General features: G+C 26.2%; 1 protein-coding gene across 1 annotated transcript; it reads left to right on the top strand.

The window, feature by feature from the left end:
- The first annotated feature begins 61,099 nt into the window (after positions 1 to 61,099).
- LOC112604052 (tigger transposable element-derived protein 6-like) lies at positions 61,100 to 63,304 on the top strand. The gene is made up of 2 exons (XM_025352918.1): positions 61,100 to 62,557; positions 63,236 to 63,304. Exons 1-2 carry the CDS (start codon positions 61,100 to 61,102, stop codon positions 63,302 to 63,304), a joined length of 1,527 nt encoding a protein of 508 aa, XP_025208703.1.
- The last annotated feature ends 80,875 nt before the right edge of the window (positions 63,305 to 144,179 follow it).

Raw genomic sequence — 144,179 nt, 5'->3', positions numbered from 1 at the left:
AATTAAGTTGTTGATATTAATTTATTATTATACTGGTCCAAAGCAATTTGAATTTTATTTGTTTGTTCACTTGTTTGAGAAGTGATTCGATTATATGGTATAAGTGAATTCGATAGTTTTATATACGTAATACGTATTTGTTTGAAAATGGTGAGAATTTTAATGGAGTAAAAATATTTCTTAAATATCGAAACACTTACGATTATTCTTTCGATAGTACTTATCTTATAATAATCGGTTTTCATTTTGGTGCTAATTACATTTCCTATTTTTTACTATCTACGGTGGTGCAAATTATATGCCCTTATTTTGGTGCAAATTACAAACACTATTTTTAGCTACCCGCAGTGGCACAAATTACATATCTTTATTTTGGTGCAAATTACGAACGCCCTCGCAAATCGATTGTGGAACAACTATTTACCTATATATACCTATTTATACGGTTTGTAAACACGGAATACCATTTGATCAGAAAACGAATAGCGTTTACAACGATTACGCGGGTTTTATAAGCCAAAAACATGATAATATGCATGGTGACGAATATAATAATATTTAATATTGTTGTAAAGTTACTATAATATTATGTACATTGCAATAAACTACAAATTCTTCACAGAGAAAAATGAAAAACCGCCAAATCCGTGAAAATATATAAAGCCGACAGTGGCGTATTTCAAAATATATATTTTAATATACTCGTACGTACGTTTTATAATATGTTGTAAAATATAATAAACGCATAACACGTAATGACATTGCGATTTGCAATCTGCAAAAGTGATTAGAATAATGCGTCGCCATTTTCGCGTTTTCGTATAAAATACGTTTATTACACGAGATGAAAATATAATCATAATAATACAAAAATGCAAGACCTAGGCGAGACTTTAGTGGTTTTAAAGTCTATATGTATATATTATATACATATGTTATTTATATTATATCATATAATATATATCACGTATAATACGATAGCGGTTACAGGTGGGTCACCTTATGCATACCGTTTAAAAGATATACCTCCTACGTTTAGTAATTAATAAAATTTATAATTTATTTATAAAATATAATGATTTATAATACTTGCAAAAATATTTTACATACTAAAGTGGTTTATCACTATGGCTCGAAAGTTGTAGGAGTTGCATATTGTTTTGTGTGCTCTCGATTTATAGCAGACCATGCTAAAAATTCAAGCCATAAACAATGATGAGTTTAAAAATTGAAAATTAAAAACGCACATTTTGCACATTTTGTCAATTTCAGGGAAAAAGTTCATATTTATTGATTTTCATACGCATATCATCCATATTTAATATTTGCTAAAAAAAAATTAATACTTTTTTTTCCTAACTTAAGTGTTTTAAATAATATTTAATATAAAAAAACTCTATATTACTTACCGTAGTTATCTATTATTATTTTGTATCGTCTCGATCTACTATTAATTTAATGACAATGGTACGATTCGCAATTTGCATTTAATCTTTATCGTGCTAATATGCCAAAATACTAACTTATCGCAGTGGATGAGATTTGTTATGAAAGTTGAACCCAATTAACATTCGACAGTTTTGTTCTAGACGCCATCGACTGTCGTATCATTAGTAGTTATGGTGCGTATTTGTTCAACATTATACACGTTAACTCGTGTCGGATTTTGTAATAAATAGTATTTTATTTCATTAAAATACCAAAAAAATGTAAATTTACAAAAATATTTAAATGAAGTATATGGACTCGTATTTTCATTTAACGGTGATATTTTGTTTTGTAAAATTTGTATAGTTGAAGTGAATGCAGAAAAAAATTATGGTCACGCAGAATTTGAAAACAAATAAATATGAAATATTAGTAGCTCGTCGAAAGACCTATTGTAAATCATCTTTAGAATGTACTTGACAATTTTTTACTGCATCTAAAAAAAAAAAAAAAACTGGCTTTTTCGAAGAATTTGTGCAAGGCATTGATGACTGCCAATATTCCTTTAAACACAATTTCCAACACAGAATTCCGAAAGTTTCTTGAGAAGTAGGTACACGCTTAAAGCTATACCAAGTGAAAGCATTTTTTTGGAAAACATACATTGATGACGACGAATGTGTGATTGAAATAAAGCAACATACTATAGAGAAAAATTATGGGTTTCAATCGACAAAATAACTGATGTGGAAGGAAGGTATATCACAAACGTAACTGTAGGAACTTTATTGTCAGATAGTCCTTGGAAAATTGTTCTTTCAACAACGGAAGTACTTGAAAAACCTAATTTTCTACTATTACAAAATTATTCGATACTGCCATGTTTTATCATGGTCTGACAGTATACGTCACAATGACGTATTACTATTTTTGTTCGGTGTAACCCCAACTTACATAAAAAAAAGCAGGCGACACTGTTAAAGTTTTCTATTCTAAAATAACACGTGTAACATGTTTGGCGCACGGATTGCATAGAGTGTTACAAAACGAGTTTGTGAATATTACCCTTAAGCGGATAAACTAGTGTCAAGTGTAGAACAAATTTTTTTAAAAGCCCCTTCGTGGAATATATTATTTAAAATAATGAATCCTGAAATACACTTTCAACCAGAGTCGATTTTAACTCATTGGGGGACTCGGATTGAGGTCACGTCATATTAATATATTATGCTAATCAAATTCACTTATTGATAAATAATCACTTTTTAAAACTATGAATATTAATTTTGTATACAAACGATTGTATGATGATTGAAGAAGTGTCGAGTGGTTAAAAAAGTGTTAAGTGACAGTTTTAAAATTTTACATCACCTTTATCAGCAACAGTGTTACATAATAACACCGCTCATGCAATGATATTTTCTTTATCTACCATATTGCGTGCATTTACAAAACCGAAATAATAGCGATTCCACTGCCTTAATATTTTGCTATGCAATGTATATTTATATTTTCTGTACTATAATGCACTTCTATATTCATAATATTACAATAATAAATGAGATTGTTGAAAATTTGTTGTTTAACTCCTTATCTGCCCATTCAATTATTTCGAGTTGAAACGTGTTTGTTGTGTTAAGACTAAGGACTAAGGTAACCATTTAAAAAAAAATAAAAAAATAGAACAGTTGTTACTCCCCTTTCAAAAAAAAAACCCTCCCATCAAAAACAATATCCTTATGTATATTTGCATATACGCAGACAACTGTAGAGTATAAAAGTTAAAAATATCTGTGTCATATCACAAACAATTGTTTTCTTAGTACTATACTCTTTTTGAGTAACTAACCTAATCTAAATAATAAAAGTATTCAAATTTTTAGGTATATATTTTTTTTATTATTATTAACCAACACAATGTTACATTTCAAACTAATTTATTTATTTATTTTTTAACAAGAATTAGGAAAATTATATCACCTGCAGTTATCTTCATTATTCGTGAATTTGATAATCCCTTGTTCTACTCTTTTCATTTTTTTTTTTCATACTTTTCTAAAGAACTTATTTAATTTAACGATTTTAAGTGTTTCAAAAGAAATTCATAAAATTGTGAAGTTAAATAATTTTTAAAGTGCTTTTTCGAAATAATTATTGATTTAATAGTCTTGACATTAAAACGGTTTTTTCCATCTGTCCACAATACAATAATTATTATTGACAATATTCTTTCTACAGATACATATATTTGTTTCAGAAATAGCCAATAATTCAATAATTGTTGAGAAGTTGTTGACGGAAATGCTATTTGTTTTTAGCGTTTTAAATACATCACGTCATTTTTTTGTCTCATGCTTAAAGTTAATTTAATTATTGTTCATCGGCACCGGCTCTTGATACTTATTCCAAAAAAACTGTTATCTGTTATTTATAACATTGGTTATAAAACTGTTTTAGATTTGTTTCATACATTGATTTTTTTTTTTAAGATACGATGATGTAATAATATGAAAAATGGGATTAAAATGAGACCATCTTCTAAAAACGGGATAAAAAACGTCTCGTTCGGAATTTGTCGTGACAACAAGACATGCTATTTAAAAAGGGACAATCCCGTTTTAAACTGGAAGTCTGGTCACCTTAGTTAAGACCCTATTTGAGTTTTTTAAAAGTTATTCTAAAATTTAAGCAGTCCAATTTTTTTTCAACATTACAGTTTACTTTTCCTTCATTATACTAAATAGGTCAGTACTTGACTTGGAAAAGAAATGGTAGAGGCATTCATACAAAAACATACAAACTTTGTTTCTGTCTATACCTAATTAAAATATTAAGTATAACCTAACTCCGTAAGGGTTTTGATCTTTACATCACTCTTATTATGTCCTCCAACATATTACCACAAATCAACAAACTTATCATATCTTATTATACTTACTTTCAAAGTTTCAATCATAACTTTAATATATATATATATTAGTATTTATATATTAATGTATTTTTGTCTTGACTAAGCTCTGCCCCAAATTTAAATTTTGACTGAAAACATACAAAGATTAAGTTGACACTACAGGTGATGCCCAAGTTTTCAACGAAATTGACGAAAATCATTTGTGTAAATAAGCATTATTTATTACTCTAAACTTCTACAGATGTCATTTAATTATAAAATTTCTTAGAATGATAATATTTTACATCTAAGTTAAAGTTTTATTGTCTTTTGGGACAGCATATTTCATCTGTAATCTCTTTTCCTTCCAGGATCCACGATGACACATAGTTGGTTGAGTTAAATGTTGAGTTATATTTAATATTAGTGTTTATGATTATTAAGGATTGATGCATCAAATATCAATACTTACACAGATTTTGTGAATAGTTTTTAATATTGACTGTAACTATGTAAATAAAAATTAAAACCTAAATGAATTAATCGTCTGATACGTCTTAATTTGAATAAAAAGTAAGGATATGCTAGAATATTTTAAAATTTATTTGTAATTCTCAACTTTCCTCTGAATTTTTCCACACAAGTTGAACACAGAAATAAGTACCTATATTGTGTTTTATTAAGCGATAGATACATGGGGTCGAAGAGCTGTGTATTTAATATTTTAATAAATAAAAATTAATAACTATTAAATAACTTCTTTCACCTCTTTATCCTAGGATTTTGGTATATATATAAATATATATGTATTAGGTATATTAGGTACATTTAAGTAATTAATTAATACTATAAAATATACTTTATGTACAAACTAGGTAATCTAAGAACAGGCAACAAATTAAAAAACGCGAACATGTATAAACGACATTAATGTCTAAATAAAGAAAATCGATATCAATTGTTTTTAAGGAATTCAATATAGGCAATTTTTTAGCGTTATGTGTTTCGTGTAAATATGTGCATAGTAAGGGATCATTAATGTGTGTGACTAGTGTAAAATAAATAGTAAAGCGCTTTCGCACGCACATGTCAAAAATGTGCTACACGAACATTAATTATATTGTTTTTTCATCTAAAATTAGGTACTTACTTATAGACGATTCTATTAACTAACCTATTTTATACAATAAAATATCTGAAAACATATTCGAATTCGTCACGGAGTTATTTAAAAATTACTTTCTTACGTTATAAAATAATATATTTCTTCAGCTTTATATTGTAACATATTAAAATTCTTAGTATTCAAAATTTAAAAAAGAAATATCAAAAAGTTTGTGTGTTCAATTTAAAAAAGATTAGATAAGTCGTTATTATGAAAATTTTATTAAAAATTCAAGTATAATACGTTTTTAAAAGTTTTATTCGATTACTAGATATAATCGTTAATCTGTACAATATTGATACTGTATAGATAGTTCGTTTTAGTTGAAAATGCCGCGGCCAGGAATCAAAAATCAATATGAATTTAAAATTCCGTAGTTAACCTTTCCAAAGAAAATGTTTTTGATAATCGAATATTTTTTGGGTCATAGTTAATCAATGTTATTGTTGATAATGGCATTATAAATTATAATACCTGCTTAAACTATTTAAGTATACATAATATATTTTAATATTTTACTTGAAAATCATCGGTATGTATTCCACAAATTATATAATATATTCTTTATAATTTTAAATGCAACTTATAATTGTTCGTTCTCGTTATTATAAATTGTAATTATTGACAAATTAAATTTTTTCTTCAACTCCATTGCATGAAAGTAATGATAACCCCAAAAAATGTTTTGATAATTAATGGATCTAAAAAATAATATTTAATTGAAAAATCTGAAGTAGGTACCTACCTATATAAATTGTATTAATAAATCAATTAAAATTATTATAAATTTCTTATCTTTTTCCGCCATGCTTGTCCTAAATGACATCTGTATCCAATTATACTGACATCGAGAAAAACTATGATTGCTGATTGGTGGACAGGTGATTCAAAGTCTACATGAAGTGACTTCAAATTAAATATAGGTACATGATGAGCTTATTTAAAAACAAATTTTTTTCATGAATTTCCACGTTTTAATGTAAGTACTTTTATTTTTATCTTTAAGAAAAGAAATAAATTAATGGAATACCATTAAACCCGTATATCGTATATAACTGCAAAAAAATATTTGGGTAACATTCAAGTGTATCATTACCGAATATTTCTGCCCAATTTTTTTGTTAAAAATGAAATATTATCAGCCGTTGTTATACAAACAAAATTTCCATTTGCTGAACCATGAATACATTGCTAGTTTTTATACATATAGCTACCTATCGTCCACTTGCAAATTTCCTAATTGTTTCAAAGCTTCGTCTGGCGATTTGGGTAGTAAACGATTCAAGTCCAGAAAAAATTAGCGCTATACATTAGTTATTATTTGAACACCTCCATTTCAGAACACAGTCTTTTTTAGGATACTCAACAAATCTATATTTATATCTCTGAGCTAATTAACTGTTTATGTGAACTGATAATTTTTAAAAAAGAACTCGATGGTGTTAATATGGAAGTATGTACTGACTAAGTTAATTTCACCTGCATATATGTTAGGATTTGGAAAAATATTGGAACTAAAATAATTTTATCTCAGTGTATAGTAGAATATTATAGTATTAATATAATATATAAAATTTGTAGCTACAGGTATGCGTATTGTATAACGTGATTGATATTTATCTGATACTTAATTTGCAAAATTAAATTGATGAACTTTTGACAGTTGATATTTGATAATGTTGACGTCGTACGAAAAAAAAAATCGAGTTTGTAGTATCAAATTGATGCTCACGAAATTTCCTATAAGGCCTGATATAATTTCAAACTAAGTCTCATCATAATGAAATATTTAATCATAATTTCAAGTCACAATATAAAATACGATAATCCAACGAATCCAACGATGTGCAAAATGTAGCTTAAATCATGTTTTCCGAAAGGTCTTGTTTTCAGAAGTGCAGAGTCGTTTAAAGCCTAAAACGATTTGTAGTAGTTATGATGTTTTCGAATCAATATATTTTGTTAAAGCTCGTTTTCGGAAAGGCAACGTTACATTTAAATTTATCCGGAATCGTGCGCATAAATAGGTACACATATCATGATGAAATTTGCGGAATCGCGTATGTACATTATAAAATCTACACGATTTCGCAAATTTGGATAATCGCACTACACCGGTTTGTAAGTTGTATGACGGCAGGCGAATCGAACACAAAAAGTATGGGTGCGTACACCCTGCTACCCCCTCCCCAAAAAATAGTGCTCTCCACTTAAACTTACCGTAGACGAAGACGTACCGATTTGGCCGAATGGTTTTTTTTTTTCATATATGTACGCGTTCATCGTACATAGGTATTTTATTATTATTTACTTTTTTTTTTTTTACAAAAACTGTTTTACGCTCACACTATAATGACGTGCCGACCGAAGGAATAATAATGGTAATAATAATAATAATAATAATAATATTGTCGTACACGCACACGATAATGGGAAAACTCGGAGGCGGTGTACGGTTCAATGTTTATATGTGTACGGAGAATTCAGTGTACTATTATAGGTACTACGGGTACGGTGGTGGCGTTCGGTTTTTATGTTTCGGACAATATTCTTATTTCGCTTATTGCTTTTATATAATTTTTTACGGCATTTCTCGCAAACGCTTTCTACGCATTTCGTCGTGTGTGATATGTGATACACGCCGCCGACTACAACGACGTCGTTATCGTCTTGACGGGGCCGGCCGTCGTACCCTCTGATGGGGTTTTTTTTCAGTTCTGTGTGTGTGTGTTTTTGCCATTATACGTGCCCTCGGTCCGCCTAATATCGGTCACGGCCTTTTATAAATAATAAGTTCAATGCGTTTAGTACCCACAATCCGACAATCATATTATATTATTTATCGGAATACATTTTGTATATAATATTATATTGTATAAACCGGAGTGATCTATTTAACGTAAGACATTGATCATTCCAAAAACTATTGACGTTTTTAAAAAATATTTTTTAATTTTAATTCGTTAAAAGACAAAACAATTATGTTTTTGCTACCTATGTTTAATGTTATGATTTTTAATTTTTTTACTTTTTTAATGAGAACACGCATTTTGAATTCCTTATTCCAGAGTTGAATATTTTTGAAATATTTCGATACGTAAAATTGAATTTTTGACAAGTTAGTTTATGAATTATAAGTATTTTTTAAGTTATGATGAGCGGAATGAAGTAGTATAAAATATCCTGCAAAATGTTGGTCTACTACTTTAGCACTTTTTTGGTTTTAACTTCAAATACTATTATAACTAATTATAGTTATTCGTCTGAATGATTTTTATAGATCAACAAATTACGAATAATATTCTGCTTTGGAGTTAAAAATTAAAAATATATCTTGTCGTTCAAAAGATTAAAAATTTAAAAAAAAATTATAACAATGAAAAATAGTAAAAATTAGTTTATTCGGTATGTATTTTAATAAAAAGGACGTATAAAATATGTGTGGGGTTGTGGATTTTAAGATTTGAAAACTACACGATCGATTTTGACGAATACTTACGAGATTTTTTTCAATGATACCAAAAAAGTTTAGAAAGAAGTTTGGACCACGTCTGATAGGTAAACTTTTACTTTTTTATAGTTGTATTGATTACACGCCATATATTTTACTATACAGACAGGTAGGTACTAACAATAATAATTAGTGGCGTATTTTATAATAGTTAATTTTCACGAACAGAGGTTAAATCGATAGTTCATGAAGTTATTACATTTAATACATTTACACTAAAATACACCAATGCTTGTATCTACGTCGGTCGGATTTGACCACAAAACAAGGTTCACTGACATTGGCACGTTGTACCGTGGATTGAGATAATATGCTGAAATTAAAATACGCCGATTGCTGTATTTTATACTGCTTAGTTTTGTTCAGATGTACTCGGATAACACAGTATAGTTCTATAATAATATTATAATAAATCGATGAAAACTATAATAATATTATTGTATAATATACAAACATGTAAAAATATCTTGTTGACGCGTGGAAAGACGTTTACCGCAAGTCCGTAAATAACCATATTTTTAAACATCATAACACTGTAAAATATTATAAACTATAATTTACATAAAAAAAAATAAAAATATACAACATGTAAGCAATTAATCATTTCGATGGATACGAAAAAACAATATTCGATTTGTCACCTATTTAGAGTCATCGACGTTAATATTATTGTTGTTTAGAGTATAATATTAAGTCCTACAAATACATGGTACATTTAATATGATGAGCACTTGATAGAATTTAATTGGGGACTTTGCTCAAGTTACCGTGACCACAATAACAACATACCACTCAGGGTTATATTATTAAAATGGTCAGTGACTGTTCCTTATGTGGGAGAAGAGCCAAGTCCACATAAAAGATATTATTCATTTTTTTTTTTTTTTTTTTTTTGAAGGTATTATTTTAGAAATATGTATAAATGTTAACCTATTTAATAATCAGCGCAAATGAGGAATTCGATACTTATGTGTAGGTATAAAAATGCATAAGATAAATATTTATATAATTTACCGTTAACCAGAGTCCGTCCATAAAAAGGGTATTCGTTTGTTCGATTTTATACCGTAATATTTTGTTTTTAAAATACTTTTAATAATAACAGTTAAATAAAAAACCGCAAGTATAATAATTAGTAATTGTAAATCAATTAAAAATTATCATTGCAAATATTAATATAATATTAGTTTGACAATAGAAAATCCATGTAGAAATAAATTGTTGTTTTGTTTAGGTATCTATATAATTAAAAAAAAAAAAAAAAAATCATATTTTTAATAACAGTTTTGGTTTGCACAATTTGCAATATGCATTTTACTTGATGTGTAAGTCTTTGGACTGGTTTTTTTTCACAGCTAGAACTGAAAATAAAATGATAGATATTCCGAGAGATTATGACAGGATTCGAGTGATTATTTGATAAAGTGTAGCTTTAATTTGACTTGACATTGTTTCTTTTAGTTTGCTTATTATTTTCTTAAAACACTAACTTCGCTGTGTTTGGTAAATGATTGTGTTTTGTGGTGGTCTTCTATGTGGAGAAAAAAATCATTGTCTTAAGAGCTTGCTCGTCCATGATATTTATTGGTATTGTGTTTTATACATTTTTATTTTCCAGTAGGTACTTACATCTTTTATTATTATTGCTTTTTTTTTTTTTTGACTGTTTGATAATTTACAATTATCTCAAAAATATTTACATAGTGAATATTTTCCTTTGGATATTTTTATGTATCCCAAAGTCATAAGATAAAATCATCAAAAATAATTATAGTCGAAAGAAATTTGAATTGCAATAAATAAAATTGTAAGAAAAAAAACCCGTAATAAACAAAAACTATAATCAAATTATACACAGACGAATAACGTTATATAAATATAGGTATGTATAAGTGTACGTTTATTTTTATGTACAAATATTTTTCATCTAGTCACTGTCAGCTATCATCTTGAACTGTCCGGGAAATTTTATGCCACTATCCCTGCATATTTATTTATTTTTTTTTTTTTTAACAGAGAAGTGTTCGATCGGCAGACGGTAACGGGAATATATCATATGGGAGTATGATTTACCACGAATATTTCATATATTATCATCGTGTTCGAATCGTGAACCCGCGGTCTCGTTGAGGTTTTCGAAACGGAAATTATTTAACTTTATTTAATGACTGTATATTACATTATATATCTACGTAATATATTATATCGTAGGGTCTTCATCGCGGAACATATTATACGACGACAGAGCCGTATATAGTATATGCCGTGTTTTATTGTGTCTGCGAGAGAAGGACGGACATTTTGAGTAATATACCACCATTTATTACGGGGTAACGCACCAGCCAGAGAACAATATGATGTATAACATCTATATAAATTATGTCCGAGTATATTCGAAAGAGGATTGTTCGTTTTGGACTCAGCAAGGCTTAAAATGCGAGAGAAACCAATTGGTGTTGTTGTGAATTTTTTTTAACACTTCGCAATCAGTTTGTTTGTGTGCTCTTGATACGTTTGCAATTGTTAAATAAAAATAATCAATTAATTACCTAATCAAATAAGTTTTTAGAAATTCAAAATTATATTTATATCCGTCTTTTTATTCTTGTTAATAATATAAATTTTGCACCATTGCAGTGTACGAAAAAAATACAATTTTGTTCAGTACCGGAAATAACCTAGATTTTATCAAAGACAAATGCGCTTGTAGCATGTTTACATTTTCTTACAGTAATCCTACGTCTTGTCTTATTTGAAACACCACGGTAAGACGATCTTTACAAAAGATAAATTATATTAAAATAACAGTCTATAAAGAGATTTGGGATGTTACAACCTTTTAAAATTTTACAAATCCATAAAAAGGTTAGTTATAAAAATGCATTATCGTACAATTAATAGATAATAGTTAACTTTTTAATATAAAATTAAAGCGACAAAGTAAGTAACCGTTCGCTGTGTAATAGGTATCGAGTGTTTTTCGTCATCGAGTTAGTCACTGTAATATACCTACGTGTGTTTTTAATTGGAATTCAGTGATGAATCAATGCACAAACAACGGTTCTGAGCGAAGACAATTTTTCAGCTTATACAACTAAGTATTTAGTTTTTTAATAGTATCATATTATGTATTACAATATTATATATTTATATTGCTATTAAAGTAGGTATTATAATTTACTATGAGTTACGCAATAGCTAAAATTGTTTAAAAAAAAAAAAAAAATCGTGACTATTCAGTATTTATCTTTAATAATTTTACAAAACTATAATAAAAAACTTATGAGGAACCTTGTACATAATATATTTGCAAGTAAACATTTTTTATTAATAGTATAGATGAAATAACTAAAAAAATAAAAATAAAAATGTAAATGTCTGTATAAATAACTCAAAAAGATTCTTAATATTTTTAACATTTTATTTATAAAATGTTATTATAAATATTCGGTGAAAATTTTAAGTACTACCTAAAGGTTATTTTTAATTTTTTTTTTGAGTTATGACAAAAGTACAAAAAAAAAACAGAATTGATTAAAAATTGTTTTTACTTGATATTTCCCGTTTTATCTTAATTCTTTTATAATCCAAAATTGTTGATACCCCAAGCTTCCAACTAGATCCAATTTACTTTTAAATTTACTCTTAAAGTTGACTTGATAACCTAAACTTTTTTTTTTTTACTAGAAAATATGTCTGACATAAAAATTATTCACATTATTGTAAAATCAATATATTCATCGCTTCGCTTAAAATGTAAAATATAATTATTTTGTTAAATTATAACCGATTGATTTATTGTTGTTTTTTTTTGTTTTATAAAACAATAATTTAAGTACAATAGAGTTCATAGACTTATATTAACCAATTAAATTTATACTGCAAGATTATAATGTATAGCTAAAAAAATGGAAATTAATATATTTAAGTTTAAATTAAATTTGTTAGTAAAATTTAAAATTCATGATTATGAAATTTTAATTTGCTTAACTATAGCACATAAATTATTATATCAATAATTAAATAATATAATGATATAGGTACGTAGTTCATATAATAATGTTAACGTAAAAGGTTTTTTCATTTGTAAATTTAATTAGATTTCATATACTTAATAATAATAAATATGTACTTGGTATAAGCACTTAACAACTCAATGGAGTATCGGATAAAAAATAATAATTAACAGAGTCCATGTACAAATATAAAATTTCAATTGATCTTTTGAAATTTTTTTTTTTTGTTACACTGATTGCGTCTTTCATTAGTATTAAATATTTTTCTGCATATAACTAATTAAAAAACGAACAGTAAAATATTTCTATTTTTATTCAAAAAAAAAAAAAAAAAAAAAAATAAGGACACTCGTTTTAAACTATAACAGATTTTTAAATTTATACGTATTTCTATAATATAATTTTGATGAATAAATTGAATTTTTTTTTAATGTGTTATTTTTATAATAAATATTAAAAAACCTTTAGATAATAATATTTTGTTATACTAATTCTATATTTGTATAAATTTAATGGTTTGAATCGAATTAATTTTTTTTTTTTTCATGAAATGTTGTAGAATAATTTTAAGACTAAATAATAACATAGTTACATAATTGTTGAATTAATATGTGGAAATTATCTTAGGTAATATAACAACGTGAATAAAATTTTTTGTCGAGAAAATATTTGTTTAACACTTACAAATATGTTGCCTACAGCTCGAATACCGCTGAATAAAAATAATAAAAATAATAATACTATTATCATAATTAATTGTGAACCTCATACATGAACACAAATATAAATTCAGTGATGTCTAAACAATAAAATGTTATATAATATGTGTTTCGTACAAATTCAGTGTATGAGAAATTAGTTTTTGTATTGTTGACTAAAAATACAAAACAAGACTCTCTGGCTCAATGCAAGCCTATAAAACTGAATTTTGGAACAAGTCCTTTTCCGGCGGGAATAATGGATTCCGTCATTTTATTGTGGTTTTATGTTATGTGTTTGAGAACTACAATCGAACGGCTGAACTGTTGAATCACATTAAATATATGGTGTTGTCTGCAAATAGTGCAAATCGAAAGCCAACGAGGGAAAGTTTTAGATTTTTATCATACTACATTGTTCGATAAAAAAAAAAAAAAAAACAACAACAATAAAGTAAACTGTATCTTTTACAATCATAAATTCCTAATATTATATACGTTGATAATGTTTAAAACTTTATTTTGACAGTCGAATATGTAATGCGTATGTCGATGAAACTTCCGTATGCCCATGAATTATAAAAATAATCTATTAAGTATTGACTATAATTTTAACATATTATATTTTTAAATTGAAGATATTTACGTGTTTTATTTATTTATTTTTTTATGATATATACGAGTTAAAAGATCATCAACAATTTTTTGATATTGGTACCAATAGGCGTAGCTAGGATTTTAATCAGGGGGGGCAGTTGATGACCTTTTTAAATTTTTTTTTGCTCTTTAGATTTTATAGTTAAGCTTATACGTTAGATATAAGAAATAGAATTTGCGAAAGTGGCACTTATATGTCCTACTTTCGCTACGCCATGTTAGTACCTGTAATAGTGTAATATATAATATGAATTCAAGTGTTATAAACATAAAAAAAAAAGATAATAATTTATGTATGATTACTATTATTATAATTATAAAATAACCCTATAGTGTGAAAATAAACATTAAAGGTTACAATTGTATTTAAAAATAAAAATCCGTCAAGTAGGAAATCGTTGTGCAGTGCAATATAAGCGTCGAGTGTGTAACTCGCATTGAGTAAAGGAATTGATGTTTTAATTTTGAATTCAATGATAAATTATTGTATACGATGAAAAATAATCGTGACCTGAAACGCCTGAAACCATCTTGGTTACCAAACAGCTATAATAATACGTATTAAAATTTTAACAAGTATCCTCTTTTGATTATTTTTGAAAGTATTTAACAATTTTACATCTGATCCATCAAAATATAGACTAGATTCAGTTCGCTATTGGAAACCGTTCATCTCAGAATGTAAAATATTCAAAAATATTGGTAGTCAAAATAAAAAAAAAAAAATTAATAAAACTCACTACGATATAAAACAACATTATTTAATATTTTCGTAAGTGACGATGTGATTGCGTTTAGCCCAGTACATTATATTATAAAGATCAGGAATGTAATTTCAAAGAGCGCGTCGAATGCCGTTTATTCGGGAAAAACGCGTTGGGCTATTTTTTTTCTAAACAGTTTCTTTCAGAGTTTTTGTGAAGTGTTGACGTTATACAAACCACATTCCGCTAATGGAGAAACGTTGTTAGGTTAGTAACAATCCCAAATCATGTCGTTCTGACATTTGTTTTAACCGTAGACGTTCGACCTTCATTTGCAGCGTTTGTTACGTTAATGTACAAAGTCCAACGGTGACGATACATATGTATAATTTAAAAATACATGATACAAATATTCCTCTTTGTATATTATTCATTTATTTTATAATTATAATAAAATATGCGTGCTTGCATTAAGGACTGCATAACATGTGACACCAGAGTGAATATGTGATTGGTTAGTTTCCACTATGTAGTTATCCCGAATTCTCATTACGCCTAGTATTGATCCGGACCGAAATACTTTAAAATTATTTATTTATACGAATGTAGTATCAAGATATTATTATTTAATCAGTTACTTCTTAACATCAATAATTTTTACCTATGTCGGTATTAGTGACTAATGGACAAAACACAACTAGGTAGCATATACGGCATGACGTAATTATAGACAAACACTACCGAAATCACTTACCTATGTATAACACACAAAGTAATAATAATAATAATATGGAATGCAAAACGTACGTGTTACATAGACTCGCATAATATTTTCCGAATATTATACAGGGAAAAAATATTCCACAAACGTTACAGCTAATCCCAGTATTTATATTGCTGTGTAAAAATGTTGCTTTGACTTATAAACTTTGAAGATTATAGACCCGAAATCCTTGTCGTTTGACGTCTATTATAATATTATATTATAATATTATTTTATTTTTTTTTATCTCCCGCTTAATTCTCACATAATATACTCATCTTGAAAATGCATTTTTACGACGGTGACGGTGAATAAAAATTCTGAAGAATACACGGTCCTTAACACTCTACTTCAGATCCGAACGGTGTAAGTTTCAAAAAAGAAAGGAAAAGAGAACTGAAGTGCAGAGGAACTGTGCTAACAATGCTTCATCCGACCACCGTCCCTGGCTCCCGGTCGCGTATTTTATTTTATCATTTTTAATCCGAAATTTGTGTCAAGAAAACCAATTATGACCGGAGAATAAGGATGGTTGGGTAAGTGGAAGGGGTAGGAGAGGAGTATTTCAAATATCGACCACATCGCGGTATTAAAACGTTGTGTAATACCCATTTTAAGCCATCGAGGTGTTTTCCGAACGGTTAAATTATTCGGCTATACCGCAATAAAGACGACTATTGCTATGATTATCATTACAATATTTTCGGTGCATTTCGTTTTTAATTCCAGTTATTATTTAACTTAAGTGCAATGTATTCCTAGCTAATCGAGTTTTCGCGGACGAAATATAATTTGAGATGGTTTTCAAGTATGGTTGGCAGTTGGCATGTTATCTTCTTTTCAAAGAGAAGTTATTAAAAAAGTTCTCTTGTCTTAAAAAAATCAAGCATTTCTCAATTCGTGATGAGATTATTTCCAGACTCTCTAGGGCATATCGTTACAAAGTTTTACATTTAGAAAAATCTAAACTTAACACCAGAATGGAATATAGTCGTTTATATCAATTGGAATATAAATTTTACCATTAAACTTTTTATGAGCTTTTGTGCTTTTTTTTTATGATACATTTTTATCAATAAAATATAGTAAAGGTTAACAAAAGCTTTATAGTTTTTAAATATTCAACATAATTATGTGGATTTTTAATGCGATTATGATCTTATAGATCGATTATTAATAAAGTTTTCTAAGTGTATTTTTCAAATTGTATGTGAAAATTATTTAAAATTTTTTATACAATGTTCTTATAATTTTTAACTATTGTATGGAGATATGAAAGCTATTGTTAAATGTTTAAGTTTTAGTAAAAATAAATGTAGATTTTACTTTGAAAAATTATTTTATCTTAAATTGTGTACAATAAATGTCATTGTGTATATAGATGGTAAAATTGTCGTTGTCCTAGTTTCGTTTCTAAACGTTGAAAAAAGTTAATACAAAGAATTTAAAGGTTTGCGTTTGTTTCATTTTAAATGTCTTCTGGCATTTTCTTACCGTCAGTTTTCGTCATAATAATGTGCTTCTCTAACACGCACCGTTACATTTAGCATTTAATCTATTTTTTTTTACGTTTTTTTCGGTTAAGTTCAATATTTTTTTTTTCAACATTCAACGCCTAAAGAAATACAATGATTAAATATTTTTGTTGTGCACCGAATTTTAATATTTTATTATTAGATACCACGGCTCTCATATTTTCAACCCGTACGGGATCTATTCGTTAGCTATGACATTGTATAATCGAAACTTATTACAATTGGACCACATGACGAGATCTAAAACTTTCTGAAATATTTTTGAGCACTCGTCGTTTTTTCGGCAATACACGTTATGGAGTTGAATAAAATATTTGATAAACGATTTGAACATTAGCGATACATGCGTGTTTCTATAAACCTTTTATATCCGTGGTCATTTTGTATTTTTCGCATTTTGTAGTATTCACACGTTTCGGGTTAGCCACCAGAGATAATACTAGAATTTTGTTATTGTAGACGAGTAAAAGGTCAAATCATTGAAATCGTATAATCATTTTTATTTGACAACTGCAGTTTCATCCTCCCATTCAGTCTTTCCAAATACGATTTTCGGTCGACCTTTACAATTGCCATCTACTACTACACGCGATACACATAAAACATATACCTATTTTATATTGTTTGGTAAAATAGTGTATAGTAACTAGCATTATAAAAGTTCTTAAATTTTAACTTTAAATTATAGCGCAATATTAATTTGATATAGGTATCACGTACTTATATTTGTTCATTGAAATTATGCAGCATTAAACGTTACTGCAGACTAAACGATTATTTTAAACGGAATTTATTTTACAGTTTGATTTTATATTCGTAAACATTTTGAACAGTTAATTTTTATTATTTTAAATACATTTACACTATAGATTGTTGTTTATTTTGTCAGGCATATATTTTAATATTATTTACACCTAATATAATAAACAGATGCCATATATTGGGGACGAAATTCAACTTCTAACACATTAATGAAATATTATTTCAATTATAAATGTTATTTAAGGTAATAACTATTGTTAAAAAAAAAATACTATTTAATTATTTAATTAAATTTATTAATTTTATTTATTTGTTTGTTATTTTTATTAAATTATTACAGGGATATCTAACATAACATGTCAATATAGAACAACGAATACATTTGATTACCTATTAAACATATTTTTCTCTTTTGAAATATTTACTCGAAGAGAGAAATTTTATCTGTTGGCGTTAGTACATAATTCAAATATTTATATATAAAAAAAAATTATAATTTCTTCTCTAGTATTTGCGTATTTGTAGGTATTACACAATAACTACTAACAATGATTCAATATACAATTTACTAAGTATTTACCGATATTGTGAAATATTTTTAAATGTTTATTGTTCACAGTAAGATCTACTAACACGTTAAATATTTATTTAAATGTTAAAAGGATATTCAACTTTTCAAGTATATATATATATATATATATATATATTTGTTTTGATGATAATATTTAAAAAATATTATATCTAGACAGCCTAATGAAATATCGTTATATAAATATTAATATGTCATACTCAATATATAGTTAGCCTTTTTTTCATAATCAATTTGATCTAAAATTATAAATTGTGTCCAAATATTTGATATTCCAAATTAATTATGTTTGATTATTATATTTCAAAAGAGCTATTATGATTATAATTGTGTTGAAAACTATTATTAATAAAATAATACGTCCCATTATAACTTGCGGTTTTTTCAATTTTTTATTAAATATGACATAAAAACCAAAATGAACAATCGACTATGTATTATTTTTGACATTATTAATTACAAATATAAAATTTAATTTTCAAAGGGCTGGTAAAATAATAATTTAATTGTAAGTGTTTGTTGTTATTGATTATCATTTATTATTATAAGACATAAAGTCTTTATAACAAGACATTGAAGTCGACATTTGTAATTTTTTTTAAAACGTTAGTATTTACTATTGAATCCTACTTTTTGCAATTTAAATTTAATTATTCATGCAAAATGACGTAGCTAAAATATAATTGTTACAGTGAAAAACATGTTTCTTAGAAGCTCTCGCTATTATGCGGTTGATTATAATATTAAACGCGCATCGTAATTAGGTAGTGGAAACTTATTTTATTACACAGACACGATTTTAATTTTTCGCATTAATTATAATGACTTTGAACATATTACGCACACACAATTTAACGCACGAAATTTAATGCCACTAACACACTTGTCCGAGTGACTTGCCCAGTGTGATATAATACGTTTATATCTATAAGCATTGTATATACTGGTAGGAACCTACCAGCCACATTCAGTATGCACGCTTTTATATATTTTTTTAATTATACGACATTTTTAATGACTCCTGCGATCGGTTGTGGTATATACGCTTTAAGTTTTCTTTTAATACCATATTATTTCTATTATTATATCGATTAAAATTACGTCAAAACAATTATTTTACATCGAAAAAACTTAAAACCCTATACGCTCAAATGTGCAATACGCATCATATAATATTATATTATGTAATGAGATATACATAGAATGATTCATTTAACGTAAAGCACTTACTAAGTAAACACTTACGGTTCTAAGAATATTATTTAATTTTACTATTTTTCATCGCTATAATAATTTTCAAGTTTCTTATTATTTTAAATGACAATATACATTTTTAATTTCATATTCCGAACCAGAATGTCATTTAGAGTATTTCGATCTATTAAAATTAAATTTCGAAAAAGAGTTTATTAGTTATAATTTATTAGTATTTAAAGTTTGGACAAACTGAGTAGTTAACCAAAATTTTGCGTGTAATCCATGTATCACTTCACTCCAATAAAAAAAATTATTGGTACCTAATGAAAAAAATAGTAAAAATATATTTTTTTTAGGCTTAAAATTATAAAATATTTTTTTAAATGTCGATAGTTTTTGAAATAGTAAGTGTCTTACGTTAATTAGATCATCCGGTATATTACGTAAAATGAGATAACTTTTACCAGGAATTACGGGAGATGTATAATGTATATATAGTATATATATATATAAAAATATGCGTATTTTACATTTAATCCATTATTATATTACATAGGTACTGCGGCAAAGTTTATTGGCCATAATTCCAAAACAAAGTTTCGGTTCGTTTCGTATTGGCGAAAATTTATTGGTCCCATCACGGCGCCGAGACGTCAAAAATATATACGTTCACCGTAGGCTCCAAAAATATATATATATATAGCCATAGGTATTGTATAGGTATATAATTCTGCAATCCGTGGAGTGTATGTATGTGTATTAGGTACCTACACTATACCGTATACCATATATAAGTGCAACGATATTTTTCGTATATATTTTTTTCTTTTCTATATACCTATACCTCGTCGACACGAGCGTTCGAGTCGAGTCGGAAACTTTTATTTATTTACTTATATTATTACACACACACACACACATACATATATATATGTATATTTTTGCTTAAGACATAAACATTTCACATTGTTGATATTATTGCAGTATATCAGGGCGAATATGAAAAGCTTATTGACTAAGTACCTACTGTATAATAATGTCCGAAAAACAAAAAAAAATGACGCCGTTGATGGTATATTAAATTATTATGATGTGGTGTGTTTATATTTAATGAATATTCATAATATTCATACATACAATTGAAATATTTTGGAGAGCTAGAAGAATAATATAACACACACACACACACACACACACACACACATATATATATAAATACATTGTGGTTTTAATAAGGTCGGTCGGGGATACATTTTCAAAGTGTGCGATTAATGTAATTTGTTTATGGACGGTTGATTTAAATTTTATTTTAAACGACGGTCAACCATACGGTCACGTCAGGATAATATTACTATTATAAATTTGTATGTCATCATCATTTTTGGTAGAATGTATTATATTAATGGAGTGTCCGACCACGATTATACCCACTTTTATACCAAACATTTATTTATTTTTTTCATTTAAGTTTTTTTATTGTTTCATTATTTTAATCAAACTCACAGATTATAACATAAAAAGAAAACGATAGCCGAACGGTTTTAAACGTAATCATGACGATGAGCGCATAGTTATAGACACCAATAGCCAATCGTAAACCAAATATTCCATTTAATATTATTTATCAAAACAATAGTAATAAAAATCACGCATTGACGTCAATCCCATCATATTGTTCTTAAATAACATGTTTTTTTTTTAAACTATAAATTAATATTATATACCTAATTACAGCATTTGATATAAAATGTTCTTTGGACCAAAGTTGTTATCTTTAAATTCAATATAACTTGTTGATGTTTACTTGAAACAAATTAAAATTTATAATATTATTTCATACTAGAATCTGTTATAGTACATTATGTATCACAATTTAGTATTTATATTATAATATAAAGATGATAATATAATACATTAAATAAATAAAAAAAAAAAAATGCATGAAAATAGTTCTGGACATATTATAGTAAAAATGCAATAAAATAATAGTTCAACAGTTGTAGTCATTAATCAATGTCAAGTAGCATTATTATAGTAATATAATGAACGCACGAGAAACACGTCTTTTGAGTTTTGACTAACATTATAATATTATTTATATTATTATCGTCATGGAGATCAGTTTTGATTGTTTATTTTATTACTTGACCTAAATTAATAATTATTTAAGAAGGTTGTTCGTACTATTTTATGGATTTAGGAAAACTTCATTAATATTTTATAAGTTACCCTATAAGTATCTTTTTACTATTTTATAGACAGACAAATCAAATTTTCTTTTATGTTGTAATAAAAGATAAATAAAATTAAAATCATTATTTATATTAAAATAAATAAAATTTTAGTAGTAGGTAGGTACTTGTAAACTTTTAATATCTATAAACATTTCTCCATTTAACCTATTTTACATTGATCTTAATTAAAATATAATATACAGGATAGGCATTTTAATCATGATGTGTTATAAGGATTTTTGTCAACAATGCATCAGCTTCCGAAAAGTCATATTTTTTTCTTAAGTTTTTACATTTTTGAATGATAGTATACATTTTTGATTTCTTATTTTGAAGCAATATATTTTTCTAAGCATTTTTATGAATAAAAATTTAATTTGGGACGACTAGTTATAAGTACTAGAATGTTGATCGTATGAGTGGAGTAATATAGGGTTAGTACAATTTTGGTTCACTCATATAAACTTTAAGTACCTACTTAAAAATAATTAACTATAAATTTGTATTCATAAATCTTCCCAGAAAAATATTCTGTTTTGGAATATGAAATTGAATTTTAAATTTATGTTGCCATTTAAAAGTAAAGTCTTAAAAACACGATAATGATGAGAGGATAAAAAAAAATGTCCTTTTTAATGAGTTTAAAAATTATGGTCATTTTTAAAAGCTTTAACATTTTTCTGGATAATGAGTGTTTATAGTGTTTATACTGTGAAAAGAATATCCCAGCATTAATGTAGCTGCCTATTTTATATTTCAGTGTCACTAAACACCTACTTGAAATGAATCTGAACTAATAATCGCGTAGACGGCCGCAATAATCGTGTTCATGATTTTGATAAATCGAATCAACCTATGTGACAAATCGTCTGCGTATTACACCATCGAATCGTTGAATCATTTAACATATACGATAATAATTATAAATATATTAATAATTATTATTGGCCATATACTTAATCGATAACCTGATCGCGTGTACTGTGCGGATGGAGTAATTACAAAATATTATATCATACAGGAGATTAATTTATGTGCAGTTTATTTATCGTAAAGTAACGAGAACCTTAAATATTTGTACTCGTTTCCGTACAATATATGTATTATAATAATAATGTATATTAACATAAAATTGTTTGGTTTATGCCAATCGTCGCAGTTGATTGCACGAATGCATCCCTTTATTATTATTATCATCTATTCTGTTTATCCGTTTTACGCACGTTCGTATAATGTAGGTACGTATAATATGTATATGTATATACAAATAAACACAGTTCAGGGTCAATACGGTATTTAAAACCGATTACCCGAGCTTTGCCGTTAAACGGAATTGTATAATAGTTCTATTATAATAATATTATTATTCATTGTTTACCATTATTATTATTATTATTTTTTTTTTTTGTTTTTTATTGATATTATTATATTGTTAACCACGGCGGCGGACGGTAGTTTGTACATATACGTTATTGAGGTATATTAATAATATGTATATTTACTCATGACCGGAATAATGCAGCCTGCATCTGGGCACGCGAAGAACGAAGGGACCGGAATTCCCCTCCCTCATATTGTGATATTGTTATATTATGATCGAACCGATATGTATACGTATACTATATTATGTCGGATAAATATCACAGGAAGTTTTGCGAAAAAAAAATTAATAAAAACCGATATTTTTAAATACCTATTCGTATAATTTACACGCGCACACACGCGTTTTTCATCTAGATACTTACACACACACCATCTCCTCGTTTCGCGTCGTTCAAACGTTGCTGTTATTATTTATATTTTTACTGTCAATATTTTTTCCAGATATGCATAGTATGTGACATGTGTAGTGTATACCTACCGAGATATTATTATAATATATAACGCACTGTGTGGTATTTTGTCTTTGGGTCGTAACAACGCGTCCTATTGAACGCCAAATGGCCCCGTACTATACAGCCACTATGTATCTGCACACAAAATATTATTATATCGACAGACATGTATAATAACAATATATGTTCGTGCCAGAAAATAATAAAAATCATCGACACAATAATAACATTGTAATGCCGTCGTTTATTGTCTACGCTTTTTGATGTGCGCGCTGGCACTCGGTACTCGGAACCGCATTGGTTTTCGCAAAACTTTATAATAAATCGAACGTAGCTAGGTACCTCCCTACATACGTATTATTATCCTATACACCGTAAACAAGGGGTAAAAATCCCTGGTCGAAATTGTTTGATTGTCCGTTACCGTTAATATTACACAAAAGATACATCCTGTTCATAATATTTTGACGTATATCTACAACCTTCATTTACCAACTATAGCTATTAACCGACTTTGTCCGCAAAAAAATTTAACTTCTATTAAAAACGGCACTATTTAGACGTATCTTAGTTTTAGTGTAGTTCATGGAAAACTTGGCGTCGGCGTTCCTGGCGTTATAAAATAATTTGACCGACATTTTTTAATTCCATCTATGGTTGAATAGCATTAAATACTATTGAACGTGGTTTTAACTTATCTCCAAACTTTCCTGATAACTTCACTTAAACAATCAAAAATATCTGAAATTTTCATCAAAACCGGAAAAATTTACACAGACTATGTATAAATCTATATTATATTTGTAACCAATTACAAAATTATTCATAAATAAAACAATTTTCGATTTTCACAAGCCAAAACGAAATTTCTGCGTGAGTTACCTCATATGAGTTGAAAAATTAAGTTATAAATACTTTCCTAGTCTCGAGATTAATGTGAGCAAAATGTAATGTAAATTGGTTTAGTAGTTTTTAATTCTATAAGCTTTTAAACGCACGTTCACTTAAGGTATGATGTCAGTATCCCAAAAGTGATATCCAGAATTTAAGAGTATATTGAATTATATATGAAAGTAGCAGTGACCTAAAAGATTCTTGCGTATTTAATAAAATAAAATTATGTTTCTTATGTAACAAAAGCAGCAAAAGAATATACTGTTAACAAAATAATTTTTTTATTCGTACATTAGTGTGTTGAGTATATTATTACTAAGTATTATTAACATTATAATATTATGTGGTTTAATTTGGTTTAATTATACTTACAGAGGTTTAAAGATTTTAATTACAGAGAGAAATTTTTGTTTAAATGTTTTTTTTTTGTTATTTTCCGATCTAAGTTGTATATAATATAAAAAAAAGAATAATACATAACAAACTAAATAACAGTAGAAATATAATTTATCTTTGTCTTTGCGTATAATGCGACGTTACGTAAAAAAATTTAAATTGAATTGTCTTACCCCGTGAAATTAAAACATTTTATATAATATACTCCGGTGTCATATAGCAATGCATTGAATAAAAACGTCGTTATACCATTTTTAGCGTGGTTAGGGGATGTAGAGAATTTATGTCAAGATGAGATTCGCAAGAGTTGTACGCAGTTTTTAATAATGGATGAAAGATGATAATATTTTAAGTCAAACTGTCTCTGTACCCCGTGATGCGCATCGTTTTTGCAGATAGCTAGGTTTATAAGAAGAAAGTTTTAGTAATTCTATGTCCGGAATTTTGGCATATCCAGACGAGTATTGAAAGTTTTACTTTGACGAGCTCGAGTTATAATCGATGAGTCGTGCGGTGGTTTATTTGCGGGGGAGGGGTATCGCTTATATATATTATATAGTAGTTATTGACTTCCACGTACTTATAACACATACAGAAGAGAAGTGTCTTGGAATGGCGAGTGTCATCGAAATGAACATTATATTGACACATTGTCTTCCGTCACAATTCACTCGCCACGATGAACAAATTAAACGAGAATGTAATATAATGTATATATATATATATATATGTATGTGTGAAAACTGTATTATATTTTATACAATATACATATTACTAGGGCTCTTAAGTTCATGCATTCGCATGTTTTTTCTGCTACATAGAAAAATATGCTAAGTGAGTTACAAATCCATTACTTAACAGGAGTAATAAAAATATAAAGTTCAATAATGCATGTTTTTGCATATTTTGGGCGTTGAGGCATATTTGGTATATTGTTGATTTTTTTGGGTTATTAGCGCATATTATTTCATGTAAATTCAAGAAAATTATTTTTCGTGAAAGGCATTAGGTAATAAAAATTTCATACCAATAAATGCTAGAATTTTTTCTAATGTAGTTTACTTTCCCGAACATGTTTACAAAATTTTAGTATTTTTTAGTTTATTTTAATTTTATATGACACTAAGTTTTTTATGTTTCACGTAGTACCACGGAAATAATGTTATTGCGATACCACTCTCCTTCTAATCGCCTAATCGCACGCGTATCTATATCAATTTATTTTAAATAAATTTAAAATCGCTAATAAGTAATAATACAATGTAATTTAAAACTTTTTTTTAAGGTAAAAATATTTTTTATGAATAAAATAAAATAATAAGGTCAAGCTTTATAAGGTGTGTTAATTTATTTTAATTTTAATAAAATGTATAAAATTGAAAAATTACTTTAGTTAGCAATAAATTTTAAAAATATGAATGTATATTAATCTAACCGATCTTGATCAATAGATTATAAATTTATTTTAATTTTTTTGTACATATTTTAAAATTTTAAATGCATATTTTTAGATTTTTAGTGTATATTTTAATACATAATTTCAAAATTTTAGAGCATTATTGCATGCTTATTTATACATGAATTTACAAGCCTTGTATATTACGGATTAGAAAAAAATCGTACATATTGAAGCATTGAATATAATATAAAAGTGTAAACGTACGTAGTAAACACACGTGAGGAAAAAAAAATTTGTATTGTAGTAAAATACATTATGGTTGAATATGGATAAAAATGTGTTTTATACTGTATAAAGTCCATATTAGATCGGAATCGAATTTGTCTATAGACTATAATCGATGCAAATGCGTATAGTTTAGAATTTAACTTTATTTTAAAATATTGATAGAACCTTTTAATTCTTAGACTGTACCAAAGGGCAATGGCGTATAACATTAATACTAACAAAATAAGCACGTTGTGGTATTATTAAAAAATAAAAGATTGTAGTTAATTTACAATAACATGTTTATTCAAAAACATTTTATAACGTGTAACTGTGTAAATGTATGTGCAGTGCAATAAGTTTGTCGGTCCCAGCATTACGAGGAATGGTGGCGAGACCTCGAAAACACGCCATTACTGTCGGTTTTTGGATTTATATAGGTAATAAAAACGTTTCCTAAAAAGTGAAAATTAAAATGTTTAAAACTCATTTAGGTACCTGCTGTTTCTAAACGAGAGTTTTGCGTTTCTAAATACGCGTCAACCAACGTTGTCCGACGCGGGATATAATATTATAATTGGAGCAGTACTTATATAATGATTAAGAATTATAAAAAGCGTATTATGCATAGGGTTAAGAACTTATAGAGGTTAGCATGTTTTCCAATAATTATCCAAAACATTTAAACATAGCTAAATGATATAAAAATTAGATTTATTGTACATGAGTTCATAGTGAGTAATTTGTTTTTTCGTAGATTTAATTCGTTTTCGCGTGTTAGATCATATTATTTTATTATGTTTGAATTTTAATAAGTCCATATTTCACATATATTTTGAAATTAGAATTACATTTTTTCTTTAAATTGGTAAAAAAAAGATTTATTTAAACAAATGCTATTTGATAAAATAGGTATAGGATATTATGTGTTTTCTTCATTTATATTTTTAGTTAAGATTATTAAACGCATATAATGTTGTATTTACACATGGACTACATTTATGAAAATTTTAAAATTTAATCAAATGGTGTTTGTAAATATATTCATATCATAATAGTTCGTCCTTCATATTTCATCTGTGATTATATATTGTTGTAGTTGTCGATTTTAAATTTTTTTCATTTTTATTTAGCTATTTATTTTTAATCAAGACCTTAGTCTCTAGCCCTCATCATTACTATATTTTTACTTTTTTTTTTGTTATAAGTACATGTTAGTCAAATATTTCGGTTGATTAATACAAATTTTTTTAGCACATTTAATAAATTGTCCATATACTAGGGCATTTTTTGTGATTTTTTATGGCAAAAATGCACATGTGTATGTTTCAAGGATTTTTAGGGTATGACGTTCCTAGAATTAATTATATTATTTGAGGGTGATCGATCGCGATTGGTTGTTGCTTGACAGACACATATTACATATATGTGTATCTATGTCGCATCCATTACGCGTTCTGACTCTTTCGTGAAATTGATAGGAATTTTATCCAGTTTATGAAACGGAACTTCATTTTTTACATATCGCATAGTTATAAAATGTGGATAACTTTTCGCGAATTGGACACGGATATTTAGTTGTACAGAACTTATTCCGTAAATCTACACGTGATGAAACAAATAATATGTGCATAATTTTTAGTTATCTTTATTAATAGCTTTTTATTAATCTGCGATACTTTATCGAAGTACTGTGCATTTTTGACAGTCGTGCGGATATTAGCCGAATAGTAATTACTAATTACTTATCTGTAATAAATTATATACAGTTTTATTTAAATATACGTAGTCTCGTTCTAATACTCGTGAAACGTATAAAGGTGAATTTATTATAAAGTTATTTTATAATTATTCAATTAAAATTAAAACGCTCGATGAAAAAGTTGAATTTTTTAAAAAGCTTGACATTTTTTGCATTAATAAACCAAGTAGAAAGCCTCATTATATACGTGTATTTGAAACAATAATTTAAGACATAAGCCTTGCTAAAACTAACAGATTAGTAAAAAATCAAAATGATTATATTTTTCAACTTATAAAATTAAAATTTAAATTAATTAAAAACATTTAGGAATAGTAATACAAGGTGAGAATACTATCTCTTGGAAAAGTTTAATGTCCTTTCCGTAACTGAAAAGCATTATTTAATCTGCAAAACAAAAAAAAAAAAATCTAGAAATAAAGTAAAAAAATTTGTTTTTCTGCTTAATTTGTTAATTGTTTACTTTGTTGCTTTTTGGATTCTGAGTGGAATGACGGAGCTATTAGTTTTACAATGACTTATATTATTTTTTCTGTGGGCGTCGAGAACTTCTACTCATTTTTTTATATTTATATTTTTAACTTTTATTTTAAGCATGATTAACAATTTCAATATTTATAATTTGTGTTTATTAAAGTATTATGTACCATAAAAAGAGATGCATTAAAAATTTTCAATAAAGCCATAATAGTAAATTTGGATGAATTTTAAATTATCAAGACTACAGTATAAAGTTTTTGTATCTGTGATCTTTGGAATAAAAAAGAGCAACCGAAGTAGCAAGAAATTTACTTTCATAATTTTTCATTCGTGGGGTCAAATGTCAAGTTTTTTTTAAAAAATTTAACTTCTTTCTTCATCGATTGTTTAATTTAAATGTAATAAGTATGCAATAATATTATAATAAATCTATCTTTAAACGTTTCACAAGTATTTGAACGAGATTATCTACACTTCAATAAAATGTCTTATAACTGATAACAGTTACGTCATTATTATTGGTTAATATTCAATATAATATAAAAAATTAACGATTTGCCAATGAACTGATAACTATTCTGAAACCGAGATACAACGATATAGCACCATGCATTTATTCGCGCGGAGGTTTAAATCCATTTCTAATTCTATAAGTTAATTAACAATCAAGTTATTAATTTTTAAAATAATCAGAAAATACGCACATGAATGTATAAAAGGAATATCGTATAGTCTTTTAACGATGAGTAGACACAACGAATAATTGAACAAAGTTTGAATCACATAAGAAGCGTAATTTTAATGGACGACGAAGTGCACGGGGATAACTGTTATGTTGCTAGCTCTCGCGTAAGTTCAGAAAATAATAATTTATACATCTGCGCCAAACATCACAAAAATTAATAATATAGTTTTCAAAGATACATTGGAAAATCGATAGAAATTCTGGAGAAAAAAATAAATATATTTATTCCAACACCATGACGAAAAATACTTTTTTTTGAAAAATACTGCTTATAAAATGGTAAAACAAATTTGCGCGGGCAACTACGCTTAGAGGAATAACTGTGTAAAGCTAATATACCGGAAATATAATTTATACATTGAATTGAAATACAAAAAATATTATTTATCCACACGCGTCAGGTATGCTAAATGTTCGTATTAGGTAACCAAATTAACCACAGTTGTATTTTTCTACGGGCAACGAAGTGCACGGGACTGTTAGTGTATGATAAAATAATATATTAATATAATGCCCGGTATATTATACTGCTATTCCATTATACGTGTCGTGCACCTCCACCCCCTCCACCTCGTCTATCGGTAGTTGATTAATCGGCGTGCTTCAAAAGTATAGCGTGTTCGGCGTTTCGTTTAATTTCGCTTTTATAATGCCGAATAAATGGAAACGCATTTTTCCCCAAGCCTTTTCTCGTTCTGATTAATGGCCATGCACAAAGAATCGCGCGGACCGTCTTGAAAAACGGTCGTTTACAATGCTGCCGCCATCACTGCCGATCGGTGAATCGGCGCAGTAGTTATCGGCGATGCGTTATAATATTATATAATATGGCTGGTATAGTGTGGACGCGCGGACACAATGACGCGTTTTCGGGATCACTTGTGGGGCGACGGAGGAAGGAGGTGGGCGCGACGGGTTTGCCGACGGTAAAAGAATGATATGGGCCATGAAATTATTGTTTTATCTGGCTCATACATTAAATTACACGCTAAAGACCACGTGAGCAGGAGAGGTCTGATGATCCCTCGCTGTAGGATTTGCGCGAAATTATTACTACTATACGCGGGCACGGAGTGAGCACCGCGAAGTTTGTGAGACAGTGTCGGCGATTCTCAACGACCCGTTCACAGTTTACCGCAATATTCGTGACTCATTTCGAAACAACATTAATAACTATGTCGTGGCGTTTAATAGTCATCGCGGAATCTCACGCTCTATACGTCATATAATAAATGGTAGCAGGCACAGTTGTGGCGTAAGTATAGATACGTATCTATGTAGGTACACGTTAAAAATTCAAATTTAACGCTGGAATATTTTACAAGTAGACAGTTTAAACGGAATCGGAATATAATGTGCGAGATGTTAAATTACAATGTGGCACGGATTGTAATATCACGAGGTTTTTTGACTCGTACATCGTACACCGATGTTTATAATGAGTATCAAAAACGTCAAACGACATACGTACATCAATTAATTCAATTATATTTATGTGTATAAAATAAATTCTCTTTTTCCAATAACACTCTGTACAGTATAAGTGCTAACACATATATCATGTTTAGTATAATAAAATTACAGTCGTTAAATGCGTCATGACGATTGAGTAGAATGTAGATTATTGATTGATTATTCGCGATTCTTTATACAAATAAGGATACAGATTTAATTAAAAACGTAATTTTAATTAACGACAGTACCGTATCTTATACGCCAAACGGATTATGATTAAATATAAATACAATATATTATATTATATCCAATAACATAACATATATGTATATACTCGTATTATACGAGAAGGCTGGGAAATTCTATATTACAAATTTTTAAAGACGACAAGAGCTTTAAATACATAAAACAGATTAAATTTGAATGCATAGTTGCCATAAAAATATTTTATTATTTTTATAGCTATATCATTTTTAATTTTAAACAAAAATATCATTTCAATGATAAAAATCCAATTCACTTACTAATAATTACGGGTTTGCTCCACAGATGGGACAAAATCCTATTAGTCTCCTTGTCAAAGCTGAAAGGTCATTATAAGTTTTAAAACATTAAATATAAAACTTGCAAGGCATGCTGCAATATTTAATACAATTATATATATTTTTAATATTTGATTTTAATATTTATTTATTTATTTATTTTCAGATATACTTTTTAACAATTATAATATGTACTATATGTTCACCAATTATAATAGTACCTAGTATGATTTTTAACCAATAGAAACTATTTAAATAAACATAAAAATATTCAATTTTCATGAGCCAAAACTAAATTTATGTATGAGTCACTTTAAAGATACCAATAAGGGGTTGAAATAATGATCTATAAGCACCTTCAGAGTCTCATGAAATCTATTGATAACGGTTCAGTAGCTTTTGAGTTTATATACATAGTTAGAGGATAAACAATGAAACATTTATTTTTATATAATATTTAGGATATACGAGTACAAATATTATGGTACGAAACTCGTGGAAACATAGCGGTCGTTCAAATCGTAACCATTCGTGTTTTTATCTTCATATTATTTTTGAACGTTATACTCAATAGAATAAATTAAAAAAAAAAAAATAATAATAAATACACCGCATTAATATTAATACGTATCCCTATAATAATAATTGCCTTATAATAATATTATGATATGATATTTAATAAACATGTTGTGAATTATAATGTACGAAACGATTATCGAAATGATAATATTTTTTTATCCGTAACAATAATATTATAGCTATGTTAATTGTCATATTATTGTGATATCAAATAAAAAAAAAAAAGAAAATCGCTATAAGTGTGCCCCAGTGCATACGACTCGGGAAAATGGCGATGCCCGTGGTAAGGGTATATTTTTTTTCAATCAAACTTTGTGTATAATAATAATAGTAATAAAAATAAAATATATGTATATAATATGTGGGTGTGTGTGTGTGCAACACCCTCCGGCGGTGGCGGTAAGTCAGCCAAAGAAAATAAACATCGCACAAAAGCTAAATGAAAAGAAAAATTGAGTATTTTTTTTTCCGCTCTCGGCCAGGAAATGTTCGCCCATAGTATTATTTTGTCGAGATATTATTATATTGCGCGCTACCGACTTTTTTGTGGACGATTACTTTAATGCATATTCCGTGTAGTGAGCGAGCGTCCTATCTCACCTCGACGGTTTATATTAGATATTTTCATGTACCATATATTATATAAATGTATTTATTATTTTTTTCAGAGTTTCCGGTTTTATATGAACCGAGAGTGAAGTCGGATATTACGGCAAAAACAAGGATGCGATTCCCGCCAGACCGTCAATGAAAATACAAACCGTAGCGAGTAAATTATTGTTTATAACTATACACGACTATATTAAAACCAACTAATTTATAAATTACTCGTCAATGTTGCGTATAACTTATTAAAATAGTTTATTTGTTTGTATACATTAAATATGCATTAAAATGTATTTATTTATATTCAAATATTGAAATACCTAATTGGAAAAAAAATACTATTATATTATTAAGTCACATAAAATCTGTACACCTAACACTTAAACTATACTAAGTAATGTTAACATATTTTCGTATTAAAATTATAACAATTTTTTTTTACATAATTGTATTTTTATTTGTACCACCTAATACGTCCATTTTTCACTTGTATAAGTAATAACTTAATGATAATTCTACTGTATCTAAACTGCTCATCATTCATCAGCGTCAATATCTCGTGTAAGGTACCTAGTTCTTCATACGGGATGGATTTTTATTTTAACACACTTAAAAATTCTTGAACTTCAATGGATCATTGGTGAAATTTTACTAAGTAATTTATTTAAAATTTAAATTGAAAATCCTCCCTTCGTTATTTTGTGTTTTTATTTTTAGTTTTTAATTGCAATCTCTATTAGTTATTTCATATTTATTATAATTTAAAAATACATGCTGAAAATCAAAGCGATATCTATAGTTGAATTCATCATTAAAATTTTTGCATACAATAATTGAATACTCCACTCATATCAATCATATCAAATATACATAATTATACTTTAAAGTTTGAACTATTAGTTTAATGTTCGATATTCAAAATGCATCTTAAAAAAGCGTTTTTACATTGAAATATTAAATTAATAAAACCTACCTAATAAAAATTACTTAAAAACACACATTTTTATTAAGCGTATTTTTATATATATATTAAAAAAGTCTTCGAAGTGTTATTTATATAATTTATGTTGTCAAAGTATCATTTTTTTTTCTGTTAAGAAATCGTCAAATATAGTTTATTTAGGTGAATAAATAGCCAGCACTCCTTTTAAGTTGTCTCAGTAATAAAGTAGGCGCGCCATTTATATTGCAATAGCTATTAAAGAATTCTCAATAGGAATTCTAACACTTAAAAGAAATCTACTTTTTAAAGTTTTCATCCGAGTTTCGTTTTTTTCTCATTCTTCTACATTTTTTTTTATTACGTATACCACCATACTCTTCATTATTTCGGACTTTAGAACAGCGATTTTGTGGTAGTACCTAAGTCCTAATATATTTCAGATTTGCAAAAGTTTAAGCTGTATTTTTAATTTTGAGCTATGTTTGAATTAAGATATTCTAATTTTAGAACTCATGTTTAAAAAATCACTAAAAATTATAAATAATAATAACAATGATATTATGGATCGTATGCAATCTGTATTGATAAGTAAGTAAGTAAGTAATCACATTAGTAGTCAAAATTATATATGTATATACACTTAAACAAGTAGTACTAAAAAAGTTAAAAATATATATAAAATTAAAAGAAAACATTTGAAGATGTTTTTTTATAAAAACTGATTGAGAAAGAATTGTGGTTTACAATAATCAAAAACAACTTGCAATGTTATGACACCGTTTGAATAGCGATAAAATATAACATTTTAATTTAACAATGAATCTACCAATGTTTATAAATCACGAATTGGAATTAAACACAAAAACACAGAACGATATAGGAGTAATTCGTGTTGAATTTTAGTTATTTTTCGTATTATAGTAAGTAATTGCGAGGTGTTTATAATACAACGAAACATATTATGAATTATTGACGATTTAAAATTGCCAATAATATTTTACTGTGAGTTTTCGATTTAACTTTACATTGATCGCAGTGTTCTACTATAAAATTCGATGATAATTTAATGTATGTCTACATTATAATGTGTCTTGATGCAAAGCTCAAACACATGCACCAATCCCAAATGAAAACTTTGAACATTGCCTTCAATATTTATGGTCTTCCGACACTATGCCAACGATGACCGTTATTACATAGTTGCTCTCCGATCTGATGATATGCCAAATACCATTTACCAACAACAGAATATTCTCTTCCGTTATACGTTTGGACGGCGCCAAGTAAGTTTATTTGGTCCTTATTTATCCTCCCATCCTCCTTCCAATCATCATCTCAAATATATACGATTATATTATAATAATAATACTAGGGGTTTGTTCCTTCTGCGTGTTTCTCTCATTCATCTCATAGCTTTTAAAAACTTAATGTCTGTAGTTCAAAATATTTAAAAATAAAATCTGTGTGGAAGATAAATTAATACACAAATTCTTTTTCACGGTTAATCGGTGAATTTATATATTATTTGTAATTGTATCAACATCTTATACTAGTAAATGTTCACTATAATTTACGTTTTGTGAATGGCGTAAGTATATCCATCATGGGACTTTTTTTTTTGCAAATTATTTAATACCCGGGTCATCGTTTCGCTTATCAGATTTTGTTCATCTGCGGTAAGAATACATGAACGTCAGTCAACTAGTTCTGGAGTCTATATTTGCTCAATTTTAACGAATACGTTCATACGTTTTTAATCCTTGACAAATAGTTAGGAAACAAAGAACCGGAATACAATGAATTATTATATACAAGCGTACGAATACGAACTCCGCAGGTATAAGAACTTAAAAACTACCGACAATAAGTGCACTCACTGTTGTCATAGAAGTAGCGAAACGAAACAAGTCTCAAACGACTTTACAATAGTTGCAACATATTTTCAGTATTACACGGTGGGGTTGTATTTAATTCAAGTTTATTTGTCACAAATGTCGTTTTGTTCGGTATATATTAAAATGTCGGTGACTGTTGAGAGTTTTCTAGTTTGAATAAAAATAATAATAATAATTAGTTGGTACTATCTGGTATAGTGTAGATAACAGTAAGTTTTCGTCTGGATAAAAGTTTTTATTTTTTATTCACGGAACAGCTTCAACTACCGAGGTTATCTACTTCCAAAATATAAAAGTTTTTTAATACGTTCTGCGAAAAATAATAATATATCGATAATTATTAGTAATGTATTTATTGTGAGGAATTTGGTCTAAATTCTATAAAAGAATACGATATGCGTTTATAAATTATGAATCAGTGCATACTTCGATATCATTGTTACCTATTTAATATTTTTAATACTATAAATTAATATTTATATAGTTTTATTCTCAGCATAGTTAGGTGTTAAAATAATAAAATCATAATCAAAATATACTATTACAAATATTTAGTAAAAATTAAATTAATATGAAGAATCTGCTGTTACTTTTGAATTTTGACCAAGAAAAAAATGTTGGTTTCCAATTTAAATTCTTGTATACATTAGTTGAATCGTATGTATAACTTTTTTAGTGAACTATAATTTATAAATATTATACTTAAAATAAAAATGTTGTCGAGTATCATCTATAATTAACATTGTATGTTTTATTTGCACTAGATATTAAAAGATTAATATATATTTTTTTTGTTTTCTTAATACAATAAGTGTTTTATTGATACATGGGTAATTAATATTGTATAGTTATTTTTGAATAAAGCAATAAAATGATAATTATGACTACAGTCAATAACTGATTAATGATTTAAATAAAAGAAAACACAATAGTTATAAAATTTGAGTTATATGTATTATCTTAGTAGACATTTTATTTGATTACAACATGTATACACAATACAAAATATTATCAAAATATTATACGAGAACCGTCATTAAATGAATCATAGAAATATAAGTTCTAAAATATAGAAATAGTATCGAGTTGTCATTAAATCAATATAATATATAGGTTCTACTCAACTGCAACGAAAATATGATTAAAATTGTCAGATTTTCCTTTAATACATCGTATACAATAATATTAGAAAATCACGTGATGCGTTTTAACATTATTAATTCCGACCAAATTTTGTATAAGTGTATTACTATCTGACTATATTGTTACACTATATTTTGATTTTCTACTCGAGGAGACTGTATATACAAATATCAATTTGTTTGCGCACATATTTTAATCTCAAAATTATTCCGAGCCAATTATGTTTGTAACACTCCAACAAATACGTTGTAATGCGGTATACAACTGATGTATCCGTCATTACACAACGATATTAGTAATACAAGGTTTCATGATTAATTAATTTACGCCGCTGTTGTCGGCTGCGAGATAAAGTCATAATTCTATTAATATTGTCGGACTTAGCATGATTCTTTCACGGATAGAGAAGAAATGCCGAAACGTTCGAAGTCGCTATTAACACCTTTTTGAATTATTATTTTAAAGTACATTCAGTTTAAATATAATTGAATATTATACTTGATTCAATATTTCGATACACGTAGAACATACTATCAATTTTGTAAAGCACAATTATTTGAATAAATGTATTCAAATTATTTTATTGTATTTAGTAGTCTTTTTAAATTAATGATTCGGAAAGTATTTTAAACGTTGTCTTTTAGATATTTTTATTTAAAAAAAAAAAAAATACTTTTATGTAAGTACTTTTCAAAATTCAAAAGAATTATTCATCACATTTCAGATTGTTTTTTTGATAATCATGATATTGTTTTGTTTATTAGTAAAATCGAATTATTAAACATTTATTTAATATTTCATTGACGAAAATGTGTTGCTTAATAAAATTAAAGTGTTTCGAGATTAAAATAAAATCAATTTTTTAGAACAGTATTAAATATACATGCCAAGTAACTATTTGTCTTAATTTTTGAATAATTTATCTTAAAAATACTTGAAATGTATTTTAGATTTCTTTTTAAATGAGCGCATTTGTATCTGTGTTTAAATACAATTTAAAAGTAATTTTTACAAAACTGAATACTACAAAGTAAATTTAATATTAAATATTACTACGAATGTTTGATTATAAAATTATTGTGTTGTGCAACGTATTAATGATCGTAATAACCGGATGGTAGAAAATTTATGATTACTATTATTTGAATGTAAATGTTCGAGTGGTATTCCATAATATCTGTCACTTCTCCAAATTACGACTAGAAATATGTATACGAAAAAACAAAAAAAATAAATAAATAACCGAAAACATATAAACTATGGCGCGGAAGAACTTGGTAAAATGGTAACTGAAAATTTACTGTCCCTACAGTAATTGAATTTGTTCGGGACCGAAATTAATTTCATATTTGTTTCACGGAGTAACAACTCTCTCTCTGAATGAGGTTTTAATTATAAAATCATATTGCTTTTAATTTTCAAATCACGTACCTTGTGTGTATAGCGGGGAAAAATCGTGTCGGTTATCAAAACCGACACGATCATTGATCGTCGCGAAATGTATACACAATGACGATGATAATAATAATAATATTATATACAGACATATGACTTGTAGTGTTATAGGTATAAATCGAGTACGCTATATGTTTTAATCAAAGTTGGTTGACGCTTGACTGCGGCGTCAGTGTATTTGACAAAAAATGGTGGTCTTTGAAATCAAATACTCGGGGGCACTGTCAACACTTGGAGTGCTTCAAGTAGAGATTTTTTTTCGTGTTGTTGAATTACTTCTAAATAATGTACACTCGAGTCCTCGGAAGAGAAAAATGAAACACGATCACTTTATGTAGGTATATATAAACTCGTCCGTTTTTCAGAAGTTACTTGACATTTTTTTCCCCCGGAAAAATACAGTATCGATTCAATCAAAACTTTTGGAAAATATATACGATTGATCCAATTGGTCGGTTTAGTCTATACATTTTGAGTATTGAACATAAATTCACATATTTTTTACTTGTTTTCTAAACTTCGGCAGCTCCCATTAAATTAAACAAGAAACTCTGGAACACAGCTACATAGTTTAATATTTGGACATTGTTCTTGTGATAGCTGTTTCTAAGACTCGGATTCCCTAGTATTTTCTAATTATTATTATTGCCAGATGCTAGGAAATCTACAGAGACTGAAATATATACGAGCTACGCATTTGTTTCACACATGAAGGCATTTAATGTTAAATGTGTTCGCGTACTTCAGCATTACTTTATCTTATACTCTGGAGCTTTTATAGTTTCATGTGCTGGTTCGTATTTTTTTATTAAATATTTTAAGTATTTATTGTTTTTCATAAAATAACGTATCACAATAAGGTAAACGTATAAATATATAATAAATGTAAAAGTTATATTACAGCTATTGTATTTACTATTTTTTTTTTTTTTTTTTAAACATATTTTTGTATCATAAAGTAATTTAATTGAAACCACGTAATTCATAGTTATTTCAGTTTGAATTTATAAAATAAATAACATTTTTTACGTTTATATATGTTTTTTTCTTTGTTATGCATTTGATAATTTCTATATTTTTAGCATACGGTTTATAATACAATATTAATATTGCTAAAATTGTTATTTTCTGTTTATACCGATAGGTATAATAATATTATTTATATGAATTATGAGTTTCACAAAAACAGATTTTAAATTATTACACGTTATATTACTACAAATATATAATTGCATATAATATTATGTTTTCACTCACTATGTTTATTTTTTCAATCCCTTTTCATCGTTTCAAGTAATCTTAACTATTTATTTTTAAACTAACCAGTAAATAACAATAATATATGATTGATATTTATTGTTTATTGCCTTTTTGATTATGTTAGGTAGTTTTCTAAATAAGTTTAAGCGTTTTATTAAGTTGTATATAATATGAGTAAAATAGAAATTTAAAAGTCCTCTGCAGTTTATTGTTTATTACTTATAGGCTGTTATAGTTATATGCCTATCTTACCGAAATTTTCAGCTTTTTATTATTTTTAATCCTAAATCAGATAACTTTTTTTTACTTAGTCTGAACTTAAGACGTAACTTAAGATTAAATTTTATTATTGTAACTATTATGATAAATACAAAAGATATTGATTGATTAGTTACAGTTTTACTTCAATATGAAATAGAGATAATAATAATCACTGAAAATGTTTTCATAATATACTAATATAAATTGTATAATACTTGCTTAGCTGATTTTTTATTGAACATGATGATAATATAAAAAAATTATATTGATAACTGGGTAGCTATAACTAATGATTTTAAATGTACTCATTTTTTTAAATTTAATAATATCAGAGCAAAATATTAAAATACGGTAAAAAACTCGATAGGAGAATATTTTGATATACTTCATAAACGACGTAATAAGAAGCTATCAATACCGTTTACCATAAAAAATTATACATATATAAATATAATATAATAATTTAATTATGGATACGATATTTATTATCTTATATATTTTAAATAAACTTATTGGGTAGGTATAGTTGAATATTATTGTAAATTGTTAAGTATACCATGAATAATATTTACGAACTTTTAAGATAGGTATATTAATAATAATAATATAAATAATATGATTACTTATTTTCATAATAAGTCAATAAATTAAACTCAACCATTGTTTTAGATTAAAAGATTCTTGATGTTAAATAAAATGTAAATGATAGAATATTTAATAACTTAATAGTGTAATCGAAATAAAGTAATTTCATAAATCATAATATTATTTTAAAATATAAAAATATAATTTAAAGGATATGTATAGGTAAGCATTAACTATTGAGAAGTTTGATTTCCAATAGTACAATTAATCGTTAAATTTGTTACTTGACAATAACTTTAAAATCAACGATTTGTAAAAAAAAAAGCTGATGAAAATTTGAATATGATTAAGTAAAACCTTTATTTATCCGTTGGTTACTAATAAATTCTAATGGATTCGTATAATATTCTTCTTGATCTTATTAGAACGTTTACTGATTTTGGAGTGAACCCAAAATGCCCATTACGGTTAGTCAATATTATTCATAAGACATCTAATAACAACTTTTTACTTCTGATTTTATTGTTTTATATTTTATAGCTATTAAATAATAATCATAATGTTATTGATCTATCAAATTTTATGTCACAATATATCAAAGGGAGCTTTTAAAATGCATTTTCAACATCCTTGATCCTACCATTTTAATAATTTATTCATAGTAAATTGTTGAAATATTACGATGAAAATATTTAATAAGTAATCACATTAAAAATTATACGGTTGTATTTTTACAATAATATATCGAATCAACAGTTTTACTAATTAATGAATAATAATAAAATACTTTTAAGTTAATTTCAAATACAAATTTATTTATGGTTTATAATTTTCTGTGTAGAAATCTATATAATTATTAAGTCTCGGATACCAGTATAATTTTCAAAATAAATCTAATAAACACTATTTTATTTCCAAGAATACTTTATAAAATCATTTTTGGATTCTAGTAAATAGATGGAAATATAATTTTGTGTGTTTGAAAATAAAATACTATATTCCGATTTATTGATAATCTCATAATATTGATATTATAATCTTTGATTTTAAAATTAATTATAATTAATACGCATGTATAATAATAAGTTAAATGAAATAAAATAAGCGTCTCAATAATAAAAGCATTATACTCAATTACACACAATACACAGCAATATAATACATATATTTATTTTAATTTTAATAAAAAGGTTTCAAAGAAAAAATGTGTTTTTTCAATATGTTGAAATTTCGTTAAAAATAAATTTGAAGTGATCCGTAATTAAAATTATTTTAAACAGTTGGTACATTGAGTTTATATTCTACTGTTTCATCAAAAATAATATTTTTGATGTTGATTGGTACATTAATAATAATTTACAATTGTAATAAAAGTAATTCTTGGTACAATATAGGTAATATTACCATAGTATTAATTAATTTCTTCATTAATATTTATAGAATATTTATTAAACTTTTATGACCATTTTAATTTAACAATTATTTACTGTTGTTGACAGTTTAAACTTTTGTTTACATGAGATGCATTTCCGTTTTCGAATGAGTATAATTAAGCAATTATATATAAATCATGTCATATTGTTTAACATAGTAATTTTAGTAATAGTATAATATAAAATTACTATAGTAACTGTAATATTTTATATTGTATTTTTCTTTTTAATTTAATTGGTAATAGCGTTTATATATGACATAACTCAGTGATGTAGATACAACTTTCATCTGGGTAGTTCTAGTTCTTTTTTTTTTTTATACATATGATTTGATTTCAACTTATAAGTTGATAACATAACTTAGTATTTTTTTTTTTTTTGGCAACGTAGGGGATTTAAAATTTTTAAACCCATATATATAACTATGACATGGCTGTGTGCCTGTGATACTACCTAAAAGTAACTAACATAATGAAACAAATATTTTGTTAAAATATTTTAAATACTCATAGTTGAATACTCTGAAATCACATTATTATACAATTAGTAAAAGTACTCGTTTTTGTATATTTGAGTATGTGCATTATAGTAGTTTGAATTATTGCCAATTTATTATTTTTAATTTAATAAAAACATTTGATTTGTTTTAATAAAAATCTATATGAAAATTTTTTTAAATAGTCTTCTTTTTCTTCTTTGATATATTATTTGATTCTTTATTATATGGTTTTAAAATGCCGTTTTCTAAAAAAGAAAAAATGGTGATAATGAAAATCGTTTTATTATCTTTCATTCGAATTGATTTTAGGGTTTTTTTGGTCTCACACGACTTACTTTAATAGCATTTCAGTCCGGTTGATCAACCAACCGTGTGTTTTTAATGACCGCGAATTGAAATTAGAAAAATCTCTAAGGTCGTTTAACGAAATTCGCTTTGATTTAAAATACGCAAGTACTGAAATATACGCCAACCGGATTACAATGTTAGGTGTAATTACTGACATTGATGTAAATACAATGCGCTTCTGCAGATTTCGACCGGATTGATCGTTAAATCACAAAAGGATTATCTGTCTTCGACGACAAACCCGATTCAATCGTATATGAGGATAATGGATGGGCTACTTTGCTCTATAAAAAGAGAATAATACTTGATGATGTCCAAAAAAAAAATATCATTACTACAAGACACTTAGACGTAGTTGAGTAATGGTTGTCTTGTTAATGCAGCATGAAATATTATTGTAATATTAATATTCCCATTTTGTTAATTGCATTATATAGTTAATAAATAAATCAATTTAAAATATTCAAATCTATAATGTTATACATAATTTAAATAAATCCTCTCGACTAGATAGTGTATTTAAAAAAAATATTCTCGACATATATTGTATATTATATATTATCTCCACCACTATAATTATTAATATCAAAATATACAATTTAAATCATAGTTGTTTATAGTTTTGAAAACATAAAATTTTAACAAAAATTAATAATATATATGATATTTTAAGTAGGAATTAATATTCTTATTTATAAATAAATAAATAATGTCGGTCGTCGAAAAAAAATTGTTTAAACTTATTAAAATAATGTTTCATACCTAATATTTTTTTTTTCTTAGAAAGGTGTAGAACGTGTGGTACTGTGTTACTACACCGTAGTACGTGGAATTTAAATTACATAAATTGTTTCATATTCTTTAAATAACACACAGGATTTTTTTTATAATAAATAAGATTCTTACATTTTATTAATTTAAAAAATATATAATATTATAGTAAAATAAATTTGTAAATGAGTTGTTTTGTTATTAATTCAAAATATTCATTGAATGTATACAAATAAAATACCAAATATTGTATCACAACTTGCTTAGCAAAATTAGTACATTTATAATTTTTGAGTTCTGTCATATATTTTAAATTTTGAGTTGAAGTTTTTCAAAGTAAATTCTACTGATACAAGTTTATTCGTGTAATGTTTTTTAAAATAACGATAAAAAAAAATGTCTGAATTATTTACGAGTTCATACAATTGAAATACGAGCATTTATAATTATTTTGTATTATTGAATCTTTTAAAAATGATAATATTTTTCATGATAGTGAAAAAACATAAGTTATAGTCGATTATATCATATTGAAATATCATCATTAGTGAATTTTCACTGAAGATACGTTTAGTTACACACGTGACTTTTAGCTTCTCATTTAAATACGTGTAAATACTTAATAACGATTTAAATGTATGTATGAAGTATTATTTGGTTTTAAAAAGTAATGTATATTATATACTATCAGTGCCGTATCCATGATTGTTTTTAGGGGGAAAGAGCACATACTGTTTAAAATTTTACCAAATTCACTACCAAAAAGAAAAAAAATCAAATGGCCCAAAGGCATAGAAAGCAAAAAAAAAAGGTCATCAGATAAAAAAGGCTCGCGAGCCGCCAGTTACCCAAGAGGCTAATACTCTCAATAATAAAAAAAGTATAAAATATGGTGAATGGGAGGGGGGTACATGGCCTCTGCATACTATTACCGAGAAAATCGGGTAAATTTATTATTCCTTTACTCCTCTTGCTTTAAGGAAATATTACTAGCATTTAATTAAACTTATTAGTGTACGACTAATTAGAATTATAAATTATTTAATAATTTGGAATAATTATATCTATTGCCTAATGAACTTCATTTTCTATTGATAATATGTTTAAAGCTTTTGAGTAACTAAGTACATGTCATACTCAATTATAATTTAATGTTATATTGTTATGTTCTCAAAAAATACAAATAAAAAGAATTATTATAGTCATTGATATTGATACTAAAATTTTGCAAGAAAAACCATTTTATGAGTTTGTGACACAAAAAATATTGATGACTAAATTATTGTTAGTTGGCAATTTACTAATATATTGACACAAAATCATATTTTATATATGTGTACTTTCTAAAAATAAATCGTTACAAACGTTTAATTACATTAGCACATGCCAATAATTAAACATAATTTAATTATGGCAAAATTAATTTAAATAAACCTCACACATTTTTGGTAAACTTTTAATAAGTTATAACATATTTCTTTTAATTAATTTTATATCGTAATCCCTTAAAATTGTTTTCAATATTATATATTTGCGCAATAATCTAAATTATTTGAGTAGAGTGGGGAGGGTGATTATGGACTCAATGTTGGAATAATGGAATTCGCAGATATTTCCACGAATTTGTTGATGTAGTTTAATGCGTTAAAGTAAAAAAAAAATAAATATATTTTAGGTATTCGAAAGTATTCGCATTTGGCATCCCATAATATTGTATGAAAATGCGTTTCTTTATACTTGTCATTAGTGGAGTGTGGAAAGGAAGAAGTTGAGCTATTTGTTTAATTTGTCAAAAATAAATAGAAATAAATTAAACTGCATACAATTAAGCATTATTAAAATATTTGTAGAAATACATTTTATAATAGGAAATAATAAATATGTATAGAATTTTGATTTTATAATGATTCAAATCGTTATGCATTTTTTGAATATCTAATTGTAATTGGAATACAAACCGTTTCTACTCTATTGCATAAAGTTTAATAGAAAAATAATTATAAAGTAAGAATATAATTATATATGATTGTTTTAAGTGTACTAAGTGTAACTTGTCGTTAAATAAGTCACCTTAATAATTTATAATATGTTAATTATGAATTTATAATACATCATTACCTAAGAAAAATGATTTTGAGCGGTATGGCGTATCAGCTTTTATTTTAGGATATTTTAGAATTTATTTGTATTACTATAACAGTCTTAATCATATAATTTTCATTAAGTATTACTGTATATTGAATAATTTTTTCCCAAAAATATCCCACATATTATATCATTTATATCTAATAAATGAAAATTATTACTAACTTTCAATATCAACCGTGACGTACTGTAAAATAGTGTGAATAAGTTTGTGATATAAATAACTTAAAATTAGTTCAAATGTCTTGAAAAATACATTAATTTAAGTCTAGAAAATACTAACATAAATATGTAGTGTATAATTCAAGTTTTTAAAATGATTAATTTACGAATTAATTAAATAATAAATCTGCATAGTCGAAAACTGGTTTAATTGAAAATTCCTAAAATGCTTTCTAATAATTTTGAAAAATATTGGAATTTTTCACTTTTTATGTTTCAAAGTACCAAATAGATTCAATTTTCTACCTGAAATCACTTAAAAATATAATGACAGAAAAATAAAGAAAAGAAAACAACACATATTATTGTAAAATGAATAAATTTAGACCTCTACTGAAAATCTAAAATGTTGTTATAACAGTTTAATTATTAGCTTCACGGTTTTCCACCACAGACCGTAGTTACATTGAATAAGATTTCGGTAGTTGTTCACAAAAACTTATTCGAAACTCGTGAGACTCGTGATTGGTATTTTATAGATTTCTAACCCGAGCTTTTAACAATTTTCACTTAAAATACTATAGTTGGAAAACTTAACTCACTCTTTTGCTTTCTATAAGACATCAACGAAATAACATTATAATAATATCTCTGTCAAAAAAAATACTTCTTTAAAAACTTCAAGTCTTTACCATAAAAAAATTTTAGATTTTAATCTAAATGACAAAAAAATCGATATTGTTCCCTCCGCATACAAAATATTTCATTTAAACTAAACCTATATTTTGATACTTTCATAACTTCATTTCAAAATCATTCTCTTAAAGTTAAAACACTCCAGGACGAAAAACTTCTCAACCACAAATGTTGCAAGGCTGTTGCTCTATAATAGCTAAACATAATATATAAACTACGGGCATGCTGAGAGACCAACTAGAATCGTTTAAGCTTATTCACCCCATGTCTTATTATTTTGCTGATTTATTTTATTTAAATAAATAAATAAATATATATATACATATACATATTATACATTATTTTTTTTTAAATTTTAATTGTATATATTTTTAAATAAAAGCCACTTTTTTTTTTTTTATTATTGATGATACTCTAATTTGAAAGTTTTAAAAAAAAAAACATTAATGATAATTTTTATATTCTTGTTCGTTTATATATATGTATTTAGTTTCATTTTAAGTTATTAAAGTTAATTTTTACTCAGCATCTTAGACTAAATGCTTTGATCAATAATGCATTTACAACTTTAATCAAAATATACAGAGTTTATAATTAAATTATAACATATAGATATCTATTAATAATTTTTAAATTATTATTATGCTTAATATTGTTTTTCCTAATTTTAGTATTTATTAGCAAGTATACTACTATTAATATCTAATATGTATTTACAACTCCAAGTATATATCAATTTTAATGTGTTGTGTCATAAAGATCAAACGATCCACATTTCGTGAATTATTAATAAAGTATTTGTCGTAATTTGAAATTGTGGATATTAATTGCAAAGATCTTTAATAATGTGTATGACGGAATAGAGAATTATAAAAATATTTTCATAAAATGTATCTATGCTCTAATCTTGCGTTGGTTACCATTAAAAAAAATTGCTTAGATGTACAAATTCATGATTCAAATATATTATTATGTCAACATAAAATTCTATTCTAGTATAACATATACTTATGAGAAGTCATGATAGGTAAGTATAATTGTAGATCACAATAATATCAAGTAAAGATACTTCAACTATTCATCGTTATTTTTATAAAAAAAGAAAATATTCGAAATTCATTTTTCATTTTGTTGATAATATCATTGGTTGTTATTATTTACTATTCATACATTGTCAGAGTATGAAATAAACGTCAAGATACATTATATATGATTATAGCCAAGTAAAAAAAAAATATAATATAATAAAATTGGTTTACAAAAAAGAATAAATATAAATATCTACAATATACATATAGTACAACTTGTGAAATGTAGCATAGAGAGCTTTTATGTTTTTTTATTACGCCAAGGGGCTGTTTTTATTATTATTTATTTATTTTTCTCTTAGAAAAAAGACAGTATTCATTTAGGCTAAAGCTTAAGTAAAATTTTATTGAAACTGTGGTTATTTTCTGGACTTTATTCCTAAGGGGACACGTACGTTTGGTACGTGTGGTAAGATAATTTTTAGGTAAATGTGTTTTTATATTTTTCTCGTATGATTAAACCTTTTTATATTATTGCAGTTTTAATATAAAAGTTAATTTAATATTTTATTTTTACATTTGTAGGAATTAAATTGTTTTCCGCTATTTTAAAAATAATTCTCACTGAAAATACATAAATTTTTATTAACATTTGAAAACATGATGATATGAATATTATTAAACGATCGTGTTTTTATTTTTTTATTTTATAGATATTAATAGTGCGTGGAAATTTAAACGTTCCAAAACGATTACATTTTATGTCGATGTGTTCATACGCTATAATAAAAATTTAAATGCATGTAAAAACAGTGGTTTAATTCAATATCATTATTTTATTATTCGTGAACAATAATAGTATCACGTAAGACCACATGGTTAATTATTTTCGTTTTATCCAGTGCACTGAGCCAGGAAAAAATAACAGTCCTGTTAAAGTAGTACAAACAAACACAAAATATCGATAGTATTAACTAGCATTAAGTATAGTATATATAAACAGTTCATGAGAGATATCATAATATGTGTTCTTGATACTTGCTTTATGGTATTTTGAAAAAAAAAAAAATGTAAAATAATTTGTGATGTGGAGTATGAAATTTTTATTAACATAAATAAATTTAAAAATATAACATGTATTTATTTATTTGTTTACTTGAAAAAAAAAAATTGTATATCAGTATATGTTTGCGTCAGGTAGGATATATATAGTATAAGAGCTGTCACTGTAATCCAGTCGTTTATCCTTATTTTACCTTTTTTTACTCGTTAAAAAAGAGATTTTACTATAAACATTCTTTTTTTATAAAAAAAACAAACGTTAAAGAAAAGAAATATTTATTAATAATAAATTATTATTAAAACTTACTTTAATATTCTGAATATTATATTACCTACTGTAAGCCGGAAATTTCATTTTAGAAATTTTATTGCATTTAATATTTTACCCGTAGTTTTTAAAACTAAGTGAAAATTAAACTTCACGATGTTCGTTTGAACGTTTTAACAAATAATTTTATCTTTTTATTTCAATATATTTTTTTGTGTAAAAAAATATAAAGTAACTAATATGAAATTTTAAAATAGTATAAGTATATTTAAATGATCAAAACTACTGTAAACTATTTGAGTTATATAATGAGTTCTTTACATTTTTTCTCTTAGTGAACTATTGACTATACAAAATAAAATAACTATTTGTTTATTAAATTTATTGATATTGAATAATGATTATAAAAAATAAAAATTAATAAAAAATATTTTACTTTATAATACAATATTAGTAGCAATAATTCGCAATATTTTTAAACGATTAAGACTTACATCACGATATATTTAAGTGAGGGTTTTATTTTCCAAGAACATTAAATATTTTTAATCTAACGCTTAAAAATTATAATTAAGTAAATGAACTATTTATCCTTTAATATTCGTATTATTTTTTCCTATGCTTAATAAAGTATTAAAACAAAATGCATAATTAAAAAAAATATATATAAATATTTTGTTTATTGATATACATAATATGTGATATAACAGTATTTCGTATTTGATTTGTTGACATTAAATTTATAAACATTATTAATACTCCAATAACAATTTTATTCAAAACTTTTTTTTTTTTTAATTTACAGAATTAATAAAATACTGATGTTGTTGGAGGAGCGAACTTATTTTTCTTATGATACACAGTGTATATTTTAAATTAATATTTATGGTTAAACATTATAATGCATCAGCTAATTTAATAAACGAATTAAAAGTAGGTATCTATATTTTATTGTAGTTTAATAATATTGTAAAAGTAAAAAAAAAATGTGGACTTTATATTTTAGTCTATGGCTTTTGATATTTAGTAATGTTGCCGTTTGTATATTAATACATTCAACATACATGACATGAATATAAAAGTAATTAAATTCAATTAAAAACCCTTATGGGTTAAAAAAATTAGGTTATTATTTAATTTATGTTCATATTAATATCATTAAAACATATACATAAATCGTCATTGGTATAATAATAAAAAATAATTTCTTGTTTGATAAAGTGATTTTAAAATAATTATTTTTATACTAGAGTTCCATACTGCGAATTAAACGCTTTTATAACAAATTGTTAATTTTTGTTTATAGCTTATACGAGTCTATGTGTAATAACTTTTAATTTAACTATTGAAAATAAAATAAAATCATGATAAAAGAAAACAATGACGTTATTTTTATATATTGTGCAGAGTCAATCTATTTCAAGTTTATCAGTCTTAAATTTCTTTTTATTATTCTTTATTTCTCAAAATAGTTCTAACAGTACTGGCCTTAATTTATCTAAAATTTAAGTTAATTTAACCCTATAACTTATTTAAAATGGTTATTTTTTTAATTCTTTTTACTATTTAAAATATCCAATAAATACTTGTGTTTACGGTTTATGTTTGTATCTTATATAATGTCGTTAATGTGTACCTTTTTAACATATAAATTATATGATTGTACTACTATGGTATTATTTTATTTAATACTTTTCGAAACTTCCATGAAAACTTTGAATTTCTCAACTAAGAAAGAATACCACCAAAATTTTTAAGCATCTTTTTAGAATAAATTACAATTTACATATTACCGATTTCATTGTTACATATAAGTACAAATCAAAATAATAATTATGTAACATTTACTATAATAAACATATTTTATTGATTTATAATTTTTCATAAAACATTCATAATATTGCTTATAAAACTTAGTAAAATTTATTTTCACTCTACTAGATAGTGTACAACCATTATTAGGCATTCAAAGCACGAGAGTGAGTTTAGTTTAATATTTATTCATTTTTTATATCTCAGATGTTATTTATTCAAATTTAAGAAGTCCTACTTAATTGTTAATTATCTAAACACAATAATTTAAAAAAAATATTTATTGTTTTTTTTTGGTTGGTTTAAGTCATTAAAATTACAAAATACCTGAGTACACAAAAATAATGATAATATTGTTTTTTTTAAATTATTAAGTTATAAATCATAAGTGCTTTACCTTTTTAAAATCTGCAAGTGCTATTTAATACATATATATATATATATATATATATAAGTATTTTATATAAAATATGATATATAAAAAGTATCCATACTTTAGGTATGATGGAGTATAAAATTATAAAGATTGTGTAGAGAGATACAAATATTTATTTTATGAAAATGGCGTAGAAAAAGTGACGATACTGTTAAATAAAATAGTTAAAATGCTAAATTTGTTCATATTGTTATTTTTTAGAGTGGGTAATGCAATCGTCGAGCCTTTTTTTTTTTTTTACATATTGTAAAGTTACATTTATTTCCCATTTATAAATTTAAAAAGTATGCTTCAAATCTCTATAGTCTACACCACCAATTAAATATTTATTTGAATTTTAGATTGCAACAGACGAAGAAAATCACTCTTGTCAAACTAAGTCTTCTCTAAAATAAATAATTTAAACGAGATATAATGTATATTATTATGTTATGAGTAATAATATATAGAACAAAAAAAACTTTTTCTTATTCAATATCTAATAAAATGGGTAATAAAATATTAATTTATTGAAATAACATAAGTTATTGAGATATTTAAATTAATTTTTTTTTCTGTGTTAAATAATATGGCATGTCATAAAAAATATATTTATTTAAATTAATATTGGTACAGTATGTGTAGAGGTTTAATACGAACCGTCATTTAATATACAACAACAAAAATTGAGGAAAAACAATGTACATTCGTTGGGATTTGTAGTGTTTATGTATTGAATAAATTTATATGAAATATGCATTTACTTATAAATATTAAAATAAAAGATTCAGAATGTTTATCAAACGATATCAAATATTTAAGTAGTATTCGTATACAATTATTCACAAAAATAAATTCAAATAAAATACATTTATTTACAATTAGATAACTCAATTCACAAAATATAATATTATAATTATTCAAGTTCATTTTTTTACAGTCTGATTTTTTTAGTCATTACTCATTATCATACACAAAACAATATGTATTTAATATTTTTATAAATCTAGGAGACATGAATTTACCATTATCAGTGTGTATGTTAAGTTTACATTGTAAACACAGAATATGAATATTTCAATATATAATATTTTATGTGAGTAAATATAATATATCATAAGGAGCATTTTGAAATAAGTACTGTTAGTATTTAAAGAGATATATAATATGTATATATAAATGAATAATGTTATCTCTATCAGTAATTATGCTAAAGTTTACCGATTGTTGAACAATTTTAATAAAACACAAAAATAAAACTGAGACGGTAAGATGGTATATATAGTTAGTTAGGTATACAATATATATTCATGTATATAGATATGTTTATCCATTACCCATAATACGTGAGTAATGTATCAGATTATTCTCTTAGGTAAAATAATGAGGAAAACAATTTTTCAATATTAATCAAACATTAATACTTATTTATTGAAACGGAATAAAACAAGTTTATTGGTTTTCACAATATAGTGAGTGAAAACGTATTATTTGATTTATTTAGAGTTTAATAAATTATGTAGTTCAACTACTTATTTGTATTGAAAATAATGTGAATTTATAATGTTTATTTAATTTTGGAATCACTTATTGTGTTACAATATCATATTTAATTCTGTGATATAAAAATGGTTTTAAAAATAAAAAAAGTTATAGGAACACACTTAATTTTTGTATATACACTGTTTTTATATGTCATTATTTATTATAATGGTATATAATTGATTTTGTTTGGGATTTTTATGGATTTTCAAACAAACCTTGTGGATTAAAATGGTTTATATTTATAGACGTTAGAAACTTAAAGTAAGGTTTATGATTATACTAAAATCAATTTATTTACTATTTAAGATAAAATAATTTATACAAATATGAAATGTGATACATATTCATACATCATTTTTTAACACTTTTGAATTATGATACAGTTAACAATTTTAACGTTATATTTAGTACATTTTAATATTTTAAAAGTCTTATAAATGTGAGAATAAAATATTATTTATGATTTCACAGACATTTAATGTTTTCTTCCGATTAACAAAATATTTTTTGAATAGTAGTTATAATGCTTATATTAAATATTTATGTTTTTATTTATTGAATATGGATACGCTTTTGACATTAATTGTATTAAACAAGAGTCTATACAACTTATAATCCTATATTAATTAGAAAAAAATATTAAATTTTAAGATTTAATTTTAATATTAAAAAAAAGGGAAGTGAAAGTTAATAGTCTACCCTAAAAATCAAATTTTGTATACTACATTTAATAATTTATAATCTTATTCATCTCACCTCAGTAATAAAGCTTCCTATTGTTAGATATTACGAACAATCAAAAAAATAAAATCGATAAAATATGACAACTGTTGTAAATGTTGTAAAATAAATATTTTAATTTGTAATTTGTTAATTTTTGTCTCATAATATATTATATTAATAATGATGTATTTATTTTTTTTTTTTGTATGATAAAAGTTAACCAGAAACAGAATTACTAACACTTAATTGTCAGTATGAAATATGTCAGTTAGTATTGAAATTAGATAAAAATAAAATCCGAGAATTTCCATCATTATAATGATACATATTACATAATTTACAATGTATTATATATGATTTTTCTCTAAGTTAATTAGTTATATATTTAAGTATAGATATTTTATTTATAATATTTTTAAATTTAAATCAATTTTTTACTTAATCAAATTATATTTTTACATTTTTTGAATCAGATGGTAAATTTTTAAATAAATTAAAGTTAATTTTTCAAATAAACTTCATAAAAAAAAAAAAAATAAAAAAATATTATAAATTTCAGCATTTTATATATCATTTTAAAATGGTTCAAAACTTCGTTTTCGTAACTTTGGGATAATTGAGAGCGTATGTGAATGCGGCTTATAAATGATGTACAATGTTGGGTCTACAAAACGGATTCAGCATTGGACGTTTCTGTGTAATTTATTGTTCACTCTTATATTATACTGCAGTTTTATATAGAATTGTAGAATGCAAGAAATAGCGTTGGGGTCGTTGGAGAGAATATCGTTAACGAATATGTTGGTCTAACTGTTTTTCATCCTAATAGAAATAAATTCATTATTTATTTGTTATAGAATCTTCAGACACCTCACAGTTTTGAACATGACAATTTTCAAATTAAATTTTTATTTTGAAAATAATTTATTTTTTATTTTAGTTGTTCAAATGTGACATATTTTGTATAAATATATATATATATATATATATAAATTATTATTATTTAAGCATTTTTTCCAATTATTTTGAGTAATTTTCTTTTTGTATTATATATTTTTCTCAATTATTTTTCAAACAATAAATTATATATATATATATATTATATATGTCCAGAAGTATTTACAGTTTAGGAAATTAAGACAATTCCTATAATATGGTAAAGAAATTATATCTTTGTCTAAGAATTTGTCATAATTTCCGTAGTTTATTAGGCGATGTTACTATGCTTTGTTTTTCTACCTTTGATTAACAATTTTACATGGGAAATTTAAAAAATCCTAACAATGTATGTTTAAATATAGGATACATTTCCGTAAAAAATTCTTTATATGTTTGTAAATACGACGTTATTTTAATCAATGATAAAGAACGCTTAACTAAAGCCATAACTCATGATAATGACGGTATACGTATTACGCATTTATTACGGTATATTATTTTAAGGGCACAAGGAATTAGGATATACCCGATGTCATTGTACAACAAAATGCAAAATAAACAAGTGTGTTTGTAGATTTGCATCAAGAATTTGTAATTTCAAATGATTTGGAAGTTTGCCATACGAAAATAAAAATGAATAATAGGTAATCGAATTTCATATTGTCAAATTTTAATGAAATGCACCTATTATATTATTATCTTAACGAAATTGATAGAATAAAACTTTAAAAAATATTTATTTATTAGCGTAATCATATTATATACGATAAAAGTAATATTTAAAATACACAAATTAAATTAAAATATTTAAAAAAAAAAAAAAAATTAACTGATTATTTTTATATTATATTTAAATAATTTATTCGATTTTCATATGTAATTTTACTGTGTAATGTGTGTACGTATTACAGACTACTATCATCAGGAAATGATAACATGTATTAGACAATGATATAGTTTTTTTTTTCATTGTTAGGAATTATCATAATTTTCTAAACGTAAATATTTCCGGTGAAATACACACACACACACACACACACGCTTATGTATAATATGTGAATAAATATACACATAATTAAGTAAAAACTAAAAAGTATAAGTAATATTCTTCTAATTATATAACTAAATAATTTGTACTCATTTCTTCGTAATTTGTCACAGTTTTTTTTTTCCATCAAACAATATGAAGTATAAACATTTTTAATTATAAAGTATGAAAAAAAAGTAATGATCGTAGATATTTTGTGATTATAGGAATTTATAGAAATGTATACAAATTAGTTTAATAGATGTGGATAACAATAAATATACGGTTATGGACACATTTTTTTTTCTATCTTATGTTTAGAAAACCTTATCGTACGGTTTTGCTTCTTGTACGGAATTACCTTGCTTTCTCTTATGTATTATAAATGTGGCTATATAGAACATAGATATAAGTTTATTATTTATAAGTATGTAGTGACAAAAACGTAAGTTTTGTAATTCCATGCATAATAAATATTTATTTTAGATTGAAATCATTCTTTTTTAAACTTATTTAGAATTAATGTGTCAGTATATCTTATGTTATTACAATTATTCTTAAAATTTAACTACAAGTATAATGATTTTATGATAATTTGTATCTATGGTCAAATACAAAAAAAAATATTTAGATATTATAGAATAAGTGTCATTACTACTTAAATTACATATTAAAATATACTTTTATACAATCTATATAAACATATTATTATATCATAAAAAAAAAAAAAAAATACAATCGAATCAACGTATTTAGGTATATTTAATAATATTTGTATGTATTTTTCATCAAAATATTTCAATTATTAAAATAGATATGGGAGTTTAGATGAAAACTCATACAAAGTGTGTTAAGGTATATTATGATCAATAAATTAATTTGTCCATTTCTATTTTATACTGAATGTGGCAATATTATCAACTGTCGTAAAATTGAAAAAGTCAAAGGATTTATAAAAATATGTATTTGAGATGAAAAGAAACCATTATATGTTCGATATTGAAGTTCTATTGAAACCATGATAAAATTAATAGATGTGAAAACGATGTTTTCCAATATTTCAGGATAGACAATTGAACCATTCAATAGCTCGAAGACAAAGGTGATATCAGAAACACTCGTTTTGCAAGGAGTATAAAAGACGAATTTTTATAAAAACAGGAACTTACGATATAACTATAATAATATAGAATCCTCAACTCACAAATAATCTAAACTCAGAAAGTCAGAGGAGTTGCGACGAATAAAAATCTAGTGTTTTAAAAACCTTAAGCTTTATGACTTATTTCAGGAAAAAGATAAACCACTAGTGGTGGTTAAATTCAAATCTTTATTTATATTTTATTAAATTTAAGATAATTTAAAATCTATATTTATATTTAACTTAACTTAAACATTTGTATATATTATTGGTTTTGTGTTACGTATTATTATTATTGAAACCATTATTTGTATATTATTTAGTTCTATTGGTTTTTTTGAATTTATATCTATACCAAATTCTAACTCTCGGTAAATAATAGATTATATATCGATATAATAACGTGTATTTTTTATATCATATATTGGAGATTGAAGATATATTGTAAAACAATTTTAGTATAACTATAAATCAGCTGGAAGTTGCGTCCTAAAGTGATAACATTTTTGTTAAGTATTACCATTGAGTATATATACTCAATGGTATTACAAGAAATATTATATAAATTAGTATATCGTGGTATGTAATCATTATACTTAGGTACTTTGTTGTGAAACTAATAATAAAAATTTTAGAAATTGAAGATAATTATTATTATTATTAATGTATAAAGTATGTTATATTATTTATGAATGATGTTTGCGTTGATACTGGATATAAAATAGTTTTAAAAATTTTAAGTTTTTTATTAAAATTAATATATCAAAGTTTTAATGACATTAAATCTTCAACTAGTTAAAATATAGATATATTTTAAATTTTATAAAAAGTTTTTAAACTACCCTTGCAATTATTTTTTAAATGTATTTTTCGCTTTTATAAAAGTGCCTATTTTACAAATGTATTAATGTATATGAGAATTCAAAAGGTAATGTGATAAAATTATAAAAATAAATTAGGTGTTAACCATATATCAATTTTAAATATACAACTAGGCTAATCGTTAAAAGTTTTATTATATATATATATATATTTTTTTTTAATTATTAAAAATAAATCTCATTAAAATTGTGTTGTAAACCTATATGAAACTATGAAAAATTGATTAATATCGATTTAACAATAAAGGCGAAGTTGTCTAGTTATATGATTTGTTACCAATAAATAATAATGGTAAAATAGGTACCTTATTCCCTAAAATAAAACTGCTTCATATACTTAATATTATAACAATCATAGTTCATAACAAAAAATTTGTATGTTTCTACCATCATAATAATAAAGTGTAAGAGTATAAAATCCAAATAATTTTAATGCCAATCGCTATTTTAAATCACTCAGAGTTTATGATAGCTGATGCTTTGCTGTTTAGTATTTTCATTATATCAAAATACAATTAAACTCAAAAATGTTGGGATAATTAAATTAGGAAGTGCATCTCTATTTTATGAAAAAACACTTGTGTATAATATGAGATAATTTAGATAATTTGATAACGTAACCGGAACCTTACACGAGATGTCTTTTAGGCTAAATTACACATTATACGACAACCGGATGACGTCTAACGAAATTAATCTTAGTGCTTAGTACGAACCTGACCCGATATTCTATTTTACTCTTCAACTTTACTAGAATTGTTATTGTATATGATTTTATTAATTAACTAATGGTAGAAAATTGAAATGATTTACGAAAATTATTCATAGTCGTTATGCGTAATACAGTATATTGTGTTTTAAATTACGAACGCATATATACCATATAAGTATTATAATAACTACCTGAAAATCTATACTGCATAATAATTATCTCACCTCCGTAACATTATTATAATATTATGTACCTATCTTATGATTATGTTTTACGTAAATACCTAACACACAACTTGTATTCTTTATTCGAAAAAATTTAAATTTCCGTAGCTATACTTAAAAAAATAAAAACACATTCAAAATCAATACCAGTTTATGCGTGTGGTTAAATGACGGGCGATAATTTATAATCGCATAACAGTAAGCCAATTTAATACACACTGAGTTATGGGCTTTCCAAAAATAATAATATAAAATACAAAAAAAGTAAACGATATTTATATAAATATAAATATGGTCTATTTGGTAGAAAGTCGGTATAACATATATCTAAAATATCGTACTTGAAAATATTTAAACATCGCATGCAATAATTTAATTAGCAGATAAACATTATTTACGGATATTTATAGGTTTGATTGGTTTGAATCATATCGTCTGCATCCTCCAATAGTTGGGTTATTAATATACTTAAATGATAATATTTTAATATATTGTACACAATACACTATACTATACAATGGCATTTTAACTACTAGTATCATCGCGGTTAATAAATGATTATTTTATTTGGAAACAGATGCAGATTATCTAAATGGTTCATTAGAATAAATACATCGTAATTAAATCGATATAGGTTTTATAATTATACAGATTATACATTGTAAATCACGTTCTTTTTGATTCTCAAGTTGTAAATGGTACATTAACGTTTTAAATAATATAGTAAAATATTTATCATAATAATCATTCCTCTGTTCGAATTTCATCGATGCCAAATCGAAACACGAAAAATTTGAACGCAGCATGAAAACAAATGGCGCACGTGTAAAATATACCCAAAGAGCATGGAACTTGGTATTTTTTTTTATATATTTATATATATATATATATTTTTTTTTTTATTTTACATAATGCTCTAGAAGAAGAACTCGTCATAAAAGCGAAATTTTATCCTAGTCAAACGTTTTTAAGTGCCATCCTTTCCTCTCCCGAGCTAAAACACTGTACGTATATCGACATTTTACTTATCATATAGAGCAAATCAATCAATAGAAATTACGTAAATTTAAACCGTATCACATAACTACTCATTTGTTAGTCATACATAATAATATATTATATTATATAATGATACATGTATGTAGAGATGCATACAACGCGACAATTATTATGCTACTATTATAGTATATTATATAATGCGAACATAATAGTATAATACTAATATAACATGCAGTCGTAATCACATCTATCTAGGTATACGCCTAATCGAATACAATAACGTTTCAGCCGTGAGCACAGCGGGAATTGGTAATTTGATTTAATAACGGATACTGATTTTCTTGACCTCGACGAATAAAATTGTATCGGTGTTAAATGGATTGCCCCGTTTTCTCTAAACTGACACAGGAAAATGGAAAAACACGAAGGTTCGTCGTGTACACGTCTACAACAGCATACTTTACCGAGCATACTTACCTCATATTTCTTCTTCAATAACGTAGCTATTCAAAATCTGATTTTTTGAGTTTTTAAATATACTTTGATGTACAATATTTTCATGTTCTCGAGGTTTGTTGTATTACTAAGTACTTAAGGAGTGTCATGTGAAAATATAAATTTACATTTTTCAAACGTCAATTCCCTCTTTTTATTGTGAATTATTGAGTGGATATTTTTCTCACAACTTTGACGAATCAATATTAAAATTCAAACAAGTAGTTTTTGAGTTACTTAAAGTTTGTGTACTAAGAATAATATATCCAAGATAACGTACTTGGAAATTATAGTAAGTCGAAAATTAGTATTATATTACACATTATATCAATATTAATAATTTATAAATATGGCTAAAGTGTAATAAATTAAGACAAGTCTCCACTTCTATTTTTTTTTAAATGTTTTTTTTTAATTGAGTTATTGAGGGAGAAAACATTTAAATTGATAAGCTTCTTCGAAGAAAAATATTTACATCTTGTATTTTAACTTACTCGTTTATTTTGAAAATAAATAGTGAATTAATATTAAAATCTTAACCCAAATTCCTAAATTATATGAAATATAATGTATTTTTTAAAAACAATATACAGTGAAACCTGACTTAACGGACACCTGTATATAACGGACACCTCTCTTAACGGACAAAATGACCAGGTCCCGGAAAAAAGATAGGCATTCTAATGTATTTTGACCTGTCTATAACGGACTCCTTCTATTACGGACACGGACACTAATATTTAATCCAACAATTTCATAACGGACAAAAATACATACACACACACACACACACACACACACACACACACACAGTTGAGGTAATGCACGACATGCGGTTATCTATATATTATATCAATAAAACGTTTTCCGGATCGACAAAAGGACGTGTCGGCGTTATCGAAACAGCGTCTTTAAGGAACACAATTAGATCATTCAGTGAAAACACGACCAATTACATTATCACCGATTACGATAACGCTAATTGCGAGTACCTATTGAATTTATAAAGTCCAAGATATCCAAATATAAATTGCAATACGTATAAATGATAACCATGAGTATCAAACGTTTTTATTCAGTTTCTATCGGTTCGCAGTCAGAGTTGTACATTTTTTTCTTAGCAATGCCACCTCCCGTGCCGCGTAAAGCTTTACATTTAAAACAAAAGGTGGATATTATTCGTTTTAAAGACTCTAACGGAGGTTGGTCTATTCGTAAACTTGCTGACAAATTTGGCATTGGTAAAACGCAAGTGGCCGAAGTTTTAAAGAATAAAGAAAATATTTTACGTCGATATAACGAAAATTCCACAAATGAAAAATCTCGCCGATTCCAGAGGAACGGGCCAGGTGAATTGATTGATAAAATTATTTTAGAGTGGTTTAACCGTGTAAGAAATAAAAATGTGCCTGTATCTGGACCAATCATTCAAGCAAAAGCTTTAGAAGTTGCCCGTGAAATCGAGTGTGATGATTTCAAAGCTTCCAATGGCTGGTTAGAGAGCTTCAAGTTAAGGCATAATATAGTTTTTAAATCGATTTGCGGAGAATCAGCTTCTACAAATCTAACAATTTTTAATGAATGGAAATCGAAAATTTCGGAAATAGTGACAGGGTATGAGCCACAAAACATATTCAATGCTGATGAAACTGGTCTGTTTTACCGAGCATTACCAGACAAAACGTTTTCTTACAAAGGGGAATCATGCTCTGGTGGAAAAATAGCTAAGGAACGTTTAACTGTTCTTCTATGTGTAAGTATGTCCGGAGAAAAACTTAAACCACTCGTCATTGGAAAATCTGTCAAACCAAGGTGTTTTAAAGGAATTGATGTTAGTAAACTGGCAGTAGAATGGAAGGCGAATAGTAAAGCATGGATGACTACTCATATAATGACAGACTGGCTCCAACGACTCGATCAGCAAATGAAAACTCAAAACAGAAAAATTTTATTGTTTCTTGACAATGCGACATCACACGCACATCTGTCTTTGGACAACGTAACACTTATTTTTTTTCCTCCAAATATAACATCAACTTCTCAACCTTTAGACCAAGGAATAATAAAAAATTTCAAAGTTTTTTACCGCAAGTTCGCACTACAACACATTATTGCGAATCTGGAGGACGCTCAAAATGCACATGACCTGGCAAAGAAAATTGATGTTTTAAAAGCGATTACATGGGTGAAAAAAGCGTGGACACAAATTTCTTCATTAACAATCACAAATTGTTTCAAAAAAGCAGATTTTCCGTCCAGTGAACCTCCAGAAATCGAAAATGAAGTGAATGGGAATGAGTTGATTGAATTAATGGAGCTTCTTCCGTTGCCTAGAAACGACGATTTTGCCACAATAGACAGTAATTTGTCAACAGAATGTAACTCAGATGATATAGCTATAATTTTAGATGACATTCGAACTGAATTAAATCCCGTGGAATCCGATGATGAGCAACAAGCTGATGACCAACTAGAAAATTCTGAGATTAAGACGTTTGCAAATTCTTCAGAAGCTCTTGAACAACTTATTCGTCTGAAAGAATTTTATTTAAATAAAGGCGATGAAAAGGGATTTTCATATGTGAGCGAATTAATTATTCATCACGAGTTGGAAATGACCAAATCGAAGTTCAAAAAACAAACATCAATAGAATCATTTTTTAAGAAATAATTAATAAATTTATACAAATACATACATAATTATACATATAATAAATAATTAAAATTAAATTCATAATGTATGTGTGTAATACATATTAATAAAGATTATACATATTTAATACATATTATAAAATATAAAACAATACAAATGTACGTAAAAATTGTAATTTTTAAAACATTGAAACCTGTCTACAACGGACACCTGTCTATAACGGACAATTATTTTGGTCCCGTGACTGTCCGTTATATACAGGTTTTACTGTATATAAATAAAGTATTATATGTCTTTTATATAGCTGCAACGTTTTAAAATAAATATCATAAACGTTATTATTTTATTTGTATTATAACTTCAGTACGTTGTTATATTATTAAATGCAATTTATTACTAAAGATATGTGTTATGATGTTTCTAGGGCTTCATTTTTGGACAACTGCCAAAAAATATTTTCTTGGAAAATAGTAAAAAAAAAAAATAGGACATCATTAATGAATCAGTGAAATATGATACATCAACTAAATAATTTTGTCAAAATTGACGGAAATTTATTGTTATAAATATATACATAAATGAGTTTTTGTTATTTTTTTTTTATAGGAAATAATTATTTTGTTGCTTACTAAATTCTGTATGAGAAGGGATCGTCGATCGTCACAAGGTTCTTAATCCATAACGTGTATTAATAATATTTTGATAATAACAACCTATAAGGCGATGTAAAAAAAAAAAATGTCATTCAAGTTTTTATAGGTATTTAAAATATAATGCGGAAAACCTTTTGTTAATATTATAAGTTTGAATTTTCTAAATAACTAATTTTATTGAAAAATATAAAAAAAAAATTGACATTTTATTACTGTATCGATATGGAATTTATAACACTTTTATGAAATATATAAAAAAAAAAAATAGAACTTTAAATATTTAATCAAAATCTCAACGATTTTTAATTTATTTAAACTACGTACACAAGAGATTCATTTTTTTTTTTTTTTTGTAACCATTTAGTATTTGTTCAAAAATAATAATTAATTAGAATATAAAATCGCTTAATAATATAATAATACATATTTAAATATTGAATGCAGAAAATTGTAATTTAGACAGGTACTATTCACTCGTATATTATTAAATATTATTTTACAAGTTTATATAGGTAATTTAACATATTTTAATAATATCTGTTCAAAAATGTTTTTAAAGTTAAAGAGTTTTATTTGTTCAAAGTTCATTTGTTAAAACAGCTCATTACAACTAAGACCTGATTGGTATCATCCTTAAAATGTTGATTGTTCTTGAAATTGCTTTCATCCGGAACCAAGTAAATAATGTGGAGACAACAGATCACGAAATAGGGTTCTAAACAATACAAAATAACTCTGAATAGCAATGTTTAGTATTGCCTGTAAATGACATAACATTACATCATCAATTTGAAAGCTCACGAGATAAGCAAAAATTAAATAAATAAATATGTAAATTCCATTCATAAGTATAATTTTCTATTAAATAAATAAAAAACGTACGTATTCCTTTCAAATGCATGATAGTTATAAATTATCTTTTTAGATAGAATTAGACTTTTTCTTGGTGAGCGAAGCGTAACACAAGTCCTTCTTACACTATACATTTTTTTCAAAATTATATTGTTATACTTTTCGGTTTTCATTTTAACTGTTCTATTTAAATGTAGATCGTTGATTTGAACAATATATGTAACCACGTGAACATACGTATATTTTGTACGGAGCGGGCGTGATAAATGATAATAAGAACGGTAAACAACGAAAAATAAAAATACCTTTATATATGATAAACGTTTAAAGATAATAGTGGCGATGATGTAACGAATAGTAAAACCCACTTGTTGATTTTGTTTGTGTAGATTTGTATTTTCATAATTAAAACAAACAAAACGTTATTTTGGGAAAATTTTCAAAGGAAAACTGTTTGTCGTAATATTAACATTTTAGTTTAAAAAACAATCAACGTTGTTAGTTATCTTCAGTATGATCTAAAAAAAAAAAAAAATACATTAAATAACTTAAACCAGTAATAAAAATAAAAACTCGGTGACCACATCAATTTTTTTAAAGAATCAATATAAATAATTAATTATATTTACACCGTCTTATGAAAATTAATTGCCATTTCTCAACAATAAATTGATTTTTAAGTACAGTTAGAAAGATCAGCGAGGTTTGTAAAATAAGTAATGATAATAATAATAATAATAATAATAATAATAATAATAATTGTTTTGTATTGCACGAATCCCGTAAAGTGGTTCTGTCAGATGCTGACACATTAATATTCTCAGTAAACTGTAGTGTAGTATTATATAATCTAAAGCGGTGTTCGCGAATTATTTTGCTTAATTCATAAAATGAGCTATGTTAATAAACAAATTTGATTAAAAAATTTGTTATTTTTACAGTAACTCAATAATGAATTGAACAAAATGTATTGTTATCATACCACTGTTTTCGATTGATATGGAGCAAAATTAATGAAATATAAAATTTCATTTCTAGCGAATACGAGTCATAAATAATTAAATGTTATAATTGAAAGTTCTCATCCCGAACACTGTCGTCGTCGTTTTACTTAATTAATAACAACGCGTTTCGTTCGTTAATAAGTATTATGTAATGTCGGCGTATTGTTTTTAAATCTTTCTCGTGGAATATAGATGCTGCACAAAAACTCTTGACAAAACTTTTATGATATCAATTATATTATATAATCTGAAATCTTGTAATAAACATTCAACACGTGCAATTTCGATTGTACGGCGACATGAGTAGGCAAATTAGCTACACTATTGCCGCGGGTTAATTTTTCTGCAGGTTTCTCACGAGTCTATATTATATTATAATATGTTATACTATTTTATAATATATAACATATTTACATTATTCGACCACTATGAGATAAGAAATTACATCTTATTGGTCTTTGTGTTCATTGCAAAGGGCAATTTCTGGTCGGTAATTCAAACAATAAAATTATGAAACAAATTCTTCATATACTAAATCGTTATGTTATTACTATATGATATGAATGGCTTAATTCAATATGTTATCCCATTAATTATACATTTTTTTTTGCTTAATTAAAAATAGAATTCCAAAATAAATTTTATTTTGATATAAAATCATTCACGAAATAAATATTGTTATTACTGTTATCTCAACACCAAAATATTATGGTAGGTATATACAATCTTCACAAATTAGTCTCAATATTGAATCTTAATGGTTTTTTTTTTTTTTATTATATTTATCATGAACTTCACACACGATGTATAATATTTATTTACTTGATGAAAATAATAAAAACAATAATTATATACCTATTTAAATTTAAAACCAACTAATTGAAAACTTATATTTTTAACAGCTCTTGCAGTGCAAAAATACATAATCAAACATATGAAAAATAAAGATATTTTTTGTCATGGATAATACAAATACATTAAAATATTTGTTTTATTAAATTTAAAACTATGTTCAAACTGTAACTGTATTACTAAGTAGGTGGTAAGTATAATAAAGCAATTATAAAGCAATAATAATGTTAAAATAATGGTTAAATTAAAAAAAAAACTACATAAGTTATTTCGTTATAAATACTAAAAATGAAGTGACAAAAGTATAATATTCTCACGTGTTCCTCATTTGATATTTTTTTTATATTTTGTTGTGTCTCAAATTTAAAACTCGTAACAAAATTGTCTTTTTCGTCCTGGTCATTGATATTTGTTTTCACCGGTAGATATATTGTGTATTTCAATATAAGTTTTTGAAATTATTTACATAACGTTTCTTTATATAGCTAACGGACGTCATGTATTATGCCGTACATAGCCGACAAATTATTTAAGTTGGTATACGTTTATGTTTTTGTGTAACCTAGAAGTATATACAAACTTGACGAAGTAATAATGAATTATTGAAATAAAAAATTAAACTGTTATGTGAATGTTACGTTGTAAAAATTTTCCATATATAGTGCATGGAAATGAAAAAAATTTTTACATATTAAACGAGCTGTATACTTGAAATAAGTCCTGCATAATAAATGAATACTATGCGAATAGAAACAATGTAATTTTTTTATATCGATTACGTTCACAGGTTATAAATCTATTTTAAGAGTGATACTACACACATGTATATATATATATTAGTATGAATGATTGTTATCAGAAGTAGGACGTGAAATAACCGAAAAAATCAGACAAGTCGCTTATTAATGCATAAAATTGAATAGGAATGCACTGACATTTTGCAGCATCCGTTGTTTTAAATATGAAAAAATAACCACTCTCGAGTAATGAAATATCTTATATTATTTTGTTGCAATACAAAAGTCGTGTCATCAAGTATAAATGTTAAAATAAGATTAAAAAAAAAAAAAAAATCAAATCTTATCGTTTACCTATGAAATTTTATAAAAATGAAAAAAAAAAATTTTAATATATCCTTTCAGAATCACAAGAAACGATTCATAACAAAACAAACAACGGAAAAACAAATCGAAATCCAAGCCCTAAATTTCAGAATAGAATAATGTTAGTGCCGCGTGGTCGTCGTATAAAAACAGCGTATCGCAGTGTAAATGTTGTGCACGGTGACTGCATCTAGACGTACGAGAGGCGTATTGGGTATCGAACACTTTTTCATATTGTAGTAAAATATCGAGGAAGCGTTCCGCCGGAAGACATTGATTTGGTTTTGGTCGACAAACGCATACTATACGCATTATATTATTTTAGCGCGACGACAGCGTAGCCTGTAGAGTTGTATTATTATATAAGCTGTACGTATCTATGTCTGTATGTATACCTATACATTATACATTTTATACTGCTGCCACGCTGATTAATTGCTCTTCCGGTCCGTTAAACGTCTTCCGATGTATGCGACGGGGAAAAAGCAAGCAGTCGGTATCGTGAAAAACAAGACGTGGACGCTGCCGGTATGAGTAATGCACGTAAATATATAGTGCGAGTGCCGCGATGGTCCACAGAGCGACGAGTGCTTGTGCGCGGGGCAAACTATACGGCACCGGAGTGATTAATGTTTCGCGGTTCCTGACGTCGGCCAATCCATCAAACCTTCAATACCTGAAAACGTTCTCCGCTAAAGAGCCTTAAGTGCATTGCCATTCGTTTGTTTTCGGGTTCTTTCAACACCCTCTCCGGACCCATTACCGATCCATCCACACCCCGAGATTATAATTCGATCGTATATTATATATGATGATGATAATAATAATAATAATAATAATAATAATACGGCGATGAGTACTCGGCGACCGTTGGCGCCCATCGGACGAGAAAAAAAAGCGATTTGGCTCGGACGTCGAACACAATAATATTTAAAGTTGTTCAGTGTCATGATGATATCGTGATATTATTACGTGTGGATTGAATCGCCGCAAGCATGATCATCTGCATTTTTTGCTTTCAACAGTGAATCTGTTTGAGTTATGATTTTGAAATAAATGTACGTCGTGTATTTAAGGACTACGTTGTCAAATATCTGATATTTTTTCGTCAATAACACTGTCTTGAGTGATACAGACTCGTGTTGTTTAAACGAGAAACATTGCAGTACACTTCTCAAGTTGTAGGTACAACAAATCTCAAGAATTTTAAAATTTGATCTTTAAGCACACACCGTTAATAATTTTAAAATTTAAAAAATCAGTTTTTTTTTTTTCCAAAGAAAATGGAAAAAAAGGATGGTTATGATTGGTGAATCGCTCTGAATAATACCGTCGATATATTTGATTTATCGTTTTTCGCTTCTGTTCGCGTCAGATCGACCGTCGTCACTCGCAGTATTGACGAAAATTATCATAATATGAATATACGTACTGTTTAGGACTTATTCTATCTAATATTTTCAAGTTTTATTTTTCAAAAATATTTGTCACTGAAGTCATATTAAAAAAATAAACGGATAGTCATATACGTTGCACCATTCAAATAATATGTTTATTGTATTTCATTTCCTAAATTATGATTACACCGAATATGACAACGTTTTACCCATGACATACGATTCTGAGAATTAAATCATTGGTTTGCCGTATTTTTCATTCTATCAATTAACACAAAAATAGAAAAACATTGTAGTGTTATACAGGTAAATTATATGAACTATAACTTGACATTTTTGGGTCTCGATAATTTGATTAGTTTTGTCCATCCGTATTACAAATACAATTTATATATATATGTATATATTATTCAATTAAAAAAAAATAAAATCAGAATTTTCAAATAAGAACACGTTTTAGTATTATCAAACAATTTTAAAATATCTGAAATTGTTTTTGGTCCTGATTTTATTTTTTAAACTATTTTTTTTTTCTTAAGAAATATGGTTTTTTAATTAAAATTATTTTATAACTTTATCTGTTATTAAAGTTAATGTTATCTTTTGAGATAAAATTAATTATTTTTATTTTTTGCATAAAAATAAAAATTACGCTTTAATCATTATTATTTCATTAAATTTGAATACAATATACATATAATATAGTTATTCTGTTTTTCGGGTTTGTCCAGTAAAAATATCATATTTTAGCTACGCTATCAATGGCTTTCTATACAAACGGTGTTCTAAAACATTGATAAACTTTTTATTAATCCATGTTCGTTCGCATGTGAAATAACAATATATTTATTGTAATAAAACGTAGAATACTTCTGCAATTGTTCTGGTATATTGATCGTCTACAGAACTGACGATAATGCTGATTTTAACTTGAAAACGGAAAAAATCATCATAATATGTATTCGAAAAATCGATTACAAACAATGCTCCGTTAACTAAAGAATAAAAAACTAATGTGATTTTGTTTAAAATAAAGCGTACGCTTGATTAAATCGCTCGCTGTCTCGCACGAATTCTTTCAAAACTTCTTTGAAATTCGAAAAATGACTTATTTAAAGTAGGAACCTAGTTTCATTTCTACCCATTCAGAGACACCACGTGAAACTTTATGTGCATTTATTTCCAATGACCCAAAAAGTGTGTTTGAAAAAAACGTTTAAAAAAAAAAATAAAACACGTCTTGAGTATTTGTAACACTGTAAGTCTTACTCAAAAATCTACAATCATTATGAAGAAAACAGCAACCACTTTAATTCAAAATCGAAATAGTTTATAGTATGTACACATAGTACACACATGAAATCAATAAAAATGGATTATCTTTTTACGTTTAGACTTACCTACTGTGTAGAGAGTTCGCGGAGAGGTCATGAAGATGTTTATGGGAAAGGAACATGTAAAATTTTTAGATACTCTTGCTTCTCTTCTTCTCTCGACTTCAATGGTCTATGGCATCATCATTTTTGGTTTTGTAAATCTGTAAACGGCATTTATATACAAATCGTTTGTATGAACGAAACACAAACGAATTTGTATTTGGCTTAGATAAAATATTCTGCACATGTATATATATATATATATTAAGGGTTGTCAGTGACAAATACATTTTTGGAACTTAGCACTCGATATATAATTTTTCAACGCACTGTTTGCAACAAAGCCAAAAAAAAAAATTCACGTTACAATACACACGCCACAATGTGTATGGATGTACGTATATATACATATAGTATAATAAAGCGATACCTCACGGAAGATTTTCGCGGACTCGAAATATATCGACGAAATTCGTCTGTCCGTTTGAAAACTAGGATTAACCGAGTCAACAACAAATAATCCAAAATGATTCATGGTTCACGGTGTGTTTCACGTTATACTTTGGCAAGTTTAATCATAAATAACGTTATGTATATGCAATGTGCACATTTTACCGTCGAATTTCCATTTTATCGCGTTGATAACAAAACCATTGTATTGTTGCTTACATTTAGTTTGAAAATTGTAATAATAAGAACTTTTAAGATAAAACAAATAAATTCAAAAGACGATAGTATCACCGAACTCGCACCGGCAAAGTTCAAGTATTAGTCGAGCCAAATAAGGGATAATATAATAAATATTATTATTATACATTAAAAGTAATCATCTCAGCAGATTCGATAGAACAATTAAACACAATACGTCGAATTTTTATTCAATATAACGGCTCGTAAAGTCGATGAAACTTATTCCTCGGTAAAACACGGTATTGTTTCAACAGTTCAACGACAACAGCTAATACTCGTCAATTTTAAATTTTATAATATTTTGTCATAGCTATTATAATAATGTCGTATAATACAATATACGTCGTTTAAACGGAGAATTAAACAACAGCTATAATGGTATATTATTATATTATACGTTATTTTTGAAACACGAGTAGTTTAGTTTTTCGATTTTCTGTAAAGATTGAATTTATATTCCCAGTAGAAAATTGCTTTTGGTTTATACACGAGGAAAGATTGGGCTCAGAAAGGCAGTGCCTTCAAAAAAATGTATTTATCAAAGTAAACTGAAAAAAAAAAAATAATATATATTTCATTATTATGTTTGATGTTACAAATTGGATTTTTTACACTCACTTTACTCAGTGATATACACGCTAGTCGCTAGAATACATTTTGCATGAGTTTGTAAAAAAATCAAACATTGTATGTTTATTTATATTATCTTCTAGTAAGAAAGACAAAAAAAAATTAGTTAATACGAAAATCTCGAAAAATATATGGCATAATACAAAAAGTGATTCAAAAGTCTTCAACTCGACTCAATAACTGATGATAGCTTGCTGAGCATTATAAATGTTCATAGGACACGTCTGTCTATCAAAAAATAAACTTAAGACTTTACGAAAGTTAATTAGATAAATTTATCTTTAAAACAATAATGAAAAATAAGTAGTTTACCCGAAATTGTCATGGTTATTGTTGTGCGATATCCTTTTGTGGGAATTGTTAAATACTGCAATCAAGTTAAAAACAGAAAATATTTAATCTTTTACGCCACTTATAAATACTTATTTTAGTTGATGACTGCATGTTTGTGTCGACCGATTTAGTAATACAAAGATGTTATTAGACGAATTAACTAATTTAAAAATAAATTTTAGTACATGTATTTAAATAACTGTTTTTTAGTTACTAACTACACGCAATATTTAAATTTTAGCTATTCATTAATATTTCGAAGAAAAAAAATGACTTAATTTTACATAATTATTTATTTTTAGATTTTAACTATAGTCTATATTTGATTATATTATGATACAAACAATAAACTCAAGTTATTAAAAATACAAATCTTTCTTTTTGCCATTAGCCGATATAATGCTAATAAACATCTAAATAGGATTCGTATTACACAATGAATGTGCCTAGAGTATTTTTAACGTAAGGTACATTTTTAGATCCCGTGTGCAACGTCAACTTTATCTATCCTGAAAATAGCTCGACCTAACACCAACTTATAATCGGACGAGGAATTTTCAATCATCCTGTATATCATGTTTAAAGTATATAATACAACAATCTATAAACTACGGTGAGCGTAATACACTGCGAATCAGTGGCGCCGAAGTCGTTTCGACTTTAATATATATATATATATTTGTATATATGTTTCAGCGTGTACTGCAAAAATAAAATAAATGTGTATTATATTTAACCCCGCGGCAGAAATCTGCTACTTCTTCCCAGTCTACCGGAAAAATGTTTGCTATAATATTGAAGGAGAAAAAATTGTAGAAAAATTGCGATGACCGCCTACGCAATAGTTTATTATGCCGCGACCGGCGCCACTACTTAACGGCTATAGCTTTACTATGAATACACGTACTTAGAAAAACGCCTTTTTGCAATACGCGTCTGAGAACTACACAAAAATATAGTATATTGAATATTATAGTGTAGCGCGTGCCTGTTAAATATTTTACGATTTCATTCCGTATAATAACAATATGTGTTTTTCTCGACAAAGTTGGAAATTGTTTCAGAACTCCAACTGCTGAATATCATATTCACTAATAATTAACACTCGGAGAAATTTCATTAATAATGGCTCTTAAAACGACTTTTATATATCATATTAATTACTAATTAGCAAATTTTTAAAATTTAAATGAAATAAAGAAAAAATTCAAATTTTTTTTAAAATTTATAAATATCTTTATTAAAATAATTGTTTATTTTATTTTTGTCAAAAAATAAACTGTCTATGATTTTTTATTTTTTTTTTTTTATTTAAATGTTACTAAACATTTTATCGTTTCATCAAAAATTTAAAATATGTAATACAAGGTCCCAAACACTATGTATTTTAGACAAATCGTTTAATTGTTTCCTTTGTAGAGAATAAATAGCTATTATCTATGGGGCGTAGAAATTTAACTCTGGAGATATAAGATAATATTTTAATTAAATAAATAATATATAAATATTAAAATTAAAATTTCTTTTTTTTTAAATTTAATTTGTCAACTATCGAAGCGAGGACTAAAAAGAAAGAAGCAACGAACTGAATCTATGAAAACACAAGTTTTCATACACATATTAACGTTAAAAGGATAAATTAACAAACCAATTAATTTGTGCTTTTCAAGTTATTATCAAAAAAAAAAAAAAAAAAATTAATTAGAAATGTGTTAAACAATTACTGTAAGATTCAGTTATAAAAATAAAAAATAGATTGCTAATCGTAAGAGCACGTTAAAAAAAAAACTGCGTAATATCAAGTTGATAATGCGATATCTAAATCTATGTATTGTGGAAAAACAAATGTACGTTTGTATGGAGTATATAAACCTATAGGCACTACTTAATTAATTGACGCTAAATTTTCATACGCATATTCCTAGAGACTCAGGAGATTTATCTTTGCTTTATTTTTTATGAGAGTTCGAAGAATTTTGACGAATAAACAAATCGAGTTTGTCAAAAAGTAAATTTGCGAACAAATTCCTGTTATTCAATAATATTTTTTATTGTTTTGTTTAGTTTTTTTTCAATCATTGAGAAACGTAGTACGTGATTAGTCATGTTGGGGGGGGGGAATAACTAAGTATATTATATTAAATAATAAATCGTTATAATAATTTAATATTTTTTTTTATTTTTTTTTTTTATTGAACTTAAGCCCGGCGACTAGGGCCATTAGCTGTTGTAGGGGTTATGAACTGTGGGTAGAGATAAGATTGGTACAAGTAGGTTGTTTTTAAGATTGTTATGGTTATAACGGTTGATAAAAAATACGTATATGTGTGGCAAGTTTTTTAACCACTACGAGCCCGGGTGGTTACCTATCCGGGAACTAGTAGCTGTGGCCGTTACTTCCTCCCAGTCGTATTCCGCGACTGGTAACAGCCAACGCGTCACACCAAGTCACTTAATTTTTATTAATTGATATAATAAATGCAATGTTTTCGACAAAAATTAAACCAACCTATTGTAATAGGTACCTACTTCTTAGCAAATTAGTAAGTCTTGGCAATATAAAAAGAAAAAAAATGCTATATTTAGTACCTAATATATTATATATGTTGTTAGGTCGTCTTCTCTCAGAATTGTTTTTTTGTATGCAATAATTTATGATTAAATTCAAATTTTACATATAACGTAATTAGAGTGACTTACACAATTACGCAGTGTTGAGTACATCTATTGTACAACAGAGCGGTTACATATGTTCTTCCTTTTTTTCGATCATTAAGGCATTTTACCAGTTACCAACAAAGTTTCACTATTTTTCACGGTCTGCTACAACATAAGTCTTGCTGTACTGTCTACCATTTTTATTTATTCATTCTTTCTATCTTGCTATCGTTTTCGAGGTCTCCCCTAAGGCGTTTACTAGCTGGTTTGTTGATCTGTTCATTTCCAATTTTGAAGTAAACTTCACTAAGTTCGCTCCACATTAATTGCCGAATTTTAACGCTTGGCGTTTTAAGTTATTCTTAAGTTTACTTTCTTGAGTTTTAAAGTCGAAGTTTTTTTTTCTTATTAAATTAATTTTACGCAGCTCCTTAAATTTTTCAATATTTTAGTATTTATTTTTTCCTTACAAAAGTTCAACAAAATAAAATATAGGTAAATAATTAATTCAAATTATGGAAGTGGTGGGATACTTTTACACTTCAGCTCCGTCCAATAAAAATATTGTTTTTAGAAGCGTATAATACATCCATGGTATTTATTATTTAAAAAAAAATGAAATTTAATGGCGTGCAAGTTAAATAAGTAATTATAGAGTATAAATATTGCAATTATGTTACAAAATCAATTAAAAAAATGTGGGTAAGTTGTTACCGCTGTATATTATTAGTCAAGTGGTTCACCATTTTAGTGTGTCAAATTTGAGTTCAATGATATATTATTGTATACGAAAAAAGATTCTGAACGGAAACGGTCAGCTGACCTATATCGCTAAATATATTTCGTGATGTGTTTTTTTTATTTAACTGAAATAATATATATATATATTTAACCTATATTATTATTATTAATTTTTGAGTCAATACCAACCTTACTGTAAAACAATATGAATAGATAAATTCATGGTATAAATAAGTAGGCAATATTTTAAAATTAATCTAAATATTTTAAAATTTTCGTTTCTTATAATAAAATAATATTCGTAAAAATGTTAAGACAAACATTGTGATAAAGAACTATTTTAATTATAATATTGAATTTGAAAATAAATGTAAGTATTCCAGTTTTTCCTTATTTTTTCTTTTTATGCTTTTTGTTTTTTTCTGATTACAAAAAATTGCTAGGACAAACTAGATTCAATTTTCTATTCAAATTCAAAAATCTTTAATAATCAATACATTCATTACTTTACTTAAAGTCTAATATATCGAGCCACTATCAAGACGTTCAATAATGAGATTCATTTGACTTCGAAATAAAATTGAAGTGGATGCATTGAAGTTTCTTTTATTTATTTAATTTTTGTAGAATTTGTAGTATTTAAACTTTTATAGTTTAAAAATAAAGGACAATATAGGTATTCAATCTAATTTAAAACATTGAATTATTAAATTGTTCAAATACGAGTAGTTTATTTCTCTGGTTGTGGTTTCTATTTTTCCTGAAATATCTAGATATTAAATAATTATTTATTGTTTTACACTATTTAAATTTTTTGGAAGATTCAAATAATAAACCTTGAAATTAACAAAAAATCATTTTCTTTATAAATATTTTGGGTTTATAAATTATAATTTTAAGAATAAGAATAAAAAAACCCATATTATTATAAACGTATAATATAGCAGTTATACTCGTACGTTACATAAATATATAATTTGGTAATAAGACTATTAAAAGATGTTAATGCATTTTTCAATTTCAGCATTTCGTATTACAGATGCGTTACATATAGATTAGAGCACTTAAAAAATATTAAATTATTACCACACAATGGGTTTTTTTGTTAATTTTTTTTTTTTTTTTTTTAATTAATAACTTCATTAAATAAAAAATATATTTTTGTGATTATTACACATAATTAGGTCATTTAATTTTTAAAAGATAATCACCTATAACTTACTCTAAAAAAGGGGCGTAAGAGAAAATCGTCGATGGTTTTAAGATAATTGTTTGTTATTGTGTTTTTATTTTGTACATTTTTCTCTATTCTACACATTAGGTTAGATTAATGTTTATATGACAACATTTCTGTAACATGCACTTCTGATCATTTTGTATTATAACGTACAAATAGACTACAAAATACAGGTCGTTATATGTATAAGTGGTGTATAATGAAAAATATCCGAAGCAACTCCAGTTGTACATACTATATAGTATGTTATCAGCAAAGTGTTGAGTCTGGTATTCTATTAAATACATAGAGATTCTATAGAATTCCAAGTATAAACAGGAAAAGTTTACTATTTGTATAATATATAGGTTTCTATAGAACGCTGAACCTCAAATAGAAAATGTATAAAATTGATATAAAAATAAACATTACAAACACATGGTTAGATAAAAAATCTTTACTCGTTAGAAATGTATGCTACAGTTTGAGTTCCAGTACCTACTAGATTTAAATAAAGGCTACGAAAGTGATTTTTAGCTGTTTTTATACAGGTGACTAATATAAAATAATACATAGTCGTTAATTAACTTAATGTTTACTAGTGAATCCCGCACGGCGTTGCCTGTAGATTTACCTCTTCTTAATTTTTGTGAAATGTAAGCTGCACAGATTTTCTGTTTGTTTTGATCTAATATAAGCAATTAGTTTGAAATTATAGCAAATTTTAATGACTATTTAAATTTCACTAACCGATAGAAACAATACATAAATAATAAAATACGATAGATTTCACGAATTAACTATATTCAACATTTATTTAATGACATTTATACAATTTTAATTTTTATGAAAATCGACTGAAAACTGTGAAAGTGCTTGTGATTTATTGATTTTAGTAATTTAATATTATATAATAGAAATATTTATTAATTATAGTTGATCTGCATAGCCTGTGACAAATTGAATAATGTTAGTGAATTTGTCCTGTCTTAAACTTCATTAAATGTAAGCTAAAAATATTCTTAATACATTTATTTAAATGGTTTTGCCCAAATATAAAGTACAGTCTAAAATTATATCAATCAGAATAATTATTTTCTTTACTGTATCCACTTATATACAAACAAAAAATATTCGTTTTTCATAAGCTAACAATTTCTATGTAAACCTCTATTTAAAATGCAAAATTTTAAAAACTTGCTTCAAGATGTACACGTATTTTTGGGTATAGTACTTGTGTGTATCAAATTTAAGAACCACAGTGTGATGAAAGACTTATTGGTTGTGGATCGCTTTTCAGACACACAAAAATCGCTTGTTAGCTAATATATAAGATGATAATTTATTAAATATCAGTTGATAGGTATTATTATTGTTATGTATATAATTATATGAATAATAAATTTGCTTTAAAGACAATAAACACTCAACAGTTTATGGGATTCTTAATCTGCAGAATATGACTGTTTTGTTAGTATGATACATTTTAAAAGCTATTTCGATACAATATTTTATCTTATCTTACACGATTATTTTTTTTTTCATAACTTCACTTCGATATCTTTCTTAGTAAATTTAAAATTATAGCTAAAAAATAATTTATTAATGTTTTTACAACATTATAATATAATCACGATATTTTTCGAAAAACGTTTTTCAGACAAGTGTTTAAAAAGTTTCATGTACAGCACTTCTATAGATTGGATGACGCAGATGTTATACTTTTCATGAAGCGTATAAATGAATGACGTAGTCTGTAAAAACCATCCCTTAACACTTGTGGGCGAGGGGGGTGAGAATGTCATTAAAACAGACGTTCTTTTTGGGAAAAAATAGATCTTGGCAAAATATTTTGTTCATTACAAACGGTTTTCAAATGATCATGACTTGTGCAGTTTAAAGTTCATAGGTAATAATACGAGAACTATAAGCAATTTGATTATGTATGAGCACCTATGTCGTAGTTAAGCTCAAATCGACCAAAAACGACGGTCGGATTTTATTGACACAGTGACGCGTATTGAATATTGACGTACAATGTGTATCCCCATTGTTATAATACTATATTGTATAAACAATGTCAACCTATAAAGGTATAATATTATTATAAAATATAACTGACACGATTTAGGGACATCGTCGTTACAGGTAAATATTATATATCACACATTAAACGCAAAGAATATATGATATTGTGGTATTATTATACATGCATTCCATCACACACATTTTTTTCCATAATATGTCATATTATGTCAATTTCAGTATACATAATATTGTATTATATTATAATATTAAATGAAATTCTATATTTATTATATGCGAACTATTCGTTACGCGCTGCTATTAATCCTCTTTTGTACCACGAATATATTATACACCGGGTTATCCAACACAAGACACTTACATATTATTCAAAAGACTACTAATATTTTTGAAAATACTTTTTTTTACACAACTTTAAGTTGTTGAAAACAAAAATTTTCAAAACAAAAAAAATCTAATTTATACTACCTTATTTCATAGAAAAATATTTTTAGAATAATTCAATGTACAAATATCAAATGTTGACGAGTAGTTTATGTCGTTAATGAATTATATCGTCATATGTATAATTGAAATCTTATGAGTTTTGATGATGCAGTACAGCAGTATCTTGTAAAATTTTGAACGGCTACTCTGATCGCCACAGCTTTAAATACTTATAACCAATAAACAACCTATACCTGAAATATGAATTAATAGATCGAAATAATATGAATAACATCCTGTTTCAGAAAATGAAATTAAAAATGAATTTTGTTATTCAAAATAATAAAATCATAAACCATTATAACGGTAAAAACATAACTTCGTGTTAACTGATATAATATTAATGTCCTGTGCTAAACGGATCACACCGTATAATTTAGGCGTGTATGTATGTATAGTAATCGAATCTAATATTATATCATTAAACTTCTGGCGAAAATAATTCCATTATGACTACACTGGAATTCTTATATATAAATTCCGCGTGGCGCCGCCGTTTATGCGTGGAAAAAAACATAAAAATATAAAGGTATGAGTACGGCGAAAATTCTTCCCGTGCCTCTTTGAAGGGATGAAAAAAATTCTTGTCACGTAGACGACTTTTATACGCCAACCTCTCTCACCCTCCTAACCACCACGACCACTGCACGTCTACACGCGTACATATTATAATATATGCGTACGTACTTTACAAAATTGTAGCACCGGAGTATCTCGTGTTCGTGATTTAATATTTCAAAATGAAACATGGCTTGTGCATACTTTTCGGGCCACTTATAACAAATAATATACAACATTTTTATAACGACAAAAAGTAATGATTACCGGAAAATGTAATAACATTTTTATTCTATCGTTTACTCAGAAAATTTCACATTATAAGCGTTTATAATATCTATGCGCGACTATCGAGATTTAGGTTGGTAGGTAGATATATGCATATAAAAATATGCTATAAATAAAAATGATAAAGACGAGATATAAAGTATGATTATATAATTTGTAACTCGCAGGGATTCATGAAATTTTATTTAAAGTCGCACATAAATAAAATAAATACTCATACCATAAAGTCTACTGAATTAATGATAAAATAAATATTTTATAAACTTTTTTTCGGTAATTATTACGGTTTTCGACGATCTAATACTTTGGATAATAATATACATTAGAATACGATAAGGAGAGGAGAAAATTCAAAATTCTCCAAAATCTAGCCGATACATTAAGCTCGGTGCCAAACAATAATCCCAAGTTTATACAATTCATATCGGAAATACGTCTTATCAACCTAATATAATACAAACAATACTATAAATCCCCAACGTCATAAGAGAAGAGGAATTAACCATCATCCGAGAAATAATATAGGTCACTCTCATTTTACCCATTCCTATCTAATCATCAAAGAATCATCAAAACCTATGTGCAATGAAATATTTATAATAGAGCATAATATTATAGTGATCCATCGCCTCTGAAAATATGCTAAAGCCTGCAAAATTCTTAAAAATTCTTTTTGACTATACTAAGTCCTCAACAAAGAGAACGTTTACTCGATATAATATCTTTTTTTCCACATATACAATAAATCTGAACCATAAATTGTAAGTCTCTACAAGCATATTACCATAATATTATGTACGAGGATATCATTTATATTAATATTTATTTTTAGTAATTGAGTTAAAGTAGGCTAAAAACCTTTGTAGTTGAAGCATTTTTTTTTTTTATCGAATATTAAAATAAAAAACAAAAACATCATATGCATGTATATTTAAATATATATTTACTCATACTGTATAATAAAATTAATTATTTAATGCTATATCTATAAATAATTCGACTGTATACATCATAAACATTATATGGTTAAATTATACAAAAGGGAATGCGATGTACGTGTATTTAATACAGAATTTAAATACTGAAACGGCGAATAAAAACGAGATGAATCGATTGCCAGTTTTTTCCATACTTACGTAAATATCTACAACAATAAAACAAAGAAGGTAAATATGTTACGAAAAAAAAAAAAAAAAAAATAAAAATATATCGCGTTCCAGTGAAATCCGCACGTATGAGTTGAAGTACAACATTATTCAAAACGCAATATTTTCAAGCACGTTGGTCGTAAATCGTTATTCCGTGTCAAAATGCTCGTGTTTGCATCTCAAAGTCTACACTGCACCCATACGACACACCCACAATGAGCGTAATTTATAATAGTATCCACACAATCAGTTCCGAACGGCTACGATCGGATTACACACTGTGTACCTAAGGATATTTAAAACCGAAAACTCAATTAACGGAAGTTCAATATATTATCTACAGGGAGCTTTATCGAGCACGTTCTGATCCTAATTTTGTCTTTCGATAATGTGTTTATCCGAATTCTGGCCCTAGAAATGTTGTTTAGAAGGAAGTACTTGAATACCACATTTTTAAATAATTGTGTAAAATAGGACACGACGTCCTTTTAACGGAGCTACCTTTTTTTTTTTCGAACAAAAATTACTCTTATTAAATTTTAAATTGTTAAGCGTAATATGGTTTTTTTTTGAAAATGTAATGCATCCAACTAAATTGAAATTTTAACAAGTAGTTTTTGAGTCATGATAGCTCTAAATTTTATGTTAAGAACAATTGAGTTGGATGCCATTGGAATATTAAATATGATTTTAATATAAATTATACAAATTTATATTATTCTTCATACATTATATTACAATTTATATTTGAATCACCTAATATTATAACCACTATCTATTTATTATTTTATATTTTATGTAATGCGTTTATTAAGTATATTTTTGTTTAATATCTATTTACATTTTAATAACTCAAAAGCTTATCGTTCAGATTTTATTATTAAAACACAAATATTTTCAAAATCTGTATCTATTTAACAACATTTAGTTAAGTTTATTAACGTTTCTCTAAAAGAGGATTATATTCTAAATAAGACAATTTAATAGTTTGAGTATTAACAAATATGGAATACTCAAGTTTATTTGAAAATTTCAAAAGTTATAATACGGATAAATCCACTATCAAAGAATAAAAGGTGGTGAATATGTTTGGTAAATATTAATCTGTATAAATTTAATATATATAGATACATTCTCCATAAAATTTTCTACGCGTATGGTAGTATAATATGATGGTTTGAACTTCATCAGCAGGTAGATATACCTATGCAGGGGACATATTTTTTTAGCTAAAAAAAAATCGTTGTTTTATAAGGTGAGGGTAGACGGGAAAAATGGTCGTATATTTTATTCTATTACTGTACAGAAGTGACACGAGAAGGCGACGTTTACGGTTGATCAAATTTTAAAACAATAAAAATATCGTATACACTAGTCTAAAAGATAAAGTGAGATGCCGTGAAGTAATTTATTATCTAATAAATTATAAAAAAATATTCGATTGAAACACCGTATGCCATGTATGCACATGCGGCTATACCGATATACAAGACAGGGAATTTTTGAATTATACAACAATTTTTATATATGTATAGACGGGTTTAACACTATAATTTTAATATTTATATAGTTCTATCGAATAACAATAATGTACAAAGATTTCATCTGCAGGTCATTCGCAATGGTATAAATTGCCTCAATCTACAACAAATAATGTGCACGCATAAATAATAGCAATAATCTTGACACAAGAAAACTTAAAAACACTTTTTTTTTTTTTTTATCAAATCTAAATAGTTTTTATAAGATTTTATTTTCACAACATTTTTGTAACTAATCCGACGATAAAAACAATAAAAAAATAAAGCTACACTATAATAATACACTAATATTACGTAGACTATTTCGAAAATAGCTAAGATAATGCTGTGATGAAAACGTATTATTTATTTTTTTTTTTTTATAAAAGTTACTACAGTAAAACGCGTATATTCGTATTGAGACACGAGGAGTGCACCCAGTGGCCTACTATATACATATATTTTTATAGGTATAATTTACAATTTTTAACGAAACATAAAATTCAATACTATTCCAAAGCTCTTTTTCGATGTATATTTTTATAAAAAATGGTTTCTAACGACATTTTTCCTCGGCGGTTGTTCACTATTCGTCGGTACACAACGATAGGATTTCGTAACCGTAATCAACATTTGGACATGGTTGATTAAACTGCAGTGTGCATACCATAGAAGCGGATTTAATATATTTTATAAGCGAATGTATTATATTAAGAAGTACCTTGTAGTTGACATAGCGGAGTGAACCGGACGAAATGGTGACGACCCAGTGCATATTGTGGCGAGTAAATTGTCATGCGGAGTCTCGTCTGTTTCGTTGTTATTTCTTTTGAACTAAATCATCGTGTACGTTTAGGTAATATCATAATATTATGTACGTGGTAGTTCGTGCAATACACGGCGGACGTACGGATTTAAGATAATTTCTTTCCAGTCCAACAACACGGTTCCCGAAACCTGCAGACTGAATCCGTAGCTGATACAGTGTGGTAAGTTATTTGTTTTTGTTTTTTTTTTTTTTTTATTGGAAATCATTATTTTTCAATTCCACCGCGGTATCTAAAACAAAGACATTTTTTTCTCATAATTTGACTGCAGTCGTACTACTCTCTATGGGATATCTGGTCATATACCTAGCACGATCTTATTAGTTTCCGTCTACACTGTCTGGAAGAAAAGTTGAAAAATGAAAAATTGTACATTTATCGTTTCGCATGTAAATCGATTGGCATGTGGTAACTTAGATCGAATATAATTCTAGGCGAGTGTTCCAGGGCGGAATGCCAATTTCTGTTACCCACTGGTTTTATGCGGACTGATGGGACCGAGATTAATATCGACATACACCGCACGGACATGCGATTAAAATATATTTTATTATTAAACAAAATACGGACCGTACAGATCGGTATCGCCCGGCGGTATATACTATGATGTCGACAACGTACATAGCAAATATATAATATTGTACATATTTTGTAAATCATAGCTAGACGATAAACAGCCGTCACGACTACCTCAATGTGTAAGTATGTATTAAATTCTATATTCTGTAGTTGTGCGTATAACTCGTAAGCGGCATTGATACAACTATACATTACTACATTATATGATACACCTTAACCTCATGTTCTCGGCGATTTGCATGATAGCAGTATCCAATGACGATCAATGCGCCCACGCGTTTCAAACGACACGTGTGATACAAAGTAGATACACGTAAAAAACAAATAATATTTAAAAAAAAAGTATGCTATACAAAGTTTTGAATTATAATACGCGATATATTATCATCACATAATTTAGAAGTGGGTTCCGGTTATTGAAAATATTTATAAAAAATATTACAGTGTCTATCCATTTTTTTCCAATATTATTTTTTCTCGAAAATCTAAACCACGAAATCGCTTAAAAAAAAGGGGGGAAGTGGGTTTCCATTCTGCTGTACAGTCGAGTGAACCTCGTCTTTGAGGAGTAAGTCTCTGTGATATATGTGTTAAATTTGAATTCAATCATCAATCATTGCGCATACGAAAGACGATTCTGAACGAAGATGACCTGTCAGTCCACACATATATATATATATACATTATACTAAGTAGAATATTTTTTTGATATATTTATATTGCTATTAAAGTAATTTATTTTACTATTAGTATTACAGTAGACTGACTTTCTTTAAAAAAAATCTCTACATTGGAAAAATTTCATTATGGATATAAATTATAATAATATGTACGTTAAAGAGATTACGAAGAACTGCAATGATTCTCATTAGTAGAATACATTTTACTAATATGTAGTCATTGACATTCATTAATTTTCAAAGAATCCATATTACAGAAAACAACCAGCATACATTATAGGTTTAATCTATTTTTGGAACAACACTTATTCTAATGATAGTTATTTGTTTTTGAGTTACGCTGATGAAATTAATTCATCAATAACTGATTTTGCATACAAATTATCGTTTTTCCTTAAGTTTTATTTTTGGTTTGTTTGTTTTTTCCAATTATTTTGGAAAACACTAGAATTTTTCAATTTTTATTTCTTAAAAATACTAATTAGATAAAAGTTTATATAAGAAAACAATTTGAAAATTTAAGCGATTTTTTCTACTATTTTTGGTGCTCAAACTACATACACTCACACTAATCTACATCATTGTAAAATTCAAATATTCGTCGTTTGGTTAAAATCTATAATATACGTTTATACAACTAAAAACACTAATTTTTCTTTTAATTATGAAAAAAATAAATATAATGCTTCTGAAAAGAACACTTTTGGTAGTCTAAAAGTTGCTGTCAGACTATTACTTCAGTATTTAAATATAAGTCACGTTTTACGCGTAACGTCATAAAATAGCGTTATATAACATCACTATATCTAAAATATACTTATGGTATTTACTTAATAAGATTAAAATAATGAAAGAAAAATAATTAATTAACGTATAAGTTGTGAAAACACATTTATAAAAAGGTTATATATTTCTTGATATGTTGTATTATTTTCATGGTATTATACATTATTTCATAGGAATGATTAAAAATCAAAATATACAAAATAGGAAATATAAATTATATTTTAGGTTTGTAATTAAAAGTTCAAACTAATGCATTATTATAATTTATAATGTAAGAGCTGAATTAAATGTATAATTTAATTAACAGTAAAAATTTATAAATTTTCATTCAAATTTATAAAATTGAATGAGTTTTAGGAAAAAAAATTATAAATTAATGATTCATGGATTTTGAAAACCAGCATACAATCAATATTCTTCATAAGAAAAATAATTAATTGTCAATAATTTTTTTTAACTACTTGTGATGGAATAATAACTTACATATTTTAATCACAGCAATTATAAAAATTGTCCGAATAAAGTCGAATAACAATTTTTAGACCATCAAAATTATTATTTCACGAAACACATAATAAAATTAGTTTTTTTAAGTGATAGCATTTTAATTACTTTATTATTACATGAAATTTGTTCAAACACGTATGTATTTTATTTTATTTTTGCTTCCCTAAAAGCGCAACGCTCTCCAATCAAGATAAGAAATTTTTGTCATGTGTGTCCTCTAAACCAGAAATTAAAAAAAAAAAAAACAATATATAACACTATTATTAATCATTAATATTAAAATATGTCAAGTGTACCTACCTATTAACTAGTAAAAAAAATAAATATCATGTACCTACTCTCTCACTCACTCTGGTGGGCCGTCCATTAACTAGGATTTAATATTAATGTTTCCATATCACCTTCATGATCACGCTTCCCTCTTATACAAGTTATATCGAGCAAAAAATCGGATTTTTTTTTCCTTGCGCTCGCGATATTAATATTTACGGCCAGCGGTTCATTTGCATCGGTCGACAGCATTCAACGATATGGAACAAATGAACGTCTTCGTCTCCGGCGACGCGTTATTAAACAACCAATAGGAACAGACGTTTCTCCGCCAAATGATCCGTGTTTCATCGAGCTAGGAGATAGTACTGCCTAATTTATTATATCGTTCTATTTATGCGGTGCGTTTAAATATATTACGCCTAAACAGAGCAACGGTTACACCCCCCGTGACCTCGAATCGCCGTCTGTGAAATTTTAAATATTTATTTTAAATGTTATCTTGCCAATGTACGTATATTTTATAATAATAGAATAATATATATAACGAATAGGTACAGGTACATCATAATACGGTTGCGGTTCCTTTATCGTTATAGTATTATCATTGTAAATTATTGCTGTATTTTTGCAAATATAATATGATCGAACAACGGTGTGCATAGATATTGAATAACTGTTTGGAGAATAATGATTTAAAGTTAAGGAGGAAAAAAATCTCGAGCGGAAAATATATCGGAATATTTAATATAATAAAATCGCGCATAAATGACTGATAAACGCCCGCTTCATGTATGCCTTATACTATTTATGCATACAATAAACGCAAAATAATATCTCTCTATTATATACCAAAGTTTGTATTTACATACAGAGTGATTCACTAAGTAACTCGTTTTATTTTCAGTTTTAATAACGTGATTATTTAAAACATGATTATTGAATTTCAAAATAATTCCTAACTTAGAGTCTTTATTTTTAAAATCGTTATCTTAATTCATTACTTAAGGAGTTTCCTTAAAATATGCAAACTTTGGTTTTTAAAATAATAATCACCTTTTTATACAATAAATTATTAAATAGATATTTTTTTATGAAAATTTTAATACCTTGAAGTCAAAATTCAAAAGAGTAGTTTTCTGTAATTTTCTAAGGATAATAGATCCATGATAATGAGTAGATAATATGGAAGTTTTAATGATTTAAAAATGTAGTGTTCAATCAATATTAATCTTTAAATATTAATAAAATTAAAATTTATGAAAATTGGCCAAGTATAATGAATAATAGGTGCAGTATTACATCTATTTTATATTTCTGTATAACTATTCAAAGGTATACTCGTATTATCCTTAAAATACAATTATATTAACTTTAAAAACACAATTATTTAATTATTATAATAGAAATTAATTATGTTATTTTTAAATATTTTAAGTAACAAAAATTAAATTTCAAGACTCAAAAATGACCTTTGGTCCTTGGTTAAACGTGACAAAAGTGCTAAACCCACATAAAGGTTGGAAAATGAATCGAACAAGGGAGTTGAACCCTTTAGTATTACAATAATAAAATAAATAACTTGAGTACAGTGTATATACTTCATTCTATTTATGGGTATTTATAATCGTAAAATATCTTAGTTTTTAGGATAGAATTGTTAATTAAATAAAGAAAACCAAATTTAAAATAATTTAACTGCTTTTATAATTTGAAAGAAAAAAAAAATATGTAGTTTAAACTTCGCTGTCGAAAAATTGACCCAGAAAAGAGTGGCAGTTTTGTTGATAGGTGCGCACTATACCACTAAGACCTAAAACTGGCATAAAGATAAACTGCGAACAACCCAAGTTATGAACAATAATGTTCAAGTTAGTTAAGTATAGGTTTAGGTAAAGTATACCTACAAAATTATATTACTGCTATTACGTTACGGTTATATACTTATTTACTCGTTTAAAGTATGTTATAACGCCACAGCACAGCAATTTTGTGAGTACAAATAAACAAGTTCGTACACGTATAAAATCGCTAACAGTAGGTACAACCGAAATGATTACTGACGGAAAACGAATGTGAAAATAAAACTCACCATTAACGTGCGTGCAAAATCGTGCGTCTATCGACTGAAATACCCAAGCAGCTCATGAAAAAAGTCGTGTTTCACGAATGATATTTTATTATTTTATATCTTCTGAGAATATTGGAAAGATTTATTATTGTTTAAAATTGATTACGACATTTTAAAGATATTAATAAGGATCAATGTGATCATGCGAATTTGTTTACCTGTTAAAACAAAATAAAAATATTAATACCTTTCTAAAATATCACTTGATTTCCACCTATGTATAAATATCATAAATGTAATAAAAAAATATATGTAATAAAAAAAAAAAAAATCATAAACTATAAGCTTTATGCGAATTACTGCCAGTAAAAAGCATTGTAATGCGTATTACAATTTTAATGACTGACGTAGAAAATATAATATTTTTTAAGCAACCTCTTCGCAAGGTTTAAACGTAATAATTTATTCTTATAAAATATACCGTTAAATTTACTTTGAAAAAATATCCAAAGTTTTCAACTATGGCCGACTATAATAGGGGTTAAAGCTATATTATACTAACAGCATTATTTTATGAACTAATATAGTTTTTTTTGGCGTGTGTGTGTGTGTGTGGGAAGAAAGTCATATCCTTGGGTAAATAATCTGCACTTTCATTGATTTGTCTTATTATTAATTCTGAATCTTTTTTTTTCAAAAATATATAACACGTTATACCGGACTACGCGATGGTTGACGAATGATGTGAAGCAGCGTTTCAGTATTCTTCCTTCCGGTAGAGTAAACGTCATGGATTCGTCGCACGGCTAGTGCAAAGTGTCTGTCATCTGGCGGCAACCAAGTCGGAACGTTTAATAATATTGTACAAGGCGTTATAAATAAGTACTTGCGAAATGCATTGTATACAACGAATTACTATAAACAGGTGTACTTGATATTATTGTACGTAATATATAAATAATGGTCACGGCGTGCGTATCGTACGTTATTATCATACCAGTGCAATACATATTAAAATATGTTGTATTAAATTGTACAGGCGAGACATATATATTATTATGGTATTATACTATACTGACGCGAGCGGCACACGACTCGCGGCTGTCGACGAGTACGGTTTTTACGACCAACATAGATATAAGGAATAGACCGCGGCGACTATATTATTGTATTGTATTATACATTCACATTCATACCTGTACGTATGACAATAATAATAATAATAATAATAATATTATGCATTATAGCTGTGCTTCTACAACGGCGGTCAGAGTCGGCGCACTGCGGTCAAACCACAGGGACTTATCGGGATTTTGCAGAAATACGTGCAGGTCGAGTCCGCCGCACGATTAACGTTACGATAGTAATATTACGGCGTTCCCGGACGTCGATTTATTGTTCGTCAATTATTGTAGGTATTTGTCAGACGGAAAAAAAAAAAAACCATAAGTTATTATTCGTGCATAATGCATATAGGTACACGTCATAGCTTATCATAACATAATTATTACCACGGCCCACGATCGTAATGAACTCTGATCGATATAGGCGTCCTAAACGAAAACATTTTACTGGATATTATGCATTTTTTTTTTTTAAATATAATTTTCGGAATTTTCAAATTTATTGTGTTATTATTGTTAAGTCATTAGATTTTTAGTGCTACAAAAAGATTGTTCAGTGGAGATACAAACTTCTGTTTTTCAAATGATAACCCCTCCCCCTCCCAATTTACCACTGTAAATTATTTAATGCATATATTTTCTGAAAATGTTGACACATCACAATCAAAATTTAAACTAGTAGCTTTAAAATTATTTTTCGCACAAGTATAAATATAGGTCTTGATGATGGGTTTAGAGTTTATGAAAGTTATGGTGATATGAAAATGTTTGTAATTAAACAAAATTTGTAATTTCTAAAAACGATCCGAGTATAATAAACTCTAGATCCAGTATTATATATTCTATTTTATATCTTTTGTAAGACCATTTTAAGGACTATTATATTCAGTAGAAACGTTTAATAACTGGGAAATTTATCGTTTACATTTTGAAATGAGTCTTATAATATAAAACGCAAAACAATAATATTTTAAGTTTATAGTTATTATTTAATATATTATCTGTGGAATCTATCCCAAAATTACATTTTACGAATAACTACGATTGTTGGTATAGATATACATATAAACATTATATTTTAAATTTAAATTTATTATTTTATTACAATGATACATTGAGATTTGTGAGCCAATGTGTAGCTATATATATATATATATGACTTATTATACGTAATACAATAGTGATAATTATCCAACGCTAATTTTGCGAAATAGGAACCATTGCAGCGAAACGTTTCAAATATTATTGTATTATTTACAAGTACAATATATTATATTATACGCTGTTTTCAGTTTGGACATTTGCAGGTTTCAGTACAAGTAGTGAATTAAATACGAGCTTAAAGTAAATATTTATTTAGAATAAATTCAAAACCAATCCAATATCCACATTGAAATAATATATACAAGATGGTTCACAAAGAAAATGTACCCATATTTTTTCCATTAATAACGATTTTATTCAATTTTGATTTTTAAATATAAATCGTAGTTGTATTACATTACTTGTATAATTTAATGTTCAAGACCATAATTTTGAATTCTTAAAATCTCGTTGTACTACATATTGAGTGTCTTGTGATGATATAAATTTTCTTTTTTTCAAACGATAACCTCAATTTTATTGTAAATTAATTAGTAATATATTTTTATTATTACTATTATTATTATTTTTTTTTAAATTTTTTTTGTATTTAATTCAAAATTCGAATGAGTAATTTCTCAGTTACTAAAATTTTTTTAGTATAATAGTCTATAAAAATAATTTTACTATAATACAAAATACATGTATATTCTTCAGTTATTATTATACTAGGACCATTTTCATAAATTTTTAATGTTGATAGATTGATAATTAATACTAATATTTTAAAATCACTATGATGGTCACTTGCACGTCTTCCAAATCTATTGATTATTAATAACTAGTATCTTTAGTAGATACACAAATTTAAATAACTTTAAATTTTGAACAATGAAATTATTGTGGAAAAAGGGGTAAGCATGCTCGGTAAATCACTCTATACGTTAAAATTTTGTGTTATTATTTTATATGCATAATTTTCATTATATTTCTTCTTCTTTTTTTTTTTTTTTTTGTATTTAGTCCACAAAAATACAAAAAATAATTAAATTTTTAGTGATTTTTAACAGAATTGAATTCATTCAGTGGTCTTTCGTACACAACTATAATAAATTAATTTAAGTAAAATACTATATACGCCTACAAGCGTGGAATCAGAAAAATAGTAAGTAGCTTATAGCGATGAACGAATATGCATTTTATTTTTTTAATAAATCTGAAGTTAATTTAATGCTAAAAAATAATAACAACGTATGTTATTTACGTTTCGTGTATGTATATAAATTAAATTTATAGATCATAAATATTATGTGATGTATAAATATAGGATATTTGATATAAAGCTGCAGTATTCATCTTAACTTACTATATTATATTACAAGTCTGTCAGATTGCTACAGGGTAAAAGTTTTTTTTTAAAATATACATTCAGTCGATCGTTAGTTTTAAATTAAAACTTGAAATAGTGTGTTTGATTTAAAATCGCGATGGACCATATTATTTTTTGGTTGAATTAAATAAATAAAAATTCGCGTGAAAAGTTTCAGATTTTGATTCAAAAGTTTTACGCCCAATCGCACAAATGTCCGCCGTAGTTAAAGGGATCTTTACATATTTAACAGTTCTTTAAACATCAAATAACGATCCATGATTGGTCCATTAAATTTAATGAGTCGTTAAATTTATCAAATTTCTGCGCAACCCCGCGTATCCAATCAGCATCCATCCGGAAAACAATTGCATATACTTTACAGGACAGTTTAAAATGGAAGAACTGTTGAAATTCCCAGTAATAGCCATCTTAGATTATATATATATAGTCGAATAAAACTTAAACGACGTTTTATTTGAGGGAACTTTTAATTGGAACCCTACCACTAATCAAGAAGAGGATGCTTTGGGTTTGATTTTTTTCTTTTTATTCTTCAACATTCATATCGATAACAAGTATTGGAATTTAATTCGTTTTAAAATCGAATTAAATTAATAGTATTAGTTATAAAGTCATCATTTTTTTCAATTTTAAAATGCTATGTAATATAATATTAAAATACGAGAGTAAAGTTTTAATATTATTCATAGTGATGTAGAAATGCACTTGTATTAATCAAAATTGTTTTACTAAAATATTTGTTGAACTTTCATTGTTAATGTTATAATGTATACGATTGTCTACTATTTTATATTGTACTCTATGGTTTTAGTAAAAATGAAAGTTTTTACACCGTCAGTCTTGTATCATATTATACAATTGTTATTAATATATATATATATATATATATATATATTATTTCCACCGCAATAATAATATTCAAGACATAAACACACACACACACACACATATATATATGTATATATATAAAACCTAAAATATTATTTTTTTTTTAAATAGAATTTTAAACTTTTATCCTTTAATATTTTTGTTTTTGTTTTGGAGTACGGGTTACATTATTTTTTTTATTATCTTTAATTCATGAAAACGGCGGGTTTAGAAAAAGTGAACGCAACTAGTTGAGTTTGGGTTCCGGTGATTTATCGTGCTAAATAAATTTATGGTACTGTGTTCGCCTGCTGTTGTATACTCGTACATAATACATAACTGAAAAAAAATAATGTCACCTACGCAATAATTATTTTATTTTTTTAATCCCTCAGTTGTAAAAATCGGTTGTTTAAAAAAACAAAAAAAAAAAACTTGGCTCGTTCCATTTTTGCATATTTTATTTGGCTAATTATAGTATGGCAGTTTTTAATTTTATTTATTTTTTTTTAATCTTTATTTCATTTAAAACCATTTAAGTATGTTCGAATTTATCATAAATTGATATGCATTTAAATACCTTAACTATACTTCCGTGAATTAATGTGAGTATTTTAGTTTCTATATTTTTATGATTCATATGAATCAAATCATTATGAATTATTATAAAAATTATGAACACGGGTTTAAAAATAGTTTGAGGAATCTTTTGCCTTCTTAGCATTGATTTAAAATCACATCCAATGTTGATTGATGTGTGATAATTGCTTCATTAATATTCCTGCTTTTTTGGAAACATTTTTTTTTTTTTTGTATGACTAAATGCTATTACTGCACTTATAAATTGGCTTTAATAAATGTATAGTACACATATTCTATATAATAACCACGGTCTGGTGGTCGAGTACTCGGCGAGAAGGAAGTCGTATATAGAGGAGTTTCCGGCACTTCTATTATTATTTATTAATATTAAGAGTGCTAGAGAGACCTAGTCCTATACGGGATTTCCGGGTTAATTGTCTATACACGCTCGGGTATAATATTATTCCGAAATGTATTATGTATCTGTGTATCGTTTACTGGTAAGTTTATTTTGTTTATGGATTATTGAGTGTGCAGGTTCTGAGACTTAAAGAATCAAATGTTATTTGTAAATTGATTCCAGATCGTTGGTTTAAATTTGTCACGAGTTCATAACCATTGAGTATGTTTATTCTTGCGGAGACTCGCAGAGAAAATAGAATCTTGGTAAAACCTTACAATAGCATATTACGACTCGATCGTTTAAAAAATGTGTTCGGACAATGATGTAATACTATAGATTGGCAGTGCACATTATATTAGATACAAAAAATATAACATTTATATACCTCTTTGGACTCCGTATACGATGGTACATTGGAAGACGATTTTTGATTTTAGATAGTACGCGTATGATAGTACAGCTTTGACGAAATCGGTAAAAGGGTCTCCGCTTGACTTATTTTACAAAGGCAGTACATGGACGATATAATTTTATTTTTCTCAATTCATTTTTATGTGTCGATATATATATATATATGTATGTACTCGTAATATATATATATCCTACCGTATTGTATCTATTATACAAAAATTACCAATTTGACAGAGTAATCGTTCTAAAATATTTGAAAACTTTAACGTAGTGATGAGTTGGCGATTATTTTATGATTTTATATTTTGGTTTTGCGAAAATATATTTTCTTTAAATACTCTCTTCAATGTTACTAAAAGGTTATTATTTTTGAAGAACATCATTACTCATTAGTGCTTGTTATGGTTTTGCCGCAGGGACTTTAACCAGCAAAGGTTGTAAAAGTCATATATACTTATTCTTTGTCGTAATCAATCAGAATCTTAGAAAGCTTAAAAGGGGAAATTTAAAAAGCTCTTTAAAGATGAGATGGAAATGTTATAATCAATCATAAATAGTTTTTGATTTCTTCAGAAAATAACGATTTTCAGACAGTGTATACAACCAAACGGGAACTAGAGAAAAATATTGTTTGCAATACTATTGGAAACAAAAAAAAAATGTTGACATAATATTATACCTGCGGTAATGGGATGTCGCGTGAAAATCTTCAAGTCAAAGTTCAGATATATACACAATAGTGTTTTATAAGTATGGGTAAAATGTACATAGATATTTTATGATTTACCAGAGCATCTATATATATATATATATATATATACCTTTATTTATAATGTATTTTTTCTATATGACAGATGATTGAAGTGAAGGCGTATAACCGTTCTGCTGCGTCGTCCTCGCGTTTCCTCGCACCGTACACAACCAATCTGTGGCCATAAATTATTGTGACGGACAAATAGAAAATATCTATCTGTCTCCGAACAGACCAACGCCATGACATCGGTCAAATACTAATCCGTGTCATACGCCATACACGCGATGATGTAATAATTCAAATTCCATTATTACGGCGACCGTACGTACAGATGTATACTATGAATTATAATGATATGTACACTGCACATATTCATCCGCGGTTGACACGTGTCGTCCGAAATTACGGAGCAATGACGACCAGTGTTTGCAACACCGGTAGACATGGTAACCGCAAATGTGCGCGATCGTAGGTAGGTATACGATTTTATGTGGGTCGCGACAAACTAGATTTTACCTAGCGACCCTGTAGAGAATCGTGACGCGGAGGTTACGGGCGCTTGGTGGTGGTCCATTTGTCATTAATTCTGATAATGATTCGTATTTTGTTTCAGCACCAGCATCCGCAGCGGCGGCGGTAGCAGGGTACAGCGTAGGTCGAATTAAGTTTTCCCAGAAGAGTATTCGCGCCTGGCTCATCGTATTTACGTTGCCTTTTGATTTTAGACCCTCGCTCGAATAATATTTCACAGCACTTAATAATCGCGCGCGTCACCGTGTACACCGAAATTTATTCGCGCACAAATACTACACAATAGACATCATTATACAAAATATGATATTATGCGTCGGCACGTAAATTATATATATATATATATATATATATATATATATATAATAAACATATTTTAATATAATACCTCATCAATAAGACGTCTTCTACTGCAATACAATGTGCGTACGCAGTCGCTGCCGCCGCCTTCTTAATAACAGTTACGACGACGATGATAATGGCGATAATGATAATAATATAGTGTTTCCATTCGATTACAATAATATATAGCTTTAAGTTATAGATGCGTGACGACACTCGCAAAATCAAGAATTATGAATTTGGTAGGGTCGGTGGTCCCCGGGCTTGATGGAGTTAGCGGCGGAATGGAACTGGGGGTGGCTAATGGTTATAATATCGTTGTCGTTGTTGTGAAGTGTATGCGATAACCGACAGTGGTATAATAATAATAATAATAATAATAATGGTAATTATCAAGGGTCTAATCAATATGTTCACTGAAAACCAAGCGGGTGATATTCAGTAGAAGATATTATTATGCACGTCGATGGCGGGTGAAGGGCTGCATGTGAATGGATCGTGTCGGGTAAGAACGTACTCATCCGTGCATTTTTACGACGATGTTATATTGTTGTTACGGCGCCTATGTAGAATAAACCGTCTTCTGAAAACTAGGCCAATGGTAAATTTACGGAAATAACAAATGGAATGAATAATATCTTATATAATTTACAGATAGCTTAACTGGCCCATTGTTGTGATATGGGGGAGGTATCATAGACTTCAACCAATAGAGTCGTACTTAGGCTAAGCGAATAAAATAATATGTGTGTGTGTGTGCGTGTGTAAATGGTGTTTGGCTCGAATCATCTCAGTGATAAAAATTTATATTCGTGAAATTAGAGTCTAATTAATTCTTAAACTATTTATTATTTAAACAATCATTAAAACAGTTAGAAAGAGAAAAAACTACAAATATAAAATAAGAATAATAAAATAGTACACATTAAAAAAAGATCATGTTAGTGAGGATGAGTTTAAGTCAAAACTCATTAGTTTTCAGGAGACAAAAAAAAAACGTTTTATTCGCATTGTTTTGTTAATTGATAATACTCGTATATTTTTTTCAGTTTATATTATTTTTATATTAATCGATTTTTGAAAACGTTTGTTAATATTTTTAATTTAATGTTTCATTATTTTAAACGATTTGTAACCATTAGCATATTGAATTTAATAATTTTATGACTTGTGCCTTTTTTCACATACTGACTTGTATTTAATCGCATATGCATAAAATTACGATTTTTTTTTATAAAGGACAAATTTTATAAATAAAATAATAATGATAATATTATACATTATTTTTTTAGCATAATGCACACAATTTACAATTTAAACTTAGATATTTAAGATCATTTGTTTTATTAATTACTTTGCATGGATTATGTTTAAACTTACAGTGAATTAACGGTTGTGTTATTTTATCTTGTGCAAATTTAGCTTTGTTAAAGTTTAGCTTTAAGCTACATTTTAGAAAATATTCATTAATATTACACATATCTGAGTTAGCAATTAGATAAGCCTTTTCGCTACTAATTTGCTATTTATATTTAAATGTCACAATACTGCTACATATATTATGCATAAGATAGGATATTGCACAGTACCTTGGGGAACTCCGTTAGTGACTATAATTTCATTGCTTGGGGTATTACAAATGTTTACTTGTTACTTTTGTTTTTTAGATAGAATTCAAAAAGTTTGCAGAGTTTGTTATCTATACCTATTGATTTAAATGTACTTAGTAATTGCTTATAAGAGAAACTATTAAACTATCAACACTAATTATTAGACTATAGTTTGAAATATCTGCTTCACGTATCATATCATATACTCGTATATGAATAGCAGATATAAAAACTATTTTAAATGAATTCAGTATATTTCCTTTCATTAAATCGAATTATTCGATTCGGGGATATTCGGTTCATAATTTTTAATATACTGTATAATGATTACAGAAATTTCGTCTTTTCCTCGGGCTGAGTCTTCTTTCGTGTTTCTAAGATATAATGATCGAGTTAAATTGAATTTAATGGATGTGATTTTTCTGTTTTTTTTTTTTTTTAATTATATTAGCATTATTTAGATTCCCTATTGAAATAAATTATAAGTTGAATGTGTCAACAATTAAATATAATGATCTAAGCTAAATATGTGTAAAGATTTTTGGAAGACCTTTTCACGTTACTCATACAATATACAGCCAATAATGACCAAGTGGATTACATTAAAATCTTCTTTTTTTTTTTGTTTCTATTTTATAATATAAACTTCTAATTTTAGTGGTTATAAATTTATTAAACTTAAAAAAAAACATAAACATTAAAATATAGGTATGATAAACATAAAATGTTTTATAAAAAAATCGCAAAAAAATTAAAAGCCTTGATATTGCTCTTAATGTACGAGTATAATAATTATATTATGGTATTTAAAAGTATACATCGAAGAAAATCATCAATTTATGTTATGTTGCTTAAAATTATTCGTACGTAAATTGTATTTTATTTCAAAATATTCTTTTTTTTTTTTACATCAACGATTTGAAAATTGTTTACTATATTTTGTTTTGTTTTGAATTTATTGCGATCTCTAAATTGATTTTTTTTTTTTTTTTTACTCATTGTACGCAATGTAGGTCAATCGATGAAATTATTCCAACGAATTATGAATATTAAATGTTTTTATATTATATTCATTGCTATTTACTGGTGGATGTTCGTTATTGCTTCATCGTTTTGAATAATCTCCTTAACTAAAACCAGAAATAGTTATTTATCAAGAAGCTAAAATTTTAAATTTACATATTAAATTTTTAATATAAACGCATCATTATACTGTGCTCTTAGCCACAGATTGTGTGACACAAATTCGCCGTACAGTTGAAGGCAATCTCTAGAAAACACGGTTTAAGCTCCGTAAGATAAATATAACGCATGCGAACCAATATTAAAATATTCGATTTGAAAAAAATTGCAATTACTAGTAGCAGTTTTAAAAAATTTCACGGCTTGTCTGCGTGATAAAAATGTTTTTGTTTAAACATTTATGTAATCATTCCAATATTGAATGAAACTCAACGTTTTTCTTCAGAAATAAAGCAGTATTATGTTTTACTAGCAAAACGTGGGATTAAAATAAAAAATATTGACAGCATACTAATCGGTATAATATGCAACCACTACATGGTTACGCGGACAACGATTGCAAACGAAAAAATGTTCGCTTAGAGTAAAATAAAATAAAATATAAAATATTTAAATCTATCTACTTATAAGAGTGTGGGGGCAAGAGGTGGCAGCTAACGCTGTAAGATCACTGAACGTTTGTAAAAGCAATAATTGAATTTTAGTACTATTTATATAGAATTTAATTGGTTCCACTTACACATACACACACATTTACGTATAAGTATTCAAAAGACTTATAATATATTTGAAAATTAATTAATAATTATATTTTGTTTTACTGCCGAACTACAATAACAAACAGAAACAACAACACAATTAATTTTAAAGTCAATCTTTTACCAGGAATACCTTCAATGGTTTAATATAACCGTGCAATATAATAATATATCGAGTAATCGGTTAAATATAAAGCATTTATTATTATAAAAATCATTAACGTTTTTAAAATTTTTATTTTTATAATTTAAAAGCGTTAAAAATATGTTTCTAAATTATTTTATTTTTTTATATTTTTTTTTAATGAAAATTTACATTTTTGGTTCCTTATTCCAAGCAAAATATTTGTTGAAGCTCTTCAATCAAAATTTAGATGAATATTTTATGAATAACAAGTATATGTATTTAAAGTGCTTGTTCGTAATTCTATTTTTATAGATCGAAATACTCCAAATTGTATCCCGATGGCCGCTTAGGAACATGAAATCAAAAATCAAAAATATACAAGTCATTCAAATGAGCAAGCAATTTAAAAAGTATAATTATTTTTTTTAAATGTTGTTTTGTAACATTTTAAAATAACGCAAAGAAATATTTTCAAAAAAAATTTTAGTATTCCATGATATAATAAAACGCATCTTAAGTTGAATGGATCACTCTGTGTCTCTGTATAATATGTGCGGTATATTTTTAGATAATCGAGGGATGTATTTATAAAAGGAAAAATAAATTGAAGTTTTATCAATATTTCAATAATTTGTTTGTCTTTTAAACGAGTTCATGAATATATGTAGTATGATCAACCCTTAACACGCCCCACATTAATTCGGCACTGTTTATACGTGCATACACTTAATTATATCTATAGAACCAAGGAAATATTTGAGCGAAATTATCCTGCTATCGTGTGTGTTTAGCTGAACAAATACATACAGGTAAGTTCGAGTTCGAAGACTTGACGACGTATAAGCTCTACTAAGAGTACGATCACAAACCGGTAGTCTGGACTCCACTTTTGGAAATATGGTACACGTTTGTCTATTTAAAACGCGTGGCATGTGTGTGTGTGTGTGTGTGTGTGTGTAGGTATTCGATAGCGCGTAACGGTGCTTATACGGGATAATAATATCACGCATTTTGTAAAATAATAATTTACACTGTAGAGGACATGATATTATACAGGTAGATTAAGGTATTTGTGAGATTCTTGTCCTTTACTCGTGACGAGTAGGTAAAATAATATGACTTCCGATGTGACCTTTATCCTTGGCCAATATGATATAATTTATAAACATAATATACACCCAGCAAAAACTCATACACCTTAACGCCCCAGACTTGGTAGTGTGCATAATATATACATATGCATGTATAATATATATTTATATATACACGTGTGGAAAATATGTTATGATGTTAATACATGTACGGTTACTCCCCTCCCCGATCACTGAACACTACAAGAGAGTTACCACTCAGTGGAATCTGCTGTATCACTACTGATATATGTATATATATAACATAACCACACAACACAAAACATGTATTATATCTAAATATATATATATATATATATATATTGCCTTTTACCGAATACGCGCCCGGAGCTTCCCAATTATGCGAATTCGCAGTTTACCTCGATTCTTCGACCAAGCGTTAACACCCTCGTGACCTCTATTATAATTACCATCTTCAGTAGGTAGGTACTTCTACATTTAAACCGCCCTCGGTCTTCTCCAGCCGTGACGTGTACCTACATCCATATAGCTAAGTATTATAAGACGGAAACGAATATCGGAAAATGTAGGTATAACATAATATTATACGGAATGAATGATGAGTCAAGTATGCACATCTCCGTTTTTCATTTAATACTGGATTTATTCAAATTCTTATTTTTGGAACTTTGCAATGTAATAAAATATCATATTTTTAAATTCTTGACATCACTTGTTCTACTTTACTAGTGTCTCGTGACGATACAAACTTCATATTTTCTCTAACTCCCCGTCTTACTGTAATTTATTTTTTGGATAACTTTTATAAAAACGTTGATGTATCTAATTTGAAATTCAAACGAGTGATTTTTTTTTTGTTATTTAGATGTTTGTACTAAGGATAATAGTCCTTAAAAACGAACTTACAAGGTTAGGTTTTACAAAACTATAAAATATAGTATTTATTATACTTGGACCATTTTTACAATTATTTATGAACGTTGATAGATTAATGTTAATAAGTATAATAACTTAAAATAACCAAAGCTTCCATGTATTCTAAACTCGGTATCATAGACTTATAAATTATCCTCAGTAGACAAACGTAAATCACCCTGTATGCAAATATTATAAGGACATCATGTATACATAATTATATACGTCATGTATTACAATATAATTGTTGTTTTCCTTTAATCCAAGCAGTCTGCTACGAATACACGCATTATACCATCTACGTATATCACGGATACCGTTTATTAACTTTATAGACGGGGCTTCGGCACAGTTTAATTGCTATTTCTTTTTAATTAATTATTTTATCCAAACAAAATAGTACCGATAGAGTTACTTTTGTAGTGGATATTATGTACAGAGGAACACAATCTGTGCAAACGCCTTACACAAACAGGCAGCCCTGACGGTGTGTTAGTATTGTTTGTCTGTTTTCGAGTTTGGATTTCGTTTTATTCGTAGCCTACAGTAATATATATATATATATATATATATATATAGAGAGAGAGAGAGAGAGAGATATACCTATCATTAAACTTTTATGACTTGATCTTTGTGTAAGCCAATCTCACAACCAATAATTATTTCACGAGCTATTAATACTGCGATTGCGACGAATTCAACGGTTTTGCTCCTCAGCGAATAATCCTCTCCATTTCGTCTCCATCGGATTCACGACAACAATTACTATTAAATGCATTATCCTCAAATCATATGTATCAAATTTCATTAAGCATATTATATTTTAAATTAATTGATAAACAATTTTTTTTTCTCAAGGTGTATTATGCAGAAATATTTGTCGGAAAGTCGTACTAACGATCTTACGCCTTATAGTAGTGTTATGTAAATTATAAAATATGATATACTACAATAATAATAAATACTTCAAGAATATTATAGCATTGTATTTGCACGTGTGATAATGAACTCATATTAGAAATTCTCTGAAATGTATTAATTGTGGATGCATTGAGTATGTTATATAAATGTCGATTTTTTGCTATACTTCTATAGTTAAAAATGTAAGCACTATATTTATGTATTTCACGACACATATGCACAAACAGATATTTAACGGAACAAATTGAATATGCAAATGAATAAAAATGCACAAAATTAATAATATTTTATTTCATCTTATGCATAAAAATATACGAATGACGACTTATAATATATAATTTTTTTTATAACAATAAATGTTTTGTTTTATATTCTCATTAATTTATTTTTTTAACACTCGGGAGCATTACAATTTATGAAAGATAATTTTTAACTTTTTTCGAAAGTCCCGATAATCGCTATTGAAGATTTTTGATGCAATAACAATAATGATAATATAATTATGATGTTTTATATTGCTACAAGTGCGGATCATCACATACCCGAAATATATAAATTATAGTATATACAGAATATTTAATTACATTTAATACGCATATAAAGCATAAAAATGCAAGTAATATAATAAATAGATTACATTGCAACTGAGTAGGTACTAAAATGAAAAATTTTACTAAGTTAAAAGCAGTTTTTTTTTTTTTTTACTTTAAAAAATCCGATTAAATTAATATTAACAATAATTATTATTACGATGATAAACTCGTAATTTTATTACATTGATATCCTACTGACCTACATTTTATTATCAAAATAAACTACATTCATTATTATTCGATATTGAAAAAATATCATGTTTCAATTTGTATATTATGTCTTATTGTTACAAGCGTCTGCGTCCGTGACTGTTCTACATATTTTCAATTGAATATTGTCATGAATATTGTATTATACGTTCAAGTACGCCGAGAAGGCGTTCGAAATAAGTAGGAGTACTACTATGCAAATGATGTGTTTAAATATTATAATATTGAGAATATTTGTGCGAATCTTCTCCCTTACTATGCTACGGCATATAAATGTTCACAAAACAGTTCCCTCGATCATAAGAATATAATAAGCCACTGCAGAAATCGGCAATACATATTCGTATATTATTGTTAGTCATAAACGACGAATAATATTATAGTTTTACACTAAAACAAGACGTGATATATATATAAAGATCAATAATTTAAATTATAATATTGTTTCTGTTTCACCGTTGTTACAGATGAAATGGTTTTATAATATCACACGTCGTGTCCGTGCAAATTCGTACTGTATGTGTCCAATTTAAAGTCTAACATCAACCCAGTATTGTACTCGAGTAAATGAGGTGCTGCAGTAAACAATAATACTTATTAATTAAGCCGTAGTGAAATATCAGCAATGACGTCATTTTCTTTATATGCAATCGTTTTAAACAAACATAATATTATCGTCATTATTATTATTATTTCGAAGTAGGTACATTTTTCTTATTTCTTTATTGGATACACCATGTCTGCGACTGCATTACTGTGAACAGTGTGAACCACACGGGTTAGGAATAAGTTGTACAATAAAAAGGCGTATAAAAAAAGAGACATTCATGAATAATACATTTTTTTCATTTTTATTTTTTGGATAATTCTTCTACTCCCTCTTTTAAATTTCCCTTCCATCTTCCAAGACTTCTTTGCCATGGTGTAAAACCACAGTACAGTAACGAGATGATTTATATATGTCCGTCAGTTGAACATTAATATTGATAAACAACGTTCTTTGACAAAACTTCGAGAAATAGAAAAAAAAATCTGCTCTTTATGTATTAGTTTACCTGTTTTTCGTATATTGTAAATATTGCATATGTCTTAAAAAATTATGATGTTTTAGTTATAGTAAAACGAAATTTTTACCAGTTTGCAAAATTATAAATAAATAATGATCATTTGATTCGTTGGATGTTTGAATGTGATCGGGTGTACCAATATCAATTACACAATAATCTATCTATACAAAAATTAATCTTTTAAAATTATTTTACTTTTTTTTAACTATATGAAAAGATTAAACATTTTTTTTAAATTTTTTTTTTTTATGTTATTTGCACTATTAAAATAATCTTTAACTATACAATCATTTTGAAACACGAATGCACAATTTAATCTTTGCCTCCATTCTGTATGTTGTATTAAGTTTGATTTAACACGACGTATTGCAGCGATATTGTAATGTACTCATCTGGTCACTATATTTAATAACGCAAACCACCCTCCAAAAAAAAAAAAAAAAATGAATAATATGCAGTGTTGTAAATAGATAATTAATAATTTATCTAGATAAGGATACAGATAATTACACTAAATTGTATCTAGATAAAGATAAAAACTAATACATTTTTGTTTTGATAAATATCAGATAATTCCATTTATTTTGCAAATATTCAGCGATATAGGTACAAGAATTAGGTAAAAAAATATATCATTTAAAAAATGTTTAAATATAAACATAAAATAAAATAGTTTATTCATTAGAACATATGAAAAGTCATTCTCTGATTAAACAATACAAAAAAATCTTAAATTTGAAAAAATAAAAAAAAAAATTAATTTTTGAATAAACTTCATTAGAAGATAATAAGTCAATATGTTTTGTTAATAAAACAAAAAAAAAAAAAATTACATTTGAAAAAAAAATAATATTTTTAATTTTAATTTTTTTTTTGTTTAGCCCATAAAAATAAATTATGTAGATAGGTACTCATAAACAACTAGAATTTTATCTAAATGAAGATAAATATAAATAAGTTAAGAATTATCTAGATAAGATAAAAAATAAATCAATTCCATCTAGATAATTTATCTAGATATTTCCCAACACTGATTATACGAAACATTATGTAGGTACCTACAGGCAAATAATAACATAACTGCACATAAATATAACGTTCTAAGTATAATTAAATTTATTAAGTGTATACAATTGTACGATGAATTTTATTAGATGTAAAATTATTTTAAGTTACATTCATATTTAAATAGGTAAACAATTTACATTGCCTATACGTTTACTGTTTAAATTATATAAATATTAAGTAGAGTAACATTTTTTTTTAAAAGACAAAGTCATTTTTTTTTTTACCATTTATTAACGTGTAAATTAAGTTTTTATTTACATTTATTTTCTTTATAATTTCATTCTATAGCATAAAAAGACAATATTAAAGGAATATATACCTATATTTGAATTAATTTAAATTCAAATAGTAAAGAAGTTTTTTAATCTTCGAGTTAAAAAAAAATAAACTGTTATGTTCTCATTGTTTATATCGGTAGTATAAATGATTTACTATTATGGTACAAGATTTTATCAGAATTTTTCATTATTTTTCCTAAATAATACTATATTACAGTCGATTCTTGTTAGTTTCACAAAATTAAATAGCTGACAGGTACATTTTTATATTATTAGTTTTAAATTATTAATAGAGCAACGATGCATAGTAATAATAATAGTAAAAATATTGTATAATCGATTTACATTTTTCTGAACTACATATGCGTCATATAACGTGGTCTTATATTCATTTGTACGGTAAAAACTTAAATTTATTGAAAAATTATTAAACATTTTAAAATGTCAACTATTTTTAAAACACATAACATTTATCAACTTTTCATGTATGTATTATAATATGTGATATGTTTATATCTCTAAGTAGACGTTTAGATTGAGATTTGTGAAACCATGCGAAGTAAAATTACTATAATCAATATAACTACATGAATACATTCCGTTCAATTTTATAATAATTATCATATAAATAAGACAATTTGTTGACACGGTAAGACTTCTAGTGCAGCAATATCGTTGACGAAAGTAATAAAGAATTGCTAGCATGTTCGCCGCTATATTGTATTTACCAACCTATGGCGCCACGTTTACAGTGTTTCCCAAAATGTCGATTACTCGATCGTATAAATTTGTATGCCTATATATATATATATATAAAGGTTAACGTGGCGTGACTAAACTCTTAATAAGGTGTCTTAAATCGCAGTAGACCCTTATTTAATTACATTACGGATGGACTACTTCATTAGATGATTTTCTTAGTATATAGAAATGTTGTAGTCATTCGAAAGTGTTTTCGATAAAATCCAATTTATCAGTACAGGTATTCTGTTAAAAAACTATAATTGAACAATATGGTAAACAACTTTAATTAATTAAAATAATTCAATTTTGATGTGTTTCCAAAAACAGTTATGTATCTGAATCAATCTACACCGTTTAATGATAACGTCTGTATCGAGAATTATTATTACTTATATTTAATGCAATATGTGGTTTACCAGTTAGATTGCAATTGTAGAAATTAGCGAAGTAATCTCTTAAAACACATAATTTACTAATCTAGTGATATGGAGTATAAATAAAATATTTAATTTGACTTTAAGACATTTGAAAATACATTGAATCTAAACGAAATATTATGCATAGCGTGTTTCTACAGATTTTAATTTTTAATTTTTAAAATTATCTAGCATGATAATGATTATTTGAGCATTTAAAAAAGTTCTCCGGACATTTCAACAGCAACATCTATCTTTAAAAATAATCGTTTGTCGTTGAATCATGGGTGGCGCTAAATTGGAATGCAAATATTAAACCTTTAAGTTAATCATATTTTGCTATTTATAAACGAAGGTAGTAGATAATTTTAAGATAATAATAATAATTTGAATTGAGAGAGTATTAATTAATATAGCGATGAATATTTTACTTATATCTATAGTAAACAGTTGTTTTCCATTTAAACAGAATGTAATTAGTTTTTCGTTTGTGTTTATGATAATAATAATAATAATGAAAATAAAAAGTTGGTCATGTTAATTATTTTACAAATTTGATTATAAATGTAAAGTATTATAATCATGAATAATGTATTTTCAAACTTTTAATTTATATCTATAGGTATTTCATGAAAACTGCAAATTGTCAACGATTTTTTGCGATAATTAATTGTCTCTAATTGTATTGTTCATTTACGTTCCTTTTAAGTCATATCCTATCATGTTGAAAAATTTTTTTTTTTCAAAACATTTAGAATGTTTGAAAAAATAAAATTTTATACAAAACTCAAACGAAATCAATGAAATCTATTAAAAGTGTGACGGTATAAAACGCTTTTATCGTTTACGAATATATTTGCAGTATATCTACAAAATCATTATACAGGGGTTGTCTCACATAGACCATTGCAATTGTTAATTATTTGCAGCAAAACCTATATAAACTTGTACTGTTTTATGTCGGTATACAGTGGTATAAATAGTAAGTATTTAAGTATTGGGCATACCGCCAAGTATAAACGCTTGGGTGTTCTCAATTGTGTATCTTTCTAATTAACATTTTAACTTGTTTAACGATTGCGGAAATACATTAAACGCGGACGGTGGATGCGTAAGTGGTGTATATTATTAAACGTTTTGGGCAAAAATGTATTTAGTGTATTGGAACATTGATTTAAAAAAAAAAAAAAAACATTTAAATTGTATTTGTTTTCGTCAACATTTAGCACGCTCGTGGGATGAACGTATTATTTTATTAGTAAAGAAAATATAATTCCGAGTTTGAAATGTACGTATATAATACGCATAATCATACTAATTATTATCAAACATGTAGGTATACTCGTACATACATATTATTACATATAAGTGTTTCAACGCAATTAACAAGAGGACTATATATATAAATATTTATATGTATGTTCAAAACGGGTCGGTAAATGTAAATATAACGCGCATTTTAATTAAGCTTGGAAGTATTTAAATTTGGCGCGGAGCTCATCAATCATTTATTTTTTATGCACATTTTTCTGTGATGTCAAAAACATTTATACCGTTTCTGATGTATTATTATTTAATACATCATGATATAATGTATTTCGTATAATACGGTGTATAAACAAAATGCGTGTATACCGTGAAACGAACCGTGGTGGCATTTTCTCCCACACAGAGTATAATATTATTATCCTGTAATGTTACATTATGTACTTGTAAGGCGGAAAAACTCTATAACCTGTAGTACTGGTCCGCTACGGCGCACGTGTTTATGGTGCTTATACACGTTTCCAACCGTGGAAAGGGAAAAACGCCGGAGGAGATTTATTTGGTTTCCTCGGTGATGGCGTTGTCATAAGTATAGATCTTGTCCAGCTTACCGATATCCTTGAGCGCATATATATATAGTCTATACAATTTTAAACTCACTTATAAAATAAATTTCGGTATGCACTCTGATATGAGTCGTTGATGATGAGGGATTCCATATGTACCGATAGTGATCCATATTTTATGTGAGACATATTACGTTATTTAAACACTATTAACGTTTTTGAAAATTATCTCTTTTTTTTTTTTACCTAACTCTAAAACGTTAATAGGTATAATTTTATTTTAAAATAAAACGTTTTTTTATTGTAATTGTTTTTTTAAATTATTTTTGTTATTTTTTTAATGACAACGTGTATTTTAAATTCTTTATTCCAAAATAATTTGTATCTTTTAGAATACTTTAATACATACAATTTGAAATTTAGACGTGAAGTTTATAAATCATATGATCTTAAGTTTAAATGAGCTGAGTGATGTCGTACATGGTACATTGCAAAATGTTAGTCGTCTACTTCACTGGTCTAAAGTTTAACTACTGAAAGTTAATAAATTACTTAACCGATATTTGGTTTTTATAAATCGAAATTGTTTGAATCATATTTCGTTTTGAAATATAAGATTAAAAATGTATGTTGTCATAATATTTTCGAAAGTTAGTTTTTTTTTTTTGATATAACGACTGCCTTATATTAAATGGATCACTCCGTATATACACGCATACACGCGATGTATTTCTCCTCGTCTCATCATCAGGTATATGAATGTGTGTGTCGAGAGCGCGTTTATCGAAAATCAATATCCTAGAGCGGATGTTTCCAGTCAAAAGCCACGAATATCTTTTCCGAGACTGCTCACCGCGTGCGCGGGTATCCTCACGGGACCTCTGCAGCACTGAAGTATCTTTTTTTTTCGTCCTGTCACCACGAAAATATCGTGGAACAAACTTCGTCGAGCGCCGTGTAAAAAAAAATACTATAGTCCGTCTCACGGAAAAAATATACCGCGTTTAGAAGAAAACCGGATATTCTTGCGCATTCCCAAATCGCTTTGCGCCTAATACTCCAATCACACAATCACATTCGATCCGGCACCGGTTCGTAGTTCAATTTTCACGCGTAAAACGGTACCTTTCTTTCGTGAGACAGACTACACGAGTATGCGCGATGATTACAAGAGCCATATGGATTATTTGATGCCGTAGAAAGAAAAAAAAACTATATTTATGCAACCTTCTATATTTTGTAAATATTATAAAAAATAATGCCCAAAGCAAAAAAAAAAAAATCAATTTAAATATTAAAACTCGATTGTCAATCATACTTTTACAAAAATTTAACTAATCTTTTCATTCGAACTAAAATAATAAAAAAAAAAAAAAAAAATCAGTTATTGAAACCACGCTTGCCTTTAAACAAATTCGGGATCTATGGTATCAGAAACGTCGGTTCTGCTACATTACGCTCCACATATGTGTAGATAAGGATGCGAATTCATCAACACAGTTGAGGTGTTACCAGCTATACGTACCTTGAGATACGGTACCTACATTATATTATAATAATATAGTGATGACTTTCATGCATATACCGCGTTACGGTAATCGGTAGAAACGTCAAATGAATAATAATTAACATTGAAGCAAATATATTATTATGTATAATACGTCTATGTACGGAAAATTCCGTCGCGTGTGTGCGCTATTGGTTATGAAATTAAGCAGAAGTGTGGATAACTACATTTTCATGATAAAAAAAAAAAAACAAAAAACCATTTATATTTATAGGTACCTGCGCCCCTTATTATTTAATTTACTAAAGTTTTACACTTTTACAGGATTTTGTTCTTCAGAATTACGCCCGCACATGAGTATCGGCGTTAACGAGCAAACAAAACAAATAGGGGCGAGTAATATGTATGAACTAAGAACACACATAAACTACAAATATGCACGATTCGTAAAAGTAATCGTATATTATGTTAGTGTATGTGTGTGTGTGTGTGTGTGTGTGTGTGTGTGTGTGTGTGTTTGTGCAGGACCAGAGGCGAAACACAATTGGAATTTCCTTGTATACTATATAATAATATATTAAGGGATAATACTGCAACATTCGGGTTGATGATAATATGATTGATTTCAAAAAATACTTTCCTTTGTACTGTGTTATATCATAGGTATACCGTATACCGACGGTGTTTTATTATATTTTCTGGATAATATGTGAACTACGAGCAAGAATTTCTTCTCTTAATGTATATTTTGTTCACATTTTACGGTACGTTCTCCGTACATACGTACTATTATATTATTATACACAAAAATAAGAAAATACGAATATGATGTTAGTGAACATTCGTGTAAATTATATAACTACATTTTCAAAGGATAAAGGGAAATTAAATTTGTAGAACGCATACACATATTTTAGTGTAAGACATTATGGTTAAAACTACAGTTTTAACATTTTTAATACCTTGAACATCGTATTATTTAATAACACCAACAGTTATCACTACCAACACGTAATGATGTATATTATTTTATAGCAGAAGACGCTGTAGGGTTATGTTAATGTATTTATTTTCCATAATGATAAAATAATAAATTCATATAAAAAGATTTCAAAGCCCAACGGGAGAAAATGTAATTCATATTTAGCCCTTGATAAGTTTATACGTTGCGCAGTTAAAAGTTAAATACAATTATAAAGTGGTTTATAAATTGTAAATAGAAGCAAAAACCTATTTTACTCATTGTACTGATCATAAAGTCAAATTCTGTTCTCAGTGTTTGTCCAAGCATCATGATGTAAACGAATATGAAATGTGCAATATTTTAATTTATGAGAAAATTTACGTTTTTTTTTTTTCATTTAAAAATAATTCTGTATCCGATACTTGAAAAATTAAGTTGATTGAAATAAAGGTATTTATTTCACTTCATTAAAAAAAAGAATCCATTTAATTTATAATTTATGTAAACATTGCAGATTTTTAACACTTTATAAAATTAAAATAAATTGTAATCAAACTTTTATTATTAATGAAAAAGTTTTAATCAAATTAAGCAGTTCTTTAAATATGTTGTTGACGTTTATTATCTAAGTACATAACTTTTGTAATAACAGTATATAACAATAAATACAAACATAGTGACCAAACTTTAATATAACCCACACCAGTTACAGAGTTGTAGTAAAATAATTAAACATCATTAAGCAACTTGCTTTATGCACTCAGGTAATATATAATTATGATGTATTTTATGTGATATTCTAATTATTAGAAATAGATGTGTCCCATATGTATAGGCAATGTAATGTTGAAAAATTTGCCGCTTGATAGCAAAGTTTAAAATGTTGTCCTCTTGAACTTAACATAAAAATGTATTATTTTAAAAATGTCACCGTTAAATCTATATAGTATTTGTTAAGAAAAAAAAATGTATTAAATTGAATATAATAAAATGCATTACATATTATTTTAAATAATGTTGATCCACTCTTTGTATAAATAAACAATAAGGAAAAAACATGTTTGAAATAAAATCGTAGTCTTAAGTATTATAAATTAGGTTTTTTACAACAAGTTTTAAAAAGCTTAGTATAAATATGATGTATGAATCGTGAATTTATGTTTTTTATTATAGTTTTAATAATACAATATGGTTAACACTTTTTTATAAATTACGAGTACTAATTTACACAATTTTGTCATTTTGTTTTTATAATAAAGTATAATATATTTGACGCTAATTTTTTCTTATTTTAGAAAATTAACATTTTAAGTGTCTTAGAATCAATTAGTTTGTTTCTTTCTAAAAAAAATTTCTTGGTTCTTTACGAAACTCAATACCATTTATTTATGCGCTTTACACTCATATTGATTGAAAAATACGCTATAAGAAAATATCAAGCCAGCCCGTTTAGTTTTTAGTCAATCGAAGTTGACGAAACTACGACTACGAGACGATAGTGTAATAAAAATGCTTTTCAGTGTACAAATATATCATTTTTAACTATCAATATACTGATTAATAATCTTATGATTATAAAACAACCACATAGGTAATGTGACAAACACGAATATGAGTTAGTTTTCTGTAAACATATTTCAATAAGAACGAAAAAACAAGTGTGTTGATCTGATCGTTATCATGTATATTATTATATACATGATAACTCCGTGTTTGGTGGTATTTTATTATACTAATATAATTATTTATTTTACAGATTTGTCAATAATTTATAATTCTTTCAAAAAAGGATTATACATTAGAAAACTTCAAAAGTTTTGTTTTTGCCGTCAAAAAATTTTGTCATCCGGTGCAACTGCTCACGTGGCTCTCCCCCCAATCCTACATTACGTATAGACCATAACCATACCGTACCGTAGTATTGGCACAAAATATAATTAAGCAAATTATTCGTATTTTAATTTTTTATTATTCGTATTTATAAGAAAAAAAAAAAAAAATAATGAAAAATAATGTTTTATTTGATATTCATACATTGAAACGCTTTGTTTTTTTTTTTTATCTCCATTTTAATTTGAAATTTAACCCACTCGTTATAGTTGTTAAATTGAACATTATATTATATCTTTATAGAAAAAAATATCAGATATAAGGTCAATTTTTCATCTCTAAAAATGATGGATCATCGCAATGAATTCGTATCATTAAAAATAACAAAAAAAAAGTAATAATAATCAACGCGAATTTAAATAATAATAAAATGAATATTAAACGTATATAAATTCCGTTTCTCGTACAACATCATATTATTGCAGTCTATGTTACAGAACTCATGTGCAATGTGAATACGGTAGATACAGAATGAAAAATAAAAACAATACATAATAACTCGAGTCGGTACCTATTATATTACGTAAAACGACGATTAACGGGTCCTCTCAAGGGGAGCGCATTCTACGAGCCCTATTTTAATAGTAGCGTGTTCGTTGATTCATTTAATTAACAAAATACTCATTTTAATTATGAAGATAAGCGTTTCGATGAAATTATATTATTAAGTGAAATTGTTGTTATTATGTCAATCATGTACAATATTATAGTGTTTCGACGATATCGCTTTTGATCGTTTGTTTTGCAAGTATAATGAGGTCTTGTGAATAAACAGTTTCGGTCAGATTGTTTCGACGGATAACTTTATTCGCAACATTCGCCAAGAATGGACCGGAAACTATGTAGGAATTTATTTAATATAATACATAAAATATGTCGGTCATAAAATCTTTATTGAGGTGCGACAGTGCACGGTGTTTGTACCTCTTACTTAGCTGTAAATTAGGTTACACGGATAAATAATTTATTTTCGTTAAAATATACAATTTTAGGGGGGGGGAGGCAGCCAAACATCAAACTTACAAATAATTTAAGCATTCCAATCAAATGCACTCCATCTGATAACGGGTGCACCTTTTTACGTATCCAATCAAACTTTATACTATAATTTATACATTTCCAAAACTAAATCTACTATCTATAAACGATTCCGATCCCGCTTAGCCAACTTCTAAAACCTACTTATTAGAGATTTCAGCTAAAATAATATCCCTAGGAATCCACTTAAGCGATTAGCTGGTCAATGGTGTAAAGACCACATAAATCCGAATTAATTCTTAATTAATATCAAACAAAAAACTGTCACCGCTGAGTGTCTACACTTTATATCAGAAAATCAATGTTAATTGTACTATCCGATCACACTCTATTATAAAAAAAAGAAAAATATTTATAGTTTGTAGAATTTTTATAAAAAAAAAAAAAAAAAAAATCAAAATAATGATATTATAAACTTAGTGTTTTTACGTTAGATGTCCACATCGAGATTATAATTTAAGGAAATAGCGTATTTACTTTGTTTTATGCAGCTTATTTACAGTATCATGAATATCAAATCCTATTTTATCATTTTATCATAAACTTTAATAAGCATCGTTTGTTTTCAAAGAAAGAAAAGATAAATAACTATATAATTTAGTAATATTTTGTTACGTTCAAGTAGAATACAAAATTCATGATATAGATTCTACGGTTTCTTTTGCAAAATATTCAGTAAGCAAATATTAAAAAAAAAACTTATTTATAATTTTATAATCCTTCATTATTAAAGAAATATTTTAATGTAGTTTAAAAAATATTTAAGGTGAAATTCCAAGAATATACTAATTATAATTTCCTTTTCTTTGGTTTAATAATACTGATGTAACTATATAAAAAGCTTATGAATAATGATGGCATTTAGAAATATTTAAAAATTTAATTAAATTAGTAAAATATATACATAAACTTCATAAAATAATATATCATAGACATTTAATAAAAGCATAAACATACAAGCATTATATACTATTTTGCTATAGCAAGAGCTTAAATTGACACGAACGCCAAGCTATAAAAGATTTATTTTAAACAACAATATTATATATATTTATATGTATATATTTTAATATGCTGGTTTTAGATAAAAGAGTAATTAATGGTTGAAATTCGAAAAGCTCCAAGTCATAGACTTACTGATAAACATATAATTTTTTGGTATGGGCATGAGATCAGCTTACTATCAACGCGAATAATTATAGACAATATTGGGAATAATTGTTCAAAAAAAAAATGTATAATGGGAGCAGAAGAATATTAGATGGATTAGTTTTAACCAGATATTTTTATTATTATTTTTTTTTTTTTTTTTAACTTTATGTGCTGCTGTTATTGAACCTTATAAAATATTGATGTGCATCGTGTGATTAAAATTTAAGTGCAAATTCATAGAATGTAATATGGTTTTTTTTTGTATAAAGAAGTAATAGTACCTACCTTATCATCAGTTGAATCATCTATACTTATGTATGAATTTTAAGTGAATAAAGTGCAAAACGTTTGTACTAATATAATAAATATACGCAATTTCGTTGCATACTTTAGTCGTAAAGAACTGTTATCTGGGTAGGATTTGTATGGCAAGAAATTGAAGATGGGCCATAGGATAGGACTATATTACGAAGCTTTAGAAAGATACTGATGAACAACAGCGTTCAGTAGAAAGATTGAGATATGTCAAGTATTATATTGTCGTACAGTTGTTTCTTTTGCTGACTTGATGAGATTAGACTTACGAGTGGTGGATTTGATATATGGTATGAAATGTCTTTTCGAAAGCCAAATTGATTGTGTGCAAGGATAGTTTTTCTTATTTTCATTTTTTTATCTCTTATGACTGAAATCATACGTTTTGGGAGTTTGAGACAACTTTTCATAGTAATTGGTTTTAAATAATTTACACGAGTAATATAAACTTATACTCCAATACATCAACATGAATTGTACGGAAACTTTCGATAAAAACGAATTTGGAAAACAAAAGGGAAGAGCAAATAAATTAAGAAAATATTAATTAAACGAACCATAATATTTTCAGGAAAATAATTGTTTGGAATATAATTATTGTATTTCGGCGCGATAGCGATAATTTAAAGGAATTATACGATAAAGAGATAATACATTTACGAAATACAATTTTTTAGAATATTTTTTTGAAAAATTTAAGCTTGGAAGAGTTTTTAACTAGTACGCATTTTTAACTTATGTAAGATACAGTCTCAATTTTCATACAGTCCTATGATTTAACTAGCTTTAAAATTGTACAATTTTAACCTAATTATACAATACTGTTAAACATATTTTTCTAATTTATATAACTCTTAAAACATACACTTCTGAATTATTAATTTAATATTACCCATTTTCTAGAGTTAATATTAAACATTATTCCATGACAATCATATTCCTAAATTATTTCATTATAACGAAATTCCGTTTTATGCAAATAACAACCATAGATTTTTTCCGTGTAAATGTTTTTTCCAATTTATATAGCAGATGTATTGATATTTTAGTAACTTGACTATATTTATAAAAATAATAAAACTATATGACAATATTGTATTAATTCTATTTTCAAACACAAGGGTTTTTCTCCATAAAATATTTTAATGCCCTCATTCAAGATATTCTATCATATAATATTATGACTGATAAATAATATAAGTACACATTTCAGTCAGTATTAAATTTTTATTTGAATTATTATTTTACTCTGTATAACGCAATATAAACTATAATAAAACACGAAATATTTTTATGCAGTTATGATATTATAATATATTATGACCTGATATGAGATGCGTTGTTTTTTTCACGGTTGCTGTGGTTCCTTCTTTCTTTAAATTTCACGATCCAGTTATCAGATCTAACAAGTTCATAGTCATTATGTCCCGAGGCGACGATAGTGGCAAAACAAATAAAAAGTAAAAAAACGAATCGAACCAAACACATATAAATCTTAATAAATCTCGGTATATGTTCAATGGACGCGACATGATATGGCACCCATGGGATCCTCACGGTTGTAACGTGAAATTAGATTTTTTTCACCAGATTGATAGTAACCTTTTTTATTTATTGATTATAAACCCATGAATGGCCAACACTTTTGTCTGGAATCATACAATTTTTATTCAATCGAAATATCCCTCATTACCCTGATTTATTTCGTCAATATTAAGTATAATAATAAGATCATTCAAAAACAAAAGATGATGTATTTATCTAAATTCGGCGACAAACACTTTTTTATGTTATTTAAAAAAAAATCGTTTTTGTGTTGATTGTAGGTGTATATAAGTAATAAATTAAACTTTTCAACTGAATTCCCATTTTGTAAATTTTATTCGTGATGTATAAATGTTTTATTCTTTTTACAGTTTTTAGGGCCCCAAGTAGTCTGAAAAATATAAATGGCTACGTGTTTGATCGATGAAAATTTTTTACAAGTAATTTAAGTTCTTTAAATGTTATTTATTATGATTATTCAAAACTTTAAATAAACTTGAAAAATGAATAACTATCATCACGATTTGCATTTTGTTATTTATATTTTAAAGCAATAAAATAATAATATATTTTATAGTCTTATCCTTATAAAAATCGATAGTATAATTTTGTTTGAATATACATATATATATATATATATATTATATGTTAACTATCCATACATATCACTACTGAATTCAACTAGTTATAATAATATTTAAAGATAATTTTAATGAGATATTGGGACATGTAACGTATAGAAGGTACATTACATATATTATTGTTAAAAATAACATTAAATTTTGTCTAATGTACAATGCACAAGGGATAATTAAAATAATTGACAATATGAGACGTCAACATGTCGAAATTTTGTTATATTATTAGTACAACACGCATGACAAACGCATAGTTTGCGTTGTTTCTTTTTTATAATATTGTATTCAATTTCTGAATAATCGAAAGTTTGGTATATAATATAATTATATGAGAACAACGCATTTGTTTTACCTATAGGTACAATATAATATATACGCTAGTCGAGTATTACTTCAACTATTGTTGATAAAGAGCATCGACATTAGTAGATCAACTAATTTTAGAGAGAGAGAGAGAGAGATGAAAGAAGTTTATTCAAAAATTTGAGTTGATCTCAGATAGTTATTATGTTATTTAGATTTGAAGACGTATAAGCTAAAAGTTATAAAAATGGACAACAATTTTAATCGTATACAAAGTGAAGACAAAAAATATGTGTGATTCAAGTAAGCTAATAGATTAAGTCCACATCGAGTCCCTGTTCATAGTACTTGATTGTGAGTCTTAAACTATAGGCGAAATAAGATATTCAGTCATGTTCATATCAAGGATTTAAACATTGTCTATTATCATAGTTTAAGCGAATATCCACGCAACTACGTATAGTTGTTATATTATTACGGTCGTGGTAATATTAAAGCGTTATTCAAAATTTATCAACATTTTTTGTACGTATTTTTTTTTTTTTTTTTTTAATAACTACAACTATTGATAATATAATAATAGGCCGACGACAGAATGCGCCCTTATTACATTCCCGCAAGCTCCGGAGACTGGCCACCCCCTTAATCCGAGCACACGATTTGCGGTAGCACCACGTCACGATATATTATTATAGACCCCACGGACGGGTTAAGTCGGGTCGGTTAGGGTTAACCAACGCAACCGTCCGTTTTGAGCGGCGTTTACGCCCGGACGCGCCTCCGCAGCCCGCGGACCCTCATAAGCGTGCTCGACCTTTTACCGGCAAATAATGCGATAGCCTCCGACTTACGATAGTGGCCATTCATTCAGAATGCACCAAGTCAACTGATACGATGAAGGGAACGGGCACTGGAGCGCATTTACTTCAAAAACACACGAGAGATGGTTTCGTAGAGTCACGATTTTTGGAGCTATAGTAAGTTTTATCGGACCCGATATGGCTCGTCGTCGGTTTCCACAGGGATCGAGTTAATCTTGAAACAAATGATTCTCAAACACGAACACGTCCAAGATAATCTTTACAGATTATTCGACACTTGTTTTTATAGTATTGTACGTTTATTAAAACACATTTACTCAAATGTTTTGCGAGAAATTTTGCGGTTCATATGGTACATATTACGAGTTTATAATTATAAAATACTCGTAATTATTAACGTATACCGTTATTGGCTATACGTATTAGTTTAATTTGCAATCGGTCATAATCCGTGAGATTTTACCGCACAACTTGGTCGGAACCGGCGACGACATTGTTGCGTAGTATGCAACATACGTAGCTTGCAATTAAATTAGAGTTTGTGTTGAGGTTGTTGTCCGTTACAGAGGTGTCGCCGCGTCGGGGAGAAATATTTCTGTGCGTAATAGAAAAAGTTCTTTATAGCAAGTCAAAATATATTGAAACAACGACCCATGTTTTTGTCGTCCGTTCGGCTAGGTGTCCGTTAAGTCAGGTTTCAGTGCAACACTGCAATTACGTACCGTGCGCGCGGGTCGTCGATCGTAAATCTTTGCCGACCTACATGTGTAATCGACGGTCGTCAGACATTCCTCGTCGGAAAGTCAGAACGTTAACACGTTTTGCGTTTATCGATCCATGACCACGGTTACCCACGTCGCATGGTCGTAAGCGACAGCGTATACATATCCATATATTAATATATTATTATATATGTATTTGCCACAAGGACACAATATAGCAATTTACGTCTTAGCATTGATTTATTACTGTATTCGTGACAGATTGGGGTGCAGTTTGACGTACCGCGATGGTTTTTATTTTCACTTTATAAATGTACATGTTTTATAATGACACGATCAATGGCAGAATACGTAAAAATGCCATGCGTATTATATTTGTACTTCGATACACCGGCATATTATAGAATGGTACACGGAGTGTGTTTTGAACGGAGATTACTAAATCAATGAAAACTCAATACACAATATGTATTAAAATAAACACAAAAACTCTAATTTTTAATAAATTTATTTAAATTTGTATTTTTGAAGTTTTTAAATATAAAATTAAAGAACATAATATTATTAATCATTACTGTTCATTTTCAATATTTTCCACCTACATTTTTACTGCAACACATTAAGTGATATTTTTTTTTGAAATTTTAACGAATAGTTTGTCAATAATTATTAAAATATATATCTACTAAAGATAACAGTTCTTCAAAATAATTTTACACAAATGTAAAATAGATAGAGAATTAGATTTAGTATTTATTATACTTGAATCAATTTTACAAATTATAAATATTGATGGACAAATATTAACATTTTTAAAGAACCAAACAATCTTCATTAAATTTTGAACCTTTTATGATTTTCACACAAAGTTATTAAGTTAAAAAATACTAGTTCAAATTTTAATTTTGATACGACAACATTCTTAGAAACAATATACGCCAATAATTAACAGTAGAGAAGAGGGTGAGGGTTTCATTTGAATAACAGAAATCTATATCTTTAGAGAATACTATTTTACTAAATAGTACAAAAATCTCAAGAATATTAAAGTAAGATCTTAAAGTATTTTTAAAAATTCCAAAAAGAAGAATATTAATAATTACTTATATTATTAAAAATAAAAAGGAAGTAAGTATGTTTAGTAAATTATTCTGTATATTAACGATAATTATCATTGTATTTGTATAGTTTATTATATTTTGATTTTTTTTACAAATCGTTTCGTCGTTCATAGTAATTAATAAAGTCTATAAATTAACGTTTAGGTACCGACTTCTACAGAAATGCACCCATAACTGCTGCTATTTTGCCTATATATAGCGCCGTATTAATATGATTTTGTTTGTTATAGGTGTATAATATTATTGTTTTATACTATAGTTAATAAAATATACATTTTATAATGTTTTAATACTTACTACCAACTGTAATAATGTAAAATAATAATAATAATAATAAACTAAAATTTTACATTAGACTATAGAGACAACCAATATCAAAAAAAAAAAAAAATGATAGTTTGAAAGTCTCTTCACATATTTTTTGTGTACTTAACTAATTTGTTATTTTTAAATATGCATAATGTTTAATTAAAAATAAATAAATTATTAACTAAAAAAAATTAGTTAATAATTCAAATGACACGGTTAGGTTAGTGATACTAAAACGCATGGTTACGTTTTACTTAATCATAAGAAATAACTTTCATTCTATCAATTATTAAAATAATTTATTTTGTTTCGTATAATATAACGTTAAGGTATCCATTAATTTGGTTATTTTAGTTATTACTTATTATAGATATCACAAACTTAGTTGACTTTTTTTAATCAAGATATATACTTAAGTGAAATAACAATATTGTTTTTTAATAGATATAATAATTATTTACAGTTTACGTGTTATGTAACATGAAATTCAATTTTAAAGGCAGTATAAAATTATAGGACGATAAACACAAAGTAAACACGACTATAAGTATGTTTATCACAATCACAGGACCTTAAAGTATAAAAGTCAACGAGAGATTAAATATTTATAATTGATATAGGGTATTTTACATGTCAAGAAATAATTTTTCATTCTTTTTAACAAAAAAAAAAAGAAAATAAAAACTAACATTTTTGAGTGATATTTTTATTACCTCGATAAAAGCAATTTTTAAGCCATAAAAACCGCCACCGTTCAATATTCTAATTTATCAGTTCAATGATTTGATGTAAAATATAAAAATAAAATTTGAACATACGTGTTACAGATAACGCCTATCGTGTTTACAGCTTACAACTTTTGAACACGTGATTTATTACAATGGTAGTCCGCAGTCATGTACACATTATAGCATTTAGCTGAAACCATGCATTATACGATAAGTATCCAATATATTATTATGAATAATATTAAGCTTAATGGATAGTATTATAAATATGCTATTATTTTTTGCTATGTACAATTCACTTGTAATTTGTCAATATTAAAAAGTGAATAGAACCTATAATCACTTCTGTATCTTTTATTGAAGATCAGAGAGATATTAAATTTACATTTAAAACTAAATATTTCACCAAGAAATATTTCTAAAAAAAAAATAAGGACATTTTCAAGTATAAAAAACTAAAATAAATTTTGTATAATACAATATGTCAATAAAAGTACTAGTATATTTCATTTGTAGTAAAATTAAATAAATATTATTTTACTAAATTTATTTCTCAATAAAATTATAATACATTATAGATATTACCTAATTTTTTTTTTTAATAAACTTATCTTGATATTCATTAATATTTAAATTTTTGTGTATAATTTAATATCTAATTTAATGTTTTTCATATTTTCTTTCAAATGTGAATATATATATATTTTTCTATGAAAGTAATGGATTTCTAGTAATTAATTTTTCACACAAATATAAGTTAGGTGACTAATAGTTATACAATCTAGAATAACAATTAAATTTATTTTTAAGACTTAGCATTATAGTCTTTTATTTTAAGTCTTAAAACTTAATTTTTCTTTCATCACAACATAATGGATTAAGTTCTTTAAACTCTCATAAATTGTATTTCTATACAAAGTTAATAGAGAATTATAAATCTATCTTTTGAACTTTCTAGTAACATCCTCATATTATTATTGTTTAAATTATTAAAATAATACATAATTGTAAGCCGATACATAATATTGAAACTAAATGGTTATACAAATTTTAATTTTAATTGAATTATTTATTCATAAATTTGGTATAACTGTATACAAAAATATAAAATAAAAAATAATAATATATATGTATACGTAACGAAAATAAATTTTGACTAATTAAAGTTGTAAATATGAATTCTACTTAAAAGTAATTTATACAAATATCAAGTATTTCATATATACCTAATCTATTATTTTTTTTTAAATTTTAGTTAAAGTGCAATAGATGTTGTTTAATAATACTATTACTATTATAGTTGAAAAAACTATATCGTTGTTTTTTTTTTTTTAAGTTTATAATACATATATTTTTTAAGGCAATACAATTAAAAATCTGTCAATTTTATAAATATATATTATGGCTGATTAAAAAATCTAAAAATTTTTAAATTGAAATGTAGATTTAATTTAAGTTATAATATATCAAGTAAAAGTAATTGAAAGAAAATTAAAATAGCAGGTGTTCAAAGTAGAGTATTGCTAAACTGTAATAAAGTGTGCTGTGTGAAATATGGAGAAATTTAATGTCTTCGAATTGTACCCAATTTACCCAAAAACTATCAAGATGGATGTTCTTTTATATTTTTTGACTATTAATTTTCACTGAAAATATAATATAATAAAGTTACAAATATTAAATAACAAAAAATAAACTGAACAAAATAAATAAATATAATTATTAATTAGTACTATACAACATTTTTTGATTCAATTATTTATTGGGGGTGTTGTAAACTTGTAATCAAATTAATATCATGAAGTTTAAACAAACAATACTCGAAATCTGGTTAATTTTTCTTACTTATTTTATCTATTAATATACTACTTTTTTTTTTATTTTACATCTTTTTTTTTTTTTTTTTGAGTAACTATATTAAATTTAATAAAATATGTTTTTCATAACTATTAAAGCTTTAAATAAATTAAAATTTGTTTTCAGAAAACGTTTTAAAAATAATTTAATAAATACATAGTATTATTACTGATCATATAAATTATATTTTTAATTTTAATTTTATACTAAGTTCGATTGTTATTATCAATTTGTAAAGGTCAAATAATATTTTAAAAATGGCAAAGATAAATGAATATGGTATTTCAAATAGCACAAAATATCATGTAAAACTTCACTGTTTAATTGAGTGCTAAACTATCTAAATAAAAATCAAAAACCAAAATTTTTCTCGTATAAAATAAAATAAAATCATACCATAATAATTAATTAATACTTGTTAGCTTGAATACGGGATAAAATATTGATACAATAATTTCAATTTAAAGCAAATTAAGTACAATAAAAATACTTTAATATATTTTGATTGATTTTTTTTTTTTTTTTTTTTTGGTTAAGTTAGGTTTAAAATGTAATGATGTGCATCTAACCAATCATATATAATTAAAATTAAATATTTAAATATAGTATAATAAATAATTTAAAATAGTTATGATAACCGATAGTTATAAGTCGTTAGTATTAAATAAGATAACATTATAGGAACAATAGATAGCACACGTACACACGCACACACATACAGGACATTAGTTATAAAAGGCCGGTCACTGCTGGTTAAAAAACAGTGTTCTTACTGTTTTTTGTATAAACAATCACAACCGAGTGTAAAAAACTACGCAGATCGAATATAAAAGAAGACGTAAGTGTTATAATTATTTATAGTTAAAATTAAATATATGTTGAATAATCCGTGTATTGAAAAAATATAATAAAGTTAATAAGTGTACTTGAATAAAGAAAGTCTTGTAATTGTTTAATATTTACTGGTCACCTCTTACCACATATTCAGAATATTCATTACAGCATCAATAGATAAGTCGCTGTCAGGAGAAGAAAGGTGATATAATGATTTGTAATTAATTTAAAGGCATATAAATATATAATCGACCCTGGATATTATAAAATCTTTTTAAATTATTGAAAAAAAAAAATGATATTTATTAATATTAGGTAATAACATATTATACTCTCCATACAAATATATGATCTCGGTTTATTCTTCGTGAAAATTATTTTTTAATGTTTTTATCTCATAAAATATTTAATATTTTTAATCCAACCCTTAAGTATTGGTTTTAGTAATTTTAAAGATAACAATTAATTGAAATTAAAATAAACATTTCAAATGTTATAAAGTAATAATATTAATAAGTAATTACTTATAAATTATTATATAAGACCATTAATATATAGTTTGTACTGTGTACACTTCACACTCCACATCATAAGTGAGTAATTATAATTATATACTACCTATATATTATAACAGAAGATTATTCAAAAGTTATACATTTATTTTGGAGAAATAATTTGAATTTATCTGCTTAATACTGTTGATGTTGTTAATTTGGAAACCAATATTGGTAATAATAAAAATAATATTCAATGTTACGAGTAAATAACAAAATTAAAATTAATCAAGTTAAAGTGAATATTTTTTCTAGTTAATAAGCCTTCATACTGTAATGGTGTGTAATTGTAACAGTGTTTATATAGTATTATTATAAATAATACATTGTAATATACTACACAATGCATATATTATACACATAAATAGAGCGATTCATCAAAAACACTCAAGTACCTTTGTTATTTAATAATCCAGTTAAGCAAAATTTAGTTTTTGGAAATTGTCAATATATTTTAAAATCCATTTTTTTGAGTTTATTAGATATTTGTACTACTCGTGGAGTATACTGTGGAGATCCAATTTTTTTTTTTTAAGTGACAACCATACTTTTTGACTTTAAATATAATGGATAATTTATCTCATATGTTGAAATATCTAACTTAAAATTTAAATAAGTAGTTAATGTGTTATTTAACTTTGAGTACTAAGAATAATAAATTTTAAAAGTATAAAGATTATATTTAAATATTTTTATGATTAATATTAGTTCTTCTACATTAAAAATGTATAAAAATAGCCATTCTATTAATTATATAGCTGTATTCATTATTATACACACACACATACATATAGTATATATATATATACTAAATTTCTTATTTCAGACATGTTTATTTTTAATTTTATTTCAATAATATTTACTTTAATTAAAATATAATATTTATTATTTTTCACAGGTAAACAAAATACTTTGAATCTGTATATTTATACTCTTTTATGTACGTACAAAAAAACAAAAAAAAAAAAAAAATATATGAAATAAACTAAGCTAAAAACGTTTTTATCTACATATAACACACATTTAAAATCACAAATATGAATGCAAGACTACACAAAGCTCATTCTCTTGTTTTATTTTATTTTATAATTTATGAAATATACTAATAAAATCTTAGGAAGTAACTTGTTGACTCATAAAATATGTGTTCAGTTGTAGCGTATTTGATCTGTTATCCTGTTGTTCTTTTAGATCTTGAATAATTAAAATTCAAGCTGAAAGTTTTCGAACATTTTAAATTTCCGTTTTAACGCTTGAAGCATTGTATACCAGTAAAAGTTTCCATATAAACTTAAAAAAAAGCAAAATCTAAAATATATAATAAAACACGATGTTTGCAATTTGCTATTAATTAAAGAGAATTAACTTACAGTGCTTATAACATCGTGATTCCTGAAACAAAAATTCTGTATAGTTTGGAAGTTATTTAACAACCGACTCTATATGAAGTATTCATTTGTAGACTTGTAGTACAAATAGAATTCGTATTTGATGTTTTTGGACAACTATAACTTTTAGTGTTTATTTTGCAATTGGTTGACTTACAGACAAAGTTGTTTGTACGTTATGTAAACATTGCAATAGGTGCAACTGACAAGTTCCCAAATGGCCAAATAACTTACATTCAATAAAGGATGAGTATTGCTCACCACTATATGTCATTGGAATAATTACTTTTCTTTATCGAAAGTTTGTTTTTCTTTTTTTTACTTTCTTACCATTTTTGTAAAAAAAGCTATAAGGACACTGTTTAGAGTATGTTTACAATGGTAGAATAATAGTATCCGTATGTGTATACAGTTCACTTATTACCAGAACCCCAAAGTTATAGCACTAATAAAATTACTTTTAGTGCTTTAATGTACACTTGAAGACGTCAAAGTATTCGATTTAAGTGGTACTAACAAATGGAAAACATGTAAAATAAAGTTGAAAAAAAAAACATTTAAATTAATTTTTATTTTTAGTATCTAAAATACTTTTTATATCAAAATTAATATTTAGTGGTATTATAGTATAATTCAATAGATATAAGATAGATATAAAGTACTGATTATTCAGATATTAAATATCCGCTGTTCCATTACTGTTAACATAAAATGAAAAATTAATATAAAATTTGCACATCATGAATTATATGTAATTGGTAGTCACTTCAAAAATACCAAGTTAATGTAATTTAAATTTTCAGAAAAACCGTCTAGATTTTAAGTCTTTTGTTGTAGATAGATAAAAATTAATTATAATTTAAAAAATATATGAGCGTTTCCGATAAATATACAACAGTTCCAGTTTAAATTCTGAGTTTATTGATGAATAAATATAAAAAAAAATAAAATAAAATCAACAAAATGCTATTAATTTAGCCCCTGTATAAGATTATACATATATAAATAGCACTAATAACCATAAATATGTAAAAAATGTGTGAAACGAATTCGTATCATACCGTGAATGTTCTTAGACTTACCAAAATAAAAAATTTTCTTTTATCAAAACATCCGAACCCTGTGTCATCACAACTTTGCGACAAAAGACAGATAGGAGTAAACGATAAGAAAGTTGTAAGGTACAACGAAGTGAATATGTCATCCAACATATAAAATGAATTGTGTGTTCACAACGAGAACACGGGGGTAAGTTACAGCTGCTAGCAGCGGTTATACTAGGCTAACTCGGCGATTAACTGTTGCACTTCTTGTACACACGCCCCCTTGAGCATTTATATTTCCCAGGACGCCACTGCGTTGGATTTACACAGCCACCCGTACTTCCGTTTCCGTTCTCCCGTTATTATACCACCGCCTGCTATTTCGTATTTTGTCGGATTACTACGACTAAATAATAACAGTATAGCAGTGCGCACAGCCTCCGGTAGTAAAAGCGCAACGTTGATGAATAATAGTTATGTACGCTGTAAGTTGGATTTGTTTACTACGTTGTACAATGTACATCTATGTATTGATTATTCGCCAACGTCGTACCTACTGTACAAACATAATAACATGGTCAACATTTTCTATATCCCTAAAAAACGTGTATTTATCAATAAAACACGATATGTCATCATACCCCATATTATGTAACGCTAGTCCACAAACTATATTGTTGTACATTTTTTGCAGCTGTATATAACTGAAACATGTGTAAAACACATTGCAGTCATTCGAATATAAAATACAAGTATTTATTATTATTACAAGAATTAAAAATGTGTTATTGATGTTTATACAGTAAACGATTAAAGTTTTAAAGTATATAATTGTAGACCACTCACTACGTATGAAATAAAAATTTTAAAAGCATTATGTGATATGTATGTACGCACATTGTAATGTAATCAATTATTTAGAGTTCAATCTTAAAAATAATAAAAAAAAAAAGTCTAAAGCTAACCAATCGTACTATAATGTATAGGTCAGCATTTGATTATCACTAAATATAAAATACTGTGTATAATACTGAAGGGGTGAGGAATGTAATGTCTTAATGGATATTAAAAAACTCTTCGACTCGGTCGGTGGCTACAAACAAATACATGTATACACTATTTTATGTTTTATATAAAATATCGATTTACATTTAAAATAGCTATATTGGTCATCCACAATTATGTTCAAGTATATGATTATCTATTATTCCTGTACACAATTAATAGGTATAAAAAATAATTCAAGTTGGGATTTATGACAAATTGTATGCATCTTTAACTGGTGGTCGATTTAACGTAAAACCACATATAAGAGAATCAACTAACATTTTTTAAACTATTTTTTATATAATTTTAAACCATTAAATTACAAAATTTTTACAAAAAATATTTATATTTTTTAATAACAACATGCATTTTTAATTCCTTATTCAAAAGCAGAATATATTTTGGACTATTTCGGTGTATGCAAATCAAATTATGGTCGAGTAGTTTATGAGTTATAATTTTATAAATACATATCTAAAGTTTTAATGTGGAGCGTGGAATGGTGTTTTCTATAGAATATTTTTCACTCCTCCACTCGTCTAAAATTTAATTATTTATTTGCCTATAACTCATAAACCATTTGTACAAAAATCCATTAAATACATTGAAATATTCAAAATAATATTTTGCTTCAAAATATAAAATTAAAAATTATATTATAAAGATTATAATACAATTATAATGTGAAGCGTGGTATATTCAGTCAGAGAAAATCTTTAGTTAACCAGAATTGTTTTTAAAAACGTGAGAACGAAAATATAATTATCCACCGTGTTCTAGAATGACGTTTAGGGTAATTTCATGAAACAGGCTAAGTTAATCAGGTGTTTCTAACCAGACTGATACTTTGGGTCTTATAATACATTTAAGTCGGCATTCACATTGCTTAACTAAGAAAGTTTTCAACCAATACAACACTGAACAAAAGTTTGTAATATAACCGTTAATGGATATTAGTTCAGTAAAAAAAAATATTTAATCCATATATCACAATGAATACAATTTTACACTGTAAACCATTATTAGTTTAATCTTATTTTTTAATAATCATTATTATTATTGTTTGTAAAATATTTTTTTTAAATAATATAATCAATATTAGATTTTAAATAAAATGTATTAGTTTATCTAATCAATTTTAATATTTAACGCTCAGTAGTTGATGGTGATAATCATATAATATAATTAATCGAAAAAATTCTCATGTAAAATTTGTAGCAGTTATTTCGCATAAAATCACTAAAGATCACAAACAGCAATTAACCTAATCTAAAGAAAACGGAGATAATTCGCACCCTAATAAATATCTTTTAAGGGGATTTATTATAAAGGTTAGTTTATTGATCATTACCATTACCAACTTGATTATAAATTGAAAGGGGGTTTTTCAAAGGGGCATATATCGATTGCACCGAAATGACCTTTTTATCTGTAAGAAATATATCGATTTCGCCGCATATTAACTTCGCCGAAATGTTTTACATATTGATTCTGCTGGCTATCTATCAACTGAATATTTATAAATTATTTACATTAATAATATCAAAATATAAAATGCTTACATTTACATTTATATTAATATTTTATAACGTGTAGAACGTAGGTACACTGATACTATTTGAAATTATGAAATTAAAAAAAATATATATAACAACAATGTTTGACGATTATTTAAATAAAAAAAAAAAAAAAAAATGATAGATTAACACTATCAAACCACTATTTTAAAAAATAAATCAACTTACAATTTGTACTTAGTTGTTTTTTTTTTTTTTTTGCCATAATATTTATACTTGTGTTATATTTTTCGTTGTGGACGACAATAAATTATTTTTTGAAATGTTTTTTTTTACTGTAACTTGTATTGTTAATTAAAAAATATACTTTATAAAACAAATATAAACAAATACTTGGCGGAATCGATATAGACAAATACCGAACGAAATCAATATAGATAAATATCGGGCGCAATCGATAGCCAGCGGAATCAATATACATAAATATCAGACGAAATTGATATTAAAATAGTGGAATCGATGAAACTCCCTTTCAAAGAGCTCTTTTAATATAGATCTTGTATTTCCTTTATGCAATATTAGACGTATTTAAGAAAATAGTTTTTAATCTAATTTGAAACAATTTGATTATAGAAACTAAGTTTAAAATGTTCTCATATTTTTGCTCATTATAATTGTATTGAAATTATAAGCAATAATTGAATTACAAATATTTCATATTAATCCAATAATAATATGTAATTTAATTTGGATGTATTATAAATAAAACATAACAAAACTATACATATGCAAAAATGTACGATTAAACATTAATACATTGAAGTACCAATCAAATGAAATTAAAAATTATTTATAAATCTATGAAATTTTTAAGTAAATTTGTAAAGTATTTTAATTTTCAACTTTTAATGTGTTTTCATTCAATATATTATAATTCAAATGTCCTTTTTATTATTACAATATCATTAACGCGAAAAGTTTTGAACTGCAATTAAATCCTTCAATGCTATAGTGCATAATATACTATTAAGTTAGCAAGATATGATCTTCAAAAAGCTAAATGCAAATATGTTCATAAATTATAAACTTTATATTAAAATCCGAACTCAGAATAAATTCTTTTTTTTTTGACAAAGTAACAGATTCCAGTTATATCGCTTAAATTTATACAAAACAAAACGTAGACTAGTTATCAAATAATTTCTAAATTTAAAATTAAAAAAATATTTTAAAATGGTACTTAAATTTTAAAAAGAATTTATTAATCTATTTTTATCATTATAAAAGAAAAAATAGAAGTATGAATTATAGTAAACAATTTTGAAACTATATACAATAACAATTTATCAAAACAAATTTGTAAAAAATTAGTGAGTTTTTATAAAAAAGTTTAATTATTTTAAAAATATCAATCATATATTATGATACTATTTAATATACCAAAGTTATTATAAAATATACGATCTAAATAATATTATAAATATTGTGTATGTTTATATATTAAAGATTATTATTTTTTTTTCTAAGTGCATACAATTTTAGATTTTAGTTAAAAATTTTAATTAATAACGTAGAATAATGGAAAAAATTATTGATCATATTTGAAAATATTAGAAAACCATAATTCTTTATTAAAAGCTATTAATAATATTATGCTTTCATACCTGCGTATTTTAATAATTGCTATTTTTAAGATACCCAGTAGTATTTTGTTTTTATGTACTCGATAGATGCTAAAGTGTATAGGGACGAGGTTAATAAAAACAGATGATTCGTTTTCGTATCGTGATTACTAATAAAATATTGGTCGTAACAATGGAGCCATAATAGTTTCGGAACAAATACAATGACCAAATGGCTCAATAAAATAAGATAGAGTTCACGTATTATCTAGTAGGTGTGTTTTCTTAATGGAAAAATTACAAACTGACGATTGTCAATATAAAGCTTCCAAGTTGAACGAGGTAAAGAATTTATTCACACTATAAAAACACATCAATGGAGGTAGGCATTTAAACAATTTGAATAAAAAGGAACATAAAATAGAGTTCTTATAATGGGTTTTCCACATTAATCGGTAATTTAAAATCATTTTTTGGTACCCTAAAATACCCTAAAATAATGATTTAACCTTTTAAAAGTGATGGTCGTAATTTTTATTTGTTAGGTAATACATTCAAATAGTAATAATATGACATAAACACATTTTTTTATTACGATTTATAGCATACATAATATCCACATTTAAGTTTAAAATCGTCCATCAAATAATTCAAAGTTTTTGACTTCAATATCGTTAAAAAAAAATAAAAATATTTTTGAATATTATCTCATATTTGAAACTATTTTTTGTACATGTTTATTTATAATACTGTTAACCGTAATATATATCTACAAATATTTTGCATCAAGGTGAGTGAAGCAATAGTACATTTACTCTTTATATACTATTACTACTTGAAACATCGCGTTCATCACGTGTAGGATTTAAGAGTAACTTGTCATTGAGTAGACTGTGATGGATATATCAAGAAAACGATTATAAATGGAAATAGTGGTCAATATTTATGTATTTCTTAGGTTTAATTATAATTTTTAATAGTATTTTATGGTATATTGAATTAATTTGGATATCAACATCACATAATATAATATATCATATAATAATATTACACATCATTAGAGTATAGTTTTAATAGATTTTATTAAATTCGTCCAAGCTGTAGGAGACAATCAAAAACAACGTCAGTCTTAAATATATATATATATATTACGTTAATAATATTTTATGGTCCAGATTAGAAAGTTTTGAGAATTTCGTAGACATAATTTTTAAATCTACATAAAAGTTCGAACTGTAACACATAATACTATCAGAAATTATCGTCTTCCCCACCACGGTGGCCCATTTCATTAAAAATAAAATAGAATAGACTTTTACAAAACTTTAATATTATTACAATCATATCTTAGATTAAAGTCAACCAAACATTACATACTCGAAAATGTAAGATGATCTGGAACAACAATTATAGATATACGAAAACACTGAAATTTAACTTAAATAAAATTATGAAATAAATGATTAATTTTATACCACAGACGCCTTCTAAATACTTAGAGCAGTCAAATATAATATAATTAAATTCGTTAATAGTAATTAAGTCACAATATTTAGTAATTCACTCTACTGATTTCAATCCACCGCAGTTAAAAAATACACATAGTACGGTCAAAATTCTCATCACGAACCACACTAGCGTAATCATAGTTCAATCCGTGCAATCGATATATATGTCGCATCCACATAATGAGACCACTCATTTCATGAACTGGATATCCAGATAGTGAAATTCGTTTGAATTTTTTTAACTTTTTTTTGGACATCTATTTCATGAAATGGACAATACCTATATCGTGTGCTTTGTGTAATTATTATTTTATTATATAATGGTTCATAAACTATCAATATACATTTATACGTATATTATATTTTATTATAATATAAACAATTATATTTTAACAAAAATATTTTTATTTTATTTTTCACGATTGATTATGACATTGACTATTATTTCATAATACATAGGTACACGTATAAACTGCAAACACAATAGTAACTGTGTTATACACAAACATTCACTAAATGTTATTTTTTGAACAACTTAGGAATCACATAGGTATCCGTCAACTGTCATCCAAATATCCGATAAAGAAACATTCACATGATATCGGATGTGAAATTACCGAAATTAAATTTTATATATCTCTAATAGCCTCATATAATATAGATAACGGATAAAGGATTATTATCTTTATTGACATTGAAAAGTATGCTTTGTAACAGCCAGTGTCATAATCAATCGTGAAAAATAAAATAAAAATATTTTTGTTAAAATATAATTGTTTATATAATAAAATATAATATACGTATAAATGTATATTGATAATTTATGAACTATTATATAATAAAATAATAATTACATAAAGTATACGATATAGGTATTGTCCATTTCATGAAATTGATGTCCATATAATATATTTTCGTCAAAATTCACGATCTGGACGAATTTCACTATCTGGATATCCAGTTCGTGAAATGAGTGGTTTCACTATGTGGATGCGACATATAGAAAAATTAAATAATTACCTATTCTTAATTATATTTTATCTATAAATTAAAAGAAAATAGAAGATTTATCATATTTATTATAATCGAATAATCTACTTTTGATTATTTTGATTAATATTGAATTCCGATTGTATCAATTATTTACAAAGCGTAGAAAATATCAATTAATTAATTATTCAAAATAACTATGCAGTCCTAATCACTGTGTACATTATGCATTCATGGTTTCGTAAGCATAGGAGACCAAGGCTTAAATACATTGACTTATGCTTTTATTCATTTATAAGTCAACACTACATGGCATATGCCACACATAAAACGGTGTGAATAGTTTCATATTATAAATATTTTAAAATATTAGTCAATAAAATGTAAAAAAATTTACTTTGAAACAAAATAAAAAAAAAACACTCACCATTGAGAAATTATTATAATCATCACTTCACTCGTATTTTAAATAAAATAACTATACATTTGTAAATGGGTTTTATTTCTAATGAGTATGAACTATTATGCGTTTTATCATTTATAACTAGAGTGAAGGGGACAAATCGAATTTGAAATATATTAAAAACCTAATATTAACTTTTTTTTGATAAATTACAAAATATTTTTAAAAAAAAACTTACAAAGAAATATTAAATTAAAATGTTTGCAATATATATATATATATATATATATGTATAACTACCTAAATACCTATACATATATTAAAAATTAAATTTTTTAATTATTTTTGAGAAATATTACCATTTAATTTTAAAATTTTTTTTTTAATAATAACTACAATGTTATATTATGAATTATTAAATTTTACATTGTGTGATAAAAATTTATATCACTTCTCCAAAAATTCTATGACGTGAGACAAACGATAGCTAAAGAAAGCATTATTGGATTACGATTATTGTCATCGTTGAAAGATTATTATTATAAATTATTTATTTATTATAAATATGAAAATTTAAATTTAACTACCAATAATAAATTTACCAATTTGATTTTTTAGATCATAGAAAAGTCTGTTATTCTTTCAACTGTACAAATCTTTGATTTAGGGTTTTTGAGTAGTCTTAAATAAAATAATATATATATATATATATATATATATATTTAATTTATATTAAAATGTTTTCAGTTTTTAAGTATTAGTAATATTAATATTTGATAATCTCATGAAATAATAAAAATAAATGTTTATGAAAGCAAGACAGAAAATGAAAAAATATAATAAGAGGCTACCATTTTCCAGTCATTGGGCGTTTTTTCTACCTGAACCCTAGACGCTTTTATGAAAGATTCAGTGCCTTCACATTCCACCGTAAGTCGATACTATGTCATATTATGTAATTTAATTAGGTTTAATTATTTAATTTTGAAGTCATCTTAGTTTTAAATCTTTACTAACCTTTTTCAACCTTTACTTCAGTGACATTGTGTAAGTATATCGCATCTTGGCCAATGTTGTTGTACCTATCATTGTTGCTTTATTATTTACCTATTCAATTTTTATAAATTAGTTATAGATCAAGACCAATATATTAATTTCTTCACTCAAAATCTTAAGTGTTTATAGTTTTTTATAATATGTGTCTTACCGTTTATCAATATCGTCATAACTGATGCGTATTATTTATTACATGTAAACATTGTATTACCTCTATATACACTTAACAGTGTTGAATAATATAGATTATGTTCATAATAATCATTTAAAATTCAGATAAGATAACGCAGTAGTAAAATACTGTAACGTATAATAATGTTTTATATACCTATTACCTAAGACCTATAGTAATGGGCTTAAATTTATAATCCCAAAAATTTTAAGAGAACCTTATTTATACCCAATATTAATAAAATATTTATTTTATTTATTGATATATTTTATAATAATTTAATATTTTATATTATACCACACAATTGTCGTACTTTATGTAGTTATATACATATTATAAGACATTTATTAAAGTAGGTCATTATCGCAGTAAAATGAACCAAATTATTATTAAAATAATTGTATAAATAACGGTACTACATTAAACACTGTTTTACGGATATATTGTAAAATTTAAAACATATGTAATCAAATATTTCACCACGCATGCATACATTTTTAAATATTAATCACTTCTAATATTAATGAACACGTTGAACTATTTTTAATTTAATAATAAACAATATATAATATATAATAATATGATGTAATTAATTATCATGTACTCTAATACGAATTCAAAAAAACAGTGAAGTCAAACATTTTATCTAATTTATAATTTTTTTTTTTTTACAGGCAATTTATTTTTTATACTAAATTTGACACAACATATTTAATAATATATATTTTTAGAATTTAATTTTAAAATAAAGTTGCAAGAAAAATAAATGTATTAAAGCTAATTTAAAAATATAATCTTTTATTTATTATTTTTAAAGTAAAAATAATTTTAGAATACAATGATAAAGCACTATTAAACTTAAAATAACTATGTATTTACTAAATGACCTACTTTTAACATAATTTTTCAGAAGATTACATTTTATTCTATACAAAATAAGTAACCTATGCTAAAATTAACAATTTTTTTTATTCATATCATGTAAATATTTTACTTGGATATTTATTTATTGGTGTACCTATTCAGTAAATGTTGAATAGGATTAATACAATTTTTAAAATAAGTTTGGTATATATTTAAAAATAGATCAGTAATTTTCAATAAATTATGGTCTTTGGCTCTATGTTAACTTAATTAAAAATAAAAATATGGTAAAATCAATCAAAAAAATGAATTCAATAATACTCTGAAATTAAAAACAAGTAATAAATACTTGAAGTTTTATAATTGTTTTATAAATCATGTTTAAACATCTAGGTACCTGTTAAATTAAAAAAAAATTGTATTTAGTATTATTAAATATGTATGCAGAATGGATTGTAATAAGTCACTTATTTGATTAAGATATTGTAATATTATGATAATCTTATGTAAAAATATATTATTTATTATTCTAAATGAGTATTGTCATTTCTCATATTTTTCTTTAGCAATAACAAATTGGAGTTACATTTTTCAATCATTGACCTCTTTAAATAATATTTTGTTCAACCTTACATTTCATTATATGAAAATAATATACTAATATAAAAACTAATTCAAAAATATTATTTTGGGGCTTAAACTCATCAGGATGAAGTTGAGAAAAGAGGCTTTTGGTAAGTGATAAAACAGCTTATATAGAAAAAAAATGTATGTTAATGTTAGTGTTTAATTGACGAAAAATTTGAATTAATTGTAATTCTAAGTTATAAATGTAATTGTCAGTTCAATAAAATCATATTTTATCTTTTAACTTAAAATTTCAAATATGTTTATCAAGTTAAAAAAATATTGGTTTTAAATATGAACATTTTCAAGTTAAAAACAAAATTAAGTAAAATAATGATCAAATACAATTACAATTTTTTTTTTAATTTTAGAATTTTTATACATTTTACAACTCTTAATTATAATTCATTTTTGTTAAGAACACAAAAATAAAACTATTTAAAGTAACCATGTTGTTCTAAATCATTTATAATACTCATATTATAGACTGATAGACTATTTTAAATGTTTCTTTATATGTATCTATTATTTTTTGTTTATTTAAATTATTCGAGCAAAAAGTGTAAATTAAATTTTTGACTAAAAAAAAACTTATAATTTTGTAATGAACGAGGATTATACAAAGTTAATGCATTACATAGAACTTCCTCAGTGTGTTATTTGATGTACATTTATTCAATTAATATTTCAATGAATAATCTATTTAATCTTATTGATTTAGTATATTATTCGATTTTTTAATTTAATGAAAATATGAAATTTTTTTAAAGGAAAATAAAATATTACATCACACATAAACCTTATTTTCAAGACAATATTTTAATTATAATTGTTTCAAAGTTTAAAATAAAATTTTTTTTGAAACTAATTATTGTGGTCTTTTGTAGAATTTATTATTATAGTTTTAATAATTCTCTTTCTTCTATAACTGGGAATTAAATTAAATTAAACTTTTAATTTTAATATTAAATTGTTTTTAAACTGTGATTAAAAACATTTATTTTTTATGTAATTATAAATATAATACACAAACAATGTTTTCGTGAAACTAAAATTTCACCTCATAATTTAATGGAAACTACTATATATATTTCACTCTCATATACTGATAAACATTTTTGTTAATAAAATCTACAAAAAAATAATATATTTATAATTTATTTTGCAACTATATGTACTTATGAACAAATGGCAATAGCATAAAATAAAGGATGAATAATTTATGCCAAAAAGTTTTTCTTGTGTAGAAACTAGACAAATATTGTTTCATTATTTGTTTATTATTAAATTATCAAAACATTAAATGACAAAGAATTGTAAACTAAGCTAAACATAAAATAACTTGGACAATTTTAAAACGCATTAGTTGTATTTTATATTTGAAAATCGTAATTTGAGTGATTTAATTATATATAATAAATAAATTAATGCTTAAGTTGGTTTGAGAATAAGTTTGTGAATCGATAGTTTTACCTACATATTATATTAAATTTTGTAATGAATAATAATTATGTACGGCAGTTAGAAAGAATCATAAATAATTTTACTGTGATATTTTTAAGAGCTAAACATGATATATTAATTTTCAATTCGATTTTAAAATAATACGTTCTAAATATATCATAACGATAGTAATAAATAAGTGGTGTTCTGTATATAGAGAAAATATTTTTTTTTGACTTGCATAAAGCTCCACACTTTGTAATGGTTTGTTTTTTAAAATACCAGTATATCACAATATATTTTCTTTATAAGAAATATAATATATTGTATTCAGTATATGCTTAGAATATAAAATGAGTAATAAGTTACAAAGAAAAACTTATTGAATGTTCCAAAAATATACTATTCGATTGCGTATCAAACTTTTTAAAAAGTTTCGAATAAGTTGATATAAATTTGTATTTTATTTTATTAATTTACTTTAATTTTAAACTTAATACAATTATAAACAAATTAAAAGAAATAAAATTATAAATAAAATTTAAGTATTATTTACGATTATTTATATTTCAACTTTTTAAATAATATTTTAAATTATTATTCCCGTATGACTAAATTTAAAAATTAAATAAATAAATATTTTATGCTTAAATTTTATTTTCTTCATTTAATTTTTCCTTTAACACTTCTATTCTTTCCAAAATTTATATAATTATTTCAAAAATTGAATTATTATAAAAAAATGTATTTTAACATATTTATTTAAATTATTTTTTGACAAGTTTATAAGTAGAAGAGTGGGAGAGGTGTTGATATAAAAGGCAAAACGTAAATGTATAAGTATGAAGATATTTGTGAATTTATAAATATTTTATCAGATGTTTACCAATTCAATTTAGATTGTTTAAATTATTAATTTGTGCAGTAAAAGTATTTAGATAGGTATATTACAAAAACATAATATATTCGATTATAAAATATAAATGAGATAAAATTGTTAAGGAATTATGAAAATAACAATATAATAAAATAGTTAAAAATTATTGATTAATATATTACGTATTAATATAATACGGATTAAGCAAAAATTAAAAAAAGTTTGAATAAAAATAAAATCTTAATATTTTATTGATGTGCAAACAATATAAATATAGTAATTTTCTATGTAATATACGAGCCTTGTAACTATTAATAAATATTAGGATCTTAAACTGTAGCTTATAAAAATAAAATTTGTTTTATATTAAATAGACCACATAAATGTGACAAGAAATATTTTTTATAAATTCATTTTTTTTTCACTTTAATGATAATCATTAGTACTGCATAAATTGACATTATTTTTATAATATTGAAAATACATGTTGTTATTATCTTTTACATTTTATAAAAGCAAAATACAAAAATTAAAAATTAAAACTAATATTGCACACAAAATAACATGGTTCTATACTAAGTATAATAATATTTGTATAATATAATACATATTTGTATCATAAATATGCAAAGTGATACAATATGGAAAATATTACATCGTAATAATAATAATACAACAGTATAGGCATCTAAACTTAAGTAATATTCTGCAGGTTTGTTTTTAGTATTAAATTTAATTCGTTTATTTAAAAAAATATATATATTTATATTTAAGACTCGACATTTACTAAAAACGAATAAAAGTATTCAAAAATGTCTAAACGAATATAATTTAAAAACATTGAAAGTTGAGTATTGCCATATTATAATATACCCATCGGCTGTCATTCTCAGTCCTTATAACTTTTTTCATGAAATAAAAGGTTTAAAACTTTAACAAAAGACCTTTTAAATGCATTAAATTTTAATGAAGATTTTCATTCATTATAGACTATGGTTGTTACTCAAAATTCAAAAATATTAGACAAAATTGGAAATTATAAAAATTGTATTAAAAATAAAACAAACCTTATTAAAAAAAAGAGTACATATTATTATATTGATGCACGTTGAGCTCTTTTGTACTTAAAAAGAACCTGTAAATAAAAATAAATAAAAAAAGATTACAAATTATTGTACATTAGACACAACTGATTTATGTATTATTTCACAAAACAGTAATAAAAAAATGTGACGCCCAACAGTGTTCACAAACAATAAAATTGAATATAATTATGCATTTTTTTTTATCGCGTACAAATTTACAATAAAATAATATAAGATATTATACTATATACTTATACGTAGTGTAGATGAGTTTTTGGGGCGGGAATTTGTCTACAATGGATAACCCTTTTGAAAGAGGAAATCGCATCCGTATATATGTAAGTATATGCTGTATGCGTATGTGTACTGTTGATATTGCGCAAACATAAATCATCGGTGTCATATTCCTATACCCCGCCCATTTAGATGAAAAGTAAAATCTATTGTGGACTTGCTTCGTTTGAGTTTCTATCCTTTTGTGGGGCTCAGGAATAGCCTTGTCAACCTCAGATGTATATGTATGTATAGACATTATATATAATGTATATGTACCTAACCTAGAGAGAGAGAGAGAGATAGAGAGGGAAAGAGATCGCCGTGATATAGAAGTTATGATTATCGAAAATCATACATAAAAACTATCTATAGAATATACTTTAATCTTGGTGAAAATATCATAAATATAATATGTTGATTCTATTTATTTAAATAGTAATGATTTTGAAAGGCATGGGACTCAAACTAATTTATATTTTGATTGTAACTATGATTAAATGTTTTATATTTATATGCTTGTTTACTTATGTATATAATAATGTAATAATCTGATCGTTACATAAATAGCTAGACTTCATAGGTTATGACAAACTAAAGTGTGTTTTATGATTTGAAGTTTGAAGTTACAGGTAATAGCAGAAATTACATTTTTAAATTTGCATGACATAAGTAAGTTATACTTTATAAGAAATAATTAACGTACAATTATATTTATAAATAACTAGTAAAAAAAAAAAAAAACTGGAGAAGTTGCTTTGATGTAAAAATGTAAAATACAGATGTCGAGTTTTGATCTCTTCGCTGAGTTTACTATAATTGATATATTAAATTTCAATTCAGTGATACGTCATTGAATATGAAAAACAATTATAAATTTATAAAGCTATTTAAATTTTAAATTAAAACGTCTATAATAAAAAAATAAACATTATGAATATCTTGTTGAAATTTGTTTGCAACTTGGAATGGTTTGAGGTAAATGTATATAATGTGATAAAACTTAATTATTAGTATAATTTTTTGGTTAGACCACAATTAGTTCAATCGTATCTTTTGTTGTTTTATAATAGTAGTTAAACAATAATTGTGTACTTATTTTGTTAAACATAAACTTATAATTTTGTTTTTTTTTTTGATATTATATTATAGTCTTATAACAGTAAATAATTTTTAAATTAAAATATAACATGTGTAGTTTTAAATTCTGTATATATATTCTAGTTTTTAATACTATGTATATAATAAACGTAATATGATTTATTACATATCTTAAAGGGTTTTTATTTAAATTAAAATTTATAGATTTAGTAGGAACAAAAATCTAAACCTATTATTATATTATATTTTTTACATGATATAAAATTCTCTTAATCGAGCGAATCACTGTTTCAAACTAGCATTGTTTATAATCGAATTAATTAAAGTCATAATATGCTTTTTACCGTGTTTAATCCGGTTATATTGAGTTTATATGCACTTACTAAATTATTCACATTCCAAACCTATTGTACATCAATGTCAATTTCATTTCCATTGAATAATTTTAATTCCTGCGGTCCTTATTCGTAAACGGATCTCGTTCATTTGGTTATTTTCGAGTCATCCTGTAGAGAAGGGAAATAAGAGAAAATTGAATTACGCATCCCAGCATCAGACCTCTTGTTGCCTTCATGGCCGTAACTGTGTAAACATAGTTTGACAAGTAGAGGGCCTTTTTTCAGTCTCATGAGATTTATAATATATTTATAAATTTGTTTTTACAACTACCGAATCCTTGTGTTTTCTTACATAGGGAAAACTCCGGCAGCAAAAAAAAAAAAAAGTTATATTTTTAGACATTTTGAACTTAGTATTTATTTCCGGTATAGTTATAAACAATTAATTAATTTTATATTAATTTTAGTTTTTCTATTTAACAATTTTATTTTCAAGTATAATATATTTGATTTAAATAGCAAAATAGAATGTATTATTTTATATGTACATAGAAAAAAATCTAAATTAATTTATTACAATAATTTCTCTTAGAAGATAAAATATCTTAGAGATACAAAATGTCATTCGTTTATAGAATAATTGCAATTACTTATTGTGATGTTAGTTTATCTTATGTATTAAATTTAAAAAAAAAAAAAAAAAAACATTGGCAAGTGGGTATTGTCTTGAATTCTTGATGTAAATTAGATGATATCGAGTGAGTCACTCTGATGGATGCCGTTAAATTTGAATTTAATATCATTGTATACGAATAACCTATCTAGAGAAACCATGGCCAATCGCGAACAAGTTTGAATAAATTCAACAGTCGCTTCTGCGCCACTGAGGTTTCGCGGCTGAAATATATTGCATCCCCAGGTTGCGGATCGGGGCATGTCCTGCGTACAGAGTAGTCGTGAATAATGAATAAGCAACCGCAGACAGCCACGTAAAATTAATTCTGCTTCCAACAACAGCAACGGAAGGTTCTTTTCGTCCTGGAGCGGTCGGCGTTCGTACCACCAATGCGACTGACGCGAGCGTGGCGATGCCAATGTCGGTCTCTTCTCCTCTACTTATCCGGTTATGACTGTTCATATACGTAGATGGCACTGGGTGGAGGGGGTAGGTGAATTTTGCACCGTGGACGATTCTCCAACGTCTCCCATGATTCCGGAGTCCGGAATCCAGCAATGAGTGTGTGGGCTGCGCAACGGTTGTCCGGCCGACAACATTCAACCAATTACAGCGGAAGCCGGCAATTAGCACACGGTCTATAACATTATCAAAAACATTGCCCTGATCGCCGATGTCGACTACCCGTCAAAAGGCAACAACAGACAACACCATAACGTTCACTCCAACCTCCAACGATTCATAATTTCGATTAGCGATGAGATGAGTAGATGACGTTTTGAAATCTATTGTAGGCGATCAGATACTATCTCAAGAAACTAAGGATATAATTGGTTTTTATTTTCGTCTATTTTTTTTTTTTTTTTGTGTTGGTATTTATTTTTTTCCCGAAAGTACAACGTCGTCGAACTTGCACTATAATATTGTTATGGTTGTCGTTACTTGTTACAATAACGGTAATAACTAATAACTTAAGACCCTTTAATTATTATAAAATATTCTCAGATGTATATAACGTGTTCCTATAGTATTCCGGGTGATTGGAAAACATACAATTATTTTTATCACTCATTGAATTTATTTTTGACTTTAATTTTATTTACGATTATTTTTCCAGGTAGCGGTAATTATTGTCGTCCCGCAAACAAACCAGTTCGTACGACAGTATAATAATTTTATTATTCCATGAACCGTGTTATATATCTTACTCGATATAACTAAAATAAAATTAATTTGCATTCTGGGTATTCGGGTCCCTCCGGATATTGTATTCACCTCTAATTTTTAATTATTACATAGAGATAAGATGAACTGTTTAATTATTATTTAGAAAAAAAAAATGATCGGTTATCGCACACATGGGATATCGGGATAAAGTATGTTTGCTGCGCGCGGTTAACCGGAGCCGCTTCGACGCGTAGTCGACCTCAGACGTACTTTTGACGCGACGACACGGGCTAGGCCGTCGATGATACTAGCGGAGCTAAACGTGTCCAAAATGGTAGCACGGGGTCGGAGGTTAACCCAGCGGTCGTGTCACGCCAGGACATGGTTCCGAGCTCCGAAAGCGAACCGCGGTCGACTGTGTGGTTTTCGTGCGGTGTATTATTTCGTTGTGGAGCCGGTATCACCCTAACCGGCAGTTATCGGGACTTGTCGGTGGAAACTTTTACGGTACGTGGTAACAGCCTCCCGCGGAGTTCGTCGGCCATTTGTAGACGCGGGGTCCTGAACATCCTCCGTACCACGTAATTGGCACTTGGTGCTAATACACGGAATACGGTTGA

Source organism: Melanaphis sacchari, unplaced genomic scaffold, assembly GCF_002803265.2.
Source record: "Melanaphis sacchari strain LSU unplaced genomic scaffold, SCAv2.0 Contig118_pilon_pilon, whole genome shotgun sequence".
NCBI lineage: Eukaryota > Metazoa > Arthropoda > Insecta > Hemiptera > Aphididae > Melanaphis > Melanaphis sacchari.
The sequence above is the reverse complement of the archived record's forward strand: the minus strand, read 5'-3'. Positions and strand labels throughout refer to the sequence as shown.

Excerpts from the sequence above, each read along its gene's own strand:
- LOC112604052 (XM_025352918.1), top strand. The coding sequence starts at position 61,100 with ATGCCACCTCCCGTGCCGCGTAAAGCTTTACATTTAAAACAAAAGGTG. Across the intron at positions 62,558-63,235 it reads ATGAAAAGGGATTTTCATAT|GAAATAATTATTTTGTTGCT; the intron begins GTGAGCGAATTA and ends TTTTTTTTATAG.